Genomic DNA, 144179 nt, shown 5'->3' with positions numbered 1-144179 from the left:
GAAGGAATACTTGAAACTATAAAATTCCTATAAGAAAACCTAGGTGATAACTTCACTGACATCAATCTTTGTGATTAATAAGTATCTTTTCATTTATCTGTTGGTGGATCTAACTCCAAAGGCAAGGGAAACAAAAACAAAAATAAACAAATGGGAGTTCCCGTCGTGGTGCAGTGGTTAACGAATCCGACTAGGAACCATGAGGTTGCGGGTTCGATCCCTGCCCTTGCTCAGTGGGTTAACGATCCGGCGTTGCCGTGAGCTGTGGTGTAGGTTGCAGACACGGCTCGGATCCCATGTTGCTGTGGCTCTGGTGTAGGCCGGTGGCTACAGCTCCGATTCAACCTCTAGCCTGGGATCCTCCATATGCCGCAGGAGCGGCCCAAGAAATAGCAGCAACAACAACAACAACAACAAAAAGACAAAAAAATAAATAAATAAAAAAATAAACAAATGGGACTACATAAAACTAAAAAGTTTCTGCAAAGTGAAGGAATCTTCAAAATGAAAAGGCAACCTACTGAATGGAAAAGACATTTGAAAATCATGTATCCAAAATATATAAATGACACATTCAACTCAATATCAAAAAACCAAACAATCCAATTAAAAAATATGCAGAAGGTCTGAGTAGATATTTTTCCAAAGAGGACCAACAGATACATGAAAAGATGTTCATTAATCACCAGAGAAATGCAAATCAAACCACAATGAGATATCACCTCATTCCTGTTAGAATGGCTATTATTGATAAGACAAGGAATAATAAATGCTGGCAAGGATGTGGAGCAAAGGGGACCCTTACATACTGTTGGAACTGCAAACTGGCACAGCCACTATGGAAAACAGAATGGAGATTCCTCAAAGAATTAAGAATAGAACTACTATATGACCCAGTGATTGCACTTATGGGTATTTATCTAAAGAACATGAAACACAAATTTATCTAAAACATGAGTATTTATCTAAAGAACATGAAAACACAAATTCAAAGATATATCCACCCAATTTTATTATAGCACCACTTACAATAGCCAAGATATGGAAACAATGTAAATGCCCACTGATGAATAAATGGATAAAGATGTGAGATATATGTATGTGTGTGTGTGTGTATACACACACGTACCACAATGGAATACTACTTAGCCATAAAAAAGAATGAAATCCTGCTATTTTTGATAACATGGATGGACTTTGAGTTAAGTGAAATGAATCAGAAGGAAAAAGACAAATACCATATAATTTCACTCATAGGTGGAATCTAAAACAAAACAAAACAAAACCAACCAACAAACAAAATACAACAAAAACAAACTCATAGATACAAAAAACAGATCAGTGGCTACCAGAGGGGAAGGAGGTGGGGGAGGTAGGCAAAATGGGTAAAGAAGGTCAACTGTGTGGTGATGGATGATAACTAAATTTGTGGGGGTAATCGCTCTGTAGTGTATACAGATGTTGAACTGTAACAAATGCCATACACGTGACACTTTTATTATTATTATAAAAGAATTCTCTATCCAGAAACAGTACAACACAAATTCTTTTCCAATGCACATACAACATTTACAAAGAAAGGCCATATTCTGGATCATAAAACAAGTCTCTGTAAATTTAAGGGAATTTAAATCATACAAAGTATGTTCTCTGATCATAACATATTTAAGAATAAAAAACAACACCAGAAATAATTCCAGAAAATCCTCAAACATTTAGAAAATAAATAACACATGAGTCCAAATTTAATCCTAAGAGAGATTAGAAAACAGTTTGAACCAAAACAAAAATGAAAATATATCAAAATATGTGGGATGCAGCCAAAGCAGTACCTAGAGGGACATTTACAACTTTAATGTTTGTATTTGAAAAAGAAAGTTCTCCAATCAATTATCTAAATTTCCACCTTAAGAAACTACTAAAGAATGAGAAAATCCAATACAAAGCTCATATGAAACTTTTACCTCATAACTCTAGTAAAAAATTAGTATTCTTTGTTCATTTTCATCTGATTACCTTAAATTGTTCCTTTCTGTTACTTTTCTTCATAGCTATAGATTTTTGTTATAAATAACAGCCTTGTTGAAGAAAGCGTGTAATTATATAAAAGGGCATATGTGAAGAGTTTCTGACTTTTATGGTACAAATTGTATCAATAAATGACTGTATATGGAGCCCTTACCATCTGCCAACCCTTACACACGTGTTGTTTCATTTAACACCTAGGCGACAGTGGATGCCTAGGGGATTTTGAACGCTTAATTTATGATCACCAGAAGCTGCCATTTAAACATCCACCTCCCGCAGAATTGTTGGATTTGGTGTATTTTCTCTGTTCTGTGTGAATATTTGATTTCGTCACACAAATACCCATCCTGAAAGAGTCCCTCATAACTCTTCGGTTGTACGAGATCAACTTGCTTTAGTGAATTAGGCGATCAAGCAGAATTGGTTTAGGAAATAGCCAGCACATTTAGAGGAGAGGTAACATACAGAGCAAAGATTTTGTCAGTCTGTTCCTCAGACTCAGCCCCTACCTGATATCACAACAGTGAGAAGAGGGAAGATGAAAGTATGCAATACAGAGGCAAGAGATGATGGCCCCTATGGTCAGAAGCCCCCATTTCTTCCTCACTGTCCCAAGGTGTGCACACTCACTTATGATCCCCTGTAGAACTTTCTGTCTGCAAAATGCCAGCTTCTCTGCCTTGGGTTCTGTGTGGGGCACCACAGCCTGGTTTCACTAGTTACCTCCTAGAGACCAGGTAGGATGCTCACCCAAGATTAACATACATCACAGATGAACCTAAAGGAATTATTCACTTACTGATGAACTGATCAGAAGATGTCACTACAGCTGGGGATCTTTCCCTGAATTAAAACTAGGCTTCGAGAATTATTTTTTCAAAGTCCACTTTGAATTATGGGGCTGTAATTTCATCCTGAAGGCTCTTTGTGGGTCATGCTTCACTTCTTGTGGTTTATGACTTCAACACAGGCCCTCGATGGAATTACAGCCCAACAGGCACAGAGACTGCTATTTATCATCTGTTTATTTTACAACCAAGCATCTAGTATATTTTGGTTTTATGCTGCTGGAGAACACAAGCAGGGAGGACAGGGTGGAGGAAGAGGAGGAGGAGGAGGAGGAGGAGATAAAATAGTTGAACCAAAGCTACAGCCACATCCACCCAACTCTAAACTTGAGATAAAAACCGTAAGTCAGACCATGGTCCAGACATGTTATCTCCACGTTCAAAAACACCTGGAAGTCTCCTCTACTTGTTACTGTGAAAACAGCCAAATAGCTGTTTTGTATCTCTCCTTGGTGAAGTGCGACTGCAGCAGAGCTCAGAGGGCGGACCTGGGGGTGGCCAGGGCGCCTCCTCCCTGCTTTCGTGTTCTCTGGGCCAGCAACGCGCTTGCAGGCTGGAGGCTGCAAGCAGCTGGGTCAGAGATCAGGCAGGGTCACCACGTGCTCAGGCCTTGGGTTTGGCTGCTGGTCCCTGCTGTGTGCTGGGCGGGCCGCCCCTCGATGGCTCAGTGCCGTCACCGGCCTCTGCAGCACAGTTGGCCCTGGGCCTTTGCAAACATTCTAATTTGATGCATAATTAATATAACAGTGATTCAAGGCAGAGAGGCTTCTGGGACTAATTAGTGACCTGAATCTCCATGGTAGCCTGCATTCCATCCTTATCAGTGCCGGGAAGAACTGCACTCTTAGAAATAATGTCTCCCACTTACTACTGCGCCACAGCCAAGAGGCAAAGATCATCTTTCCCTGCAGTGCTCGAAAATTCCATCAGTGTGTAATCACCTCCCACGGGGCTTGAACTTCCCCTGGAAGAGTCTCACTGAATTAGTCTCTCATGAACTTTTAGGTTTCCATATGGGCCTGGGGAGCTCTCAGTGCAGGTGAAGAAATAAAGACAGTCAGCGAGGGCTCAGAATGGACAGCATTGTTCTGGGGTTTGGAGCTGGTCTGAAAGAGCACAAAGCCTCAGCTCTCTTCCCAAAGGCCTTGCAGTACGATAATTAAAGCCACAGTGAGGAGAATGAATGGTCTGTGCACTCTCGTGCCTAATAGGGTCCCCCCTTTGTGCACGCATGGCTCCAAACGTCCCAGCCACACACAGAGGACCTGCTCAGAGTCGGAGAGGAGTGGGTTTATCCCAGGAAAAGAGGCGGCATTGCCTCCCGTCCAGCTTCCTAGAGCTGTCACCATCAAAATCCACTGTGATTTCACCTCATTTGCTCCAGCCCCCCATGACACAGACTAGATTCAGCAAACCGTGGACATGGATGGTGGGCCAAAAGTGACCTGACCATTCCTTTGGTTCACATAGGTGTGGTCCACGGCTGCTTTCACGCAACAATGGCAAGACTTTAATAGCTGCAGCAAAGACCGCATGACTCCCAAATCCTAATATATTTACTCTCCGGCCCTCTGCAGAAAAGGTTTGCTGACCTCTGCTCTAGATCATCAAAAACCACCCAGCCAGTGTTCCTGTCATGGCTCGGTGGTAACAAACCAGACTAGTATCCATGAGGACGTGGGTTTGATCCCTGGCTTTGCTCAGTGGGTTAAGGATCTGGCATTGCCTTGAGTTGTGGTGTAGGTCACAGACTTGGCTCGGATCTGGTGTTGCTGTGGCTGTGGTGTAGGCCAGCAGCTGTGGCTTCAATTCAGTGCCAAGCCTGGGAACTTCCATATGTCACAGATGCAGCCCTAAAAAGGAAAGGGAAAAAAAAATATGTGTTTATATATATATATATATATATATATATATATGTGTTTATATATATATATATATATATATATATATATGTGTTTATATATATATATATAAATATATATATATAAATATATATATATATATTTATATTAATATATATATATATTTATATATATAAATATATATATAAATATATGTATATAAATATAAAATATAAAAATATGTATAAAATATAAAAATATAAAAAATATAAAAATATAAAAATATGTATATAAATATATATATATAAATATATGTGTATATATATATATATAAATATGTGTTTATATATATATATAAATATGTGTTTATATATATATATATAAACCACCCAGCAGATGGTGACCTAGGCTTTAGTCAGCTTTTTTTTAGAATTTCTTTTGGGGGAATGGGCTAGGGACCACACCATGAGCTATCCCTTTAACAACAACCACAACAACCACCAAGTATGATTTCCAGCCTCCTCTCGTGATTGTGCAGTGACCCAGTGCCTATTTATTACCTTCCCATGGAGGAGGCTTATCATTTATTCAATAAACACTTAGGTGCTATTTGCTACATGCCAGACACCACTCTGAGCCCTATAACGAAATGAACGAATGTTATCCTTCTCATCATCCTATCAGCTGGGCATCACCCCCATTTCACAGATGAGGAAACAAAGATGCAGAGAGGTTACGTTGCCCAGGCCGTATAATTAATGAGTAAGTGACAGAGCCGGAATTTGAACCCAGGGAGCTTTGTTCTTCAGTTTGTGTGCTTAACTAGGTCAAAAGTTTCTCTACACAGTATGCCAAGGGAATAAAGGCGACCAGACCTGGTTAGCTATCCACAGCTGGGAAGTCCTCTTAGAGGTTTTAATTTAAAATATGTGACTATTAGAGTTCCTGTTGTGGCTCAGTGGAAACAAATCTGACTAGCATTCATGAGGATGCAAGTTCCATCCCTGGCCTCGCTCAGTGGGTCAAGGATCTGGCATTGCTGTGAGCTGTGGTGTAGGTGGAAAATATGACTGGGAGCTCATGTTGCTGTGGCTGTGGTGTAGGCTGGCAGCTGCAGCTCCGATTTGACCCCTATCCTGGGATCCTCCATATGCCATGGGTGCAGCGCTTAAAGAAAAACTAAAAAATAAAAAAAGTAAAATATTTCACTGCATTTATCCTTGGCTTCTGGTGCCCTCCAGCACACGAACACTGCCTGTACCCCTTGGATATGGCACTCCCTCTGTGAGGGGCATAGGCTTAGTTTATTTTTACCTTAGACACACCTGCGCTGTACCTGATTTTGCCACTATAGCACTCATTTATTTGATCAAGTCTAGTGCTTTGAAACTTTTTATTTTTAATCAACAGGCACCATTTAAAAGAAATTTGCATGCAGAATAGAGAACAGAGAGAGGTAAATGGCCAAGGAAGCCTCTAAGTTTGACTGGGGGTGGGGCGGGGCGGGGTGGTTCTTTAAAAACCCTGTAGTCATCCACCCTTCTGGAGCAATCCAGACTGGACTGGCTCCTTTTCCCACGTGACAGTCCTTCAGAGGTGCCAAGGCAGTGATCACACCTCTTATCCAGGAAAAAATGAAGCTAGTTCTTGTGATATCTCTTTGTTAGGATGCGCTTTCACATCTTCTCATGCACCCCAATTAAAACAGGTTCCCAGAACTGGATGCCACGTTTCAGGATTGGGACCGTCCACAGAGAGTTAGTGGGAAACATCCATTTCTCAGATCTGGATTCTCTAGAAAGGGCTGTGGCAGATTCTATTTCCCAAAATGGATACAACAGTATCATCTCGTTTGCTCTTCTAGAACCTTGCCACCCTCCAATAAATGACGGAATCTAATTCTCCTACCCTTGAATCTGGGTGGGCTGGTGCCTCATTTGTAACCAGCAGAATGTCAAGGAAGAGATGCTACATGGCTTCAGAGTCTGAGTCTCCTTGTGAGGTAGAACCCTGCCCTGGGAGCACTGGGCCACCATGCCAGTAGTCTGACCACCCCAGTGTGCCATGCTACAAGGAAGCACAAACTAGCCCCGGCAGAAAAACCACACGAGAAGCCTGACATTACATTCAGAGAGACAGCCCTGACTGGTCCAATCTCTCCTCCTCCACTGCTCCTATCTCAACCACCGTCTAATGACAACCACTCGGGAGACCCCATGCCAGAGTCACCCAGCAAAGATGCCCAAATTCCTGACCCACAGAAACCATGGAAGACACTAAAATTATTATTGTTCACAGACACGAAGTTGGGAGAGAATTTGTTACATAGCAGTAGGCAACCACGGCAGAGTCTTAACCTTGATCCCTAGTCTAAAGCAGACAAGGGCTGAGGCAGCTCCTTAGAGAACTCTGATGCTGTCGATCACAGTTTATTTGGAGAATTAGCATCCCACCTCACCCAGTAAGTACAGAGAGACTTCACAAGAGGTCATAGAAAGATGCTTGAGACCAAAGCTTGAGACTGCAAACAAAACCAATGAGGTGGCATATATTTTACTATTGCTAAAATATTACCCCCCAAATACATTTTTAATAAAGGGACATGTTGCTCTGGATTAAACTGTGTTCCCCACAAACCTATACATGGAAGCCCTAACCCCCAATGTGACTATATCTGGAGAGAGGGTATTTAATAAGATCATAAGTAAGTTCATAATTCAATAGGACAGTGGCCTTGGAAGAACAGCAAGATCTCTCTCTCTCTCTGCCATGTGAGGACGTGGAGAGAGGGCAGCCATCCGCAAGCCAGAAAGAGAGGGCTCAACAAAATTCTACTGTGTGCTGCCACCTGGATCTCAGACTTCTAGCCCCCAGAACTGTGAGAAATAAATATCTGTTATTTAATCCACCCAGTCTAAGATATCTTGTTATAGCAGCGCAGCCTGAGCTACCAATATACATATGTAATACACACACACACACACACACACACACACACACACACACATATTGCTTATACATTAAGTATATACATACACATCTATTAACCAAACAATAAAGATAATTTGCATTTTAAGTGAATGAATTGGCAAGCATGCCCACTTTAGTTGACAAAATCCTGAGAACCTAAAGATGATACCAACATCTGTCATATGGACTAGCTCTACCATTTAGGCTTCTTCCTGCATATTTTCAGTACTGTTTTGAAGAAAACAACTGCTTTAGTATAAAATAAATCATGGTTGAACTAGCTATCATTAAAATCAGTTGTTGAACTAGCTATCATTAAAATCAATTGTTAAAAGGGGGGGGGGGAGTTCCCTTTGTGGCTCAATGGTTAACGAACCCAACTAGGATCCATGAGGATGCAGGTTTGATCCTTGGACTCGCTCAGCAGGTTACGGTTCTGGTGTCGCCTTGAGCTGTGGTGTAGGTCGAAGATTTGGCTTGGATCTTGGGTCGCTGTGGCCGTGGTGTAGGCCGGCAGCTGTAGCTCCAATTCCACCCCTAGCCTGGGAACTTCCATATGCCCCAGGTGTGGCCCTAAAAAAAAAAAGGCTAAAACAATAAAAAAAAAATACAATCAATTATAAATATAATCCTGAAAGTTTAGATGGGAACTTAAAGTTCATTCAGGTAAACCTACTCATCAGAACCTGTTTTATAACATTCTGCAACACTGACATTGACATTGTAATATCCGGGCTGGATCCTCATGGACTATCCAAGTTTTCAGTGTCCAATGTATTACTCTAACTCAATGTTGGTGAAAGTGTGGTGAAATGGGCACAGTGATACATTTTTTACCGGTTCGTAAACTGATACAAACTTTTTGGAAGAGGATTTTATTACATTGCTCAAGGGTATTAAAAAGGATTATGCCCTCAATCTATGTTTAAGTAATAACCCAGCATACAGAAAACTCTTTCAATGCTATGATATTGTGACAATATTTTTATCACATGGAAAAATGAGAAACACCAAAATGTCAATAGCAGAACAATAGTTAAAGGAATTACTATTTATGAACTCTTATCCTACAAAGCATGACTATGTACATATGTAAAAAGGACTAGAAAAACTGTATAAATATATGTTTGTTGAGTGAATTGAATACCAACAACAATTGCCTGAATGTGCTGTTATCTCCGGGTAGCATATTTTTATTTGGCCAAAAAATGACCCAAATTCAGTTTGGAAAATATGGTCACAGGAGAGTCATGTGGTCATGAAATCTGGAAGTGTCTAGCAATAATTCACTGAGCTGTTACACAGTTCTAACAGTTAAATAAATATGCCTTCTTGTAACTTGCATCCATTCTTACCACGTCTGGCAAGTGAGGTGACCGGAACAAACCCTATGTCAGCCACAACATGTGCGTAAGGTATGAGGCTCTTAACAGTTCTCCCATAATAAAAGGCAGCCATCACGTCTTGATCACTGTCACTGTTAATATGTGAAGTTATGTCCGAAAATATTTTCTATTTTGGCACTTTAGGGGAGAGACTTCTATGTGCTCATCTCCAAACCTGCCTTCCTCATCTGGAACATGAATTTGTGGTTTAGAACTTGAGACACTGTCCACATTTCACACTCCTCAAGTCTAAAAAATATCCTTCCTCGCAACTGAAGGCAAATGACTGTTTTCTCCCTTTTCTTGCTGAGTCTTTTCCTGGATTGTATTTTTTGCTGTTGACTGATATTTTCCCTTGAGTTATGACAGGTGAAAGCCAAACACATGCATCACCAAGCGAAGTGTGGTCGGGATCAGCCAGGGGCAGGAGGAAGGAAAGGCTTGTTCCTTCGGATGACAACAATGTCATGGGACTATTAGGAATGATTCACATACATTTAATGTGGGAGCTGGAGCTAGAGCTGGAGCTGGAGGGAATCTGAAGGGATGGGATGAGGCTGCTTGTCTGTCTGGGGGCCTGTGGAGTTGATCTGTGTTTGATTTCTGCAATGCTTTTTTGGCATGATTCAAGGAGGGCGTACACTATGGATACGGAAGCTCTCGGGCTCTTATGAGGCATCTACTTTCAAAGTTATACGTTTGCCAATTTCTGGTTATTCCTTCTGATGAGTATAAAATGGAGCCAATACAAAGACATGGTTAGAATGAAATGATCATTTGACCAAGAATAATGAAGGAATCCTGGTTGAGTGTCAGTTTGAGTCTGGAAGAGCTGGAAGTTTTATCTGGCCAAACTTTGAGGGAATTTCTGGGATAAATGTGCTCTTTTCTACCTCGAGAGGGTATGAATAAAACTTTGTCAAAACTGAGCAAACATACAATTTAAAGCTGAGAATTACTTTTTTGTCCAAAGAGATACTGTCAACAAATATTCAACTCTGGTTAATATATATGCTGAAGTATTTAGGGGGAATTATATCTGAAATTTATGAAAAATAACAGGGGTTAATGATGGACACAGGGCTGGATACACATGGGATAAAACATGGATACTAAACTGTTAGTATTCACACTCTAGGAGATGGTTCTATGCAGTGGTGTCCCTGCGCAGGCTTATAAGAGCAGATTTTGCTCAAATCTTCCCCAAGTTATACTCAGAGCTTGAAACTGACCATGCTGGGAATGTCTACACCATAGGAATCAGCAAACCATACATGTCAGAGCTTCGTGAAGTGTTTACCTGGAGAGCTAGCTTGCTGACACATCACTAGTTATATGGGTTTTTCACTGCTAACGTCTTTCGCCTTTGCTGTATGTTTACAAATCTTCCTAATAAAATATCAGTAAAATAATGTGTCTCAGTGTACTTTCACTGATGAAAAAAATAGATGTAAAAAATAGTTTTTAGATTTTGGCTTCCAAGTAGGATTTAGTACATAGACACAAGGCATTCCTCCCATTGCAGCAGCTAGGGAAAAGAAAGACACATCACACAATCATATTTTTCAAAACAGTGAGGAGACCCACAGGGGCCAAGAAGCCTGGAAGAATGCCAATCCCAGAAGGGAAGAACACACACAAAGCGAGCAGGGGTGGCTGGCAGTTTTCTTCCACAAGGGGGTGGGGGCATTTGCCAAGGCCCAGTGGAAGAATGGGGCTTACTATGCAGAGGAAAAGATGGGGCTTACCTGCAGCCTGGAACAAGAGGATGGGTTCAGAGGAGACCCAGACACAGGGCTGACTTCCCGACAGACTGTTACAGCATTGGGGTGGACAGGAGATGGGGGCTGAGGCAGAAAGGACAAGTGAAATCACCCAAAGCCCCCATGTTCCTGGGAGACGCTCACACTAGTGGGAAAGGCTTACAACCCTACCCAATGGGGCTCCCCATCAGAGCTCCGGCAGATTTTGAATCTGCCTGATGTGGACACTAAAGAACTAACCTCTTAAGGCACAGGTGACAGAGACACAACAAGATCTCCATCCAAAGCCCAGGCAACTTCACCCAGATGGCAACTGGACCAGGAATCAGACCTCCCTCAGTCTCCCATTTTGAAGAGACAAAGTCTCACTAGAAGAAGGGGCTGCAAAAAACACATGCCAGGTCTCACCCTCACACATTGGAAGCCAGAGAGGACTGAGTCTAACGGCAACCAGTCATGACCCAGTCTAGGCTGTCATGGCATCAGGTAATGAGCACCTTATACTGCCTGTCCCACTGGGGAAAGGGTACAGCCTTCCTGGGGGCAAGGAACCTTAACTTCAGTCTCTGTGTTTTTTAATACAAAACATCTGGCAAACAACCATAAGTAATGAGACCTGAGAAGAGGTAGGGAGATGTAACCAATAAGAGAAAAAGAATAGACAATAAAGCGGATCCACGAAATATCCAAAAATTAGACTTAGCAAAGAAGAAACTTGAACATAACTACTAGAAACATTTTAAAGAAAATAGAGAAAATGATGGGCAAAAAAGATGGCTGGAAAGATGAAGACTTTCAACGGAGAACTGGAATCTATTAAAAATAGAAGCAAGTGGACCTTCTAGGATGGCAATATCTGAAAGTAAGAACTCATTGATGTTTTTCACAGCAGAAGTCAAGCTGGTGAACCTGAACATATGTGAACAGAAAAAAAAAAAAAAACATACTGAAGGGCAGACAGAGTGTGAGATATGGAGGATACAGACAAAGGGCCTAATATACGTGCAATTGGCATCCCAGAAGGCAAGGAGGTAGAGCATGAGGACAAGAAATACTTAAAATCAAGGTCCTTACAGGCACCAGCAGAAGATGTACTTCACTTAGATGTTCACGTCCTGGTCTTTACATTTACTGATTATGTACCACATCGAGCAAAGCCCACACCTCCTCTGATCCTCCCTCTTCCCTCATCTATAAAACTGAATCAATAATATTAATTCCTCAGGACTTTCAGATTATCATCTATAAATGATAAAACAATATAAGGTAAGGTGAAAAAATTTTAATTGTCATTGTTCTCTTCATTGTTTCTTTGCCCAGTGAGTCAAGTGGGCCAGTATACAATCTCTAGCTCGAGCATACATCAGCAAAAGATTAGCAATTGGCTGAGTGAAACTGGATTTCATTTAGGTTGTATCTCCTCTTCTTTCTAAAATACTTCTATCCATGTTGCATTTTTCCTACTGTGTAACAAGCAGTATCTATTCCAGAGATGGTGGAAATAAGTTAAAGGCCCTGTGAAGGATTTCCCTTCTGAGACTATTTTCTGGGACTTGAAGTACTTGGGTGGAGGTAGGACATAGGACACAAAATGGGAAATATGCCCCTAATTGAAGTTAGGGAGGATTGAATTCATTTAAATTCTTTAATCATTTAGTCTCCAGTCACACTGGAACAGAGGGAAAGCTCAGAAGTATATCAGGAAGGGTGGACCCATAAGACTCACCAAAATGACATGCAATGGTGAGCACATATAGATATTTATAGGCATTTATACATATGTATTAAAACTCTAATGGAGCACAAGCCTGGAAAACATGATTTCAGATGAAAGATTTGTTACCAGGGAAACCAAAACTTCCAGTTTGCTGATTCTGAGCTACCCAATAAAACTCTAAGCCATGGTCTCTGAATTAGTTTATGTTCTTTTGACATGTTTGTTGTTGTTGTTACAAAGAAATAAAGAAAAGAGTTAAAGATGCAGACTGAGCTGGTAGGAAGAATTGGGAAAAGGATGGTGAAAAAAATGAAAGCAGCAGTATACTAGTCCACCCGGGCTGCCGTAACAAAATCCCACAGAAGGGGAAGCTTAAACAGTGGACAGCTATGCCTCACGTTTCTGGAGGCTGAAGTCCAAGATCACGGTGCTGGCCAGGTTGGCTTCTTCTGAGCTCTCTCTCCTTGGCTTACAGATGGCGATCTTCTCGCTCTGTCCTCTCCTGGCCTTCCCTCTATGTGGGTGCCTCCCCTCGGTGTCTCTTCCTCTTCGAATAAGGACACGAGTCCCATGGGATTAGGGCCCCACCCTTATGAGCTCATTTAACCTTAATTACTTAAAAGCCCTATCTCCAGATATAGTCACATTGGAGGTTAGTGTTTCAACATATGGACTTTTGTGGGTCAGAATTCAGCTCATTTACAAGCAAGAGTTTAAAACGAGAGAGAGATCATATGTTAGTTAATGGTTCAGAACTAAATGTGCTTTGCCACGTCCACACAAGTACCAACCAGCCAACCCAGCAGATCAAAAAGCTATAGGCCTTTGTTTCTTTACTGAGGGTGGGGGTTGGGGTATGACACTCTTGGCTTGTTTTGCTAGCTTAGGTATGTGGGCTTGGAGTCCTAAATCTTTCTTATCAACACCTTTCTGATGATCTGATGATCTGCCCTCTGTTCTGTTCTCCCTAGATAGCCTACCTTTTGAAAAAGTAAGGTTTCCAGCCATTCCAGGTATGTCTCCAAAATTAGGCTACCCAACTTTGGGTGACCCAGTTGCAAGGGAGGAGCCACAGAGCAGCCTTGGGACCTTAAGTTCCTGGAGGGGTGGGATGTTCTGGGTCTCTGGCCTGCTTCTCCAGCCAAGACAAACCTCACTCTTTACTGACCATGTGTATGAAATACCACCCAAGTCAGTTCAGAAAATGCTTATTAAATGGGAGGCCATGGAGGCTGGAACAAAAACATCTCCAACATTGATCTCCAGGAGCTCACAGTTCAGTGGAAAAGACAATTGACAAGGCAGAAGCAGCTCAAGACTGCAAGGGCAAAGCCAGTGAAAACGCAAAGGTGAGAATGATTCATTCTGACTGAGAATCAGGGGACTTTCAACAGAGGCGCCACTTTCAGGCCAGACCTGGAATGATGAACAGGAACTTGACAGTTGGGAAAAGCATGGAGTGTGGGGTGGAGTGTGAAGAAGGTAGATCATGCCACTCAGATGAAAAGGCACGAGCAAAGGCATGGAGCAGGAAAACGAGGGTAATTCTCAGAGATGCTGGCCAACCAGACGCATCTAGAGCGGCAGTTCTCAGACTCCAGTGTGCTTGGGCTCCCCTGGAAGCCTGGTTAAAACAGGACCACTCCCCACCCCCATCCCCATCCCAGCCACATTCAGGAGTTTCTGATTCAGTGGGTTGGGGATGGGGGGGCAAGGATCTGCATGTCTTTCAAGCTCCCAGGTGATGTGATGCTGCTGATCCAGGAGCCATGCTTCAAGAACTACGTAGTGGTCCCTAAGGCTGGAGTGTGGGTTTTTCTCTTTAGACAAGGGAGGGTCATCATGGCACTTAGGCGGCTGTTGGAAAGGACAACTGTCAGGCTGAGGGAAAGTTTGACAGCTGCCTAGGGGTGGGGGCAAGTTCTGAGGCTCTTCCCATCATCCCAGTGGGAAAAAAAAAAATAAGGGCTAGTATTTTCTCATCAGAATGAATAGGAAATTCAAGATGCAAGCGCCATTCCAGAAGCAGAGATAAGTTCTCTTGGTGACAAGGTGACCATGGAAGGACAGGAGAAAGAGAAGGTGAAGACCACTTTACCGTTTCTTTTCAGGAGACTAGACAGAGTTTAAAACATCGGGAGAAAACGCACAGGAAGAGGAGCAGGAGGGGACCGTGACTCTGGTCCTCGGGATGGGTTCCTGCTTCCCAGAGAGCTTGTGGGTAGAAATGAGCACTGGATTCTCAGAAACTTTGGGCTGAGCGCTCCAGAGAGGTGGGCGGAAGATGAAATCGAACACAAAAAGAAAAATTAGCCAAACATAGAGCCTGAGGAGAGCCTGCCAAGAGGTACAAAGAGAGAGACCCCTGCCTGAGGATAGAGGTGGTGAAGTAGCAGCTTGGTAACTGGTGACCTGGAGGCTGTTTATTCTTTCAAAAATGTTTGAGGTTTCCATTGTGACTCAGTGGTAAGGAACCCCACTAGTATCCATGAGGACTCGGGTTGGATCCCTGGCTCCACTCAGTGGGTTAAGGATCCAGCGCTGCCGTGAGCTACGGTGCAGCTCGCAGACGCATCTCAGATCTGGCGTTGCTGTGGCTGTGGTGCAGGCTGGCAACTACAGCTCTGATTCGACCCCTAGACTGGGAGCTTCCATATGCTGCAGGTGTGCCCCCGCCCCACGACCAAAAAGATAATGTTTGCTGAGCATCAAAAACAGCCTTTGCTGACCACTGAGGTCACAGTGGTGAGCAGAACAGAAGCATGTCTGCCACCACAGGCTCATGGGTGGTGTTGGAACCTTAAAACTCCAGTGGAATCTGACATTGCAATTGCAAAGGAAAAGACAGGGCGCCACGGAGGGAATGACAGGGGAGAAGATCTGGCTGGGAAACAGCACCAGAGCTCAGGCTGCAGACATGAGTCTGGAAGAAAGAGCCCAAGATGCCCACTTGGACAAAGTCCTTGGGCTGGTGATACACGTCAGGGCCCGAGGAACAGAAAGGAAACCAGATGACAGGGACAGAGAGTGAGCAGAGGCAGTTTCAGATGAGGATGGCGAGCAGCCTGGGACCCAAACCTGCAGGCTTCTGCTCAAACCGCACTGAAGTCCTCTTGCATAGACACGTCTGCAGAGCCCATCAGCCTTGCTGTTCTACAGGAACACCAGCTTGTTTTGAAACAAAACCGAGGAGTTCCCACTGTGGCGCAGCAGAAACGAATCCGACTAGGAACCATGAGGTTGTGGGTTCCATCCCTGGCCTCGCTCAGTGGGTTAAGGATCTGGCATTGCCGTGACCTGTGGTATAGGTCGCAGATATGGCTCAGATCTGGCATTGCTGTGGCTCTGGCGTAGGCTGGCGGCTACAGCTCCGATTAGACCCCTAGCCTGGGAACCTCCACATGAGGCGGGTGTGGCCCTAAAAAGAGAACAAGACAAAAAAAGAAAGAAAAGAAAAAAAGAAAGAAAGAAAACTGAAAATCTGACATTGGCCATTTGCCCCCTTCACCAAATTTGGCTCTGAAAGGCCTCTGGATTTCTAGAACATTTAAAGCTAGCCTCCAAGGACTAAGGCTTGCCGTGATTGAGGATATATATAAAAATATATTTATGTGCCTCAGGCTCAGAAAGCAATTTCCAAAGAGATTTTCTAAAGCTGTTTTGAGCATTATAGTGCCTCTTGAGATGATGGATTTTTTCCAAACCCATAACAGAACTCTATACATCCTAATGAAAGTTCCCTGCAGTAATATGGCTTTTGTCCCCTCCCTGCATGCCTAGCACTTCTGGGGTCTGAGGGCACATAAAGCAGTGTAAGGCCTGAGCTTTCGCTCTCATTAAGCTCATGGTTGTATCGAATATTCGATCCTGTCAGAGGGAAGAACTTGGCAGTTCCCCCCCACCCTGCCCCCACAATCCTCTTATTAATTTTTTTTTTACAACCTGCTTCACAATCTAACCTGGAGGGGTGAGTATAACACAGGAAGAAGGTGCCTGGGAGCCAAACAGACTAGGTAGGGTTCAAGTTCCACCTCTGCCCCTTGCTAGCTGTGTGACTGTGGGCCAACTGCTTAACCTCTCTGAGCCTTGGTGACAATACCTATTCCAGAAGGCTGCAGTGAAGATCAAGTGCCTGATGTCTATGAGGCACTTAGTACTTTACCTGCAACAGAGAATGCGCTGCCCTCCTGACAGAGTGAACGGAGGCAAAGGCAAAACGCACCAGATGAGACACGGATGCTGGGAACATGGTTAGGCTATGCCTGCTCCTTGCCACCCCTGAGGGTTCCTGCACCCCCATGCTCACTGCTCGAGGCCCTGCCAGATGTGGGACAACTCCTGGTCCCCAGCCATCTGCTGCCTCCACTGCTTTTCTATGCATTTTTACAAGGCAATTATGCAGTCACGGGCTGCCCAAGGTCGGTCAATGCAAATACGGAATTATACTCTCTCTGCTTTCCTGACAAGCCACAGACTGTTACCGCTTCACCTCAACCTGCCTCTTAGCCCTTTTCACAGGATTTAAGGCCAGCTCCTGGGGCTTCAAGAGCCACCTTTGTTTTCCCTCCACCCCACCTTTGCAAGGTCTGAGTGGATCCCATTTCAGGAAACCCCTACGGAGGTAAAGTCCAGGTTCCCATCCATACATGAAAAAGGGTGGAAGCAAGTACCAGGCAGGTTAGGTCCCTGCAATACGTGGGGGTGGGGGTGATGGTGCTGTGCTTGGCTATACAGAGTTTCTATTCACTGGCTCACAAGTTGGCAACCCTGGGCCCTGGAACAACTTGGCAACTGGAACCCCAAATGGATTGTTCACCACACATGTTTGTGTCCCCAGGGCTGTGTTCTAAACATCACCTCCTTCCACACAGTGTACAGGCAGGTGCACTGTCCCACCAACCAGCCTGCCCAGGAAGCAGGGGAGGGATACTGTACTGGGTGACAGCAGGACATGATAGCGCTTCAGAAGAAGAGATGACACAAAGGCCATTTTCCAAGAGGTGACGTCATGATTCTCGTGCAAATATAAAATGAGACGTATCAGCTTACGCAATTTGGTAATCACTGAGGGAAACAGTAAGGCATTCAAACCACTGCAAGTGACAATCTGAACAGTTTGATTTTTTCATAGGCAATTTAATAAAGTTAGAATAAGATCACTAGGTTGAAATCTAAATTGGTTAATGTCTCACATGGTCACAAACCATAACCCTCACAGTTCTTTTTCCCCTCTCAGCGTACAGAAATCCTTTGCATCTCTACCAAAGCAAACTCCATCAGCTACCCCTACCGAGTCAGAGCTGCGAAACAGCAACTCAGTGGAGTGCCAGTCAAGGAAGCGTGCTGAGCACTGCACAGGAAACCCCCAGCATCTCTTTTGCCCATTGCCAAGTTTTGAGTCATTTTTCTCCAGGAGGCTCCCACCTACCCTTGGTTCAGGTCCTCCCTGGCCCCTTCCTTTTTTTTCCTTCTTTTTAAGATCGCATCTGTGGCATATGAAAGCTCCCAGCCGGCTAGGCATCAAAACAGATCTGCAGCCTCACCCTCTCACAGCCACAGCAACAATGGATCCGAGCTGCATCTGTGGCTTATGCACAGCTTGTGGCAACACTGGATCCTTACTTAACCCACTGAGTGAGGCCAGGGATTGAACCCACATCCTTAGAGACACTAAGTCATGTTCTTAACCCCCTGAGCCACAACAGGAACTCCGACTCCTTGGTCTCTTTCTCCAGCCCTGATCTCTGCTCTGTCCACACAGTCTGAGACCCTCCTTAGCCCTTTTCTAAGAAACTTCCATCCAAACTGGATTAATAGATCACTCAGCCACTCCTTCCTGTTTTCATCACAGGATGTCCTTGCCCAGAGTGGTGGTGACTTGGGGACACCAGCTGTGGTGTGAAACCCTCTTAATGGTCAGTGGCCCGAGGGCTCCAACAGCTCCACACCAGGACTTGTTCCTCCTCCAGGGACTGTGTCTGAGCCACATCCACCAAGACCTAGGTCACATTTTGGTCTGTTTCATGAGCAGAGAGGAGAAACAGCTTGAACTGTGGGCCAGAACTAAGTGAAATGGCCACAGAAAACCACAGCGAAACACATCCAAGAGAACACGTAAGATACATGTATTTCATCTTATGCTACGTATTCCGCGTTAATCTCAATTGTAAAAAGGAAACATCCACACTGATCACCACTCCTCTCGCTCCTTCGGCAGGCATTTGCCAGGCATCTGCTTGCGAATCTGTGCTGTACACAGCAAGGCCTACAATAAATATGGTGTCTGCCCTTCCGGCGCTCATGTCTAGAAACTGCTAACCTTCCCTGACATATTTCATGCTTTTCAAAGGGTTTTCACACAAGAAGCCCTTAAGCCTCAAATCTTGCCTGCTGTTCCCCCAAAACACATCCTATCTGATTCTAGCTCTCCCAGGCTCAAGCCCTCATCATCTCCAGCCCTGGTGACTGTAGTGCCCCCCAACAGACCCTCTGCTCTCCTCCTCACCTCCTCACCTCTATTCTCCTCCATGCAGCCAGAGGATCAATTTAAAATGTGAATCAGATTGAGTCTCTACAGCTTAAACTGCGACCTCACCTTCAAAATCCCTTGTGGTCCAGGCACTGCTACCTCTCCACCCTCACCTTCTCTCTGCTCCTGGCAACAACACCAGTTCCCCTCCAGCTCAGGGCCTTTGCACATGCTGTTCTTGGTCCTACTTCTTCTCTCCAGACTCTTCTTCTCATTCAAATCTCAGTTCACTTGCAATTCCTTTCTTCCCTCCCATCTCCCAGTCACTCTCTGTCCTATCACCCTGGGACTCACTGCCACAATTCCCTTGCTCTTTTCCTATTGATTTCCTATCTGTCTATACCTAATTGTAAGCTCCTTGAGCAAGGACCGTGTCTGCCTCATTCACACCCGAATTCCCAGCACCCAAAGCAGCGCTTGGCCCACAGGGTGCACAGAATGCCTGACGTTACCATCCTGCGACTATCTATAGAACGAGAAGATGAGTAAATTATTCTCTATCAAAAATCCAAGCATCAAAATTTTGTCTCAAGGCAGAAACTGGACAGTTGAAAATATAGAAGCAGAATGAAATATGTTTACAAATAGAGTGTAAACTCTGTAAAAGTAGCTCCCATCTTTCCCGTTAATGGCATAGTCCAGAACCTAGAGCAGAGCTTGGCACCTAACTGGCACTTGCTGTTTAGAGAATGAACCATACTGTGTGCATGTTAGAAGCTGGCTGAAGAGCCAGCTCAGGCAGGGTGGGGCAGTTGAGCCGTCCTACCTGAGCGGGCAGGAAAGCCTGGGAAGGGCGGGACTTCTGAGTTCCTGCCTGGCATGCATCTCCCCTCAAAGCATGTTTGGGAAACTAGAGGTCATCTCTCTCCTGGCAAGAGTTGGGTTTGGAAACAATGACTTTGTTCCTAGGTGACCGCCTCCTCCTAAGTCCTCTCTCTGTGGAACCCCTTGAATGGGATTCAGGGATTTATCATCGTGGCGTTTTTGTTTGTTTGTTTGTTTGTTTGTTTTTTCTTTGTCTGTTTCTAACTTACAATTTCTTACTTATTAAAATGGGGGCTCTGGAATAGATGTCTAAATTCCCTTCAGAGCCAACATTGGATGGTTTTAAGTGAAAATGCATTCCACTTGGAACCAGGGACCGTTCAGGTCAAGGCTTTAAAGAGAACAGTTGGTGCCTAACTAGAAGGACTTCTAGAGCTGGTTATAGGAGCTCCCTCACAGCAGGCATCCCAGGTAACGAGGCCCTGGGTCTCTGGCCCTGAGGCTGCTTGAGAGGATTAGGAGACCACATCCTGCCCCCTCTGGGGTTTGGCTCCTAGGGTCCTGGAACTTCTCCACTCCAAGCAGAGTACTATTAAAGAACGTTTTAAATCGAGGAATGAGAAATATTCCCCCACATGAGTTTTTAGAGTTCACATGTGAGACCAGTGGTTCTGAAACCCCAGGTGACTCTCTGGGACGCTTGGTAAAAGCACTGACCCAGCTCCCTTCCAGGCTCTGACTCAGTGGATCTGCATCCACAGAGCGACAAGGTGATGCTGATGCAGATTCGTGGTGGGAAAGGACCCAGCCCCGGATGACCTGCTGTGAAGGATTCTGTCCTCTCTGGGGAGTGGGCTCGGGTAGGCTGGGGCCCCTCCCTGCCACTCCCAGGCACCGCGAAAGAAGCAGGGAGGTGCCAAGCAGCCTCTTCAAGGTCGCCAGGTTCAAATCCCATCAGCCACCTGGAGGCTGGTCTGCCCAATGCCAGACACCTGGACACGTTGAGGGGACTAGACTGCTCGTGCTCAGACGTATGTGGTACATACCCCCAACCTCTGCTCCAGGAGAGCTGTCTTTAGATCACGGAATACAAGTGGATTATCTGTCTAAGGGCTATCCAAATTCTGGAAAATAAAGTGTGACTTACTGGTTGTCTCTTGGTCTTCTGGTAAGTTGGTCAAAGGGACCTGTGCACACAGGTCTTCTCGGCTCTTCTGAAAATGCTCTGTTGCTCTGTTCCCAACTTCCAGAGGTGATGGCAGCAACAGCAAAGCTCTTTTACCAACTCTCTTATCTACCATCACCCATAAACCTACGACACTAACATTCATGCAGATTTGTCCCCAAAGCTGGGGACTTTGATAAATAGGGTCCTTAGAGTCAGCTCTCCACATGGCAGCTGCCCCTCCTTCTAAACGTTCAGATCCCAACAGCCACAGTCATACGGACGTGCCCCTACTCCTAGGCTGGGAACCAGAACTCACGCAGGGTTATTCACTATGCATCAGAGAAGCTGACCCACCCACAGGAACAGCCAAGTGGTCCCTCTCAGCCCCTGGGAAGTCCCCTTCCTCGGGACCTGGGGGCAGGTCGTTATGACCTGCCTGAGGCCTCAGCACTCCCAGAACTTGCACGACCTTGTGGGTCCCAGAGAAGATCTTTTGAGGAAAAGAGTCCGACTCAGGGCTTTTAGCTTCATTCTGTGCTCTTTTACCTCCTCTTCGCTGCATGGTTCCATCTCCAGCCCATTAAACATTAAAGGCTGGGAGATGGAGAGAAAGAGCAGACATGAGGCCTCCTTCCCAGCATGGCCCTTCCCGCACAGGCACAAGGAGTGTTCTGGGCAACGGCCAGGAGCAGTCTAGCACAGTCATTAACTCCAGGAGCAAAGTTCACGGGCACGAGGCCCAGGCAGGTCTGGAGACGCAAAAAAGCAAGAGTCCAACGAAAGTGTAATGATGCTCATGCTGCACCCAGACGTCAGCACCAGGGCAAGAGAAGCACCTCCCCCAACTGCCAAGGTCAGGGGCACTTTAGACTTTGGAGACAGAGAAGGGAGCTGACCAGTGGTCAGAGGTGGGTGAGGGAGGCTTTCTAGAGCCAGCAAGTTCTGGCCTGAGGTATTCCTTCAGCAATTAAAGCCAGCCACTCAGTTGGATGGCAAAGAAGGGGCCCCCAGCGCGCTTTCATTTAAGAGGTAGGAGCATCCTTGGCAAGGTAACCTTTAACTCACTGAGTTCCAGAAGCCCTTGCTACACATCAATGAGCCAAAATGACTAGAATTCTCAAGTCAGAAGGGACCCTGCAGGTGTGGGGACCCCAGGGCCCTTGCCCACAGGGAGGAGATAATGCCAATGAGAGGACGAGCTGATGGTGATCTTGAGGTGTGAATCCCCGCTCAGCCCTGCCGCTGGGCGGCTGTTCCCATGCCAGAAACTGATGCCAGTTTTGTCAGCACTAATGATTTTTCAACATAAGCCCCAAATTCCGATTTTTATGTGAAATTTCCCAATTTTAAGATGTTGGCAACTAAGTCAACGTTATTTAAAATACTGCGCAGGCCAAACAAAACCCATCTGGATCTTGGGGGAGGTGCGGATTCAGCCTGTGGGCCTCCAGCTCATAATTTTTGCTATCTATCAATGATTGCATAACCAATCATGGTAATAGCTCATATAAGTTGGGTGCTTCACACACCTTCTTACATTTAATCCTCACAATTGAGGAAATTAAGTTCATAGAGAAGAAGTGGCTTCTCCAGGTTGCATGGCTATAGAAGCCAGCGAGCCAAGATTCCAATCCAGTCTGTCTGTCGTCAAGTGCTGAACTCTTAGCCATTCAGTGATATTGCAATTCCAGAAACAACTATAGCTGCCTTTAAACTCATTCATTCCCAGGAGCAGCACCCTGAAACTGACAACTGGTGTTTGAATTGCTTAGTGTTCGTGGGAAGACAAGACCAGAAAAGATAGGCTTGCAGAAGAAAAGCTACCACCCTGCCAGTGGACAATGGCAGGAAGGTTGTGTTAAGAATGTTCTTCCGGGAGTTCCCGTCATGGCGCAGTGGTTAACAAATGTGACTAGGAACTCTGAGGTTTCCGGTTCAATCCCTGGCCTCACTCAGTGGGTTAAGGATCCAGCGTTGCCGTGAGCTGTGGTGTAGGTCACAGACTCAGCTTGGATCTGGCATTGCTGTGGCTCTGGTGTAGGCTGGCGGCTACAGCTCCGATTTGACCCCTAGCCTGGGAACCTCCATATGTCACGGGTGCGGCCCTAGAAAAGACAAAAAAAAAAAGAATGTTCTTCCAAGAGTTCCTGTTGCGGCTCAGTGATAAGTAACCCGACTCGTATCCATGTGGACTCGGGTTCAATCCCTGGCCCTGCTCAGTGGGTTAAGGATCCAGCGTTGCCATGAGCTGTGATGTAGGTTACAGATATAGTTGGGATCCTGCTTTGTTGTGGCTGTGACATAGACTGGCAGCTGCAGCTCCAATTTGACCCCTAGCCTGGGAACTTTCATATGCAGCAGATGTGGCCCTAAAAAGACAAAAAAAAAAAAAAAGAAAAAAGTTCTTCCAGGAGTTCCCTCATGCCTCAGTGGGTTCTATCCCCAGCCTGGGAACTTCTACATGCCTCAAATGTAGCTAAAAAAAAAGAATGTTCTTCCATTCTCCACAGTGCAAAAATCCCTTCCTGGCTCCATGGAATGATCATTCTAGCCTTTGCTCCTCCAAGGGCAGCCAATGGGCCAGCAGCATTGCCATCACCTTGGAGCTGGTTAGGAAGGCAGAACCTCAGTGCACCCACATTGACTGAATGGGCCTCTTAACAGGATGACCAGCTGCTTCTGCTGCACCGTGAAGTTTGAGAAGTCTGTGCCTTTCCCCTCCCTGACTTGTTTTCCAGGCTGGTGTGGCCCTAAGGTTCCTACCACACCCCCCATCAGACCACCAGCTCCCTAAAGACAGAGGCTTTCTCTTCCATTCCTATCTTGCCTCTTTCTAGGCATGGCTGTGGTCGTTTGAGTCCCATCAACCCAGCTCCAAAAAAGGGGGAGGAGGGACCCAAGAATACAACAGAAGAAGGGACCCTTCTCTAAAGCCAAAACCACGCTCAGCCTCCCAGATGGGTGGCAGGTCCTTGAGAATTACTCTGGTGCTGTAGGGATCTAAGTGACACAGGTGTGTATATTCTATAGGCAGGCATGTATTTTCTATAGGCAGAAAGAGACAGAGTAGACTCATTAAATGTTGAAACTGTCCACTAGCCCATAAGGGGACGTTGAACTTCCCAGTGGGATAAGGGCCTCTGTGCTCCTTCCCATGAAGCTGTTCTTGGAAGAAACCCTCACGAAATGCTGTGGGCTTGGACAGGGACCTGGAACTAGGCTGCTGCAGCTGGAATAGCATGCAGCCCGGACCTCTAATCTCCTGTGCTTATTGCTCACTGCAGACCCCCTTTGCTCCGAGGCCCTGGAGTCCTTTCCAGAAAATGGGAGCAAACGTCTGTCCTGACTCTTCTGCTCTTGCTGCCAAATTTCTGCCTGTCCCCAGGCGCTGGGATACCCTGGAAGGAGAGATGTCCTGGGGGTGCGGAGGCCAGCAGGCCAGCCAGCAGCTCACGGGCCTGCTCACGCCCACTGGCATGCCTTTCTCTATCAGCTCCAGATGCAAGGCTTCCCCAGAGACCATGCCTTGCAGGAAAATTCTCACTGTCCCCAAGGCAACCCAAATTCTTTAAGTGCGTATGTCACCTCCAGCCCTTCCACAGCCCTCACCTGCCTCAGAGACCATAATCACTCAAGGAAAAATAAAGTAAAAGTTCCCAACACCCTCCTCCTCCTCCCCTCGGGCCGGCCTGGTGCACACGTGCAGCTGGAGAGCCGCTCCAGGCTCAAAAGCACGAGGCTTTCCATTCCAGTTCAACTGTGATGTTGTCATGGAAACACCCAGTGAGGTGTTTCTCTGGCCAGCCAGCCCAGGCTGGGGACCTGAGGCCCATGTCGCAGATGTCTCCTCGCTGGCATCCAGAGCCCTCTGCCACCCTCACCAGCCAGGGCCCCCAGGCACTGGCAGGGCTGTTCACACTCGCGTCTGCGTGGGCTTCAGTGCACACGTTTGTTTTGTTTTCTCTTCAGTCCAGTCCCTCCTGACACACAAAAAGCACATTCTTGGGAAAAAAAAAAAAAAAAAGAAAGAAAAGAAAAAGAAAAATGTATTTTTTTTCCCTGCATTCCAGCTGCCTGAGCTAAGCAGAGGAATGAATGGTTTGGGAAAAATCTCACACAGGAATAAATTTACAAGGGACAGCTGAGCGGATAAATTCAGTCCCCAAAGAGGGGCATTACGAGGCCTTTTGGCAGGAGACTTGCCCCTTGTGCAAAGCTGTCTAAAAAGAAAAACAGAGCAAGAGAGGGGAGCTTTCAAACCCACCCCAAAATAAACCTTTCAGAAATCCTTTTAACTCCCTCTAGCTGTTAGCACTGGAAGAAAGCAGGGAGGCCTGTCCACCAAGCCCTAGCAATTCTTTCTGAGTGGACCTCTCAGGGGTCCCGGGCTTGTCTGGGATGCTCTTCTTGCTCCTTCATGCTTAGGTGGTGCTTCAAGGTTAACCAAATTTTCTGGCTTGACCCATTGTCCACACACTTGACAATAACGATGGCTCCTTAGGGGCCCCCTCAGCCGAAGAGTGGCCCGAACACAAGAAGGGCTGATGTACTGGATGGCTGGGAGGGGGACCTAGACCCTGGGGTGAGGGAGGCCCTGCAGGAAGGAGACTGGGGTGGGGGAGGGTGCTACCCAGGCTGGAAGATGCTGCATCTGACCATGCAATGTTTGTTCCTTTGAGACCCCGCAGTTTTTCCTACGAAGACTGAGAGTAAGATTATGCCAGAATCATTTTTGGATATTTTCCCCCCAAAGGGTGTCAAACAGTGACCTCCCCTCTGCTTCCTTACCATTTCCTTGACTCACCAGTTGGTGGCTGGTTCCAAGAATTAGGAAAGTCCCTTCAATTGCCCTCAGGTCTGAAAGCCCAGAGAACCCAAATCCTCTCCCCCCACTTTTTTTTTTTTTTTTTGGAAACCAAATCCTAGAACTCTTACAGCTGGCAATGACCTTCTTGTTCCTCCTTGCTGCTTTTCCCAGGCTCTTTTGCCCCTAGGAGAGCCTGAGATTCTAACCCCAGCCAGCCGGGCTCCTCTGGGAAAGGCGAGCTTTGACCGTCACCAAACATGTCCACATTGCATGCCTGGAACTAGTGCTGAACCCAAGTTAACTGCTCCTTCTCCACGCATATTCCTACTTCCGAAGTCATTGTCGGTCACCGAGCGTTAAGCACTTATGGTCCTGTCCTGCTCTGTACACTTGGAGATGAAAAAATACATATATACCCCCATGGTTGTTCTCTGCCCCCTGTGAGCTCAAAATTCTGTTGATGAGGCACTAATTATCAGTAACTGAGTACTTGCTGTGCTCCAGGCCCTCAGCTTTTCATTAAGTATTTCACTGCGATAAGTACTTTCTTTGCATTGAATATAATAGTTAAATACTCAGTGGACTCTGACTGAAGGCAAATCCTGGGTCCACCGCTTATCAACTCTGCACCCTCGGGCATTAATCCCAGAGCCTCATTTTCCTCATTTGTAAAAGAAATAATAACATCTACTTCATAAGAATGTTGTGAGGGTTTCATAAAACAGTGTTTGAAAGCTCTTAACTCAAGTGACAAGCATAGTGCTCAAAAGGCCCTCGATCAGAGCGTGATCACATGGCAGCAGCGAGGCCGGGGTTGGTGAACAGCAGAGAGGCAGGGGGTGTGGTGCCTGGGGAGGGCACGGAAGCTCTGGGCCTCCCCCCACACCTCATCCTGTGTGTCTCTGCCATCTGGCTGTTCCGAGCAGCAGAAACACCTTTTCTACTCTTGACGTTGGAAATCAACTATGCTTCACACGGGAACTCTGCACGGTTCTCCACCAAAGCAGCCACATTCCCTGTTCACTGTTGAATCTTTACACATTAAAGACGAAGCAGAATAAATGCTCCTGCAAGAGAGAAAAGGCACCAGAAAGCCATGGATTGTCCTGCATCTTTTCCAAGGAAGACCACTGACCAGTACATTGCTCTTGTCCGTGTTTCTGAATCCTGTATAAATTGGAGCTGCGTAAGACCTAGGATCCACATTACGTCTGATTGAATTAAACATTTTGTGTCGTCTTAATAAGGAAAAGAATAAGAATATCTTCTTTTTACTATATAAGTATCTGTGAAAAACACACTTATATACATACATGCTCATATGTGCAAAAATAAACAGGAAGAAGAGTCTAGACACAAGTGAAAATGGTTCCCTGAAGAAAATTGGTTGCAGAGCTATGGATGAGAATGAAATTTTTTGAGTGTATGTTTTTCAATACTTTGTATTTCAAATAAGTGAATGTTTTAGATATAAAAACAATGTAGTTAAGGCAAATAGGAAAAGAAAACAAGTCAAAAAATTGAACATAAAAAACACAAAATAACCCAACCGCACAGCACATCAAAATGATAAAAGAAATATTAAATGCTCCTTGATAGTGTTTTATGCTACTAGTAATACTTATAATGCAATTTGAAACTCTTATAAAAATTATAGGGAAAAGTATATGGATTGATGTTTAAGAAATATGAATCTCTGAGGGAGGTATGAGGGGGAAGAAAGAATTGGGGGGTTGGGATTGGCATATATATAGTGACACATACACACTACTGTATATAAAAAGATAAGAAACAAGGACTTAACTGTATAGCACAGGGTAACCTACCAATACCTATATGGTATAAAAACCTATATGGGAAAAGAATCTGAAAAGGAATGGATATCTGATTAATATAACTGATAACTGATTGACTTTGCTGTACACCTGAAACTAACACAACTTTGAAAGCCAACTATACTCCAATAAAGTTTATTGTGTGTGTGTGTGTGTGTGTGTGTGTATGTGTGCGAATGTAATTGCGTACTATCTTTTTAAAAATTTTTTCTTTTTTATGGCCACTCCTGTGGCATTTGAAGTTCCCAGGCCAGGGGTCAAATCGGAACTGCAGCTGCCAGTCTACAACACAGCCACAGCAACACAGGATCTAAGCCGCATCTGCGACGGATGCCACAGCTCGTGGCAAAACTGGATCCTTAACCCACTGAGCAAGGTCAGGGATCAAACCCACATTCTCACAGAGACATGTCAGGTTCTTAACCCACTGAGCCATGACTTTTTTTTTTTCTTTTGTCTTTTTAGGGCCCCACCCACAGCATATGGAGATTCCCAGGCTAGGGGTAGAATGGGAGCTGTAGCTACTGGCCTATACCACAGCCTATACCAATACCAGATCTGAGCCAAATCTGCAACCTACACCACAGCTTATGGCAATGCCAGTCCATAACCCACTGAGCAAGGCCAGGGATCAAACCTGTGTCCTCATGGATGCCAGTCAGATGCATTTCCGCTGAGCCACAAGGGGAACTCCTAAAGTTTATTTTTTTAAAAAAAGAAATATGATTCTCAGCATAAGAGATACAATTGGAGAATAACAAACACTGAGGAAACTGTAACACTGAATATGAACCAGGAAAAAAATGGCATATTGTTCATAATAATCAGGTGTCCCACAAGCTCCCCCTGACGTGCCTGCCTGCCAGTCGTGCTGAGCTTGGGCTGTCCTGTCTGAAGACAGCATCCATCTCCAGCCTTCCTAGCCAGGACCCCTCAAGCCACAGCCATCCTCACTGCAGCTGGAAAGGAGCCTGGGAGACAGCAAAAGGATGAGTAGTCCTGGGCTGCTTAGAACCTAAAGTATCTTCCTGCAGGGACCCTTCAGCTGTGGTTCTAAAATGTTTCCTGCCACACAGCACTTGTATGGCCCCAGTCTGTCTTCTGTCTTCAACTTCACTCTTTTAAGAGGTAAGAAATCATCATGGAGGAGTTTCCGTTGTGGTGAACTGGAAACGAATCTGACTAGTATCCATGAGAACGCGGGTTCAATCCCCGGGTGGGTCGGGGATCTGGCATTGCCATGAGGTATAGGTCGCAGACGAGGCTCAGATCCTGCGTTGCTGTGGCTGTGGTGTAAGCAGGAAACTGTAGTAGCTCCGATTCAAGCCCTAGCCTGGGAACTTTGATATGCTGCAAGTGTGACCCTAAAAAAGCAAGGAAAAAAAAAAAGAAATTATTGTGGAATCAGGAAAATCACATGAGCCCCAGGTTTGCCTCTTTTCAAAGTTGCTTCCTCCGAGCCAGCATCCTTGGATAAGTCATCTCTACCTTCTGAGCTTCAGTTTACTCGTCTGTAAAACTGGAGTACCATTATGTCCATCATGCTGGAAGCTAAAATTCAGAGATAATGTATACAAAGTACTTAGCGTACATATGCAGTAAATGGTTGGTATTGTCCTTGTTACATATACTGACATACAAAAATGTCCTATGATTTTTGAAATACTGCCTAAGTGTCAAGCATCATTTAATTGCCCTTCAATTTTAATCAGAGATCATGCCTGACACTCCTGTTCCCGTGCAAAGGAAACACGCACAGCCCAGCCCTGCCTCAGTCCAGTAGCAGGCATGGCACCTGGGCTGCATGCACAGCCTGCAGAAAAAAGCCATCCAGCAGATATCCAAGTCCACCACACGCCTTGCATTTGAGGGGCACAGGGTGGGATATGCCCATCATGGGGATGGAGAGTGGAGGACTAGGCTTTGGCTTGTTCTTTTCCTGCAGTGAAGAGCAATTAATAAAAATCCTTTAGGAGAAGCACAAACATGGACCGATTGGCAGTCGGTGGAGGAGAAAATGGAAAGAGAGGCTGAAACCACTCTTGCTATTCCATGACCACAACCCGAGCCACAAAGATGTTTTTAATAAGCAGTTATTAGTACATAACTGCTTTACTAAGCCTAAATTAAATGCATGTTTGAGGGGAATTAAGCACTATTGAAGAGGGAATTCACTGATACTTTCTTCTCGTAAGCTATTACTTTTGAAATGCCAGGGCTCCATGATGCTCAGGAGATTTTGGCTTTCACAGGAACTCAAAATCCAAGCAAGAGATTAATCCATCTAAAGAGAAAATTATGGCCTTTCTGAAGGGTGTGGATAATGGTCACAAGAATGATGACAGCCAGCTAGAAATCTCATTTCCAGTTGGGCCAAAGGAAAAGGACACCCTTGGGGAGTCTCTGCATCCAAAACAAACACTGTCATCGTGAACATCTATTGTAAGCTTCCAATTTGCCAGGAAGGACACCTGGCAATTTACAAACATCACTGCTGTTAATGCTGGTGACAATTCTCTGAGGTAGTTATCATTAGTGTGACTTATAGAAGACTGATGTTCAGAGAGATTCAGAAACATGCCCAGCATCGCACACGTTCTTAATTCTAGCATCTGGTAGAATTAAGGTTCCAGTCCAGTCTGGCTGCCTGGCTCCAGACGCCTGAAACTGACAGTGGCTATTATGACAGTGCTCTGTAGAGTCCATTCTTGTTCTCAGAGTGTGTCCTCTGATCCCTGTAATCATCTTCTGTCCCCCAAAGTTAGGTGGACATGTGACTACTCAGAATAAAGACACATCTCCCAGGCTCTCTGCAGCTGCATGTGGCTATCGGCCACAGGATATAAGTGGAAGCAATGCATTCAATTTCTGGGAAGTGTCAATTTCTGGAAAGGAGAAGGCATGTGCCCTTCCTCCCTTTGCCCTCTCTCTTTCCCAGCTGCCAGAATGCAGATGTGCGTACAGACTGGACCACAAGACGGAAAGTGCACGCTACCGGTGGCAGAGCAGTAGAAATGGACCAGAAAAAGTCTGGTCCTGATCATTGTGGAGCCTCAAGAACATCCCAACCTGCCTCCTAGCATTGATATGTGGACCAAATAAACCTCCATATTGAGTAAACCACTGCTGATTTGGGGTTTTCTTCACTCATCTGGAGAGAATCCTACCTATGGCACAGAGAAACCTCCATTCTTCAGTCCCCATCTCTTCCTACATAAACCCTGTCCTTCTCTGCATCCCTTTCTTTCCCTCCCACCCATTTCATCCAAAACGGACTTAACTTACACGTGTATCAGATTAACAGCAGATCACCAAAGGGGCAAAGGACAGCCTGGGACTTCTGGAGAAGGCAAGCATGAGCTCAAGCCAATGACCATGCTCTTAGAGCAATGTTCTCAGGCCTGGCCAGCAGCGAGGGAATGGTTCAAACCCAGCTATTCCAACTCAGTTGGCCTCTCTGCCCATTTATGAAGTACAGCAAGAGTCTGGCCAACAAAATCTTCTTTCCAAGAAAAAAAATTCAAGTCATCCTGCTTCTCTAGTTCCTCTCCTGCCATCATTCCCAGAAAGATGTACATGCTCTGATGGTTATGAAACATGTCTCTGGTCCCACCCACACATCCCAGGTTCCAGGCAAGACCAAGATAGACTGGCCTGGACTTTCCCCTTCTGTGTGTGTCATCCTTGCTTATCTTCCAGGACAAGCCAACTGAGCATGGCTGCAAAGAGAAATGACCCTTACCCCTCCCATGGAAGGGTTTCAAAGAGTCCCAGAGTGGATACATGCTAAGAGTTCCCTGAATCATTGATTCTTAAAGCTGGAGCAACTACAGAGGTCATCTTGTCCAAAAAAAAGATGATGATCTTATAACTGGGGGAGACAAGCTAGCCAAGGTCAGTCAAATCATTTGTTATTAGAGAATTGGGACCACTGATAACAAGAGCAGCATTTAACCAGTTCTATGTGCCAAAGCCTGAGCTAATGAGCACTTGGCATGGATTATATCACTTAATTCTCATAGCAACCCAATGACCCAGGTACCTAACCTGAGGCTTGGGGAACTTAAATAACTTGCCTGATTTGATTTTACAAGATAATAAGCTGTTGGGTTGGGATTCAAACCCAAATTTATTTGTAGCTTGAACCTAAACTCAGTTCTTTTTACAGCATCACACTACCAATCCATTACTTGTCAAAGTGAGACCATGTCACAATTGCTTTCTTCACAATGGAACCAAACTGGACACCCTGCAATCTCACGGAGTTGTCACCAAGTATATTCCACACAGTGTTGTCCTCAGGGACACCCAAAGGCCTCTTCAGAAATCTAAACTCCATATCTTCCATATTCACATTGAGGTATATGGAACGGTTGGCCAGCGGGGACCTACTGTACAGCACAGAGAACCCTACCCAGTATTTTGTGATAATCTATGTGGGAAAAGAACCAGAAAGAATGGATATGTGTGTATGTATGACTGGGTCACATTGTTTCACAGCAGAAATTATCACAACCTTGTAAATTAACTATACTTCAATAAAACTTAAAAAAATAAAATAAAATCACATCGAAAGGAAGACAGGCTTCACATCTATCCACAGGCAGCAACCTGAGCCACTGCTTGTAAGGTTCAGATAAAAGCCCAATGTCAAGGTTTTCCTATCTCTTCACTCTCACACTGGTTTATTCTGTCTTTCAAGAAGTATTTATTGAGTCAAATAAAACTGTGCTCAGCCTTAGGCATAAACAGTTGAACAAAAGAGACTTGGTGCCTGGACTTAAGGGGCATTTCGGTGGGAGAGAAAGACGATGAAGAAATAATTTCACAGGTATTTACAGGCAATTGTGATAAGAGCAACAAAGGGAAAGTCCCTGTCACCACATGAGGGTATAAGAGGGGCACAGCTGGCCAGGGAATGAATGTGAAAAGGCTCTGAGATGGAGAGAAACCTGGTAAATTTAAGAACCTGAAAGAAAGCCAGGGTGCTGAAGACCTGACTAAGTCTGGGATCATTCAAGACCTTAGAGGCCATGTTAAGAATGTTGGAATATTCTAGAAATAATGATGAGCCACTGAAGAGTGTTCCACAGGCGAATGATGGAGTCTGGTTTGCATTTATCAAGAATCACCTTAGTGGCTGAGCGCAGAGGACATGGGAGTGGAGGCGGAGAGGACTCTTGGAGCTGTCACAGTTGCCCAGCAAGGACAGTGAGTGTGGACACAGGAGGGGCAGAGGAGAGGGGAAGGGGATGGAACTGGGGTATTAGGTAGAGTGGCCTGAAGCCGCACGTGTGCGTGTAGAGCTCAGGAGGGTGATCTCACCTGCATATATAAGTTCGGGAATTGTCTTCCTGCCGATGGCACTGAATCAGCAGGAGTGGGCAGGATGCCCAGAGGGAAATAAAGTCAGAAGAAAAGGGGGTCTAGGATCAAACTCTGAGAAATGGTAAAGTTAAAGGTTGGGCAGAAGGAGAAGATCCAGCAGAGGAGACAGAGAGGAAATGGCCAGAGGAGCAGAAAGCCAACCAGAGCACATGGTGTCACAGAAGGCGGTGGAGTAACCAAGGTGGGAGCGGTTAGTGGTGTGAGAGCCTGAGGTGGACAAGGAAGGTGACAATGAGCCATGCGGAGCCTCCAGGTTGGTGGATGGACGTGCTGCCGGGCACATAGACTCCTCCCCCCACCCTTGCCCTGTGCATCTCTTCTATTTCCCAAGTTGTATCTTTTATAACAAACTGGAAAACCCAGTAGGAGATGCTTCTACTCCATGTGGAAGCTCAATGTCATCTAGATGCAGGTTTATTACAGACATTTTAAGTATATAACATAGCCAGCCTCCTTATCCACAGGGGACCAAGGAGGAGAATCAGATGTGGAAGAAGACATTTTTCCTGCCAAAGTAGTTAAGCTCATTATCCAGTTAAGACCTGTGCCAGCCAAACAGCTAAAGGTAACAGTTTTGAATCAGATGAGGACAATGATAATGACCCTTTGCAAACACTAGTTTTTTGAGAAGAAACAGATGATAAAATAGTTAATGGCACTTCGACATTTTCAAGGTTCAGGCAAAATCAGAACATTGAAAGATAAGAGTTTACAGTTAAAAGTTTTTTTGCTTTTTAGGGCCGCACCCACGGTGGCATGTGTAAGTTCCCAGGCTAGGGGTTGAATCAGAGCTACAGCTGCCAGCCCACACCACAGCCACAGCAACATGGGATCCAAGCCACATCTGCGACCTACACCACAGCTCAAGGCAACGCTGGATCCCTGATCTGCTGAGTGAGGCCAGGAATTGAATCCGCATCCTCGTGGATACTAGTCAGACTCGTTTCCACTTTGCCACAACAGGAACTCTCAAGATTTTTTTTTTTTTTTTTTTTTTTAAGTATTGCTGTCAACTAAAGAATTCGAAAGAGGCTTGCTTAGAGAAATTTTGTAGAAGAATTTATATTTTTGAGTTTTATTTCCTGAACATGATCCCCTTACTTGAGAAATTTTCCAGCAAAAAAAAACATATCTAATAGCATTGGTTCTCTAATAGTATTTTTTACTTTGGTTAACATTACCTGGGAATACAAAAATGCAGAATGCTATCTTCCTGACATATGAGTGTACATGTCACTGAATGATAACTTTGCACAAATATCATTCCTAAGTAAAGATTAAAATAAGTCCATGTGGTTGCCAAGGGGGAGGGGGAGGGAGTGGATGGACTGAGAATCTGGGGTTAATAGATGCAGACTGTAGCCTTGGGAATAGATGGGCAATGAGATCCTGCTGTATAGCACTGGGAACTATGTCTAACCACTTCAGATGAATTGATACATGTATGTGTAACCAGGTCACCACTCTGTACAGTAGAAAATTGATGGAACACTGTAAACCAGTTATAACAAAAATAAATAAACATAGAACAAAGAATAAATAGAACTGTGTTGAAATAGATCTGCTATAAAATAAAATAAAATAAAATAAAATAAAATAAAATAAAAAATAAAATCCATACATGCTACAGTTCTGCTTCAGGATCAAAGAAAATACCAGTATTTTGATGTGGGTACATTTGGCCAGAGATTGATCTAAAAGTCAATCTCTTCATAGTTTTAATAATTTCTAGAGATTCTGGATTTCCTAAAGGTAAAATAATCTATGCAAAACTACACCTACAATCACATTTGTTACTAAGGTTGTGATAGTATCAGCCACCGGGACTTTGAATAGTTAGACAGATGTTAGATTTTGAATAGATACAAGTTTGCATTAAAATATAGAACAGGAGTTCCCTTGTGGCACAGTAGGTTAAGGATCTGGCACTGTCACTGCAGCAGCCTGGGTTGCTACTGTGGCAAGGGTTTGATTCCTAGCCTGGAAAATTACACATGCCACAGGCTCAGCCAAAAAATAAAATATAAAACGGTCAAAAAATTTGATGGTACCCATTAGATTAGGTAAGAATGCGGAGATGGGAGTTCCCGTCATGGTGCAGTGGAAACGAATCTGACTAGGAACCATGAGGTTTCGGGTTCGATCCCTGGCCTCGCTCAGTGGGTTAAGGATCTGGCGTTGCCGTGAGCTGTGGTATAGGTCACAGACTCAGCTCGGATCCTGTGTTGCTGTGGCTCTGGCACAGGCCGGCAGCAACGGCTCCAATTAGACCCCTAGCCTGGGAACCTCCATATGCCGCGGGTACAACCCTATAAAGACAGAAAATACAAAAAAAAAAAAAAATGGGGAGATGGTCATTTCTACAGACCCCTTTTCATTTCAGATTCATCCTGGATCAGCTCTGGCTCACAATCCACTCAGGGTCACCCTAATTCCTCCCTCAGTTCTACAAGAGGAAAATATTCCAAGATCAGAACCCAAAACCCTGGCTCTGGCCCAGTCCCAAGACTCAGATGATGCTTGAGGAAGTAAAAGCACGGAAGCCTAAATATATATGAATTGGGTTAATATTTTTTAAAACCTTGCATATTCAGTTAGCTTGCAAATGTTCTGTGTAGGCCTGAGGCATGATCATTTCTATAAGGTAGGATCTGGTCACAGGATCAGAACAACAGACTTTATTTGATGCCAAGAGAGCTGAGTCAGGAGCTGTGACCAGCCAGAGCAGGGATAGGGACGGAAAGGACCAACTGGAAGACAGGACCTGATTATGTGAGAGTCAAATGGTCAAGTCCAGAGACTGAGGGACGAGATAGATGATGATGTTCAAGCTGAAAGGCAGCCAGGTGAGCTGGCTGTGGAATCAGGTCTGAAAACTCCACAAGCACCAGGTGGTTAGAGTGAGAGAGACGTGACCAGGGCTCCGGGCCTGGGGCTTCAACCATACGCATCCTAAGAGCATCACTAGTCTCAGTGTGCAGAGGACAAATTACCTGGTGCCACACAGCTAGTGAGAGGCAGATCCAGGACCCAGGTCCCAGCCCCTGTCAACCCAACCAGGGTCACTAGCTACTCTGCAGTATGGAAGCCCAACCAACCTCACTCTCCTCCTGGTGGGAAGCCATCACCTCCAAGTGGAGGCTTCTCCTCTAGGCCTTGTATTCCAGGCTTTTAATCACGCCTCCTTCCCCAGATGGGGCCGTGGGAGGCAAAATCACGGCATCACTCACTCTGCCCTCCTCCCACCTCTGACCCAGCAATCTGGCAGAAAATTCGTCTGCACAGCTGCCCTGCTGAAAACTCTCTCTCTCGTTACTTAAAATCATCCCTCTGCAGGAATGGAGCCCCCAAAGCACGTCCACAAGCAAACCAGGACTCCCCATTGCTGTGGACATAGCTCAGCTCCTAGGCACCCACCGCCTCCCCCTTGTCGCGGCGGATGGCAGCACTTTGTGCTCTGGGCGCTGAACTTTCCCATCTAGTGCTGTTTGTGTGGTGGAGGAGGACCAGGAAGTGGGGTGGACATCTGTCACAGAGGGTTGCATAACATTTCTGACCTGAGCAACTTTTGTCTTCATTCACTGATCCAGACATGCAGGATGGCTGATGGCCTCTGACGTGCAACCAGCTCCCCTGACTCAGCGTAGACGGAGGGAACAGGAAGTCTGAACAAACTATGTGTGTGTGTGAATCTCTGTGTGCAAGCTTTATATATTTTCCAACCCTGACTGCTTAGCCCTCCTATCTGACCCTTTCAGGGACGTGTTGGAGCTTGAGAGGGTGGTTAAGCAGGATGCAAATAAGATCATGCCCCTGAGAGTCCGTGCATGAAGCGTGATGTTTGGGGACCAGATCCGTTTGTTTGTGTCTTTATTTCAGCTGAAGCTCTTCCGTTCCCACATGCCCCAGGGATGAGGTTCTGGAGCCCCTGTGGGGCCTGCAGGAGCTATTTGCCTAGTTGCTAGGCGATGTCAATCCTGCTTCACGCCTGGTGAGCTCATGCCTGTGGGTGATCCGGGATTAGCTTTACAGCAACCAGAAAGAGGGGGAAAGAGGTATGTGTGCAACAGCACATGCGAGCAGTGACAGAGTGATGAAGGATGATTCTGACAGGACACCCAGAGCCGTGAGGAGCAGGAAAACAATAGGTACCATTTAAGCCTCTACCCTCTGCCAGGTGTTGGGCCAGGCTCTCTGGCACATGTGAGCTCACTGAAAGGGGGCGACAGATCGAGAGCAGGTGGCCATGTGAGAAGAGATGCCTGTCATCTTTTCACTCTTACGTTTACCCTCCATAGTGCCTGGCACGTGGTACATATGGAGCAATTATTATTCCAGCCCCAGCTACCTAACCCAGCTCTCTCATCTGCTATACAAGACCACGATTTGGAGATGTTTCCCCAGATAAACACTATCCTTCATACGCATCTGACCACATTTTGAAAGGTCCAAACAGAAGAGGGTGGGGATGTTCTGATCCTCCCCTCCTCACTGCAGAGGACCCAGACGACCACTGGCCACCAGGAGGAGAAGGGGGGGACCGTGCCCAGCAACAAGGATTTGCCAGGGCCCCTCGTCCCCCCGTCTAATAGTCCCCTAGCCCAAGTCCTGATACCTTGGCCCTGGTGGCTTCAGTAGGATCCCAGCCCATCTCCCTGCCTCCCTTTTCCTGCTGTTTCGCTCCAGACCATTCTGATAACAGAGCAGCAATGCTTCCTCTTCCTGGCATGTGGCTGCTTCCCAGGAGCCTGCCCGGTCCCCACCCCTCCTGTGCCCCATGATCTTTCCAGCCTCCCCAGCTCAGAGCTGACAGCCTGCCTGCAGCTCCTGCCAGACCAAACCTCTTTGCACCCTCCATGCATTTCCTAACCAAATCCTACTGGGTTTTCCAGTTTGTCTGAGATATCCTTGACATACACTACTATACACACTTAGGTTGTACAGCTTAATGATTTGACTTATATATATCCTGCAATGATCACCACAGTAAGTTTTTTTTTTTCTTTGTCTTTTTAGGGCTGCACCTGCAGCATATGAAGGTTCCCAGGCTAGGAGTCAAATCAGAGCTGCAGCTGCCGGCCTACACCACAGCCACAGCCACAGCCACAGCACCGCAGGATCCAAGCCAAGCCTGCAACCTACACCACAGCCCATGGCAACGCTGGATCCTTAACCCACTGAGCGAGGCCCGGGATCGAACCTGCGTCCTCAAGGATGCTAGTCAGATTCGTTTCCACCGAGCCATGTCAGGTACTCCGATCACCACAGTAAGTTTCCTTAACTCTATCATTTCATACAGATACAAACTTTTTTTTTTTTTCCTATGATGGGGACTTTTATGATTTGCTCTCTTAACAGCTTTCCTATAGATTATATGGTATTAACTGTAGTCATTGTGTTGAACATGGCATCCTACTACTTATTCATCTTATAACTGGACGTTTCTGCCTTTCAACCATCTTCATCCAATTCTCCCAGCCCCACCACATCGCTGTTAACCACAAATGTGACCTCTTCTTCTATGAGTTTCTTGTTTTTCTTGTTTTAGAGTCTACATATAAGTGAGGTCACACCGTATTTGTCTTTCTCTGTCTGGCTTATTTCACTTAGCATAGTAGCTTTAACTTTCATTCATGTCATATCACGTTTGTTTGATTTATTTATTAATCTGTCAATGGACATTTGGGTTGGTTCCATCTTTAGCTACTGTGAATAATGTGCTGTGAACATTGGTGTACGTGGGTCTATTTGAATTCCTGCTTTCAATTTTTTTTGGAGTGGATGCCCAGGAGTGGAATTGCTGGATCATGTGGTAATTCAATGCTTAATTTTTTGAGGAATGCCATGCTGTGTTCCACAGTGGCTGAACCCTGTTATATTCTCACCAGCAATGCACAAGGCTTCCAGTTCCTCTGCTACCTTTGCTGCACTTGTTATTTTCTGTTTTTGTTTTATATTCTAAGGAATGAGAAGTTGGATATTATTGTGGTTTTAATTTGCACTTCCCTAACGACTGCTGATTTAAGCACATTTTCGTGTGTTTATTGGTCATCTGTATATCCTCTTTGGAGAACTGTCTATTCAAGTCCTTTGAACATTTTTTTTTTTATTGAAGAAGAGTTGATTTATAATGTTGTGTTAGGGGTTCCTGTAATTGTTCAGTGGAAATGAATCTGACTAGTATCCATGAGGATGCAGGTTCAATCCCTGGCCTTGCTCAGTCTGTCAAGGATCCAGCGTTGCCCTGAGCTGTAGTGTAGTTCACAGATGCAGCTCGGATCTGGTGTTGCTGTGGCTGTGGTGCAAGGCAGGTGGCTACGGCTCCGATTTGACCCCTACCCTAGGAACCTCCATATGCTTCGTGTTCGGCCCTAAAAAAGAAAAGACAAAAAAAATTAATAATACTGTTGTGTTAGTTTCAGGTGTACAGAAAATGACTCAGCAAAGTGGTTCTTTTTCAGATTTTTTTTCATTTTAGGTTATTTTAAGATATTGAATATAGTTCCCTGTGCTATACAATAGGTCTTTTTAAAAATTGGGTTGTTTTTGTTGTTATTGAGTTGTAGGACTTCTTTATGTATTCTAGATATTAATCCTATTTCAGATATATGATTTGCAAATATTTTCTCCCATCCTGTGGCTTGCCTTTTCACTCTATTGATGATGTCCTTTGATGTGCACAGTTGTAAATTTTGATGAAGTCCAATTTAACTACTTTTTGTCCTTGTGTTGCCTATGCTTTTGGTGTCATATCCAAAAAAATCATTGCCAAATTCAATGTCATGAGCTTTCCCCCTGTGTTTTCTTCTAAGAGTTTTATAGTGTTAGCCCTTACATTTAGATTTTTTTATCCACTTTGAGTTAATTTATGTGGATGGTATAAGCGTCTAATTTTATTTTTTGCAGTGGATGTCCAGTTTTCCATGAACCATGGTAAAAAAAAAAACAAAAAAAACCACAAAAAAACCTGTGTTTTCCTCTACAAATGGTCTTGGAACTTCTGTTCAAAATCGTCTGGCTTGGAGTTCCCGTCGTGGCGCAGTGGTTAATGAATCTGACTAGGAACCATGAGGTTGCAGGTTTGGTCCCTGCCCTTGCTCAGTGGGTTAACGATCCGGCGTTGCCGTGAGCTGTGGTGTAGGTTGCAGATGCCGCTCGGATCCTGCGTTGCTGTGGCTCTGGCGTAGGCTAGTGGCTACAGCTCCGATTAGACCCCTAGCCTGGGAATCTCCATATGCCGCTGGAGCGGCCCAAGAAATAGCAAAAAAAGACAAAAAAATAAAAAAATTAAAAAAGTAAAATCGTCTGACTATACATGCAGGGGTTTATATCTGGGCTCTCTATTCTATTGGTCTAAATGTCTATTTTTATGCGCATACCATGTTGTGTCGATTACTGTAGTTTGTAGTAAATTTTGAAATCAGTAAGGGTGATATCTTCAATTTTGTTCTTCTTCAAGATTTTATTGACTATTTGCAGTCCCTTGAGATTCCATTTGAATTTGATAAATCTTTCCATTTCTGCAAAAATTATCTTTGGTATCTTGATAGGAACGGCACTGATCCAAAGATTGCATTGGGTAGTACTTGGGAAGTTTCAAAAAATCTTTTCCTGAATTTCTTTTTGTGTTTTTTTTTTTTCTTTTCTTTTGTCTTTTGGCCATTTCTTGGGCCACTCCCACGGCATATGGAAGTTCCCAGGGTAGGGGTCGAATCGGAGCTGTAGCTGCTGGCCTACGCCAGAGCCACAGCAACACGGGATCCAAGCCACACCTGCAACCTACATCACAGTTCACAGCAATGCCAGATCCTTAACCCACTGAGCAAGGCCAGGTATCCAACCCGCAACCTCATGGTTCCTAATCGGATTCATTAACCACTGAGCCACGACGGGAACTCCCCTGAATTTATTTATTTACTGTTTTCCTGTACAAATATCTTCTTTAGCTAACTAAATAATAGATTTTTGATCACAGGAACTATGTGTTCTGTCTTTTTTTGTATCTTATGGTGTCCAGAACAATACTGAAGATACTAAGCCACAGGTAAAAAAAGATGAAGGTTTATTTCTCTAACTTAAAACCCTTTTAATGGATAAAACTACAGGCAATCAACTATTACCCCAACATTTCTTCCAGCTTTGGATTTTTCTACCGAATGACTTAGAGCTGAAAAAGAAAACAAGAGAGGCCACCAATGCCTGCCATATCTGCAAAGCACACACACCCTTCCTGGATCACCAATTAAAGCTGATACCATGACTTCTGGCCACACCAGAGAAGCCAACACCTCTTCCCATTTCCTTCCCTGATAACTGCTGTCAGTGTTGCCATTGGGATGTGACTGTTCATAAGAAACCCAAGTAAAGGGTGATTTCTAGACTGAGGGGGCTGCAACTGGCATGTTGTAGGAGTGACTCTAAGTATTGTTTCTATCCACTGTCTATTCAGAACTTGTGATATGTCAAGTGCCAAACAATTAAGGTGTTTTACATGCATTATCTCAATGTTGGGGGATAATGAGGGCCAAAGGTCACTCTGGAAAGGAAATAGGTTTGGTATCCAATTCTCAGATGAGTGGGAAACCATAGGGAAAGAAACCCAGGTGCAGATAACCCAGTGGAGTTTGACATACAGTGAGCACCATGCTAGTTACATGTAAACTCTAAGTACTTACACATTGGAAAGGTCTGGTCAGCTTGCATTTGCTCTGAGTCTGGGTTCTCTCTGTAATGGGGACTTCATAACGGCTCCTAAGGAACAACAATGAAGTGCTCCTAAACAGAATTCTGCATAACCCAAAGTACACAGACAAGCCACAAACTTGCCCACCGGAAGTGCCAGGCTTGGTTCTTAGAGTCAGGGCAAGACCTTCCCACTCTATAGCTCACATCCTAAGCTAAGCCCTCCAGGACTGGTGGAAATTCCTGGCCACCAGTGGAGAGCGCTGACAAGTTAATTACAGAGCCTACACAGTCCATGGTGACTACGGGGTTGCCCATAAGAATTGCGTGGTGCCAGATGTGGCTGTTGCCCTGAGTGATGTGTCAGATGTGTCGGATGCTAGGACTGTGCTGATTTGCTGCCACAGCAACCGACAACTGAGATTAAACAGGAGTTTCCCCTGAAATCAGTTGGCATCCTATAGGCCAAACGACTGACACTTTTCCATGAGGTTTTGGCTCTGGTATGACCTAGGTGTTGAGATTCTAATGGAGCAAGGATGAATGGCCTGGGCAGTGAACTGGGACAGCCTATGAAACATGAGCTTCTTGAAACTGCCCTTTGTGTTTTCTGTCATCCCTCCATTCAGGGAGACAACCGGAGCTCCCCTTCCTCACCAGCATTTCCTGATTAACACAATCTACCCGATCTCCATTGTGCAGCCCCTCTTCTGCCCTGAGAACACTACATATTCTAGCCATCTGGTCCAATCCCCATATATCCCCATATAAACCAGGTCACTTGGCCCATAGACAAGCTCTCATGTGATTACAGACCATACCCACAAATCCAGCCAGCCAAGAGACCAAGTATATACAAAAATTCACTCAACTCACTTCACTACTGCACAGTAATTCATAGCAAATGCACTAGTAATATGGGTCTCTAGTGTCATTTTCAACCACTGGAGCAAATATTTACATAATCCAGGTCTTACTGGGACTGCTTATTTGTTTCTGGGGTATGTGTCATAATCTTTCAATGGCTTCTTCATGCTAAGGGTATGAAGTGCAAACTCTTTGCTTCAGCAGTCAAGGACCTCCAAAGTACTCCCTGGCCCATGCTCTCCAATCCAGCCTGGTTGTTTTACTCAAGCATATCGCCACATTTCTGTCTTTAAAGCCTTGCTCACCACATTTTCCCCCAGGGTAATTACCACCCCCTCGCCTTGCCTCACTTCCACCAAGCTCCTGCCAACTGTCAAGTCCTGGATGAAGCCCCATACAATCTAAGAAGCTTTCACTGGTCACTCTGGATACCAGTGATCTCTCTCCATCTCCTCTACCTTCTCCAGAATTTTTTCTTTACCCAACTATTATGAGTTGGATTGTGTACCCACCACCACGACCACCAAATTCACATGTTGAAGTCCTACATACTTCAGAATGTGACCTCATTTGGAAACAGGGTTGTTTCAGATGGATTAGTTAAGATGAGGACATACTAGAGTAGGGTGGACATAGGATCAGTGTCCTTGTGAAAAGGTAACACAGTCATGCACCTTGTGAACGTGAAGGTAGAAATTTGGGTGATGTGTCTACAAGCCAAGAAACACCACCAATTGTTAGAAAACCACAAGAGGCTGGGAGAGAAGAAGCCAACATTGTCAACACCTTGACCTTGGACTTCTGGCCTCCAGAATTATGAGAGGATAAAATTCTGTTGTTTAAGCCACCCAGTCTGTGTACCTCATTAGAGCAGGCCTAGCAAACTCACACAGCCACTTATTTCATTACATTTAGATCCAACAAATTATAAGGTCTTACTGTGAGCCTAACACCAGCATGGGTGCTTTGCACGCCCTCCTCATTTAATATTTTATATGTATGAAGTAATGGCAGTATTCCCAGTTTAAAAATGAGGAAAATGTGGCTCAGGTAGTTAGGTAAAACCACAGAACTAGTAAAAGATTTGAAACTAAGCATACCCATTTGAAGATTACTATGTCATGTTGCTTCTCCCATATGCTGTCCTATAGGACTAGCTTTTTAAATGTGTGCATCTTCTCTCTCCAGTGAGGCTCAAGTTTCTTGGAGCTAGAGATACTATCTGAAAAATCTATGAGCCTACAAAGTGGCTGGAATCATAGCCTTTCTCTAGCAAATACTTGGTAACTATTTCTGTGATTACATTAATGTGTATCACATTGGTTTCTTCAGCATAAATATCCATTTTTTATATCTATCCTATCTTCACACATTCCAAATAGAGCATCAGTATAAATGACCAGACAGCTGAGCCAAATCACTGGAGCCCATCTCCCTAGAGGTTTCCTTATGTTCCCTTACCAGCTTGATGTTCCAGCATACACTGCCTATATTTGTGTGGCTTTTCCTGGTATTTATCCTCTGGACTCTGAGAAGTCTAGAAAATCCATGGACACTACTTACCAAAGTTTGCAAGACTAGCAGCACCCAGGGGATCGAAACTTTCTGCTCTTGGAAATGCTTTAGAGTGATGTGGAGGTCCTGAGACATCACAACTCCTTCCCTCCCTAGCCACATCTTCCTGGTAAAAACACTATCCTTCAGAACCATCTGCCCTTGTCAGCACTCTTAGTGTTGGGCAGTTTCTGGAGCTGATAACAATACTGGTGCCCTGCATCCATGGGGTGGCCTTGGTCTTTCCTCAGAAATGAGATGCTAAAGTCAGAAAGGGACTTTCTACTAGCAATGGTCCCTTCACCTCAGTTCTGAAAGGAAAAAAAAAAGCAAGCCAGGAACAGATTTTGTCCTGGAAAGAGATCTCTGTAAGGGAAGAAAGACAAGATTCCTGGGCCATTAGCTACCACTGAGTAGAGTCCAATTTGGCCAAAGAGGCAGGTCAAGTCTCCTTCTTCTTCTACACACCCACCTCCAAGGCCAAAAGTACAAGAGTTCCTTCAGGTCAACTCCCTCATCCAAGCTTATTTTTCCAGTCTAACATGGTAGAAAGCACTTGGTATTTAGAACTGGGAGGTACACATTTGGCTACTTCTCATAATTCAAGCTGAGTAACTTTCAGTAAGCACCATAAGCCAGTGGTACACGGAGGGGTCTCTGGAGCCTGCTAGCCTGACTTCACCACTCACTTACCAGCCCAGTGACCTTGGTCAATTTATCTAGAGTCTCTCTATGCCTGCTTCTCAAGTTGTTGTGTAGATCAAATCTACATGAATAAGTCAAAGTTTCTGTCTCTGTGTCCACATAATTGCCTGTTATTGCATTACACAGATCTGAATAATCCCATTGTCACCAAAGGAAGAAGTAATATTTGGTAATAGGCTGTCTGGTAGACAAGACCTTAATTTGGAAAGAAGAGAGGAAGCTCTTGAGGGAACTTCAAAGGAATAGGCAATTCTCTTCCAGAGTGGTTGAAAGAGAAACACCAAAAGAAAGGAAAACAACAAAAAAGAGTATCCAGAAGCTGTGAGATAATAGCAAATGGTCTAATACATGTGTAATTGGAGTTCCATAAGTAAAAGGGAGAGAACATGGCAGAAGAATTACTTGAAGAACTGATGGCTGAGAATTTCCCAAAATTAATGAAAGATAACAAACCGCAGATCCAAGAAGCTCAAAGAATCACAAACAGGATTAAAAGACATGCATATACACACTCACAGATATATCATGGTTAAATCATGGTTAACCTGATTTAAACCAGAGATAAAGAGGAAATCTTGAAGGTAGACAGAGAAAAAATAAACATTATGTATAAAGGAATAAAGATAAGAATTAGGACAGACTCATAGTCAGAAGCTACACAGACTACAAGGCAATAGAGGCGCTCTTTGAAGCACTTAAAAACATCAGTCCAGATTTCTGCACTCAGTGAAAATACTTTTCAAAAACGAATTTTTAAAAATATGTTTTCAGAGAGTTCCCATCGTGGCTCAGCAAGAAACAAATCCTACTAGGAACCATGAGGTTGCAGGTTTGATCCCTGGCCTTGCTCAGCAGGTTAAGGATCTGGCGTTGTTGTGAGCTGTGGTGTAGGTCGTAGACGCAGCTTGGATCTGGCATTGCAGTGGCTCTGGTGTAGGCTGGTGGCTGTAGCTCCGATTCGACCCTTAGCCTGGGAACCTCCATGTGCCTCAAGTGCATCCCTAGAAAGCAATATATATATACTTTTTCAGACACACACACACACAAAAAGCTGAGAAAGTTAATTGCCACCTGTTCTACACTAACAGAAACATGTAGGATTTGCTTCAGGTAGAAAGAATATGATTCCTTGGAGTTCCCGTTGTGGCTCAGCAGTTAATGAATCTGACTAGCAACTATGAGGATGCAGGTTCAATCCCTGACCTTGCTCAGTGGGTTAAGGATTCAGCATTGCCATGAGCTGTGGTGTAGGTCACAGATGAGGCTCCGATCCTGCATTGCTATGGCTGTGGTGTAGGCCAGTGGCTACAGCTCCAATTCAACTCCTAGCCTGGGAACTTCCATATGCCAAGTGCGTGGCCCTAAAAAGCAAAAAAAAAAAAAAAAAAAAAAAAAAAGTCACATAAAACAAAGTGAAGAAAGAAAGAATGTGATACCAAATGGAAACTTAGATCTACACAAACAAATGAAGAGTGATGAAAACAGTGGAAAATGAGGAGAAATATAAGAATTCTTCCTTATCTTAAATCTTTTTAAGACACTAAGAAGTTAGACTCTCTGCATTTAAAACTTACCTCTAACATTGCCAGCTGTATTTGTGTGCAATTTATATAAACTTTGTGGACTTCAGTTTTCTTGTCTGTAAAATCAGGATAATAATACCTACTTTACTGTGTTGTTGAGAGAATTAACTAAAACAATACGTGTAATATACTTTATATACAGTAACTTTCTATTCTCTTTATTCTAATCCCATAACATTAATCATGCAAAGGTTATATTCTGGTCCAAAAGCAAACAGAATGAATTAACCTTAGCATCCGTCAAAATCTCCAGAGTATTCCTTATTGGTTTCAAATAAAACCCCCACTGCACTTCTTTACCCACTATAAAAAAAAAATAGCTCTTCCCCACTTTTCCTCATCTGAAGATAAGAGCACTTGTACAATTAAATCTCCTGCCATGTCATGAGCCTCTTTCTCTGGGGAATGAGTGATTTTAGAAACACTGAATTGTTATTATCCAATTTATTTGTTAAATCACCTCCCATATATCAGGCCCTGGACAAGGAACAACAGATATAGCAAGAAACAAGATACTCCAGGCTCTGGCCCTCCTGGAACTTAAGATCTAACAGAGAAAGCGGGCAGTAAACATGCAAGGGCACAAATAAATACATCACTACATGGGGGTGGGGAAGCATTATTCACTGAAATTCTTCTCAGTGAAAGAACTTATTCCATTTTTAGGGATGGACATTTTTAGGGATGTTACTTATTTGAGTAACAGCCAAGATTCTTCCTGGAAGTCAACTGGCACCAAAGCCTCAGGGAAAGGGGAGAGTATCTCAGAGACAGTAGGGAAAATATTTTCCCCACATGAAAAGAGATTCTTTGAGAATACATAGAGACTTTTTTTTTTACTGCCACATCTGTGGCATATGGCAATTCCTGGGCTGGGGTAGAATCAGAGCTGTAGCTGCAGGCCTGTGCCATGACCATGGCAACACTGGATCCGAGCTACATTTGTGACCTATGCTGCAGCTTGTGGCAAATCTTCATTTTTAACCCACTAAGAGAGGCCAGGGATTGAACCCACATCAACGTGGACACTATATCAGGTTCTTAACCCACTGGGCCACATCAGGAACTCTGAGAATTTTTTTTTTTTTTTTTTTTTTTTGCTTTTTAGGGCCATACCCACATGACATGGAAGTTCCCAGGCTAGCAGCCAAATCAGAGCTACGGCTGTCGGTCTATACCACAGCCACAGCAATGAGAGATCCAAGCCACATCTGCGACCTACACCACAGCTTACACCAACACTGGATCCTTAACCTGCTGAGCGAGGCAGGGATCAAACCCACATCATCATGGACCCTAGTCAGGTTCGTTAACTGCTGGGTCATGAAGGGAACTCCTGGGAACTTTTTTTTCTTTTTTTAATTTGAGGACTGGATTGGAATGTAGACCATTTTTTATGGGCGTTTGCCTTCATGCATGTTTCCTTCCCAGCAGCTGATATTTTTTTAGGTGAGCGCTCAATCTCAGAGACTTAAAAAAACACAGGCATAGCAATAAAGAACTAAGAGGATTCTTCCTCTGGGGGAAACTGAGTCCCGCAGAGGAGAAAAAATCTGTCCAAGTTTGCATGACTTTCCAGTAGGAGAACTGAAAACTTAAGTTGGAATTGGAAGAACTCAAGTCTCCCAACCACCATCCAGTGTCTTGCTTCAAGAGACCACACCACCTCCCTTGGGAACTGAGAATTCTTTGCCTTGGAATTAGTTCAGATAGCAAAATCCATTGGCAAGTTTCCTGTACTCACAGCTTTAGAATATGCAAATTTTCTATTTTTGGCCTCTTCAGCAAATGCACGCTTTTCAGTACCATCATATTCAAAATGCATTCCCTGCTATTGTAAATAACTTTTAAAGGAGGGATTAAAGATTAGGAAAGGAAAAGGCAGGTAAAATAACTTCCATTCTGATATGGCAACTTGATCACATCACTCATCTAAATTCTTCTTCTAAAATGCTTTTAAAATGAAGGTAAAACTATTACATCATAAGGAGACAAAGAGAATGAGAGAGAAGACAACATCAACAAAAAGTTGGGAGATAGGAGGTGGATGGACAAATGAAAGCTGACCAACCAGAGGGACAACAATTAAAAATGAGTGGTTGCAGAGGGAGAGACAACAAGAAGCCAGGTCAGATCACAGAACCTCGAAAAGACTCAGAAGTTGGTGGACATGGTGATCTGAAAAAAGCAAACCTGGGAGTTCTGTAGTGGCTCAGTGGTTGGCGAATCTGACTAGGAACCTGGAGGTTGTGGGTTCGATCCCTGCCCTTGCTCAGTGGGTTAAAGGATCTGGCGTTGCCCTGAGCTGTGGTGTAGGTTGCAGAAGCGGCTCGGATCCTGTGTTGCTGTAGCTCTGGTGTACGCCGGCAGCTACGGCTCCGATTTGACCCCTAGCCTGGGAACCTCCATATGCCGCAGGAGCGGCCCAAGAAATGGCAAAAAGACAAAAAATAAAAATAAAAAAGCAAACCTATATTAGAAGGAGGTAGATCCCTTCCCCAGCCCTTTTCCAACCCTATCGATGACTGTCTCTCCCCAATACCAGCAGGAAAGATTGCAACAGGAAGGTTCTGGACTTGGGGATGCCACATGCGGCAGAGGGCAGGGCAAGTGGGCTACATGGAAACAGAGGGATGATAGGAAGGTCTACAAACTGAACAAGAAAGCCCCCTGCTCTCATGCCCCTTGAAACACCCAGAATCCTGCAAGCCAGGCCTATGCCTTTCTATCAGGAGACTGGAGGAATCCTCTGAGTAAAAGAGCTACAGCATTGACAACTGTGGGTCCCTCCTCCTTCCCCAGCAGGGGGGAAAAAAATTATGCTGTGAAACTCCCTGGTCATCCAGTTGAGGTTCTACTCTAAAACTTCCAGAGAACTTTTTACAGCCTCACTCTTAAATAAGCATAGACAGTTGAGGCCTCCAAATATTTTATGAAAGCCTCTAACATGCGAACAGGGGTTAAACAGGAAAGTTGTGTTCACAGATTGAGAGAGAGAGATGGTTGACAGACAATGGAGGGAAAGGGCAATACTTTTTTTTTTTTTCACAAAACAAGCTATTAACATCCCGAAACAGATGAGAAGATAACATGCTCAAGAACAGAATGCTATTGGAAGAAAGTCACATTCAGAGTAGAAAAAGCTCTTGGGGATTCAGTGTTAGTGCAAATTAAAAATACACAAAAGCAATTGGAAGGATATGAGGTTAAAGTTCAGGAAATTTCCCAGGAACAAAAGGTAAAGAATGGAAGCTAGATGAGGAAAACTGCGAAATTAGAGGACAAATCCAGACAGTCCTACATCCAATTTTCAGCTGAAAGGAACACTTAAAAATCTAAGGGAGGTAGTAATTAAAGAAATAATACCACGAATGTTCCCCAAACTAAAGTGAGTTTCTAGACTAAAGGAGCCTACCAAGTACGACTCCCCAAAATCCACACAAGACATATCATTGTGAAATTCCCAAATGGGAAGGATAATGAGAAGATCCTAGAAGCTTCCAGAGAGAGAGAGAGAAAGAAATTAACCCATATGAGAGAAAGAGAGAGAAAGAGAGAAAGTTAACATATGAGGAATCAAAAATCAGAATTGCATTGGACTTCTTAATCCATTCATCTATCGATGGACATTTAGGTTGTTTCCATGTCTTGGCTATTGTGAATAGTATTGCGATGAACACAGGGGTGCGTGTATCTTCTTCAATGGAGGGTGTGTGTGTATGTGTGTGTGTGTGTGTGTAAACACACACACATATATACAGTGAAATACTACTCAGCCATTAAAAAGAACACAGTAGTGCCATGTCCAGCAACATGGATGGACGCAGAAACTCTCACACTAAATGAAGTGAGTCAGAAAGAGAAAGACAAATACCATATGATATCACTTATATCTGGAATCTAATATATGAACCTATCTACAGGAAAGAAACAAACTCATGGACATGGAGAACAGAGTTGTGGTTGCCAAGGGGGGAGGAGAGAGGGATGGACTGGAAGTTTGGGGTTGGTAGATGCAAACTATTGCATTTGAGTGGATAAACAAGGAGATCCTGCTGTACAGCACAGGGAACTACATCTAGTCACTTGTGACGGAACATGATGGAGGAGAATGTGAGAAAAAGAATGTGTGTATATATATATATGTATGACTGGGTCACTTTGCTATACAGCAGAAATTGACAGAACATTATAGATCACTACTAATTTAAAAAAAATTTTAAAAAGAATTACATCGGACTTTCCAAGAGCAACAATAGATGCTAAAATGTCCTGGAACAGTATATACAGAAATCTTTCCCAACCCAAAATTCTACAGCCAGTCAAACCCAGTCAAGTATGAGAGTCAAATAAAGATGTTTTCAAAAAAGTACCCATGGACCCTGCATCCCTTTACCTCAAGAAGCTGCTGCTTCACCAAAAAAAAAAGAGTGAGGGAAGGAGAAGATAAAGCAAGAAAGAAGACGCAGTGTTCAGAAAATAGGGGGTCAGGACACTGGGAATGGGGGAGGCAGGAGCCTGGAACAGATGGCAGCAGGCCTGGGGAGCAACCAGTGTGGGTCCCAGCAGCAGAGGAGGAGAGGCAGGCATGGGAGGGGCCTGAGAGGCAGAGAGGGACCCACGACCCTCCTGGTGTTACTGACGCTGCTTGAGAGGGCTTTTGCAATTCTCTAAGAGTTTGTGGCAAAATCTGGATAGATTCATAGAAAACTTAATGGAGAAAAATGACCCCAGAAAAAAAATCTATAAAATAATGGAATGTAATTATTACAGTTTGGGGCTCAATTATTAATAATACTTACAAAACGATAATCCTATAAAAATGTAGTATTGATTTAACCAAAATTGTGAAATAATTATGGAACATGGAGAGGAAAAATATGTGTAGAGCAAGGGCAAATGGTAAGAAAACTAAAATTCTCATTTCCTATGGTAGGAGGCCAACACATGATGTCTTAAATGAAAAAACAACAGCGACAATAAATAATAAGCAAATTACTTGGAAACATGAAGGTAAATACCTGTTGGAAAAGCCAAGAGTTGCAAAAAAGGTAGGACTCGAATCTCTTTTTGCAATCAGCCCTGTCACACTATTTGACTCTTTATGTCCAAATATTACTTTGGATACATTTTTTTTTTAATAGTGCAGGAGTTCCTATTGTGGTGCAGTGCATTAAGGATCCAGTACTGCCATAGCTGTGGCAGTAGGTCAGCTGTGGTGGCTTGGATTCAATCCCTGGCAGGAGAACTTCCATATGCTGTGGGTGTGGGCCCTCCCCTCCACCCACCCACCCCCAAAATAGTGCAAGAACACAAGGGAAACAATGGTGTGATGAGAGTAGATTTCATACAATGAAGCCTTGGGGATAGGAGGTGGAAGGGACCTTAGAATTCATTAGTCAGTGGAGCTTGTGGTGAAAATGCAACAGAGGTAGACTTCAGCATCAAGCAAATAATGGGCAGAGTGAAGACCGAAAAAGTCAAGGACACTTGCCTAGAAATGATGTGCAGCTCAGTACATGTGACTCAAAGCTCTTTCCTCCCTGCTGTCCTGGGACCTGCCTGGAGAAAGTAGGTGCCGTCAGGAGAATGTCCATCATATTGAAGGTCTACCCTTATTTTAGCAAATGGGAAATACTAAAATATTTAGTATTTAGCCTTTGTGTAAAGAGCTTTCATAGGTTGACTCTGTCTAAAGTCTCCACCTGAATCTTCTCTTGAGATTTAAAGCACCTCCCCTGCAAATTCACTCACCAAAGGGCTTTTCCGAAATGTGTCGTTCACACCTCCGTGCCTTGCTCTTGTTCCTACTGCCTGAAACTCCCTTCTTCTCTGCCTCCCCCTCCATCTGGCTGACTGGGCCTCGCTGTTACGACTTCTCAGACATCATTTTCCTCCAAGAAGCCATCCCAGCCCTCTTCCTGGCTTTCTAGTCCCCATCCAAGGTGGATAAGATAGCTTTCCTCTGCATTCCCAGCATGTGTTGTGGACAGTCCTACCTTTACAAGTAGCCGGTGAAGTAGAACATACCCTCTGGCCATCTCCTTCCTCTACCATCTCCCTGACAGAACTGTGCATCTCTGAGCTTAGGAGCCTTATTTGATTATGTTTGGATCCCTACGAGCACCAGCACCAAATGGACCAGCCCAGAATCATGGGCTCAATCACAGAAGGTGGTTGGTTAACATCTAAAGAATGAAATTTGACCCCTGAATACAGAGTGAATCAGAAAAGAGGCTTCTGGAGTTCTCGTTGTGGCACAGTGGACACAAATATGGCAAGAAACCATGAGATTTGGGGTTCCGATCCCTGGCCTTGCTCAGTGAGTTAAGGATCCAGTATTGTCATGAGCTGTGGTTTAGGTCAAAGACATGGCTCGGATCTGGCATTGCTGTGGCTGTGGCATAGGCCGGCGGCTACAGCTCCAGCTGGATCCCTAGCCTGGGAACCTCCATAGGCCGCAGGTATGGCCCTAAAAAGACCAAAAAAGAGAAAAAAAGGAAAGAGGCTTCCTGTGGAGGCAAAGGGCTTGGCAAGCAGAGGCCTGGCTGGGTTTGAGGCCTCATTTACCCACCACTTGGTGCCCCAGTGAAGGTCTGAGCCACATAGTTTTACACACTGGCAGTGCCGGCCAGCTGTATGGCCTTAGGTACCTACTCTCCAGCTCCTCAGCAGTGAAGGGAGCACAGTAAACCCCACCTGGAAAGGCCGTCTGGAAGATGATAGGGAATATTGCCTGAAGAACGCTCAGCTGATATCTAATCACTTGTGAAGGAACATGATGGAGGATAATGTGAGAAAAAGAATATATATATATATATATATATATATATATATATATATGACTGGGTCACTTTGCTGTACAACAGAAATCAGCAGAACATTGTGTATCAATTATAATGAAATGAAAATAATTTTAAAAAAAGAACGCTCAGCTGGGTGTCTGGCACAGAGCAAGAGCCCCAGAACTGGTAGAAGTGACTGTGATTATTCTTTATAACAAGATATCAGGGAGGAGCTGGAGGCTTTTGAGCCACATAATGACATTTTTGCGATTGACAAAGGTTGCTGGGCAGCCAGCAGGGTGGCTGAATTGAACAAGAACAAAAGTGGAGGCAGAGGAAGGAACTGGGAGGCCATCACCCATGACTCAAAGACAGTTAGAGGGACTGAGTCAAAGTAGAGCAGAAACGAAGGCTGGCCCAACAGAGACATGCTGTCTGTCCATCCTTCGGCCTTCTGTCTGCTGCTCTGCAAACCTGCCTCCCTGCAGAGCCTTCCCCAGAAACTGTCAGGAACCTGTGCAGAAAGGCCTGCTCAAGGACTGGAGCCAAAGCAATTAAGCATGTAACAATGCATTAAAGTAGAAGGGCTGGTCAGAGGAGAGGAAAAACACCATAACCTTCCCCAGGGGACCCGGAAGGGCCTAACGTGCATCCATAATCCCCCGGAAACTTCTGCGATCCAAATGTCCCAAAGAGAAGGTTTAAATGAGAATGAAACCCCATACACTGCACACGTGCTCATAGGCATGCCTATATGTTTTTGAGGCGGGTGCCAGACTAAGAGAGCCCAGGCCAGCTGAGGAATGTTTTCCAGACCCACAGAACCAGAGCTCTTGTCCCTGGAGCGCAGGCGGGGGAGCGGGGGGAAATGGGGAGCAGCAGAGGAGGGGCCTCAGGGCCTGATGGCCTCTCTCTAGACACTGAGCTCAGGGGCTCACTCCAGATTGGAAACACATGCGCTAGGAGGCGAGGCAGGAACCAGAAATCAACAACACATAAAAATATTTCCTTCCATAGACACTTTGCCCTCCACCATCTCGCTCCTCCTCCCCAGACTTGATTTCACTTCTTTATTGGCAATGGGGGTTGCTGGGGAGGTGCAGGCTCTTGTGCCCCATAAATAATAATACGAGGGGAGGCTTTACATATGGTTTGTGTCTCTATTTCTGAGTCATTCAGAATGCACCTGAAGTGGTAACAGCCAAGGGAGAGATTTCCAATGGCACATAAAGCCTGCTTTGAGAAATGTGTAAAGAGGGCTTCTCCTTTTGACTTCAGTGTTTGGCTTTGGTTTTTTCTATTGGTGCCATAGGGCAGTGGCACCATCTGAACACCTGTAGTTAGAACGTGGAGGGAAAGTCACCTCCAAGATCATGTCCCAGAGCAAGAGTGTATTTTGAGCAATGACTTTCTACCCAAAAGGCCCACACATGGTGCCAGGGGTTGGAGGAGCATCCTCGCTCCCCACGATGTTGCACTATGAGGTTTTGCATCTGTGTGCACAAATGGATTTTTCTAGGGAAAAAGCCCACAGACTGTTGTCAAATCCTCAACAGCATCCATTACCAAAAATGTGTAGTTACTGACTTAGCTGTTAACCAGCCTGGTGACCTCCATCCTCATCTAAAGCTTGAATCCTCTGCTTATACCTTCATTCATGTAATAATCCAATTTATGCTCGAACACCTCCAGTGTGGAAAACCTGACCAAATAGCCTAATAATTGAGAACAGAGGCTTTGGAGCTGGGGCTCCAAAGCAGGTGTTCAGAGCCTGTGCTGCCCCTTTCTAACTGTGTGAGTCTGGGCCAGTAGTTCAGCCCAGCTCATCTTCACTTTCATCCTCTATATATGGATATGGATCATAACATGTCTTAGGTATTTTTGAGATTAAGTGAAAAAATTTTGTAGCACAACACATGGGAATATAGTAAATGGTCAAGAAATGTGATTGATGTTGCTATTATCCTCATCTCTACCATCATTGCTATTAATACAGAGACAACTCATTATCACTCTTAAAGAAATGGTCATCCTTTCTGGTTTTCTTCTTTAAGCAACATTCTTCTTGCTTATGTTGAACCCAAATCTGCTTCCCTGCGGCTTCTGGCCACTGGCATTCCTTGACCCTTGGTCAGGACAGCAAGAGATAGAACCCCAAGGCAGGCTATAAAAAGGCATTAGAGTAGCAATCACTCAATAAGAAAGGGAAATTAAAAGTGAGAGGGCTGTAGACTCAAGATAACAAAGTGGTGTTTTTTTTTTTAATTTGTTTCATGAAGAGATTTTGACAGTAAAGATTCTTTACAGCTTGAAGTGGATAATGTTCAAACTTAAACCTCACTTAGTAAATCTAGTGTCTGGTTACACTTACCTTTTACCCAAAAGATTTTGCCTGCTCTTTCTATGACTGCTGAATGACCACCAGCACTGTCATTAACAGTATTTCTTACAGATTCTTCTACCCCTTATCTCCCACTGTTATGATAAATGAAGCCACTCAAGGGAAGTCAGCATGTTACGTGCAACAGGTGATGGCCCCCCAGAGCTGAGCTTAGTCTTGATCCTGATGCACAGATATTCCTGATTTGCTTTGAGAGCAAGGACAACGGCTGTGTCGTTTTCCCTTGAGTTTTCAGCACTTACCATAGTGTCTGGCTCCCATTAGGAATTTAAAGGATATTTGTTAAATGACTGAATGAATAAACAAACTTATGAGCAATAGTAGCTTGCATGAAGTAAATAGTGTTCCTTCATTAATCCATTGTCATACCCAGTTTGAGTTAGAAAAATGTGTGTTTTTATAGCTTTTATATTTAAAGTGCAATTGAGGACAGTTATTTTCTCCCTCCTGAAATCACTTCTTTTAGTGCATAAACATCCATTGATCTTTAAATTATTCTGTACATTGTATATTTTTATATTCTTTCCACCAACCTCATTCTTCCCTTGCAGATACTGAAGAGTGATTACTCATAGGCCTTAGAGATGTCAGGGTCCTGAAACCTTGCCCAACTATCCAGCATTTGCCCACTGCCCTTCTCTTGGCTCCCCAAGGAGGTCCCAAGTTGGAGGCTTCATACAACTTCTTGGGAGCTGGAAGTTCAAAGAACAGATATGTTAGATCCCTGAGCTCAATTCTTCCTTGTATTTAAAGGGTCTTTAAGGTTAGATACAAGGGGCTGTGCAGTAGCAAAAGTGAATCTTTTTTTAAGATTTTTTTCTATTATAGTTGATTTACAATGTTCTGTCAATTTCTGCTGTATAGCAAAGTGACCCAATCATACATCTCCCACACACACATTCTTTTTCTCACATTATCTTCCATCAAGTTCCATCACAAGTGACTAGATACAATTCCCTGTGTCTCATTACTTATCCAGTCCAAATGCAACAGTTTGCATCTACTAATCCCAAACTCCCTTATACACATACATGATCAAGTCATGTGATTCAGAAGGGAAATTTTCCTTCGCTAATCACAGTGCTTATCTGAATAGTAGATAAAGTCAATTGCCTGGTCTGCTGCCACCTCATTCAGGCTGGGTGATTGGCAAAGCCCTAGAAACCAATCACTTCAAAACATCTCCTATGAATATTGACTATGTGTTGGGTAACATATTGGGCCAAAAGAGCCTCTGCCCACTAGCTTAACCTGCACCTTCATGCCATAAGGTCCTGCTGCAGGAGACTGAAGCAAAGGCAGATCCCCTCTGGCGGTGGGGAAAGCTCACCCCAGACCCTTTCCCCGGATCTCCGGACCTGACGACTCACATCCCTCACCCTGATGACTTTTCCTTCCTCCAGTTTATCTCCAAAATGCATGATTCGGCTATTCATAGAAGACATGTGTTCATGGATAGAACTGGCTTCCATTTATATGCAAAATCCAAAACTATACAACTTTATGCAGATCATTAAAGAAGCATCAGATTGTCAAAAAAGAAAAGAAAAAAAAAGAAAAGAAAGCCTCTGCCCTCAATGGGCTAATGAGAAAACAATACTGAGACAATCTGAAAAACATATAGTGACATAAATAGACAATGGGCCAAAAAAAAAATTGCACAAACAATAATCTATGGAAAAGTTTAGCCTTTGTGGCAAGCAAAGACACTAAACTGAAAACTTCAAGGAGATGCCATTTTTTTATATAATTAAAATCTGTCATGGCTGAAAAGAAAGACAAGTCCCAGAGCTGGTGAATGTGCAGAGCTAGCATTACCATGCACCGCTGGTGGAAGGAAAGTAGATCAGCAGAGTCTTTCCAGAGTACTCTTTGGCAGTCAATTGCAAAAACTTTAAGAAGTACACCTTTTGACAGAGCACTCCCACTTGTAGAATAACATCCTTAGGAAATTATCAGAGACATACACAGAGATATATGTGCAAAATAGTCCTTGCAGCATAATTCATAATAAAAAGTAGGAAACGTAAATATCTAATGTTAGGAAATGTATTCAACTGCAATATATCTATATGACGGAATACTATGCCTAAAATACTTCAGTGTCATAAATGAGTTTTAACTCAGTTTATTAATTTGTGCAAAAATGAAAGAGAAAGAAGCATTCACGGCAGACCACGCGACAACATACAACCCTTCTGAGCTGGTTAACTCTTGGTCTCTCTTGGATCTTAACTCATCATCTTGATCTCCTGAGCATTCTGTCTCTTCTCTAAACTCTGATGGGGAGAGCTGGATAATTCAGCCCCTTGACAAATCTAACATGTCCCTGTGAATCCCCTGAATAGAAAGGTTAATTCAGTGATAACAAGGACAGAGACCTCTTAACCATTCATGCATGAACCCGACCATCATGCCTCAACTCAAGTTCATAATGACTTGCCCAACCGAAACACAGATTTTTGCCTTCTTTTAATTCCTAGTATGTATATATTCTATACAAAGCAGTACATGTCTTAAAATTTATTCTGCTTTCAACAGACATTTATCAAATACATTCAACTTTGGGGGAAGGGTTGGTATAAGAAATAGAGAAATGAAATGCATTTCTGCATTCTAAAATAAAACTTCTATGACATTTTATGCCACCGAAATCATTTATACAATTTGATCCTTGCAACAAAAGTACTGATTTTAGAAAAAGTGTACCTCTTATTCTTTAATTTGTCAGTTCTTCATTTAAAATAGTAAGCTCAACTGCAATGCTTTAGTCTAAACCCTAGTGTTCCCCAGCTCTGGGACCACTCTCTTTCCATACCACACATTACCTACCCCTGTTATTATTTACGAATAATATCTAAACCAATGTATTTTTGTTTCCATTAAATTATGGTGCTCTTAAGCTACTCACATGCAGAACCAGTCATGTCACAGAATCAATCATATCCACTAGAACAAAGAAGTTGTTACTCAGTAATGAGTATTGGAGATGGCTTTCTTGGGTTCTAAGCTAGACAATAGTCTTTGATGAAAGAGAAAAGAAACTCTTTGATTCTGAAAGCTCTCTTTAAGCATCAGGAGCTCAATGTGGTCAGCTCAAATTATAGAGTCTCAGCATGGAGAGCCAGAGGCATCTAGACAGTCTATCCCATGGGTTAATTCCCTTGGGAATCCAGTGCCTACTCAGGTCTGGGCTAGGTTGGGGCAGTCAAGTGGGCACCACAGGGCCCCACATCTCACTGTGATTCTAGGATGTGAATGCCTCACTGAGGGCCCCAAGACAACATGGGATGCTCACAACAGAGCTGAAATGCAGCACCATGTGCCTGTTGAGAAGAGGATGGATGGGTTGACATACCCTCCATCCTTTCCTTAACCCCGGGATTCTCCACACCTGTGCCTGCTGGTACAGGAGGTACTCAGCATTTCTAGTGCTCTCCCAGTGGGGAATGTGTAGTTTAGCTGTCCTCAAAGGCTTCTTTTATCAATGCCTTCCCTGGCTCAAATTTCCTGAGTTACTTCTCATTGGTCCTGGTTTTCTCACACTTACCATCCATTTGACCACGTCCTCTGAATGTTAGTGTCGCTCTTCATGTAGAATTAATCTGCTTTTTAGGTGGACCTAAACCAGGTGACCAGCACCATGGACAATGGTGCACCATCTCCCCTGCTCTGGTTACCAACCCTACTTTTAATGCAGCCTAATACTCCACGCTGTTTGATTCATTATTTCACAGGGTGGTCTCATCTGAAGAGCAGTCAACAAAATTGCAAGCCTTTTTCAAACCAGAACTGTACCACCTGGTATTTTATGTAATTTATTTTTAGCCTCAAGTCAGGACTTGACATTTTACTCAGTTGAATTTCATCTTATTGATTTTGGCCCATAACATCAGTCTTTTGAGATTATTCTGAAACGCCGCCCAGTTCTGGTCATCTCTTATTCAACATTTTTATCAGCCAATTATATGAAGACATAAAAGATATACATATCAAGCTTGTGGGTAACACAGGAAGTCCTGTATCCCGGGAGGCCTCCCTTTGGAATGGCTCTAAAGCATTAATCAGCACATAAAAGAACAAGAGATCGGCTCCCTTACTAAAACACAACAAAAAACTTGCCAAGATTTTTAGAGAAAAGCTCCAGAAATGTGTCTGGCTGAGGACACACACTTCCCTAACTCTTTAGTTCGGAGCTCAAGGGGTCAGGCAGACAGGCCTATGTTGGGGTCCCAATTGTGGAAGAGTTACTCCATTTAAGGCTCAATTTTCTTATTTGAAATGAAAGTCATAACAGCAAGCACCTAATTTAGCTATGACTACCTAGTAAACTTTGCCTATCCAAAACATTGTCACATCCCCACACTCAAAGCACACTGTGACTCACTCCATCTGAAGAGACCCCCTCCCACACACAGAGAGGCACCATCACCTGTTATAGGTCTAAGTTCGATCGTGCTTCCACCATACAGGTATCAAAATGCACCCTTGGAGTTCCCATTGTGGCTCAGTGGGTTACAAAGCCACTAGTATCCATGGGGATGTGGGGTCCTATCTGTGGCCTTGCTTAGTGGGCTAAAGATCTGGCATTGCCGTGAGGTGTGGTGTGGGTCACAGATGCAGCTCCGATCCCGCATTGCTATGGCTGTGGTGAGGCCACAGCCGTACCTCTGATTTGATCCCTAACTTGGGAACTTCCATATGCTGCAGGTGCAGCCAGAAAAAAAAAAAAAAATGCAAGAATTAGCCTACACATGGCCACAGGAAGGTCCTTTCTCATGTACTCCTTGGCTAATATTCCACCATACAATGGTGTTCAACCATTATAAATTCAGTTGCTGATAGTTTTAAATGTTCAGTAAATATTTATTTCCTTTTTCTTTTTAAGGACATTTCTCTTACCAGGAGCAAGAGCAAGCAGAGCTAGTGGTGGTGAGAAGGTTCAAATTGTAGCTCTGTCAATTACTAGCTATCTCACCTTGTAGGGGTTACTTATTCTGTCTCTAAATTTCTTCGTTTGTAAAGTGTGGTTAAAAATAATATCTACCTCATAGGCTTGTCATGAGGCTTACAAGTGAATATGTGTGTGTGTATATATATAACTACATATATATGTCTCTCTCTCTCTATATATATATAGACATATGTCTTTAGGCTGACGTATTTCTTGATACATCTCTAGTCTATTCTCTTAACTTAAAATGTGAAACTTTCTCCCTTCTATTTTGTGTTGCCACTTTCTAGCCAACCCCAGGAGTTAGCACCAAGAAGTCTCCCTCACCTAAGTTTTCTTACTTAATTTCCTCTTGGCTAATTACTTCCTCATGCTCTTTACATACCATTTAAAGTTTAGTGTCACTGCCGTATTTCCCCTATGTGCCTACACCATGGATTATAAAATAAATCATCAATTTAAGTAATTTTCCAGAGAGGAGAATTTAAAAATCACTACCACAATACATATATGCACTTTGTCCACATCCAATTTCCGAACCCTAAATATACACATATGTTTTTAAATGACTACAGTTAGTAATAGTGTACTGTATATTTGAAAGTTGCGAAGAGAGTAACTCAAAAGTTCTCATCAATGGAAAAAAAATGTAACTGTGTGGTGATAGCTGTTAACTAGACGTATCACTACTTTACTGGGATCATTTCACAACATATACATATTTTGAATCCATATGTTATACATCTGAAACTAATGTAATGTTATATATCAACTCTATCTCAGTTTTTAAAAGTGAATAATAGTATGCCAGACTCATATATGACAAGTGAGGGGTAGATAGGATAAAAGAACACTCTCACATATGTGCCACAAAGTTCAGCTGGCCATCCTGCAGAGACCTGGGGTATTATAACCAAACTAGGGCCCGGTAAGGCTCATGGGCATACAAGCCTTTCTGTGTCCTTCATTTCTTGTTCTTAGGAAACAAGCCTCAGCCTCCTTGAGCTTCTCTGGAGTTCCAAGGGCAGTTGCTAATCAGGGAAGGGAGGGGATGCAAAGACCAGGGAGGAGCAATTCAGAGACAACAGTGCAGCCTTGGGGCAGGGTTGGTTCCTCCCCAAGGAATATACATAACAGTATCTTTGAGCCTTTCTGCAGAACCATAACCTCCATCAAATGCAAGAACTACTCCATGAAACATTCTTTATTCCAGGAAAGAGGAGAACCACCAGAACCTGCCCCCGGGCCGCTAAACACCAGCTTTAAAAGACAATGCAGGCTTGTTTCTACCCTGATCCTTATCTGAGGCCCTATTTTTCCACTCCCCAAACTAACAAATCACCTCCTAATCCCTTGCAAGGTGGGGTGGGTACAGTCTTTAAGGCATTGGCCTGCTGTGGCCCCCTTCGCCTGGCAAAGCTATAAAAAAGCTGTCTCTTTCTCCTTCACCCAAAACTCTGTCTCTGCATTTCTGTTCAGAATGGCGGACAGGGGCCAAGTTTTGGCAAAAACATCATTAGTTATAGAGGAGAAGCAGGCAAAGGAATACAGATGATTTAGTAGGAGCCATTGTTTCTGGGAAGATGCAAGTTATAATGTCTCTCTACTCAGGATATTACACTGGCCCTGTCTTTTAAGTGGTAGCCAATCTTTTCCTGAGATTTTTTTTCTGAGGCAAAATAAACACAACATAAAATTTACCATCTTAAACATTTTAAAACATACAATTCAGGGTATTAAGTACTTTCAGGATACTGTGCAACCATCACCATTGTTCATTTCCAGAACTTTTTTCATCATCCCAAATAGAAACTATTACTCCTCTACCTTCTGTCTCCATGAATTTGCCCATTCTCAACACTCACGTACGTGAAATCATGCAACAATTGTCCTTTTTTGTCTAGCTTATTTCACTTAGCATATTTCCAAGGTTCAGTCATGCTTGAGTATGCACCAAAATTTCATTCCTTTTTAAGGCGAAATAATATTACATTCTGTGCATGCATAACACATTTATTGGTTAATAAGCATTTGTGATTGCCACCTTTTTACTAAAGTTTTACTGAAAGTTGGTGTACAAGTCTCTCTTTGGGTCCCTGCATTCAATAATTTGGAGTACCTAGAAGAGGAATTGCTCAATCGTATGGTGACACTATGTTTAACTTCTTGACAAACTACAAAATAGTTTTCTACAGCAGTTGCAACATTTTACCTTCTCACCAACAATGCACAAGGGTTCAAATTTTACCACAGCCTTAATAACACCTGCTATTTTCCTTTTTTTTAATCTTTTTGCCATAGTCATTCTAAGGAATATGAAGTAGAGTCAAATTGTGGTTTTGGTTTGAGTCTAATTGTGGTTTTGGTTTGCATTTTCATAATGGCTAGGGTGATACTAGCCATTACATTGAGCATATTTTCATGTGTCTATTGACCTCTTATATACCTTTTTTTGAGAAATATCTATCCAAAAATATCTGCCCATTTTTGAGGGGGTTTTGCTGTCATTACTGAGGTGTAGGAGCTCTTTACATATTCTAGATATTAATCTCCTATTAAATACACAATTTCCAAATATCTTCTTCCATTCCATGGATTGCTTTTTCACTCTTGAGTATCATTTGCTGCCCAAAAGTTAATCTTTATGAAGTCTAATTTATCTATTTTTCCTTTGTTGTCTGTCCTTTTGTTGTCATATCCAAAAAATCATTGTCAAATTCAATGTCGTGAAGTTTTCCCCCTATATCTTATAGCTTTATAGTTTCAGTTCTTATATTTAGATCTTAATTGCATTTTGAGTTAATCTTTGTATGTGGTGTCAGGTATGGGACCAAATTTATTCTTTTACCTAAAGATACCCAATTCTCCCAGAACCAGTTGTTGAAGACTGTCCTTTCCCCATTAAATGTTCCTCCAATTTTTTTCTTCTTTTTCAAGAATGTTTTGGCTACTCAGGGTCTCTTGAGAGTCTATATGAATTTTAGGATAGGTTGTTCTATTCCTGCAAAACAGGTTGTTGGGATTTTGACAGGTATTGCAATAAATTTGTAGGCCACTTTGGGTAGTATTATCATCTGAACAATATTATATTTTCTAATCCATGAATACAGGCTATTTCTCTACCTATTTATGTCTTCTTTCATTGTTTTCAGCAATGTTTTGCGTTTTCCAAGTTTACTGGATTAAATTTACTCCTAAATATTTTATGTACTTTAGATGCTACTGTAAATGGAATTGTTTCCTAATTTATAAAAAGGCTGATTATTTTGTATGTCGATTTTTGTGTCCCACTCTTTGTTGAATGTGTTTATTAGCCCTAGCAGTCTAGCAGTTTTTTCTGTGTGGGATCTTAGGTTTTCTATATATAAAAATCATATCACCTGCAAATACTTTTATGTCTTCCTTTCAAATTTGGATGCCTTTTGTTTCTTCTTCTTGCTTAGTTGGTCTAACTATAACTTCAAATACAATGTTGCAAAGAAGTGATGAAAGCAGGCATTCATATCTTGTTCCTGATCTTAAAAAAAAAAACTATCAGTCTTTCACCACTGAGTATGTTAGCTGTTGGTTTTTCATAGATGGCCTTTTTCACCTTGAGGAAGTTTCCTTCTATTCTTAGTCTTTTCAGTTTTAATCATGAAAGAATATTGAATATTATAAAATGGTTTTCTTCATCAATTGAGTTGATTATGTGTTTTATTTCTTTATTCTATTAATTTGACATTATATTGATTAATTATCTTATGTTGAAACAGCCTTGCATCCCAGGAGTAAAATGCCCTTGGTCATGTTGTATAATCCTTTTAATATACTGCTGAATCTGGTTTGCTTGTATTTTATTGAGGATTTTTCCAGCAATATTCAGGGAAATTGGTCTGTAGTTTTCACTGTATTTTTTTTTTTTGGGTGGGGGAGGTCTGGCCTTGAGTTAAAAAGGATTCCCTCCTCTTCGGTTTTCTGGAGGAGTTTGAGAAGAATTGGTGGTCATTCTTTTTTAAAGGTTTGGTAGAATTTATCAGTGAAGCCATTCTTTGGGCTTTTCTTTATTCAGGTGGTTTTGTTTACTAACTCAATCTCCTTAGTCACAGTAGTCTCCTTACTAGCAGTCATTCATTACTGATTCAATATCCTTAGTAGTCATATTTTGTATTTCTTCACAAATCAGTATTGATGAATTGTTTGTTTCTTGGAATTTGTCCATTTCATCTAGATTATCCAATTTGTTGGTATACAAAAGTACATAGTATTCTCTTAAAATCTTTTTTATTTATGTATTTACTTGTAGTAATAGCCCCACTTTCATTTCTGATTTTAGCACTATGATTCTTCTCTCTTTTGCTCTTAGTCTAGCTAAAGGTTTGTAATTTTTGTTGATCTTTTCAAAGAAGAAACTCTTGATTTCCTTAAATTTCTCTATTGTTTTTCTAGGCTCTGTTTTATTTATCTCCATTCCAATTTTACCATTTGCTTCTTTCTGATCACTTTAGGTTTAGACTGCTCTTTTTCTAGTTTAAGTCATAAAGTCATGTTGACTTGAGATCTTACCTCTTTTTTTTATTTTTTTTATTTTTTGTCTTTTTGCTGTTGTTGTTGTTGTTGCTATTTCTTGGGCCGCTCCTGCGGCATATGGAGGTTCCCAGGCTAGGGGTTGAATCGGAGCTGTAGCCACCGGCCTACGCCAGAGCCACAGCAACGCGGGATCCGAGCCGCGTCTGCAACCTACACCACAGCTACGGCAACACCGGATCGTTAACCCACTGAGCAAGGGCAGGGATCGAACCCGCAACCTCATGGTTCCTAGTCGGATTCGTTAACCACTGCGCCACGACGGGAACTCCTTACCTCTTTTTTTTAATGGATGGATTTATAACTAAAATTTCCCTCTTAGCACTCCCTTTCAAGTATTCCAGAAGTTTTGGTACACTGTGTTTTCATTTCATTTGTTGCAAGGTATTTTCTAATTTCCCTATGACATCTTCTCTGACCTATTGATTGTTTATGGGTGTGTTGTTTAATTTCTACGTGTTTGTGAATTTTACAATTTTTCTTGTTATTCATCCTTAGCTTCAGTCCACTGTGGTCAGAAAATATACTTTATATGATTTAAATTTTTTCATTTTATTAAGATTTGTTTTGTGATCTAACATATGATCCATCATGGCGAATGTTCCATGTATACCTGAGAAAATGTACATTCTGCTATTATTAGATGATGTTTTCTACATATGTCTGGTAGGTCTAATTAGCGAATAGTATTGTTCACATCCTGTTTCCTTATTGATCTTCTGTCTGGTTGTTCCAGACATTATTGAAAGTGAGGTATTGAAGTCTCTATTATTGTAGAGCTGTCTATTTCTCTTTTCAATTCTGTCAATGTTTGCTTTATATATTTTGGGAATCTGATGTTTGGTGTATGTATAATTGTTAGATTTTTCTTGATAAATGGATACTTTTATTAATATATAATGTCTTTCTTTGTATCTTGTAACAGTTTTTGATTTAAAGTCTATTTTTGCTGATATTAGCATAGGCACTCCAGCTTCTTTACCTAGAATATCTCTTTTTTTTTTTGGCCATTCTTTCACTTTCCATCTATTTGTGTCTTTAGATCTAAGATGCTTATAGATCATATTTTTTAATCCATTCTGCCAATCTGTGCCTTTTTGATTGAAGAGCTTAATCCATTTACAGTTAAGGTAATTAACTGATTCAAAAGAACTTCTGACATTTTGCCATTTGTTTTCCATTCTTCATTTGCTTCATTATTGCTTTCTGTTGTGTGTAGTTGATTTTCTGTAGTGACACATTTTGATTCCTTTCTCATTTCTTTTGTGTGTAGTCTATAGATATTTTCTTTTCAGTTACTATGGGGATTGCATATAATATCCTAAAGTTGCAACAATCTATTTTGAATTGATACCAACTTAACTTCAATTACATGCTAAAACTCTAATCTTACACAGCTCTTTCTGTTAGTTATACCACAAATTCCATCATTATACATTGACTAATAACATAAATTATAATTCTTTTTTACATATTTACTTTACAAATGTTGTCAAAGATAAAGATGGAGTTACAAGCCAAGATTGCAATAATATTAGTTTCTATGTTTGTCCAGGTATTTAACTTTATAGGAGATTTTTATTTTTTTATATAGCTTCAAATTGCTATCTAGTGTCCTTTCGCTTCAACCTGAAGCACTCGCCTTAGCAGATCTAGTTACAATAAATTTCCTTAGCTCCTCTAGGAACATGTTAATTTCTATGTCATTTTTGGAGGATATTTTTGCCAAGTACAGTTATTAATCATAGCATGGTTCATCACTTTAAATATATCATTTCACTGCATTCTGCCTCCACAGTTTCTGATGAGAAATTGGGTAATAAACTTATAAGTATCCCTTGTACATGATGAGTTATCTTACTGCTTTCAAGTTTCTCTCTTTGTTCTAAAATTTCAATAATTTGAATATAATGTGTCTCAATGCGGGTTGCTGAAGTCAGCTTACTTGGAGTTAGTGGAGCTTCTTAACTTTGTATATTTATGTTTTTCATCAAATTTAAGCTGTTTTCAACTGTTCTTTCTTCAAATAATCTTTCTCCTCCATTCTCTTCTTCTCGAACTCCCATTATGTTATGCTGGTTCTGTTTGATGGTGTCCACAATCCTTTATGCTCTGTTCATCTTTCTCTGTTCCTTTTTCTTTCTATCCCTCAGATTTTATCAATTTAATCATCCTATTTTCTGCATTGGTTCTTCTGCATGCTCAAACCTGCTGATGGAACCTCCTCATGAATTCTTCTCCTTTTCCCCCCCTTTATTTTTAGTTTATTGAAATATAGTTGACTTGTATTAGTTTGGGGTGTAAAACATGTTTTTATAGGTTACACACCATGTAAAGTTATGATAAAATATTGACTACATTCCCTGTGCCAAACATTACATCCCTAGGACATTTATTTTACAATTGACAGTTTATATGTCTTAATCCTCTTCACCTATTCTGCCACTCCCCACACCTCTCTCCCATGTGGTAACCTCTAGTTTGTGCTATGTGAGTTTGTTTCCGTTTTGTTACATTTTTCATTTGCTTTGCCTTTTAGATTTCACACATAGGTGAAATCATATAGTATTTGTCTTTGACTTATTTCATTTAGCATAATACCCTCTAGGACAATCCATGTTTTCACAAGTAACAAGATGTCATTCTTTTTTTTTTTTTTTTTGTCTTTTTGCCATTTCTTAGGCCACTCCTATGGCATGTGGAGATTCCCAGGCTAGGGGTCGAATCAGAGCTGTAGCCACCAGCCTACACCAGAGCCTCAGCAACACAGGATCCAAGCCGCATCTGCAACCTACACCACAGCTCACGGCAACGCCAGATCCTTAGCCAACTGAGCAAGGCCAGGGATCGAACCCGCAACCACATGGTTCCTAGTCAGATTCGTTAACCACTGAGCCACGACGGGAACTCCAAGATGTCATTCTTTTTTATGGTTGACCACACCTTCTTTACCCATTCACCTGTCATTGGGCACACTGGTTGCTTCAATATCATGGTTATTATAAATAATGCTGCTATGAATGTAGTAGTATATATATCTTTTTAAATTAGTTTTTGTTTTCTTTATATAAATAACCAGGCATGGAACTGTTAGATCATGTAGCAGTTCTGTTTTTAATTTTTTGAGGAACCCTAACCCTAACCCTATGTACTGTTTTACATATGGCTGCATCAATTTACACTCCCATCAATAATGTAGTACGGTTCCCTTTTCTCCATATCCTCAACAACACTTTTTTTTTTTTTTGTCTTTTTGACAACAGCAATTCTGACAGGTGGGAGGTGATACCTCACCGTAATATTAGTTTGCGTTTCCCTGGGAGGAAGCAAGTCTGTGTGTGAGACTTAGAGTGGAGTATTGATTCCTATGGCCCTGTCATGAGCCCTTCTTGTTTTCAAAACCAGCCCAGAGGGCTTATCTTCCCAGGGTCACACTCTGGGACTAGGGTGCCCAATGTGTGGTTTGAACTCCTCACTCCTTAGGGAAAATCCTGGAGCTTGTGATATCTGCCTCCTCTGGTCACCCACCAGGGGTGTGGGTCTCAACTAGATAATTTCTTTTCCCCCTCCCACCAGTCGCAGTGTGTTTTTTTTTTTTTTCTTTTTTTTCTTTCTTTATTTCTTCATATCCTTAGTTATAGAAAAGCTGTTCTGATGGTCTTTCAGGGTGTTCTCAGAGGGAGTTTTTCCACATGTGGTTGTAGTTGCGGTGTATTTGCAGGATGGAGTGAGCTCAGGATCTTCCTACCCCACCATCTTCCATATGCTTGTTCTTTATCCCCTTAGAAAAGTTTTCATTTTAGCTAGGGTACTTTTCAGCCCCAAAATTTCTGTTTGGTTCATTTACATAATTTCTACCTCTTTTTTTGCTTTTTGTTTTTGTCTTTTTAGGGCTGCATCCATGGCATATGGAGGTTCCCAGGCTAGGGGTCTAATCAGAACTGTAGCTGCTGGCCTATACCACAGGCACAGCAAGATGGGACCCAAGCTGCATCTGCGACCTACACCACAGCTCATAGCAACGCCAGATCCTTAACCCACTAAATGAGCCAGGGATGGGACCCACATCCTCGTGGATACAAGTTGGGTCCGTTAACCACTGAGCCACAACGAGAACTCCCTCTTCCCTTGTATTCTTATTTGGCTTTCATGTTGTCTTCCTGATTTCCTTTAGTTTTTGTTCATTTTTTAGCTCTTTAGCTCTTTGAGCATATTTGACAGTAAATCTTTTTACCATGAGTGTATATTTCTCTTCAGTTGAACTTTAAGCTCCTTGAAAACAGTGACTATGTCAATTTTCCATATGTAATGGAATCCTGTGTTCTAAGATCATATAATGCAAAAAAAGATGTGCCCTGTTGTCAATAAACCTGAGTTCAAATCTTACCTCCTGCTCTATGATTCTGTACAATTCCCTTAACCTCAATCTCTCTGTTTCCCAGCTTCCACAAAAAGTTGGTCAGGAAAATAACTGAAAGAGTAGATGTGGAAATGCCTGCTACATAATGGGCATTCCAGAAATGACTTTTATTGCAAGCAATCTGTGGTGGCAAACAAATTCTCATCTAAATGTTACATACCTGTTCATCTTTCTAGTTACTGTTTCCTGTTTTCCAGACTCTAAGATCACCAAACCCAGGTAACCAAAACTCTCATATCTGTCTTTGAGTCCCGCCCACTATTGTCTTGGCACTACCACTTACCTCTTCAAGTTTCCCCTGCTCTGAGCCTACTTCTGCATTCTATCCTGTCAACTTGGAAAGTTAGATTAGGGAAAACTCAGCTCCATAGACAATAGATACTTTACTTTAGGACACTCAGATTTTCTTCACCTCCTAAAAGTCCAGCTCCCAAGCACAGCAGATTCAGCTTAGAGGAAGAATGTAAAATCACCACATGCATACTTTTTTGAAAAACTTGTGACTCTTGATTGATAACTCTTTATGCATGTGTATTTGTGTATATGTACATGTGTATATTTTTAACCGGACTTCATAATTGATTTGGTTAACTATAGTGATAGGAAAGGAAATGGTTAGCTCTCCTTTCCCTGTGTATACTGAAAGGGAAAGATAATAATACTAATTTTCTTACTAAAATAGCTATTGGGAAACATGGCTTGGATATGCAGCAACAATGGGCTCCCCAACACTGAACTCTGAAATTCACAGATTTAACCACTCTGCCATGGCAGTACTAGACCAGGTATGCCTCACCTGCAGAAGCAGGGCCCACCCTCTCAAGTCTCTGTTGGAGAAAGACAGGGCAATAGGAGTGCTTTTGTAGATGCAAGAAGCACAGGGAGAAGAGGGGCTGAGGTATACATGTCCAGCCCCTGACCCCCAGTTTTCCAATCAGAACAATCACTTCTCATTCAAGTGCACCTTGATTTACAAATCTTCTGGGATATTTGAATGAGTTCTTTTGAACAGAGACAGCCTGGACAAGGAGGGAGCCTTCCCAGCTGGAAGGATCAGAAGATGCCAGTCTACAGAGATGGAAGGCTATGTCCCAACTTTCCAAGGGAAGATGCCCTTCCTGCCCCAAAGCAGCAGGAAGGAAAACCACAGCCTGGCATGGTTCCCTGCTCCTCCCCTTTCACGGCCTCCCTGGTAACAGTTTCTGACAATAGAACGTGGACGGAATGCACCCTTGTGTGAAATTACTGCTCCCGCCTGGGATAAGATAAAAGTCATTTCTCTGGTAATAAATGGATCATAGGTGGCAACACAGGATAGCTCAGGAGATAACTTGCAGGGGTTGGACCTCAGCGGCATATCCTTGGATCAGGGAGGTTCCTTGGAACTTGGAACCACTTGATGCCTTGGTTCCTTCTTCTATAATAAAGTGAATGATAAGCACCCACTTTATAGGGTTCTTTTGAGGCTTAAATAAGTTAATATGTCTAAGATCCTTAGAATAATTTTTAGCTATTATTGTTACCTAATTCTCAGTTCTATTTGCTAAAGAGACGACAAAGAGACACAATCTGTCCAGAAACTGGCTTGTCATCCAGAAACACACTCTTAAACTTATATGGCTCATTTTACAACCCTAACCTTCTCTGGTCTGGAGAGCCTGGGAGTTGAACTGGTAAAACAGACACCAATATTCAGGGGACATTCACAAGGACATCACTGAGATTTGACCAGGGAAGGAGAGACATGATTTCAGGAGCCCTCTGCTGAGTGTTCATGGGTCATTCTCATTCCTGCTTTCTCTCCTTTCTAAACAGCTATCTCTCTACCCACCAAAGTCAAAGCTCATGCTGCCCCATATGTGAGGGTCAGTGGATAGAGTAGAGAATTTACAAGCTTCTAATGCCAAGTACTCTTCTCCTCCCCACCCCCCACCCCAAGTCCCACTGCTTTAGAATAGACTGTGGCCTGAGATGGGGTGAGACAGAGGCAGGGAGAGTACTCTGTGCTCTAAGGGCTGGTGCTGGAGTGCTGACTGGAACAGCATTATCGGCAGCTTGCCAGGGGCCTGGGAGGACAGCAGGGCTGAGCAAGAGAGAGCAAACCAGGGCCACGTAAGGGATGGAGCTGAATGGCTGGCCAAGTCAGAACCAAAGCAGGGCCAGAGGAGCACAAAGGAGCTGAGTGGGCCACAGGGGAAATGTCAGCTGCGGGGCACAGGGGGCTGGCAGAGTGTCACTGGCTTCTATACAAAAGGCTTTTAGAAGAGCTGAGGAACTAAGGGTAGCATTTGCATTAATCAGGAGGCCATCAGAAGTGAAGACCATACTTGAGAACTTGAAGGTAAGTTAGAGCAGTACTCTAGTCCCTGAAAAGACTGCCAGGGGCTGCCTGGGGAAGCCTAAACACTGGTACTGGATAGAAAACAGAGACAGGACCCTGCCACCCCGGAAGTCTGCCTTCTTTGGAGAGACTATGAATGTATATACACATATATATATTTGGAACATATAGTATATATATTTGGAATATATAGTATGTATGTGTTCACAATATAGCACATATATTTCAAATATATATGGAATATAGAGTAATAATTATAGTTACCATTTATTACATGTCTACTTTGCAAAGAACTATATTAAGACACTCACATTTACGATCTCATTCAATGCCGGCAATGACCTTCCCAGAGAGGCCTTGCACTGCCCTTCACATGCCCTAGGATATAAGCTCCATGTCTTGGGCCAGGGGATTTGGCCTGTCTCACTCCCTATATAGCCCAAACCCAAAGCAGCATGTGCCAATCCAGAAAAGGTGCTTAATCAATATTTGCTGAATACGTATCTCCATTTTCAGATGAGGACACTGCAGATTAGGAAAGTTAAGTGACTTTTCCAAAGTGACACAGGTTACAGGGAAAAAGTCAGAACCAGAGCCCAGCTCTGGTTGACTTGGTGATCTGTTTGCTTTTCCATCTTTCTCTTCTGCACAGAAGAAAGAACACTGCTTAGACGTCAGGACACCAGCTTCCAGATTTCCAGGTCTAGGTCTACCTCTACACGTGTAACCTTGGGCAAGTGACCTCACCTCTCTGGGCTCCGGTGCTGTCCACTGCAAATTAAAGGGCCAGAGCAGCTTCCAGCACTCTGGCCCTTTAATTTACATCCACGATTGCTTCCAGCGCTCGGGTCTGTGGCCTCCATGCATCAGGGGAGCCCTGGGAACATGGTCTGGGTCTCGGTAGATGCTGCTCTGGAAACAGATCTGGGAAGGCCAGCTGATGGGTGGCCTGAAGAAAAGTCTTGGGAAATATGGGGCAAGAGGCTGCCAAGGGAAATGAGATTCCACTAGTGTCCAGCCCTCTTTCAGGAAGGTGTGTGCCGTCCTCACCCTTGTGGGGAGCAGCCTCTGTTCCTCAAACCCAGGGCAGTGGGTGTCCTGTAGCTCTAGGGATAGCTCGCTGTTTTCAATATCTCATTCTAGTTGGCAAGGGGATTAGAGCCCGTTGGACTTTGGGGATTACAAGACTCTGAATTCTGAATATTCATTTCAGCCACATTCACAAAATCCCCTTAATTAGGGTTTCATTTTAAACACTCTTGGTCAGTAAGCTTCTTCCATTTAAACACAGTGGCCCAGAAGAGTGAACTTTGAAACAAACACGCAGTCGCTTTGAATTATGTTTAAGTTAAAGATGCCTAGCATCAGATTTTACAAAGCTTTACTGCCTTGGCTTTCATACCATTATTAAGAATAATTTGTGTATGTTTGTACAGGCTTGCTCCCAACAGATCATATCGTTTTCTTCCCAGGAACTCCAAAGCAGCTCACATGCAGTGTTTGACATCTTTTTCTTCTGTGGTCGCCTTTGTCCAGTGAGGTGAAGAAGTCTGGGTTACATTAGAGTGGAGACCTGCACCCTCTTGAGAGACAGGGGCTCCTTCCAGAACCCAGTAAAAGCTGCAGATCAGCTCAACTTCCACCCTTCCATTCCTAAGTCACATGTGCACATGCCCACAAATGTCACATGCAAGTTCAAGTGGCTCTAGGACCCGCTGAGGCCCAACTGTAGAGGTCTCTTGGGCTAAGTAGAAACTTGGGTCATTGCAATACATGGCACTCAGAACAATGGGCATCCCTGGGCCCAAAAGGAGAAAATAACTTTGACCTTTACCACACGCCTCACATAAATGTTAACTCAATGGATCAGAGGCTTCAAAGTAAGTGCTAAAACTAGATATATACTAGAAGAAAATACAGGAGAAAGTCTTTGTGGCCATGGGTTAGGCAGACTTCTTAGCTATGAGACAAAAAGAAGGAAGCATGAAAGAGAGAAGTGACCACCTGGACTTCATGAAAACTAAAAGCTTTCATTCTTTGGAAGATACTGTTAAGAAAATAAAAAGACGAAGGAAACCCTCCTACACTGTTGGTGGGAATGTAAATTGATACGACGCTATGGAAAACAGTATGGATGGCCCTCAAAAAACTAAAAATAGAACTACTATATTATCCAGCAATCCTACTCCTGGCCATACATCTGGACAAAACCGTAATTCAAAAAGGTACATGCACCCCTGTGTTCATTGCAGCACTATTTACAATAGCCAAGACATGGAAGCGACCAAATGTCCATTGACAGAGGAATGGACAAAGAAGATGTGGTACATATATAAAATGGACTATTACTCAGCCATAAAAAAGAATTAAATAAGGCATGTGAACTTATTTGCAGAAAGAAACAGACTCACAGACTTTGAAAATAAACTTATGGTTACCAAAGGGGTCAGGTGTGCGTGTGTGTTGGGGGGTGGTCAGGGAGGGATGGACTGGAGGTTTGGAATTGGCACATGCGCACCATGGTATATGGACTGATTGGCCAAAGGGGACTGCTGCATAGCACAAGGAACTCTACCCAATATTCTGTGATGGTCTGTATGGGAAAAAATCTGAAAAGGAATGGGTGTGTGTACATGTATAACTGACTCACTCTGTTGTACAATAGAAATTATCACAACATTGTAAATCAACTACACTTCAACAAATTTTTTTTTAAATGGGGGACAAATAAGAAAAGAAAATGATAAGCTGCAAATTGAGGGAAAAAAAATATTTGCAGAACACTTAACTCTGTCCTCCTCTTAAGATAGTCTCCTGGAAGTCCTGCCCAAGAATGTTTGCTTGCCTTTCATTTTAACTTTCAGCTGGGTAGTGGCCTGGGAAAGGTGGCCTTTCAGCTGGAATACAAGGCTACTGGAATAACACCGAGTTCTGTGACCCAGACAGAAGAGGGACTGCAACTAGACAGGCGACCAAGAACACGCCACATCTGCATGCAAACTTTGAAAAAAACAGAATCTCAGCAGATAGTAGCAAAGCGCTCCCCACAAGCCTGATCCTGTCCCTGGGGCTCCGCAAACAGAACACTGCCTTGAGCTAGGAGCTCCGTCTACCACGGGATAGGCCTCACACACAGAAAGCCAAGAATGAAGATAAGATGTGTGTGCAGAAGGTAGGGGCGAGGGCTGCACATAAGTAGGAGAGAGATCCCCCAGGGTGGAGCTATCCGCAGGCTGGTGGAGGCAGGGGTCCTGAACTTGGCCTTTACCGAGAGTAATTTCAGGAAGCAGGAGGCAGGATGCAAAACAGGGGAGCAGGCAGTAGGATGCTGCCTTCAAGGACTCAAAAGGTCATCTGCCTGGCCGCAGCAGGAGGGGTGTGCTGAGAAGCAGGAGTGAGAGTCGGTCTGAGCAACGTCAAGGCAAATCCCGGAAGCTAGACAGAGAATAGGGGCTTGATGACAAAGTGGCTGGACCATCCTTCTAGAACCAAGGGGTGACTTGGATGAAAGTTGATCTATCAGATCTACTGCTCCTCCTCCAAAGAGGCCTCTGGTCATCGACTTTCTCCATACCCCCCATTAGGGAAGCACTCATTTATTTCAGAGGAAGGGAACCCCTCCTGCTACCACAGGCCTTGGCAAGTGGCCACCATCAACCAGCCTTTCACTGCAAAACCAGAGGGCAGCTTCCTTCCCCAGCACTGCATCTAAAATGTATTAGCAAGTGATCGGGTATATCCTTCCAGACACACCTCTCGAGGTGGGGCTGATGTAAGAGCCCTGCCCTTCATTCCCCTTTCCCCAACTGCACTTCTGCCTCCAGTGCCTCCCCCTAATCCCCCCCAATCTTCATACCCCTCCCCATTTCTCTGCTGCTATGCTCTTTTCTTTGCCACTGCTTAGTATTCAGTTAAGCCTGCTTTCACCTGGAGAAAAAGACATGTTGGACATAAGCCAGAACCCAGTGTGACATGGCCAGAACCAGGTCCCTCAGGAATGGTGCTGGGAAGATGAGTCCATATCAGTAAACAGGCCAGGGGCTGGGGAGGAGGTGGGCAGAGGCATCAAAGGAGAAGAGGGAATGACCCAGATGTAAGGAGGTGACGGCCTCGACGGGGTGGGAATCGGGACGGGAGGGTCAATGTCAGACACTCAAGGAGTATGAGGGGTATGAGGGTATGAGGCTCTGTTCATCCCGAAGTGTCATCTCCCTGAGCTTGAAGATACTTCTGTGAGCAAAGCAAAAGACAAGGGAAAGGCTGTGATGCGCTTGTGTGAAAATCAGGAGGTAAACCGTGGTGGCTTTGAAAGCCTTTTTTTGTGTGTGACTTTTAGGCCCATACCTGTGGCATATGGAAGTTCCCAGACCAGAGGTCGAATCAGAGCTACAGCTGCCGGCCTACACCACAGCCACAGCAACTCAAGATCCAAGCCATGTCTGCGACCTACATCACATCTCACGGCAATGCCAGATCCTTAACCCACTGAGCGAGGCCGGGGATCGAACCTGCATCCTCATGGATATTAGTCAGATTTGTTTCAGCTGAACCACCATGGGAACGCCTTTGAAAGCTTTTAAAGGTTTCTTTCCCTCCGAACAGAGCATCAGAGGAGAGATTTGCCTCATGCGCTTTTCACGTGTATCTATCTGTCCTGGAGTCGCCATGGTGACACTGTGTATATTTGCAGGGCTGGAAGCATCAGAGATGGAAAATGAAGCCAGGGTGGACCAGAGCAGGGAGCCCTGTAGGAATTTCCCTTTGATCCTCCACAGGCAATCAGCTGACAGAAAGCTAATCTGAGCTTTGTCCCTCGAACTTGCTATTTGAAACAGCTCAAGGGGAAAAAAATTACAAACCACAGTGGTTATTCCTGGGAGTGTTCAGGTAAGCCCACCTTCCCCAAGCAGAGGCTGGTAGGCAGGGATTTCCTAGTCCTGAAGGCCCGGGAATAGCAGGAACAAGAACACTTCGGGGCAGAGGGGAGGGTCTCAGGAACAGTGCACAGGACCGCTGGTCACTGATGGGGCTGACAGCACGCAAGTCAGGGAGGCAGTCTGTACTGCCTGGACCTGTGAGCTGTGAGAGACCCTTTGCTAGATAAGACCTGCTACCTTGGAGCTGATTCTCCCACAGACGAGAACCTTGATGTTCAGAGCCTTCCTCAAGCAAGACAGGGAGCCTCTGAACCATTTCTTTGTCTTCTTTTTTTTTTTTTCAGGGGTGCACCCATAGCATATGGAGGTTCCCAGGCTGGGGGTCTAATCGGAGCTGCAGCTGCCAGCCTATGCCACAGCCACAGAAATGCGGGATCTGAGCTGCATATGTGACCTACACTGCAGCTCATGGCAACACTGGATCTTTAACCCACTGAGCGAGGCCAGGGATCGAACCTGTGACCTCATGGATCTTACCGCTGAGCCACAAGAAATCCCTGTTTCTTTGTCTTCTTAATCACCTCCCAACATTCCCTTAAATCTCAGGAGGTATAAACTAGATAACATGGAGGGATTCTGACCAGCATTTAGTCCAATGATGGCCTAATGTCCCTACCACCCTAACTTATTTTTAGGTAAATCACATATCTTACGTATGATGGCCAGCATTTAGTCCAGTGTCTGACTCAAAATATTAAGTGCTCAAAAATATTTGTCAAAGAGTTCTTGATGTGGCACATGGGACCGGCAGAGTCACTGCAGTGCCAGGACACAGGTTCAATCCCCAGCCTGGCACAGTGAGTTGAAGAACCTGTTGTTGCCACAACTGTGGCACAGGTCTCAACTGCAGCTCAGATCTTATCCCGAGAACTCCATATGCCACAGGGCAGCCAAAAATGAAAAAAAAACTGTAAAAAAAAAAAATGTCCAATAAATGAGTAAAATTATCGTAGATAGGTGAGATAGTGTCCAGGAAATGTGAAAATGATCCCCACCCAGAGGCTGGGTGAGCTGGTCCTCATGGGGTGCAGAGAGATGGTTGAATAGCGTGGGTGCTAAGCTAACTATGCTTCTAACCCAGCCCTCCTTCCTTATGTATATTCATGCCTGCACTAACTTCAGGAGCATGGTGATCAAAACATACTTGGAAATGTATTTGTAGATCTCAGTTGACGCTGGAATGTATTTTTCTCACTACGAAGCCCTAAGATTCAGGCAGATGGCACAGTGGGATGAAGGACTGACAGGCTTGCAGCAGGCTAAAAAATAATGTAAAATATACAAAACACCATCGCTTTTTCTTGCAGGCAATAAAAACAACTTCCCAGGTTGACAGCCAAGCTCTGAATAAAAAAAAAATTCAATGAAATGTAATTGTAGGATAGAGATAGCCTGAAATAGCACCTGACTATTCTCCTAAATTTATATGCTGCTTTATTGCTGTTCAACTTTGTATCAGGCCAATTAATAAGGTCATTCAGTCACTCAACAAACATTTATAATCTAGAGCAGTGATTCTCGACCGGGGCAATTCTGTCCCCCAGGACACATTTGTAATGTCCGCCAGGGATGCTGCTAAACTTCTTACAAGGCACAGAATAGACCCCAATAAAAAAGAATAACCCTGGCCCAGAATGTTGAGAACTCTAAGAGAGGAAGACAGAAACCTATGGTAGCGGAGAGTGAGGTTTCTATCCAAGACCTGGAGAGTCAGAGACAGCTTGTGCGATGAAGTGATAAGTACACAGAGACATGAAGAAGAAATAGGAGGGAACTAAATGGAAACCAAGATCTCAAGCAGAAGAAACTACCCAGGCAAAAGCCTGGAGATGAGCAATTTAAAAAACTGCGAATAGAGTAGACATTGTCTCAAGCAACGTTCACTTATATTAACTTATTTGTAAAACAAACTAACTGGCCCCCATGATACCCTGAGCCTGCAAGGATGTGAGCCTGTGTACTTCTGCTCCCCCCGAGGAGTTAAATGCTCAAGGGGATGTTGAATTTGTCCCCAGAGCTATCTATGATGGTTTTAGTGTTATTCTAATTATACAATATAGTTAGATAGCATGTAAAGTCATGAAATAGGACCACAAAAAAAGAAAGTTGCTGTTTTTATTCTAAGTATTCTAGCGCTTTGAAAAGATTTCATGGAGGTGAATCCTGAAAAGAAAAATACTATTGAATGAGATATGGATAAAAAAACTTTTAAGAGTTTGGGGGAGGAAAAAATTCTTTAAAATGTAGACTTCTTCACTTGTATCGCTTCACAAATGTCAGGTCTCTGATCCTCTTTTTGAAAGACTGTAACTGGAAATCATAAATAATCCATTATTGGTGTGGTTTATGCAAGAAATATGACTCTCAACACCCATCAACTTACACTCCCAGAAAAGGTCTTGGCCCTATTTCAAAACCTTGCTGAATAAATGTACAGCCGTGTCTTTTGAAATAAAATATGCATCCCATGTACATATCATTTTTTCCATTCTTAATATCTTGTATTAACTTATTGGGAAAGTCAGCTTCCACCATATCTGGGTACCACTGAGCCCAGAGCAAGCAGAAGACTGGACAATAGATGGGGAACGAGGAGAGAGCTGGGGCCTGATAAGTCTCTTGGGCCGCAACGTGTTTAGACCTCGGCAAGAAAGAGAAGCCATGAGAACTGTTTAACCAGGGAGTAACCTAACCACATACTATGCTTTAGAAACATATCACCTGGCTCCAATGCAGGGCATGGATTGCAGGGAAGCAAGACAACAGGCCAGCAGTCCAGTTAGGGAGGCCCTGCAGGGATTAGGTTTCCTGTGATCACTGAATAAAGGAGAAGCATTGGGGATGCAGAGACAGGAATGGCATTAGTATCCTAACTGATGGACTGGGTACAGCATATGAGGGAGTCTGATTTAACCATACTCAGGTCTGGAGCTTGGACACACCTGATTGTTGTGTCATTGATCTTGATGTTCCAGAGACAGAAAACAAAATAGAAGCATTCAGCCAGGGTGGGAAGACAATGAGCTCAATTTTGGACATGTCGAACCTCGGAATCCTACAGGGACATTGGAGTAAAAACGTTGAGTATGCAGTTGGACTCATGGGTGTGGCGCTCCGAAGAAAGCCTTGGGCTGAATACTTAGATTTGTGAGTAATCAACTTATAGAAAAAATTTTTGAAGTCACAAGAGTAAATGTGTAAATCGCCTGGCTAGGAAAAGGAAAGTTGGCCTAAGAGAAGATACGTAAAATATTCTTATGAATCAATAAGAAAATAAGAGCCAGTAAAATAATCTGCAAAATTCATCATAAGAAAAGATGCTTCTCAGAAGAAGAAAAGCATAAAACAAATAAATACACGAAATTCAACTGCCTTACCAGTCAAGGAAATGCAGTTAATGCCCCATGATATCACCTTTCTGCCACTACACTGATAGAAATTAACACCTGACAATATCATATATTTGTAAGAATAAGGACTTGAGGAAGGTCATACTCTACCAGCAGGACTGTACCCTGGTACAACAGCTTTGGAAACACTTTGGCATTATCCTATAAAGACTGCCCAATAATTCTACTTATATATGACCTTAGGCACACTCTGGAATATGGGTACCAGGAGACATCTCCCAAAAAAAGTTTCAGCATCAATATTCTTCTTTCTTTTTTGCCTTTTTTAGGGCCACACCGGTGACATATGGAGGTTTCCAGGCTAGGGGTCCAATCAGAGCTGTAGCCACCGGCCTATACCACAACCACAGCAAGGCAGGATTCCAAGCCATGTCTGTGACCTTCGCCACAGCTCATATAAACACCAGATGCTTAACCCACTGAGTGAGGCCAGGGATGGAACCCCCATCCTCATGGATACTAGTCAGGTTCACAACCTGCTGAGCCACAACAGGAACTCCCCAGCACCAATATTCTTAACAGCACAGTATGAGAAGCTAGTGAAAGGGTCCACAGCAGAGAGTAGATAAAAGGTGGTATGTTCACAAAAAGCATGGTTACAAAGCAATAAAAGAGACTGCACATACAGGAATCAACTGTAAGGAATCTAGCAAATAATGCTCAATGGAAAAGAAAAAAATCCCAGAAGACTTCGATCTGTATGTTATTTCAATAAAACTTAGAGCCAAACTGAACAAAATATCATGTATGGATTTATGCATTTAGGATAAAACAAAATGAAAAATCTGAAGACTGGTAAAGAAAATTTAGGATAGTGATTCTCTCTGGCAGGAGAGAAGCAGCAGGACAAAGGGATGGGGAGGGAGCACCAGGGAAGCTGCGAGTCAGGGAACGCATGGTCCTGTGGCTGTGGCCGAGGGCAGGTTCAAGGGTATTTACTGTACCACTGCCATGGATAATTTGCATACAGGTTGTGAGTATCCTTTTGTACGAACCAACTAGCATATTAAAACTAATAAAGAAAAGTGAAAAAGTTGCTCTTAGGTATACAGTTTCTGTTTTGTTCTGGAGAGTTCCCATCATGGCTCAACAGAAACAAATGTGACTAGCATCCATGAGGATGCAGGTTCAATCCCTGGCCTCTCTCGGTGGGTTGAGGATCCGGCCTTGCCATGATGTGGGAAGGATCCTGTGTGGTTCAGATCCTGTATTGCTGTGGCTGTGGTATAGGCCAGCAGCTGTAGCTCCCATTGGACCCCTAGCCTGGGAACCTCCATATGCCAAAGGTGGAGCCCTAAAAAGACAAAAAAAAAAAAATTATGTTCTGTTCTGAATTTAAACATTGCATGGTTTATCCCCTGGTTATAAGTGCTTTTATTGAATTGTATCTTAGGACTAACTTCATCATAAGTACAAATTTATGGTCCAACCCTAGGATACATACATGACCAGGGGGTGTGCATTTGGGGGTGATAAAATTATTCATGGCTTCATTTGATTAATATTTTCCCATCACCCTGACTTACTCTATTATTTATTTTCATTCCTTTATATTCCATGCATTTGTGCAAGCCACCTCATGTGCTTTGTGGAATGAGGCAGGGTGAAAAATAATCAAACCTAAAATACCCTATCCCACAGGGAAGAAAAACAATTCAAATCCTGTCATACTTTTTCCCATGTATGGCAGAGAATGCAGACAAGTGGGCGGTCCCTTTCCTCTGAATGACAAGCTGTTGAAAAAAAGCTACCAGAGCTCCTGGCAGCCAGAAAGGAGGTACCAGAAAAGCCACTCACAGGCTGTGTCAGAGAACAGACTGGTGGCCTGCTAGGCCCCAGAGCCCTGGCTTTGGTCATGGGTAAAATCAGATACAGTTCTGAGAAGGCTTCAAGAAGCCCAAACCCCTGAACCACACTGCTCCATCACCCCTCTGCTATCTATCTGCATGGCCCCCAGGCCTCCCAATCAGGGAGAAAAGGAACCCCATATGGTAGCACCCTTAGCCACTAACTGGAGCCTGTGGAAGCCAAGGGTTCCAGGCTGAGTATCTGTGCCTGTTCCACAGCAGGACAGACCATCACCCAAAAATGCCACATCCATGAGATCCAACCCAACTGCCAGGGAATTGCTGGGTCCTGATTGTGTTGTAAGAATTTTCTGCATCCCAGGTTTGCCATCATTGGTCTCTGACTCTACATTGGCGTAATAAAGTTAAGACCTGATCTAGCAGTCTTGGCTCCTCATCCACTCCAAGAGGGCTCCAGAAAATAAATTAGGCATTGGAACCCCAGTGACAGTCTGTTCTGAGCTGTAACAGAAGAAGAGCTGGGAGCAGCTCCCACTATCTATGCTCCCCATTGGTCCAGAGTCTGCGGTGACCTCACATCTCCTTGGTCACCCTCGTCCACTCCTTCTCATAAGACATCTGCCACCATACTGCCTATAAAAACGTTTTCATATGAAGAAGAAGAAGGGAAGGCAGGAGGACGGACTGGACCTCCTCACACGAAGGGGTGAAGCTGTGAAACCTATTGGTTCTGCGGAACCTGCACTGATGCCAATGTATCAAAATCACACTGAGGTGGCGGCTTCAGCAGCCCTTCCTCCTCCCTGTAGAAGCCCCAGTGCTCTTTGCAATGAAGAAAGTGGGAGAGAAGTTTGCCTCCTTCAGGCTCCTTCACATCTCAACACAGTCCTCATTCTCTGCCACCTCTTCCTCCTACCATCCCTCAGCTCTTGAACCAGTTCTGTGCAGGAGGACTCTTTATGAAATCCATGCTCGGAGGCATCTACAACTTTGTCTCTAGACAGATGGCAAGCGGAGAATGGCTTTCTAAAGTGACCAACTCATGTTGCACTTTTGGTCTGTGTAACACCTTTGACTATTTTCCGGCACTTCCTGAATGGCAGCTTGAAGAGCCCCTATTCTGAAGCCTCCACACATACCCCCACCCCCATCTGATGCCAGAGGAAAAAATTCTGTTTTGAGACGTACTTACCATCAGAAGCAGCGGCATGCCCTCTGGGCCAAATCTGCCTGCTTAGAAGCCATGAGGTAGAGTTCCTGGGCCCCAGCACGTCTGTCCGGTAGCCTAGACGTTACAGGATGGGTATTAAAGTCTGTAGTGAAAGAAATGTTGGGTCCCTGCAATGTCCAATCGAACCATAGCACCTGGTCTACCCGGAGGGTAGAAGCCAGAGAAATGGTCCTGAGATGGCTTCCTGCTCGAGAAATGTTTCAGAGACGATCGGGGTCTTGGGTCTGGGTGCACCTGGAAGCACGCACAGCCCACGTTTCCACCCAGGAGAAGGGGTCCAAGATGAGGAGGAGATGTGTTCAACCAGGGCCACCTTCAAAGGCTCTCCCCCACCTGTGCTCCTGGCTCTCATCCCTATAAAGAGTTGTGACCCCTGCTCTCATTAGCCAAGGGATTTCCTTCAGGCACTTCCTCCTACCTTTGTTCTGACTGATGGAGAACAATTGCGATTTTGAAGTCCAATGGAAGAAAGGCGATAGCATCTGTGAAAAATGTTACTAAAAAAATGCAGCTTCCTCCCACTGGCGCACACCCAGTTTCTTCCTCGCTGCCTGGAGCCTTCTCATGGGCAGCCCGCCCGGCTTTCTCACTTGGCTTCTCCCCAGGACACCCCCTTTCAGATCACATGGAGGGGTTCCCAGGCCTGCCCCTGGCTGCTGGCACACTGCAGTCCAGACCCCTGATCCTGGAGCTGTTTAATAAAGTGAAGATACACTATACAAAGGTATGCATTTTTACCATTACTATGCTGAGGCGAGAACCCCTCTTACAGGTGACTTCCAGTCTCAGTTTTCTATCACATTTGCAGAACACAAGCTTTTCTCTAGGTCAGTGTCACCACAGTGTATTCCTAAAAAGGGCGGGATTCCATGGCTTGACTATGCATATTCCTTTGTACGGTATATGTGCCTACCAAAGAGTCACACGACCGCTCATATTCTAAATTCTCATAAAGCCAGTTTCACTGGGTTTCACCTAGTTCCCATAACATCTATAAGCACCACTGAGAAAAAGACTTCTGGAGAATCCATTTTGGACAATGCCATCCAAAGCTCAGCAATTTTGAACTGAGATTGCGAGACAGGACAATTCAAGCCCTATTTATTTTAGAAAATGATTACGAGGCATCGACATGATGATATGCACACATTCTCAAGATCTTTAAAAGCAGGTTTTACTCTTTAAGCTTTCAGTATACACTGCAAGAATACTGAACCCAGTTGAACCCCACCTGGCAGGCAGCATTCTTTATTCTATACCCTACAGAACATTCTTTCAAACTAGTCTGGAGGATTTCATGAGGTCCTTCCTCAACTTGGGTAAAGAGCAACCAAAATTTCTTATTGAAAAACTGTTACTCCTCTCTTTTTCCTTTGTGTAGGTATATTTTTTTTCACAACCACACACTAACGCAAATTAAAGCCACAATGACATACCACGAGATGCCTATTAGAATGGGCAAAACAAAAAATAGTGACAATATCAAATCCTTGTGAAGAGGAAGAGAAACAGAATTACCTAGATGTGGATTGCTAGTGGAAATACAAAAATTCCACAGCACTCAGGAAAACAGTTGGCAGTTCCTTATAAAACAAAACATGCGAGGAGTTCCCGTTGTGGCGCAGTGGTTAACGAATCCAGCTAGGAACCATGAGGTTGCAGGTTCGGTCCCTGGCGTTGTTCTGTGGGTTAGGGACCCGGCATTGCCGTGAGCTGTGGTGTAGGTTGCAGACGCAGTTCGGATCCTGCGTTGCTGTGGCTGTGGCGTAGGCCAGTGGCTACGGCTCTGATTGGACCCCTAGCCTGGGAACCTCCATGTACCAAGGGAGCAGCCCTAGAAAAGACAAAAAAAAAGACAAAACAAAGAAACAGAAAAAAAAAGCAAAACATGCGATACCGTACAATCCAACAATTGTACCTTAGGGCATTTATCCCAGAAAAATGAAAACTTATGTAAACACAAAAACCTGTACATGAATGATAATGGCTGCTTTACTTGTAATAGCCCATGACTGGAAACAGCCCCAAAGTCCTTCAGTGGGTGAATGGTTAAACCAACTATAGCACATGCATGCTCAGAAATACTACGCAGCAATAAAAAGGAATGGACTATTTTCATGTGCTAAAACATGGATGTATATCAAGAGAATTATGATGTGTTAAAAAAAAAGCTAATCGCCCCACATTACGCATGGTATGATTCCATGTATATAACTTTCTTGACAAAATCACAGAGATGGAGGAGAGATTAGTGATTAGCATAGGATGGAGACACAGGGGTGAGGTGGTGGGAGGAAAGTGGTGTTTCTCTGTAAAGGGATAAATGAAGAGTCTTCGTGATGAGGAGCTGTTATGGATCTGGGCTGTGACGGTGCACAGAAGAACCAACATGTGTGATAAAGTGCATAGAACTAAGCACACACACATGAGCACACGTAAAACTGAGGAAATCTGAATAAGATTGGTAGATTTTTATCAATGTCAATATCATGATCATGACATTATACTTTAGCCTTGCAACACAGTACCATTGGGGAAACTGGATAAAGAGAACCAGGGGATCTCTCTGTATTACTTCTTAAAATCACATGGGTTGGAGTTCCCATTATGGCTCAGGGGGTTAAGCATCTGACATAGCGTCCATGAGGATGTGGGTTTGGTCCCTGGCCTCACTCAGTGAGTTAAGGATCCAGCATTGCCATAAGCTGCAGTGTAGGTCACAGATGCAGCTCAGATCCACCGTTGCCATGGCTGTGGCACAGGCTGAAGCTGCAGCTCTGATTTGACCCCGAGCCTGGGAACTTCCGTATACCACACATGCAGCTGTTAAAAGGAAAAAAAAATAAACTGCACGGGAACCTACAATTATCTCTACTTGAGGGCAGAGACTATATAAAATTTTAAATGTACAAATAAATTTTTCACACCTCCTTAACAAAGGCCTGCCCTCAAGGGAAACTGTTGTACCAGAGCCTACCTGTCCTGGGGGGGCAGGAGAATACCCAACACCAGCTCCTCTAGCTGTCAGTGTGGGTGATGGGAAACTGAACTCTAGCCTCCTCCAGCCTTCCTGTCTCACCTAAGAGAGGGCAGGAGGAACTGAGAAGCAGTTGTTAAGGCCACTGCCCAGAGAGACAGGCTCACGGTCACATGATTATGACTGAGACATGGTCATGGATTATAGAATGTGTTCCCTCCTCCCTCCCCCACCCTATCATTAGGGCTCCCATAAAATAATAGGACTACAGCTAAAACAACTGTGGACTGCATTAAAAGTTAAAACGTAGTTCTACAAAAGACTCTGTGAAGAAAATGAAAAGATAGGACAGACTAGGAGAAAAGGTTTGCAAAACACATGATTGCTAATTGACTAGTACTGGAAACATACAAAGGACCCTTAAAGGCAACTCTCAAAACTGAACAATAAGAAAATAAATCAAATTTACAATGAGCAAAAATCTGAGCAGACACCTCACCAAAGAAGTATATGAAAAGATACTCCACCTCCTATGTCATTAGAGACCTGCACATTCAAACAGCAATAAAATACCACCACAACTTATTAAAATGCGAAAGTCCTGAGCTCTGACACCACCAAATGCTGGCAAGAGATTTGGAGCCATAGGAACCTTCATTTACTGCTGGTGGGAATGCACAATGGCAGAGTCACTTTGGAAGACAGTTTGGCAAATTCTTACCAAGCTAAACACACTCTAACCATGCAATCCAGCAGCCACACTCCGTGGTATTTGCCCAAAGGAGCTGGAAACAGACTGACCCAAAAATCTGCACAAACCTGTATAGCAGCTTTATTCATAATTTCCGAAAACTTGAAGCAACCAAGGTGTCCATTAGTGAATGAATGGATTGATAAACCATGGTACATCACACGATGTAATATTTATTATGCAGTACTAAAAAGAAATGAGCTATCGAGCCAGGAAAACGTGTGGAGAAACTTCAGTGCAAATTTCTAAATGAAAGAAGCCAATCTGAAAAGGCCACATACTGTCTGACTCAAACTATATGACATTCTAGAAAAGGTAAAACTATGAAGACAGTAAAAAGTTCAGCTTGAAACTTTCTACACAAAAAGCCTTCTGGGATTTTTGCCTGGGATTGTACTGAGACCATCAATCAATTTGGGGAGAACTGGCATTTTAACAATGCCTGGTCTTCCAATCCATAAACAAAGTATAGCTTTCATTTAATTCCTTTTTAATTTTGTTTCTGCATTGCTTTGCAATTTCAGTGTACACGTCTTCCCATCCTCTGTTAGACTTATCCCTATGGATTTCCATTTTATGCTAGAACCTATAATATAATGTTAAATACAAGTGCTTAGAATGGACATCCTTGTCTTGTTCCTGATCTTGAGGGAAAACATTTAGTTTCTCACCATTAAGGATAAGGCTAATTGTCAGGATTTTTTGTAGATTGCCTTTAGAGGATTAAGAAATTTCTTATCTATTCCTACTTTGCTGAGAGTTTTTTATCATGAACATATATTAAATTTTTTCAAAGGTTTTTCTGCATCTATGGAAAAACTCACATATTTATCCTTTTTTAAATGGTTAAAAAGATGGATTTTTTTAAATGTTAAATTAACTTCATTACTAGGACAAAATTGACTTGGTCATTAAGCTATTATTCTTTTTACTTCATTGTTAGATTAAATTTGCTAAAATTTTGTTAAGCATTTTTGCCTCTATGTTCATGATGTATGTTGGACCACAATTTTTTTCTTGTAATGTTTTTACATAGTTTTGATATCAGACTAATATTGACCTCATAATAATAGTTATGAAGTATCCCCTCCTCTTCAGTTTCCTAAATGAGTTTCTCCATAATTGGTATTTTTCTTTAAATGTTTGATAGAAATCACTCGGGAAGTCCTGTGGGGCTGTAGTGTTCTTTGTGGAAGGTCTTTAACTACAAGTTTGATTTTTAAAATAGATAGATAGGGCTATCAAGATACTTCTCTTTTATTTTATTTATTTATTTATTTATTTATTTTGATTTTTAGGGCTTCACACAAAGCCTATGGAAGTTCCAGGCTAGGGGTCAAACTGGAGCTACCACTACCAGCCTACACCACAGTTCACGGCAACACTGGATCCTTAACCCACTAAGCGAGGCCGGGGATCGAACCTGCCTCTTCATGGATCCTCATAGGATTTGTTTCTGCTGTGCCACAACAGGTACTCCCCAAGCTACTTTTCTTGAATGAGTTTTGCTAATTTATATTTTTCAAGGAATTTTTCCATTTCATCAGAGTTGTCTAATTTGTTGATATAAAGTTTTTCATACTATTGGCTTATTTTTCCACCATCTGTAGGACCTGTCTAGTATGCTATCGGCTCTCTCATTCCTGATACTGGTAACTTGATTATTCTTCCCTTTTTAAATTTACTAATAAGTCTGGCTAGAGTGTCATCAATTTTATTGATCATTTCAAAGAATTTTGGGAGAGATTTTTCTTCTCTTAGTTTTCTGGGTTTTATTTCATTCATTTCCACCCTGATCTTTATTATTCCCTATCTTTTGGGTCTAATTAGCTCTTCTTTTTCTAGTTTCGCCAGGTGGAAGTTGACATCACCGATTCAAAACCTTTCTTCTTTTCCAACATTGGTGTTTATTGTGATAAACACCCCTCAAAGTATTTCTGAGTATGCAGAATACAGTCACACTTACTGTTCCGATGTCTTTCCCTATTAAATCATCTGTGTCACTTTGGGTTGATTGATTTTTTTTTTCTCTCCTCATCATGGGTTTCATTTTCCAGTTACTTTGCACATTTAGTAATTTTTTTAATGGATGCCAGACATCGTAACTTTTACTTTGTCATGTGCTGGATATTTTTATATCCTTATAAATATCCCCAAGTTGGATTCTAGAATATAGCTAAGTTACTTGAAAACATTTGACCCTTTTGGAACTTGATTCAAATTTTGTTGGGTGGAAACCAGAGCTGCAGTTAGTATAGAAGTAATCTTCCCCACTATTGAGGCAAGACTCTTCTTAAAATTCTCCCTGATTCCCCTTGCATTGGGAGATTTTCAACTGCGGATTTAGGAAACAGGAAATACCCTAACCCTAGCTGATGCTCTGTTACAGGGTTTCTTTAATCCTTTCAAGGTGATTCTTTCCCCAGCTCTTCATAGTCTTTTCATGTGCTTGGCCTGATCAGTACGCACCTGAACACTTGAAGGGGACTCTCTTGGTGCAGGTCTCTCCTCTCTGGTGACCTTCCCTTCATTCTAGCTGTCTTGGCTTTCCTTGGCTTGGCTCCCAACTCCATCTTCTTTACTTAAGGAAAAAACTATGCCCTGCCTGGGTTCCTTTCATCCATATTGTGACCTGAACACATTTTCCAGATAATAAGCTAAGGCAATGGTAGAGGTCCCCTCCTATGCTTCCTCCTTTTTTTTTTTTTTTTTTTTTTTTTTTGTCTTTTCCGGGGCCGTACCCGTGGCATATGGAGGTTCCCAGGCTAGGGGTCTAATCGGAGCTGTAGCCGCCGGCCTATGCCACAGCCACAGCAACAACAGATTCAAGCCACATCTGTGACCTACACCACGGCTCACGGCAACACCAGATCCCCAACCCACTGAGCAAGGTCAGGGATTGAACCTGAAACTTCGTGGTTCCTAGTGGGATTTGTTTCCACTGTGCCACAACAGGAACTCCTGCTTCCTCCTTCTTAATGACCGCTGTCCTGTGCGGCTTGATGTTCAAAGCCTATGCCTATCTTACAGAAATATCTTTAGTTAACATTACAGGGAACTGGCAGTCAGCAAATTTTGCTGATCAGTATTGGATCCACTTGCATCCTCATTCATGGGCTGGAGCCTGAGAAACGAAGAGTCAATGATGACCTGTGTTCACCTAGTTAAAGCTATCTGAGATTGAAGATACAAGGAAGAAACTATACCTCTGGAGGAGAAATAGGGATAAGTCCCAAACCCCTAGTTTCCTTGTGGGTTATGAAAGATTCCCCTTTCAAGAAAAAAAGGAGGGGTTCTACCAATATCTGGACCAACTTTCTTTCATACTTTCCCCCAAAATAAACCACAGGTTCAAAGAAGGCAAAACTGCCTGTCTTACTCACGATGAAATCCCAACTTCTATATCAGTGTCTGGCATATTAGAGGAATTTTGGAAATGTTGGGTGGATGGACACATCTAAGCAGGAACCAAAAAACCCTCATATCCTCTAACAAATTTAGACAATGAACACAGCAAGGACAGAACATGAAACCCAGGCCCAGCCTTACACTTATAATCCACCTACCCCCACCTTGTTAGCTGGGCTCTAGGAGGCAGAACTTGGAGATGAAGGGGTGACTACTCAGGGCCCCTCCCACCATACTGCTGCGTTTCTCTGCCAAACCCTAAGGTCTCAGGGCTCCTCTTAGCTCAGGAACATCTGTGAGTTTCCTTAAACCCATTTCCAGATTTGGTAAATATAAAAGGCAGAACAAAGTTGAGCAGCTCAAGGAAGTGAGTGAGAGGATAACAGGTCCTTGTGCCCTGGAAACCCGGCATCACTGGACAGTGCTAAATTCGGTACAAAGAAGCCATCTGGCCACTTTAGTCTTAATCCCATCAAGTTTGTTGAAAAGTATTTGCTGGTAGATTGAAAGTGAAGGGAGAATTTAAAAATAGTGTAATTAGATGTGATGCCAGAAAGTCTTGTCACAAGCCATCCAAGAGCAAGGGAGGAAAATGAAGAAGAAATTACAACTACAATTGAATAAATACACCACAATAAATGATAATAAACCCAAGCAGGCCCTGGCCTCAGTGCCTACATTCTTCTAGGCAGTTCACCATGCTCTGTGTGCTGGGCTTCTTGGCAGGCTGAGCTGAGCTGGGCTAGATTCAGCAGTGCTCAGGAATGCGAGTAGGAGGAGGTTGCCAGGCACCACAGCCCTGGCAGGTTGTCAGAGGGGCTAGAAGGGACTGATAGATACCAGGTAGTGCTTTGTCTCTGGGCATCCTCCACTGCCCCAGGTGGACCCAGCCCCCAGCCTGCAGGGGAAACTCACAACCTCCCCCCAGCAGGAAAAAAAGACAGGCTGCAGAAAGCATTTCTAGGGCTAAGCTTGCCTGCCTGAATCATTCTGCATTTAATGACCACTATTCAGCAAGTGCTTTGCATTCTCTAGTACCTGAGAACCTATGCGACAAAAGTTTATGTGGACTTTGGCTTCTTATATTCAATGGGGCAGTGCCAGGAAGCACTGGAGATCCTTAACTTCAAGTGCTAGAGTGCTTGTAAAATCGCACACTAGCTGGGCTTACAAATCTCCAAAGACAGGAATAAGAAGATTCACCTCCACTGCTCCACCGAGGAGCACATTCAGGCCCCAAACTATCAATTAGACAGGAAGGTACCACCTTCTCGCCACTTCAGTGGTTCTGCATCCAGCTAGACAGACGCAAGTGGAAAATTATCTGCAGCACTGAGTCTATAAGGGCAATAATGCTTGATGCAGCAGAGCACCAGTCTTAGGATCCAAAGGCATGAGCTTGTGCCTGGATCCATCACTTACTGACTCTGCAATCATGAACAAGTCGCTAAAGTCAATGAGATCAATCTGTTCATAGACAAGAGAGGATACCATGTCCTATCCCAGTAAATCATAAAATGGCATACAGATGTTAGTGGTTCTTACTGCTAATGACTCTTGGAAACTTGCTGAAAGTTTCAAAGAAGGATACCTAGCAACTAGTATCCTCTTGGCTAAGAGTCAGGAGAATGGGTTCTGTTTCCTAATTCTGGGTGATCTTGCTTCACTTTTCAGAGCCCCTGTTGCTTCACCTGTAAAATAAGGGGGCAAGACTAGATGCTACTAAAGGTCTCTTCCAACGCCAGCATCCCAGTTATATAAGTAAACTCATCTTGGGAAGGTTGATTTATAACCTCTAGGACTGTGTGCCTGCAGCTCAGAATGCCTATGCTCTAGATTGGGGGTTGGCAAACTACGACTTGCTAGACCAAATCTAGCTGACACCAGCTTTTTAAAAATAAAGCTTTATTGGCACACAGCCATGCTTGTTCATTTACTGTTGCCTTGGAGTTGCCTTTGTGTTACAGCAGCAGAGTTGAGAGGCTCCAACAGAAACCACATGAAAGCAAAGCCTGAAACATTTACTACCTCACCCTTTACAGAAAGGTTGCCATCTCCTACTCTAGATGGTTGCTGGATGGTTTCAACCAAAATATCAAACCAAATCTTGCTGACATTCTTTTTTTTTTTTTTTTTTAAGACATAGCATGACGGAGTTCCCCTTATGGCTCAGTTGGTTAAGATCCTGACTACTATTCATGAGGATGTGGGTTCAATCCCTGGCCTCGCTCAGTGGGTTAAGGATCTGGCATTGCCGAAAGCTGTGGCATAGGTTGCAGATGTGGCTCAGATCCCACATTGCTGTGGCTGTGACAAAGGCCAGCCGCTGCAGCCCTGACTTAATCCCTAGCCTGGGAACTTCCATATGCTGCAGGTGCAGCCCTAAAAAGAAAAAAAAGGGCATACTATGAAAAACTGATTGACAATCCAAGATACATTTATGCTTTTATTTTAAATTCTAATGCATCCATGAGCGCCTAAACATAAAGCATAATACAATAATGATGATAAGTGTGCTCAATCTGGGGAGAGAAAGGACATTTACGGCTTGTATAAATGGAATTGTTTTTCACTGGATGGAAAGTTTAAATAGACAGGGTTTTTAGGTCATAATAAATGAGGCTTATGTTATGTTCCAAAGAGAAAGACAATTTCTCTTGCAATTTCTCATGTAAACTAGATGAGAGGAAGGCAGAATTAGTATTTGGAAGGAAATTAATCTCCATACTCATATACAAAATCAACTATACCCTGGAGTGGAAACTCCTCAACATTTTCTCATCAACCCCACCCTCACTCACAGAGGCATCGGATCACGCCATTTCTCCCATTTCCATTCTCCCTGCAACACACACACACACACACACACACACACACACACGCACACACACACACACAACAAAAGCGGGAGACACTGAACTCCAAACAGAAAGAAAGAAAGAAGGGAGGAAAAACAGTACATTCTTGAAACCTGTGCGGCTTTAGAATTTGCAAAGCAGAAGAATGAACTGGAGAATCGGTACTTCGTTATCCTGCAGAGAAGGGGTGCCAGCGAAGGGCTCCACTCCCACCCCCACATCCACCCACCTGATGAAACAAGAAGACAGTGGGAAGTAATAGGAAGAGGGAGAAAGACAGGCCCCACCGTCCGGGGGCCTCTCTGAGGGTTTAGCATGAGCCACCTCCCCTCGGTGCGGTGCCAAATCACACCTGACCTAGCTCAGCATGGGATTATCTGTGGCCTGAAAGTGGTGTGGGTGTGAGGGGTATGGCTGTGCATTTGCTGCTTCTCCACCTTCCATATCAGTTACCTGCTGCAGTACAAGCCATTCGAATTCTTTATTAGCTCAGAAATCTACACATAATCAAGTCGGCTTGAGCTGAGCAGTCTCTTGGGGAGTCATACAACCACAGGCAGTTGGAGGGGCAACTGGGAGCTGGTGTGTCTCAGATGGCATCTCTCCGGGTGGCTCAAGCTAACGATCGATCGGCTAAGCTCCCTTCTCTGCACGCTGCAGAGGAGGGAGGTTCCAGCAGGCGGGGAAGGCGAGTCCCAGTGCACAAGCACTTTTCCAGCCTCACCTCACATCACACTTGCTAACCTCGCATCAGCCAGAGCAGGCTGGCCGGCCGCCCAGATTCCAGGAGGAAAAAGCAAGCTTCCTCCTTGACGGAGTTCCCGTTGTGGCTCAGTGGTAACAAACCCAACTAGTATCCATGAGGATACGAGTTCAATCCCTAGCCTCGCTCTGTGGGTTAAGGATCCAGCTTTGCCAGGAGTTGTGGTGTAGGTCGCAGATGCTGCTCAGATTGGGTGTTGCTCTGCTGTGGCTGTGGCTGTGGCTAGGCTGGCAGCCGCAGCTCTGATTGGACCCCTAGCCTGGGAACTTCCATATGCCGTGGGTGCAGCCATAAAAAGACCAAAAAAAAAAAAAAAAAAAAAAAAAGCTTTGGCCTTGAGCAAGCTCACAGCGCAGGCTCACACACAGGGATAGGCATGGCATGTTTGTGGCCATTTTTTATAGCCCATCCAACCATCCTAGTCTTGCGTTCCCAGGGGATGAACCTGAGGCTGGAGTATATGGTATAGCTGTGATTTGTTAAGCTGTGAGGCATCAGAGAAGGAAAGTGGTATTTGGAGTGAGTCAGAAAGACTTAAGATAGGAGCTTAACTCTGCTGCTTATTTACTGTATGACATCAGACACGCTGCTTAATCTCTAGGAGCACTTTTCTCAGCTACAAAGTGGAAACAGTGTTATCTGCTGCACAGAGCAAGATGCCCATGCAGCACCTGCCACAGCGGCCTTTGAGAGACTTGGTGTCCATCTGCAATTACCCTGCCTGCTTGAGTGGATGCTTCATAGCCAGCAGCTGCCGACAGGTGAGACTGGGTGAGGCTTTGGCTCTTCTGAGCACCGAAGTTGGCGTTGGTAAATAACAACACAATAATCCCGCCCACATGGCCTCTCACATCAAAAACCATATGACAGGAGTTCCTGTTGTGGCTCAGAGGGTTAGGAACCTGACTAGTACCCATGAGGATGCAGGTTCAATCCTGGCCTCATTCAGTGGGTTAAGTATCTGGTGTTGCCACAAGCTGCAGCGTAGGTCACAGATGCAGCTCAGATCCAGCATTGCTGTGGCTATGGCAGAGGTTGGAAGCTGCAGCTCTGATTAGACCCCTACCCCAGGAACTTCCATATGCTGCAGATGTGGCCCTAAGAAGAAAAAGAGGAGATGGAAACATATGCCATATGGAACTGCTTCGTCTGTGAGGACCTGAAGGCTTGGGGGCCCTCCAGACCTCAATCTCTCCGAGAGGCTGGGACAGCCCCCAAAAGGAGGGGTACAGGGTGAGTAGGCAAGGGGGCATCAAGCGCTTCACACTTGGACTTTTTCCATTATCCAGTATTGAAGATTGGGTGGCTAAGGAACCACGTCCAAAAGGAAAGGAATGTGGCCGAGGGAGGGCCTTGAGACTGTACAGATTCTCCTGGGGTACCTCAGGAGCCAGTCGAACGAAGGAAGGGACTGTGCCACGAAATCTTTAGTGCAAGGGCACTTGGAGGGCTTGTGACAGTCAAAAGGGGATCTGCCAGAAAAGTGGAAGTCATCAAACAGCAGCATTTGCGAAGGTAGGGTTCAGGCCCTGGCCTCATGGATACCGGCTACAGTTTTCCCAAGCACCATGCCCACAGAACTGGACCTGGGCAGGGTCTGCTGTGGCTTGTGGCAACCAGCGCTGAGACTCTCAAGACAGTTCCAGGGCCAGGGTGTAAATGCACTTGCTGGCAGAAGGCACACTCATAATTAAAGTGCTTCGGGGACATTAGGAGAGTATGTTTACATAAGTCTCTGACTCTTTCTTGGAAGCAAACCCAGGGTCTTGAAACGACATCCTCTCCATAGGGATTGTATGCTTCTTGTATCAATAACCAAGATCTAGGGGGTTCGAGGCACAACAGTTTCTCAGCGAATCTACCTGAGGTGCCCTCGGTAACATTCTCAGAGGTGTTGGGTACCTGAACAGAGAAAAGCCAACTGCCCAAATTGTTAAATTTGGGTAGGTTAACCAATTTATTCTAGGTTTCCCAGTTTTTCGACATTCCACATCCCAGGAAACCCCTCAGTCCCAGGAAAACCAAGATGTTTTGTCACCCTCTGGGACCCCCTTAAAGTCAGAAACACAGTCACCCATCCAAGGTCTGGTTTACTTCTGTACACTCCAAGAGCTGTTACAAGGATCTTCCTGCAGGAATAAACTAACCAACAAGGAGTTCCCATTATGGTTCCATGGGTTAAGAACCCGACTTCATGTCCATGAGGATGCAGGTTTGATCCCCAGCCTCACTCGGTGGGTTAAGGATTTGGCATTACCATAAGTTGCAGCATAGGTTGCACACGTGGCTTGGATCCAGCATTGCTGTGGCTACCGCGTAGGCCTGCAGCTGCAGCTCCAATTTGACCCCTAGCCCAGGAATTTCCATATGCTGCAGGTGTGGCCCTGAAAAGGAAAAAAAAAAAATTAATTAATTAACCAATGGAACAAAGAGTACCTTCTGCTCTGTCTAGATCAGGCCTTGCCTGTTGTATTAGTTGGGATTCTCCAGAGAAACAGAACTAATAGGATGTGTGTATAAACATACAGTGGACCCTTGAACAATGCAGGGGTTGAGCGCACCAGTACCCCATGCAGTGTGAAAATCTGCCCATATCCTTACAGTCAACCCTCCATATTTATGGTTCCACCTCCACAGAATCAACCAACTATAGATCATGTAGTACTGTAGTATGTATTTATTGAAAAAAAAAATCTGTGTACAAGTGAACCTACATGGTTCAAATCCATAGGTCAACTGTATAGAGAGAGAGAAAAAAAAAAGAGAAAGATTTATTTTAAGGAATTGGCTCAAATGATTGTGGAGACTGGCAACTAAAGTCCAAAATCTGCAGAGTAGGTAGGCAGTCTGGAAACCCAGGGAAGAGTTATGTTACAGTCTTGAGTCTAAAGGCCACTTCAAGTTTCCTCTTCCTTAGGGGGACTCAGTCTGTTTCCTCTTAAGCTTTCAACTCATTACATGAGGCCCATGTCCCCCTATGGAGGATAATGTGCTTTACTCAGCATCTACTTTTATCTCATCTTTTTTTTTTTTTTTTTTTTGTCTTTTTAGGGCCACACCCATAGCCTATGGAAGTTCCCAGGCTAGGGGTCTAATTGGAGCTTCAGCTGCCAGTCTATGCCACAGCCACAGCAACATGAGATCTGAGCTGCATCTGCAACCTACACCACAGCTCACGGCAATGATGGATACCCCACCCACTAAATGAGGCCAAAGATTGAACCTGCATCCTCATGGATCCTAGCTGGTTTCGTTTCCATTGTACCACAATGGGAACTCCCTTAATCTCATCTTTAAAAAAAAAAAAAAAAAAAAAAAAACCCTTCCCAGCAACATCTGGACTGGTGCTTGGCCAAATACCTGGGTACTGTGGCCTAGCCAAGGTAAGACATTAAATTCTCCACCACACCTGGTCAGGTTCCAGTCAAGCCAAGATACAGCCCCCTCCCTGGAAGCAACTTGGACTCTGGTGGAATATCCTAGGGAGGATGCCCTCCAAGAACTGGGGGTCCTCCCTCAAGGAGGATCTCAGTTCCAGGTCCACACCACCTACTCTGGCTGAGAAGCTGGAGGGTTCTGACAGGGCTTCCTCAGGACGGGGAGGATACCAAGGCTAGGACTAGAGTCGGCCAGGGCCCTTCTCAGTTTGCTTAACGGTGTTTTGAAGCCACAGTAACACTGGAATGAGAGCGGATATCTCATCTCCTCCCCAAAGTGTGGGAGGAATTGGAAAGCAGCATCTCTGGCCTCTCTGAAAGTTCTGGGTGTGCTAGAGTTCCCTGGCTCTGGCTGCAGCAGTGACAAGGAAAGAGGAAAGCAATGCCCGTCAAACAGCTCTGCAGAGCATAGAACACGGCTGGACCGTCTTCCCTGTAGTGAAGACATAAAAGAATGGCCTTTAGCCACAATTAGAATAGACAATTACAGAGCCCTTGTTTGTGGACAATACAGGATTTTAAAATATTACAGCTGTAATCTTCTACTGACCATAGAATCGCAGCGTTGGGAGGGTCTTAAAATTCATCTGGTCATTGTATCCAGCTGTAACATTTATTAAAAATGAACTGCAATGAGCCAGAGGCAGCATCATTATTGACTGGCTCTGATTCTCCCATTGTGTATTCAGAGCAGCCCAAGTTAAAAGAATCTGAATTCTTCCAAGGCATTCTAATAGCTCCCGCCTATCGTGGTGTTTATAATTCTTCAGCCTTCGGTCATGGTCTTCTTTACCCTCCCATGAGCTCCCTGGGTTCCTGTTTGATAGCACAGGCCCAGAGCACGGGGGAGAAAGGGAAAGGCAGGGAAGATGAGCGGCCACGATGGGGAAGGCAGCGCCTAAAGTCCAGCAGAGGCAAGACTCGACAGGGAAGCTAAGGGCAAAAATAAAGTCAGAAGGACTGAACTTCGGTGGCCCAGACAGCAAGAGAAGACAATTGCCAGGACCAATAACAAAGAGAAAAGACTGAAAAAGAAGGCAGAGGGAAGACAGGGCATAGGAGTAAAGAGGAAGGGGCAGAGACCAGTTACGGGGCAGGGAGATGGGGTGGGGCGGGGCGGGGGGAGGGGTGCGGAGGGCGGCTGAACATAATGGAGCTTAGGCTGGGAAAGGTTACACAGAGGAGCCAAGTCTGTTTGGTGGTGGCAATGGACCTGCTGGATGGAAAACAAAGAGGCTGGCAACTTGACCACGGGCAAAAGCAGAGGTATTTCCATTCTCCGGCTCATGCCCCTGATGGGCTGTCCCTGTTCTAGAAGCTGCCTTGGTCAAACCCAGAGCAGTGGGATAAGCTGATTCCTCCTCCTCTCAGACACTGCAGTGAAAATGTGCCAGTTTTGGAGTTCCTGTCGTGGCGCAGTGGAAACAAATCCGACTAGGAACCATGAGGTTTCAGGTTCGATCCCTGGCCTCGCTCAGTGAGTTAAGGATCTGGCATTGCCATGAGCTGTGGTGTAGGTCGAAGACGCGGCTCAGATCTAGTGCTGCTGTGGCTGTGGTGTAAGCGGCAGCAACAGCTCTGATTTGACCCCTAGCCTGGGAACCTCCATATGCCTCGGGAGCAGCCCTAAAAAGACAAAAGACAAAAAAAAAAAAAGAAGAAGAAGAAGAAGAAGAAGAACACTGCCAGTTTTAGTCAGCTTAGCCTTTTCTCCTAACACATGTCCTCTGTCTACATCACCCAGGAGACATGACGTCTCCCCATGTTAAATCTCCCATACTTAGGGTACTCCCTCAGATAAATGAAAACATACATACACATCTTCCCAAAACATGTTCTGACATTTATTCATATCAGCAAACAAGCCACAGAAAACCTCCAAACCTCTGAAAAACACGCTAACCCAGCATTTCCCCCAGCAAACACAAAACTCACTTGCTCTCTCTCTCTCTCTCTCTCTCTCTCTCTCTCTCACACACACACACACACACACACACACACACACTACAAAACTAAGCAGCTGGTCAACCTGCGAGGAGACATGATGTTTTAGAGATGCTCCTGACAGCCCATGGGGGAGTCTGTGGCATGGCCTGTGATGGCGTTGACCAGGTTGTATACTGAATGTACAGTAAGTATGTCAAAAGGAAAAATCATTTCTAAGAACAATGATGGAAGTAGCCCAAATGTGTGCTTGGAGAAAACCAAGTGAATTTGGGTTTTGGTCCAAGTAAAATATCAAAAGGATGAATCAGAAAAATATATATGTGGGGCTTTGAAAAGTTATTTTTCTTTGTACAGTTAAAATGGCAGAGTTTCAATTTGAGTTTCAAGTGCTCAAGAGATGTGTCAAATGATCCAGTTTGTAGCTTGTGACCAGCCTGGAGGGGAAATGATAAAACATTGTTTTGATTATGGACCCAAGATTGTTTCAATAAACACAGCCTGGAGATCACGTTAATATCCCTTTTTTTTTTTTTTCCTTCAGTGTCTTTCTCTTTTTACTGAGCTTTTAAAAAGAGTTTTTATTTTGGTTTTGATAGGGGCCTTGGAGGCGCCTGCCTTCAGCCTCAGAACCTTCCACGTCCCCACTGTTTTCTGATGTACTTCAGTCCCTTTTTTGCACAACTCCTTTGAGATGGACTGGGGTCTAAAGCTTTTATAATACTAGGCAGTAAATCTCACTCTCAGGGTCAGTCCAAGGCCATCAGACATGAGAAGACAACCCAAAAAACTGACTCGATGTGCTTGTGACTTGGGGGGATGTTGGTGAAGGAAATGGGATTAGGAGGAAGCGGTTCTGATTTCAAGTCCTGGCTCTGCTATTTCTGAGCTTTGCCTCCTTCCAATTTTTCAAACAGCAAATACGGTTGACTGTCTAAGATGCACAGCACACACAAAGGAGTGGAGGCAGAGCAAAGAAGTCTGTAGTTGGGGGAGTGACAGGGTCAACAATGAGAGATGGCGCAATGTCATGATACAACCTGGAAAGACATGCAAGGTACAAAGTCTGCACAGAGGAGACAGGGAATTCTTCTCTTGGGAAGAAGAGGGTCAGCTTTCACTAGAAGATGACATGTGAATTAAGTTCAAAAGATGGATAGGAGTTCAACCAGGTAAGAAAGAATGGGTGAAGGATACACTTGGTCAAAGGAAGAGCAGGTGTAAAACCTCAGAGATGGGACGAGTGCAGGTGTCTGGGAAGCTCCAGGCAGTCTGTTCTAATTGAAGCACCAAGTGCACAGGATGAGTAGGAGGGCGGGGCTGCCAGAGGAGCTGAGGATGAAGGGCAGGCAGAAGCCGGTGCATGAGCTTAGACTTTATGGTGTAATAACAGCAGCTCATTTTCACAGCACACTTCATAGCATCCAATATAGGGTGTTCAAACATTCTCTAAACATCATCACATTCTTACTACTATCCTAGAAAGAAGATATAATTATTCCCCTCCACTTACTGGTTGAGAAAACCAGTCCTTAAAGAACATATAAAACTTGTACACGGAGTTCCCATCGTGGCTCAGTGGTTAACGAATCCGACTAGGAACCATGAGGCTTCGGGTTCAATCCCTGGCCTCACTCAGTGGGTTAAGGATCTGGCGTTGTCATGAGCTGTGGTGTGGGTCACAGATGGAGCTCGGATCTGGCGTTGCTGTGGCTCTGGTGTAGGCTTGCAGCTACAGCTCCGATTCGACCCCTGGCCTGGAAACCTCCATATGCCATAGGAGCAGCCCTAGAAAAGGCAAAAAACAAAACAAAACAAAAACAAAAAAAAAAAAACTTGTATAAGACAGAGACAGTGAAAGAGGAAGTCGGGACTCAAACCCTACCCTCTCTGGCTATAGAGTCCCTGTACCCCCTCACACACATGAGTTTCTTGAATTTAGCAAATACAGATCATGATGATCTTTGCCAGGTCAATTCTGATAGATTTTAGAGGGGAAGAAACTACAATTGAACGGGTTGAGAAGCAGATGAATTTCAAGGAAGAAGATTAAGAAGTTCAAGTCTTATGTTCCCAATTTCTGGTTTTCTTCAACATAAAGTAGAGGATGAAATGGACAGGAAGGTGAAGGAACTCCAAGCAAGGAGGCTCAGATTCTGGAGTGAACTAACTGCACCCCAGGGAAGACAATTTGCCCAACTGAAGAAAGCAGAAAGTGCTGCACACAGGGTAAAAAAAAAAAGGGGGGAGTAGCACAAACTGCTCCCTTGTTCAGAAATGGGGAAATACATCCAATGGGGCCCTGGGGAGAGGCACCAGAGAAGAGGTGACACGAGTGGGACACTGGAGAATGAGTAGACATAAGGTGGAGGGAAGAGCTAAGTCCAGAATGGCCAGTAGCTGAGCAAAAGCACAGAAGCTGCAAAATCCAACATATGTTTGAAGAAAATGAAGCTGGACACAGAGCTGAAGTCTGAAATCCAAATAAGGAAAGACTCTCATACTAAGTGAAATTAAGTCAGAAAGAGAAAGACCAATACCATATGATAGCATTTATATCTAGAATCAGATAGTTGTATATGGCACAAATGAAACTTCCCACAGAAAAGAAACTCATGGACTTGGAGAACAGACTTGTGGTTGTCAAGGGGGAAGGGGAGGGAATCTGGGAATCTGGGGTTAATAGATGCAAACTATTGCCTTTGTAGTGGATAAGCAATGAGATCCTGCTGTATAGCACTGGGAACTATATCTAGTCATTTATGATGGAGCATGATGGAGGATAATGTGAGAAAAAGAACATATATGTGTGTGTGCGTGTGTGTGTGAGAGAGAGAGACTGGGTCACTTTGCTACAAGGTAGAAAAAAATTTTAAATAAAAATTGAAAGGAAGGAAGGAAGGAAGGGAGAAAAAAAAGGAAGAAAGAGAGAAAGAAAGAAGGACTGGGACTAGGTTTTGGAAGGCAGAGTTAAGGCATCCAACCTTCATTGTGAACACAGAGGACCACCAGAGATGTCTGCACAGGCAGCAATGTGATCACAGAACTGTCCCAAGGCCACTCATCAGGCCGTCTAGGTCAGGGTGGAGCAGAGCACCATTTGTGCAAATAGCCCAGGTGTCAGAAGACGAGGTTTGGGCTGGGGTGGCGGTAGCAGGAAAGGAAGGGAAACTTCAAGAAGTATTATGAAAGAAGAATCAGCAGGACTCTGACTGATGAGATGAAGACATCAGTTATGATCCAAAGGGTTTGAAGGCTTCAACAATGGCTGTACCATGAACAGGATGGCAGCATCAGGACAGGGTTGTGTGTAGTTTTCATTTCATTACTTTTGATACTTGTATTTGGTGAAGAAAAACCTGAAAACTCAGTTAAGGGGAAAAAAACTCTGGAAAAAAGTCCACAATCTCATTGTTAACTTTCCCTTTTGATATATACCCTCCAGGTTTTTTCTTTCCTCCTACATCTGTATTTCTAATATTTTTATTATATAATTAGGATCATCCTGTTTCATGCCTTCTCTTCACCTTAACAATATATAGTGAACATCTTTCCACATCAATTAATTGTAAATCACACAATAGCCAAGATATGGAAGCAACCTACATGTCCATCAACAGATGAATGGATTAAGAAGATGTGGTACCTCTATACCATAGAATAATACTTAGCCATTAAAAAGAAAGAATAATGCCATTTGCAGCAACATGGATGCCACTAGAGTTTCTCATACTAAGTGAAGTAAGTCAGAAAGAGAAAGACAAATACCATATGATATCACTTGTATGTAGAATCTAAAATATAGCACAAATGAACCTATCTACAAGACAGAAACATAGTCACAGACTTAGAGACTAGACTTGTGGTTGCCAAGGTCAGGGGAGGGAATAGGATGGACTGGGAGTTTGGGGTTAGTAGATGCAAACTATTATATTTATAATGGATATGCAATGAAGTCCTACTGTATAGCAGAGGGAACTATATCCAGTCTCTTGGGATAGACCATGATGGAAGATAATATGAGAAAGGGAATGTATACATATGTATGACTGGGTCACTTTGCTGTATAGCAGAAATTGGCACAATATTGTAAATCAACTATACTTTAATTTAAAAGATTGTAATTCAGCATTGTTATACTGATTATATAGCACCTCAGCTTATGGCTCTATCACAATTTATCTTCTCCCTTGATACAAAACATTCTGCATGATTCCAATTTTAGCTATAATTGATATTTTTCAAGCTGAATATCTCTGTACATCTTTAATTATTTCTTTAGTATATATTCCTAAAAGTATAATTTGAGGTCAAAGAATGTGTAAGATTTGCTAAAGCCTTTGAACCATATTGCCAAACTTCCAGAAATAAGCTATTTATAACCCCATCAGCAGTATAGAAGAGTAAAGAGGGGTTTTTATTAGAGAGAAAATAGGAACAGTTTTAGATATGCAGATTTTAAAATGTCTATAGGAGGTTATCAGTGCAATGGCAAATAAATAGCTGAGAAAGAAGGAGCTAGACTGTAAAGAAAGATCAGGTCTCTCTTCCCATTCCTCCTCATCTTTTCACCACCATTTCTCTCCCCTCCCCTTCCCTCTCTCCCTTTCTTTTCTAAAAATTTAGCCCCAAAACTATCAGAGAAGATGAGCAACATAGGCATTCAGGCAATTGGGGTGGGAGGGGGAAGGGGGGAGAGGGAACAGCAACCTGATCCAGGTGTCAGCAGAGGGTGACCTGGGCCCTCCAAGGGTCTCAGAGCCCATGTTGGGCAAAAAAGCCATCTGTGCAAAAAGGCAGCCAGCACAGGTGGTCAGAGCCTCAGAGAGGTGAGGCTGGCCACCATGCAGGCAGAGTTTTGTGGCAGAAGTGAGGGGAAATGGTTAACATATAGAATGACTGATCAAACAAGTAAATAGGCTGAGAATTACAGAAGCCAGGCTTTCTACTGGGCTACTGTATTAGTCTGAATTCACCAGAGAAACAGAACCTGAAACATATAAATAAAGAAGTAGACATAGATGGAGAGAGAGAGAGAGATTTATCCGCAGGAATTGACTCACACGGTTATGGAAGCTGACAAGTGCCAAGATCCGCAGTCAGCAAGCCGGAGTCCCAGGAGAGACGATGGCGTGGTTCTGCTCCAAAAACCTGAGAACAAGGAAAGGTGATGGGATACGTTTCAGTCCAAGTCTGAGTCCAAAGGCAGAAGACCAACATCCTAGCTCGCAGATGGTCAGGCAGAGAGTGAATTCCCTTTTACTCAGCCCTTATGTTCTATTCAGGACTTGAGTGGAGTGGATCGGGCCCACCCACACTGGGGAGGGCAATCTACTTTCCTCAGCCTACCAATTCAAATCTTTATCTCATCCAGAAACACCCTCCCAGACACACCCAGAAAGACGTTTAACCAAATATCTGGGGACCTCGTGGCCCAATCAGGTTGACACATGGAATTAACCATCACAGTTACCAAAATGGGAAGGGAGAAAACTAGAATGAACGCTCTGGGCTGGAATTAGAAATATAAATGTGAACTCACGGTGATTAATACACAGAGAAACACAGATGTCAATAGGTGTGTGTGTTCCCTAGCTCTTCCCTCTGAGAGGGGGCTGGGAGCAGTAACACCCCAATAGCAGTAAGGTCACCTAGCACCCAGAATTTGCTTTCCAGATGCCATTTTTTGTTGCAAGAGTCCAGGGTTCCTTAGAAGAATCGCTGACTCTAAGACAGAACGGAAAAAGTAAAAAATGAGCCCGAAACAACTTCTTGTGCCAGAAAAGGAGGCAGTTTTCAAAGAATGAAACATGTCAAAAGAACACAAAAGCCAGCTCGACAATTTAGCACCAAAATAAATAATGATACTAAATAGCAACAGACTAAATATCCATTAAAAAAAAATAGAAAAAAAATAGGAATCCATGAGTTCGCACTGAGGTGATGAATAAATTGAAAGTTTTGTGATTAGCAGGATATTCACAGAGTTTCAAAGCAACTGCCCATAAAATATTCATTAATTATAAAGAGGAGAAAAGTAACTTTACAGTGGGGAGGTCTGAGAGATGCCATCTTAATTTAGAGCTCAAAATGAACCTCCTCAGCAATGGGACACATTTATATGCTATATCCTTTAGCAGTACAATGAGAGAAATCTAGCATCACTTCGGAAATATCCCTTAGCAAAGATATAAAACGTAAACTTAATCCTGAGGACACACCAGTAAACCAAAACTGAGGGACATTCTACAAAGTAATTGGACTCGTTACCTTCAAAAGTGTCAAGAGCATGAAGTCAAGGAAAGAGTGAGGAAATACTCCAGTCTGAAGGAGATTAGGAGACAGTTCTAGACCAGATCCTGTGACTCTACAAGACTTCACTGGGACAATAAGAACTCAAATGGGGCCTGAGAGTTAAGTGGGAGTGATGGATCACTTGATTTCTTGGTTTTGATGGCTGTGTTTTGCTTATGCATAAGAGTGCTTGACGGCAGAAAATATATGTTAAAGTATTCAGAGTTGATGGCTCTCATTACCAACTTATTCTTAAATAGTCAGGGAGGAAAAGGTTCTTTTTGTGTTCTTGCAACTCTTCTGCAAGTTTGAGAAAGAGAGGTGGAGGGAGAGAGAGAAAAGAAAGAGAGAGACAGATAGGTAGGCAGACCCAGTCAAGGATCTCCTATAGGAAATTGATTAGCCCTGAAGGGCATGGGATAAGCCATGCTGCTGAGTCCAGAAACTGACTGGGTCATCCCGCCCATCTTTAGCCCAGTCCTAACTAAATCTGGCATGTGACTACTAAGAGTCTAATTCTATAATAGTTTTACAGAAATTTTTAAAAAATTGCCTGAAAAAAAAATGTGAAAGAGTGGTTAGGGGTTTGGTCACTGGATAGAGTCAAGAGGCCAGGTAAAAGATGTGACTTGAAAAGCAGAGACTGCCCAGAACCCACAAAGGAGGTAAGGGTCATAGGAGAGTAATAAGTCAAGAGAGTGATCTTGAGGCAGGAAAGCCCAGCTGACCTCTAAGAACTCAGGGCCAGGGTTCCAGTGGGGTGATCAACCTGAATGCTGGCCTCAGTTGTTCCACCAAACAGGGAGTGGCCCGAGAAAGGAAGGCATTGGGTTTCCCACAATTTACACCACGTTTACACGAGCAGTGTGTTTATCACAGCCTCTGAGGGTAACGACCAGGAACGAGGTCACCGGGGAAGAAGAGTATCCACGCAGAGAAATCCTGGGACCCAGGAGAAAATCTTGCCCACGTACCCGGGTAACACAGCCAAGAATGTGTACAGCAGCATTGCCTTTATTCATATAACGGGGAACAACCAAATGCACATGGGTAGACGGCAAAAATTTGAGGTAGAGTCACATATGCCAGCACAAGTGAATTCGCTATGGCTAAAGGCATCCAGTTCCTATGACTCTGAAAGGCAGAAGGCACCAAAAAAATCACCCCACATGACGCTATTCATATTAAGTTCAAATGCACACAAAATTATAGATTCGTTTTACTCAATAGGCTTGCAGACTGTAATAAAAATCACAAGAACAGAAATTCCTTCAGAAGTCCCCTGAAGGAGGAGATAACCAATAGGGAGGACCCAAGGATGCGTCATTATTTTGACAGCATTCTATTTCTCAAGACGGGTGATGGGTCCAGGAGTATTTATTATCTTTTATATCTTATGTGCCTTATATTTTATTTTATATCCATGGAAATATTTTATGAAAAATAAGCAGAAGTGGGAATTCTCATCATGGCGCAGCAGGTTACAAACCCAACTAGTATCCATGAGGATACGAGTTCAATCCCTGGCCTTGCTCAGTGGGTTAAGAAGGAACTGGCATTTCCATGAGCTGTTGTGTAGGTCAGATGCAGCTTGGACCTCAAGTTGCTGTGGCTGTGGTGTAGGCCGGCAGCTGCAGCTCTGATTTGGCCCCTAGCCTGGGAACTTCCACAGACCACAGATGCAGCCCTTAAAAAAAGGGCAAAAAGTAAAAATAAAAATTAAAAAAAGAAGCATTTAAAGGGGGAAGTTCCCAAGGGATGTCATTGGTGTGTGTGTGTGTGTGTGTGTGTGTGTGTGTGTGTGTGTGTGTGTGTGTTGGGGTGGGGGGTGGTCTGGGATCTTGTGAGAGTTCTGAAGACCAGGTTGCTTACTGCCCAGGCCCCTTGGTTGACCAGAGACCTTAAAGATTCTGGTATCCAATGTTCCCAACAATCTGAATGGCCCTGCAAAACTGCAGGAAGATTAAAAAACAATCTTTCTAACTGGCAGAATTTCAGTTGAAATTCAGAGTTCTTGCCACAAACAGAAAGACAAAAAAGCAGACATCATGAACTTGGAAAGAAAACAGTCTCTGGAGAAAAGAATCAGTCTCTGTGGGCAGCAATCTCAAGGTGACCCCAGGAGGGAAGGAACCAGGCAGCCCCACCTCTTAGGATGTGAGACTGGGAGAGGCTGCAAAGGAAGCTTCATCTGGACCATGAGGGCTCCAGCCAAAGTGAGCAAGATGGGCTTTTGGACAGTTTGGGAACATGGATTTGCTCATTCTAGAATCATGGAACGTTTGTCCTTGAAGTGATGGGACATCAGCTGATGCTGCCTGGGTGGTATAAAGACCTGATATATAAAGACTGGTATAAGTGGTATAAAGATTCCAGGGGTGATACGGAGATGTGCTTAAATCTTGCATACATTTTCCAACTGAATTCACTCAAGAATGAAACTCCTCTTCCCCCCACCTCCCTCTCCACCTCCAATGTTGAACTCAACTCAAAAGATGAGGCAGCCAGGTGCAAAGGAAGACAAGGCTTGGGTTCCAGAGATCTTGAGGAAATGGACCAAGAACCAGAATCAAATCAAGGCAGGTGGTGGAGGGGCAGTTGACCACAAGCTCCAGAGAAGTCACACACACCCCCACACACACTGAGCTGCCAGAGACATCAAAGCCCCGTGTTTTCCTCTGCCCCCACCTCTTCTTTATATGGCCAAGAACATCCACTCCAGCTGTGAGGGGCCATTCAAGAGCATCACACAACTGGGGACCCCAGGACGGGGCTGAAGTTCACGAAAGACACTAGACTATAAATAAATGATGAAACATGAGCGAAAGGTCAGACTCCATTGAAACACTCCTCATAAATCCTCTTGATCCTCATTGCTCCATCTAGAAGTAGATTAAGTATAAAATACTGATCTTGAATGGCATCCAGACAAAATTTATACAGCTTGAGGGCTTTCTGGAAGGTTGTGTTCTTTGCATGAAAGGAAGTGGGTTAGGAAATGGCAGTGCTGGTGGAGGATCCTGGGAGGAAGGGGGATGAAACAATCTCATAAACCAAGTGGGCTCTTCCAAATTGACCTGCAAAAGGGTCCTTTTTATGGTGCAGATGGTGTGGCTGTTACAGGGTATTGTAATATTTCAGGTCTGCTGTAATGGGTAGAGCTTGTTCTAAGAAGGTATATTTTGTGCAGTGAGAGGCAGAACACTTAGGGTTGCAATATATAACGTGATTTAAAGTTTTGGAGGCAGGGAGAATTACGTGTGACCTTGGCCAATTCACGAAAAAGTCAGTCTCAGTTTCTCTCATCTGTGCAGTGGGGGTGATCATGTCAAAGGGTGATGTGAAGATTAAATTGGAAAACACATGGAAATGTCCTAGCCTGATGCCTGCGGTATATCAACTGCTCCATAGGAGTTCCCGTCGTGGCACAGTGGTTAACGAATCCGACTAGGAACCATGAGGTTGCGGGTTCGGTCCCTGCCCTTGCTCAGTGGGTTAACGATCCGGCGTTGCCGTGAGCTGTGGTGTAGGTTGCAGACGAGGCTCGGATCCCGCGTTGCTGTGGCTCTGGCGTAGGCCGGCGGCTGCAGCTCCGATTAGACCCCTAGCCTGGGAACCTCCATATGCCGCGGGAGCAGCCCAAAGAAATAGCAAAAAGACAAAAAAAAAAAAAAAAAAAAAAAAAACTGCTCCATAAATGTTATTTATTCATCCTCACCATGATCAGAATCACCATCACTGTTCCCCTGAGTGAACAACACAGTCCGTGATGTTCTAGAGGTGGTTAAAGAAGGTTACCTGGACTATGAAAGGACTCGCACATTTGATGGAACCCAGTACATTTATTGAGAGCTAATAGGGTTATTTAGAAATCGATATTAAGAAGGAGATTACTGGGGCCTGAATAATAAGTTACAAATGAAAGTGGCTATCTGTCCTTGGACAGCAGGACAAAATGGATGGACAGACCAGGCCTTGAGTGCAATGTCACTAAGAGGTCCGTTACTCACTCTTCCATTTCGTGACTATTTATGAGCACCCACTCTGTGCCAAGCTCTGTCCTTGGTAATGGGCATATAGCAGTGAGCAAGCAGGCAAAGCCCTGGCCCTTTGAGCTTACAGGAAAGAGGCAGGAGCTAAGGGAGGCAGGCAGAGGCCCAAAAGCATACCTGTTACCAGGGGAGAGCGTGGTTGTGCCAGGACATCAAGCATCTCTTAAAGATCTCTACTGTTTCTAGGGAATCCTTTGGGTGGGAAATCTAGGAGTGGCATGAGGGAAAAGTAAAGACTTGAGCCAGTCAGACCAGGGTTTGAGGCTTGGTTTAGCCTTACTCTGTGCCTAAGATCTCTGAACAGAAGTAGCCTTGACTTTAAAAAAGCATGGTATTGGGAGTTCCCGCTGTGGCACAGTGGGTTAATGATCTGGTTTGTCTCTGTGCCGTTGTCAGCTCGATCCCTGGCCCCAGCGCAGTGGGTTAAGGATCCGGCATTGCTGCAGCTGTGGCATAGGCTGCAGATGTGACTCCGATTCGATCCCTGGCCCGGGAACTTCCATGTGCTGCAGGTGTGGCTGAAAAAGAAATATAAAATAAAATTGTAAAATTTAAAATTAAAAAAGCATGGTAGTAATTTCCTGCCAGGATTAAAAATGACACATCAAGCACTTATTTTCTGACTAATACATAATATGTGTTTAACAAAGCAGAGCTCATTTTCTACTAATGCTATTCATAAATTCATATTTTGGGTCATTATTTCCTCATTGATTTCTGTTAGTTTTCAGCAATGTTCCTTTGGAAATAACAGACTATCTCAAGTGAGGAACAGGAAGACACAGATGTTTGCCCAAGCTCTGCAGGTGCAGGCAGCCACGCAGGATAAGTGTCTAAGAGTTGGTGCATGCTAAGAGCAAGGTCCTAGCAGAACCCCTGCAGGAAAATTTCAACCGGGGAGGAGGCTGCGTTTTGGTGGAGAAAGGCCTCCTCTCAGGTCCCAGGGGCAATGCTGGGCAAGACGAGTGGCCAGACCGGAGCCACAACAATCAAAGGGCACGCTGGCGTGGTATGTGCAGAGGGCCTGCAGACACGCTGCCCTCTTGGTCCTCCAGTACAGCTTGGGGTAGCTGTTCTCAGCCCTGTTATGCTGCTCGGGCCTAAGAACTGGGGGCAAGTCATTGCCTTTGTCGTTGGTGTTAATGTTGTTTAGTACTTTGCTGTCTATGTTGTCAGCTGGTTCTTTTTAATTGTGGTAAAATACACACAACATAAAATTTACCATCTTAGTCGTTTTCAAGTGAACATTTCAACAGTACTGATTACATCACATTGTGGTGCAATTATTGCCTCATCTTTTAAATTTCTTTTTAGTCTTACCCAAGGCATGTTGAAATTCCCAGGCCAGGGGTTGAACCTGTGCCCTAGCTGTAACCAGAGCCTCAGCAGTGACGATACTGGATCCTTAACTCTGAGCCACAAGGGAACTCCCAATTATTGCCTCTTTTGAGCCTCAGAGCCCATGATGAGCGGAAGTTGGACCCCAATGTCAACACTCTCACCAGCCCTGTATCCTAATTCCTAGCTCCCAGAACTCCCCTGCATTGTGTCCTGCAACCTCATGTGCGATTCTCGACGTAACCACAAGTAGGCTTGGGAAGGAAGGCCAAGCTCAGGGCTTCCGTGATCCTCACCTTTCATTTGGTCACAGTCTGTACAAAACTTAACATCTTTCACCTGCTGCTGACACACATTTCCCAGGACATGACTCAAACTGAGCCTCACTTGGCTGACATCTGCCTTTCCAACGCTGCCTGACTCGGCAGGGAAGCCAGTATCTGGCAGCAAGAGAACTGTGGGGTTGCTGTTCCTGGCTGGGGAAAGCAGAGTTTGCTGCCTAACATAGCAAGGGCCCAGGTGGGCCCCCCCACCCCCGATCTCTTCCCAGGGCCTTTGCTAATGCTCTGTGGGATTTTCAGGAAGTCACTGTGTGCTTAGCTATCTGTCAGGAATAAGAATAACAAAATCGGTTTCTGTATAGCTCCCCAATGGTGATTCACGCAATCCTGCATACTTTCAAGTCCTCTAGATTCAAAATGTTTGAGAATGGTTAATGAAATTTTAGGAAACCGATCTGGTTTTTAACTTATGATGATCAATCGTGCAGATTTAGTGCCCAGTAGGTGCCAGCCACTGTTCTAGGAATGTAAGTCCACTGAATGACAGGAAAGACAGTCCCCCCAACCCCCTACTCTGCCCCCTCATATGGGTCAATGGAGAAGTGTTCCATCCCACCCATAAGGCAGTTCCTAGAGTAGGAAGCAACATTTTCAACATGGCAGCTCTAGAAAAACAAAGCATCTTAGGATCTCTGGTTGGGATGGAGGGGATGGAGAGGGAGATTGAAATGGGATTACCAGCAGGAGAGGGAAGAAGACAGACTCATGGGAGGAAACCACAAAGCACGCAGATGGAATGTAGTTCCCAAGAGTTTGAGGGAGTTTTGATGGTCTGGAGGAGAACTTTATGGGGAAACTTTCTCCCATAAAATGAGAAGACAAACCTCATGGAGGAATTTACTGCCCATAAACCAAGGCCTGGGAACCTGGCCATGGAGAGTGGGATCAATCTAGCTTCCCTCAAGCCTGCTATCCCATGTCAATGGGCACTCAGTGGCTAGTTTTGCCTCTGAATCACAGACACAATAAGTGGCCTCCCTGAAACATCCTTCAGCTCCATCTCTAAAAGGATTGCTTTCTTCCCTTATCTTCTCTGTTTATTTTCTCTATGCCCCAAAACCAAATGAGAACCAAGCAGCAGACGGCCCCAGAAAACCAAGACTCTGAAGACCGCCCTGTGGCTTGTCATCAGCTAAGAGGGACACAGAGGCTGAGGTCTAGGTCCTGTGCCTGGGCTCTGCATGACCCATGGCAATGACCAGGCCAACTCTAACTAAGTCATCTTACTCACCAAAAGGAAACCTCTTGCAAAACCACAATATGGTTCAAGTCATGGCAATGACTAGGCCAACTCTAAGTCATCTTACTCACCAAAAGGAAACCTCTTGCAAAACCACAATATGATAAACCACTAACCCTACTCTTAGCCTACATCATACTCTATAGTTCAGATCATGACTACATGACTTAGAATCCCAAGGAGGGGAGGCAGTGTTGTACCATAGTTAAAAGACCGCTGGGTCTGGCCATTACACTGTCTGGTTAAGGATCCGGTGTTGCCATGAGCTGTGGTGTAGGTCACAGACGCGGCTTAATTGGCATGGCTGTGGCTGTGTCTATGGCTGGCTATTGTAACTCCAATTCAATCCCTAGCCTGGATACTTCCATATGGAGGTGTGGCGCTAAAAATAAAAAATAAATAAAAAATAAATTAAAAAAAAAGAACTAGAAATGAAACCCTGGATTTTTGCAGAGAACGACATGGGAGCCAGAGCAGTAAGGCCACATGTCCAAAGACCCACACTTGGCTACAGAGCAGGACGAGGAAAAACTGGTCTGGTCCTTCTTACGCTTTTCTAATGAATGTATTAAAGGTATTCTTTAGATGCGTAAGGAAGTATTTGTTAAGAAAATACATGCCTCTCTCATACACATGTGATTTTTACAGTTTATACTTTAATCACACAGATTCACAAAGCCATCCACATACTACGTGTACTGCTGAGTATGTGCAGCCCTCAGCTAACTGTGAATTTTCCCATAAACCCCTCTCAGGAATGCCTGGCTGACTCTCTCAACTGCGCAGCTTAGAGTCAGGACTGAACCTGCAGGCTTTTCCCACCAAAGTCAGGTCAAGCCCTCCAGGAACTGCAGGATCTGCTATTCGGGGATGTCCCTTCCCTCTACCCCCTGCCTGAGCCCCAGGCCACATCGCCTGGAAATGAGGAAAGGGATTTTAAGCCTGGTGCAGAGCTGTGCAGAGGGCTGAGGGGCCAGGGCTTAATTTTTCTGACCAATAGGAGGATCTCAAAAGGTAAATCTGGCTTTCTCACCTACAAGTTGCAACTTCTCTCAAGCCCCAACTCTCCCCAAAATTACCAAGGAGGCTCAGACAAACTCCTGATGTTTCAATCATTCATTTATTAAATAAGTCTTCATTGAGATCCAGTAGGTACCAGGCACTAGGGGATACCCTGGGCAGGGGGGCAAAACCAAGCCAGGTCAGAGAAGTAAGGCTACAGGAGCAGATAGAGATAGCCCTTGCCTCAGGTGAAATTATGAAAAGAGGAAACGCCTTACTCTTCTCTAGCGCTAGCCACCTCCCCCCACACCCCACTTCATATTGTAAAGAGTTTTCCCTCAAGCTTTTCTTTGCCTTTTGTCTCTTTCCTTATGCAAACCTGATTCCTGAGGAAATAACCTGATTTTTCATTCATTTACTCTACAAATACCCATGTTGAGCACTTAATGTGTACCAGGTATTGCAAGAGGTAAAAAAAAAAATCAGGAGTTCCCGTCGTGGCTCGGTGGTTAACAAACTGGAGTAGCAACCATGAGGATGCAGGTTCCAACCCTGGCCTCGCTCAGTGGGTTAAGGATCCAGCTTTGCTGTGAGCTGTGGTGTAGGATCCTGCATTGCTGTATCTATGGTGTAGGCTGGCGGTTACAGCTCCAATTCAACCCCTAGCCTGGGAACCTCCATATGCTGTGGGTACAGCCCTAAAAAGACAAAAGATTAAAAAAAAAAATCAGTCCTTTACAGCTTCTCTTAGTAGTGTTCACATTTATAGTCTTTTATTTTCTTATACTTTCTTGACTGAGATATAATTCATAAACTATGAAGTTCATCCTTTTAGAGTCTACAATTCAGTGGTTGTATATTGACAAAATTGTACAACCACAACCACTACCCAATTTCAGCATATTTTCATTATGCCAGAAAAAAAAAAAAAAAAAGACCCAGACCTATTATGCTTAGCAGTCATTCCTCAATCTCTCCTTCCCTGGACCCCCCACAACAACTGACTGACTCTCTGTCTCTATGATTTGCCTATTCCAGACATTCATATAATGCAGTAATACAACATGAGATCGTCTGTGTCTGGCTTCTTTCATTGGGCATGTTTTCAGAGTTATTATGTTGTAGCATGGATCAGTAGTTTACTCCTTTTCATGGCTGAATAATATTTCATTATATGGATATACCACATTCTATTTATCCGTTCATCAATTTTTGAACATTTGAGTTGTTACCCTTTTGGACTGTTATGAATGATGCTGATATGAACAGTCCTTTTGGGATGGATATGTGTTTTCAATTCTTTTGGAGTGGAATTGCTGGATTACATGATAGCTCTATGTTTAGCTTTTTGAGGAACTGACAAACTGCTTCCCCAAGTGGCTGCACCAATTTACAATCCCACCAGGAAGATATGAGGGTTCCAAGGTCTCCACATCCTCCTCAACACTTGTGAATGTCCATTATTTGTATTACAGCCTCCCTGGTGGGTATGAAGTGATACCTCATGATGTTGATTTCCATTTCCTCAAAAACTAAAGATAATAACACATTTCTTGTGTTTATTGGCCAGTCATACATTTTCTTTAGACAAAGGTTTATTCAAATACTTTGCTCATTTTTTAATTAGGCTAATTGTCTTTTTTATTGTTGAGTAGTAATTTTGGAGTTGGATACTAGATCCTTATCAAATATATGATTTACAAATATATTCTAGCATTCTGTGGGTTGTCTTTTCATTTTCTTGATTGTGACTTTTGAAGCACAAAAGTTCTTAATTCTGATGAGGTCCAATTTATTTTTTTCCTTTGGTCGCTAGTATGTTGAGTGTCACATATAAGTAACCATTTCTAATCCAAAATGGCTATGTTTTTTCTAAGAGTTTTATGGTTTTAGCTTTTACCTTTAGGTCTTGATTCAGTTTTAGTTACTTTTCATATAAGATGTGAGGTAGGGGTCCAAATTCATTTTTTTTGCATTTGAATATCCAGTAGCCTATTGTTTGTTGAAAAGCCTATTCATTCCCCATTCAATTGTCTTGGCGCTCTTGTTGAAAATCAATTGATCGTAAATGTAATGGTTTATTTCTAGACTCTCAATAATATTCCTTTGACTTTATGTCTTGCCTTACACCAGTGCCATACAATCTTTATCACTGAAACTTTGTCTTAAGTTTTGAAATGGAGAATTATGAATATTCTCTGTTCTTCTTTTGTGAGATTGTCTGGACTATTCTAGGTTTCTTGCATTTATATATGAATTTTAGGATCAACTTGTCAATTTATGCAAAAAAAAAAGGCAGTGATTACATTAAATCTGCAAAGCAATTTGGGGACTACTGCCAACCTAACAATATTAAGTTTTCCATGCAAAATGTCTTTCCATTTACTTATGTACTATTTAATTTCTTTCAATAATGTTTTCAGGATACAAATCTTACATTTCTCTTGTTATGTTTATCCCTAAGATTTTTTTTTGTTTGTTTTGTTTTTGCTTTTTAGGGCCACACTTGTGGCATGTGGAAGTTCCCAGGCTAGGGGTCAAACTGGAGCTACAGCTGCCAGCCTAAACCACAGCCACAGCAATAATCAAACCTGCATCCTCATGGATACCAGTCAGATTCATTTCCACTGCACAACAATGGGAACTCCAGTAATTTTTTTTTTTTGATGCTTCTATAAACAGAATTGTTTTCTTAACTTTATTTTTGGATCATTCATTGCTAATATACAAAATATAACAGATTTCTGTATTTTGATCTTGTATTCTGCAACCTTGCAGAATTCATTTATGAGCTCTAACAGTTTTATGTGCATATTTTAGGATTATCCATATTCAAGATCATATCATCTGCACACAGAGATAGTTTTATTTTTTCTTTCTAATATGGAGATCTTTTAAAGGCTTATCCTTTACTGTGTTACAAAACATTTTATCCTCTAGAAACTCATTTCAGGCATCAAGAATGTATGCCTGGTGAGGGCAAGAATTTGTTTTGTTCCCTGCCATGGAACTGGCAGCCAAAAATCTGCATCATCACTCCTAGACTTAATCTGACTAGAAACCATTTTACCAAAAATAACCTCACACATTCAAATAAAAATATCAATTCTTGTATCAAACCAAAAGGGCTTAATCAAACTATATTTCCTCTCATTTCTTATCACCATCGTAACAAGCATAATACTATTTAATTACCATGAGTAATCTCCATCTAGATTCATTCCTAGTACTTAAGAAGATTTCAGTAAATATTTACTGAATAAATGAAATAAAAAGTAATCAGACAGTTTAATTCAGGGCTTTCCCCCTGCACCCTGAAAATCACATTATCAGGGTGTGGCTTATTCTTGCTCTCATATATATTCACTTATAATGCCTACCCAGTGCCTGGCAATTAATTAGTACCTAATAAATATGTGTTTAATGAGTGAATGAATAAATAAACACTGTAAGGCCTGACATATGGGAGGGCATGATTAAGACCACGTGGTCCCATCTGGTATAGGAAACACCATCTGCTGAACATCTTGACAGGTCATCAATTCCATCTCAGCGTGTGCTAAATAATGTCTCCTAAGATCATAGTGACAGCAAAGCTCTGTCACTGGAATTCCAATAGTTCTAGAGTGGTTGCTAAACCTCCCACAAAATGATGCTATTATGTATTTCCCCTTATTTATACCATTTCAACAGCAATTCAAAGAGTTGGCTGGGGTAGGGCATGGGATGGCAAGCCACCTAGGCTGGCCGAGGAGCCCGACCTGCTAGCCCTGCCACCTTGCTTCTTCCACCTCGGCTCTCGCCCAGGAAATACTTAATGTATATGTGGAAATGCAGTAAAAAAAAAAAAATACTTGGCATGGATTCCATGTAAAAATTCAGAGAGGCCAAGGCAGGTTTGGGGCACAGAGGGTAGGAGGTGGGGGGGGGGGGCTTGCCTACTCCTCTTATGCTCCCACCCACCCTTCTTTTTTAAAGGGACTTTTGTTGTTCAACCCCACAGTCCCAGGCTCTCTGTGCTGTTAAAGACTGAAATCTATACTCACCAAATATGTATTTAATTCTATTTTACTCAGGCAATTATTACATAAATAATTGCATTGTTATTGGAGACATATTTTAAGATTTTAATGACCGCGAAGGAGATTTATAGCTATTACAGACTTGCTAATCCTCAATAAATATGTTTTTAATCAGGTTAGCATTTTATATACAATAACTGTCCCATTAATTCTGGGGTGGATTTTGCAGCCTTGATGGAAAGCACTGCAGTTGATTTGTTTTCCCTGGGGCTCTTTAAGTTACACTGAAATTTGGAGATTAAAACAGGGGAATTTTCCACCCTTCAAAAAAACAAGACTCCGGCATAAGATTGAGTACAGCAGTGACAAGAAGGAGCAGGCAGCTTAGAGTAGTCAGGAAAAGTCTGGACTAAGAATCAGGAGATCAAGATCTAAGTGTCCTTCTACTCCTAATTAGCCCTGAGGTTCTGGCCAAGTCACTTAACCTTTCTTAGCCACAGTTTCCTCATTTGTCAAGTGGGGATAATCATACAGAGCCTGGCCACACATTTTTTTTTTTTTTTTATGGCGGGGAATCTGATAGGTAAGTGTATGAGAAAATGCCATAAAAATTATTCAGTGCTGCAGTGTGGGGTCTGGGGAATCCAGCTCAGCTCTGCTCTTCTCAGTAGAACCACCTTGGACACATCATCCAACCCTCTGACCCTCAGCTTCTTCATCTGTACAGTGTGAAGAAGGAGAAGAAGAGTGATGCCTGTGTCTCGAGGATTTGTCACATTTAATATGATGATGTCTATGAGCCTTCACACAAGACCTCGCACATAATAAGCATCAAAAACTACCCTTTTCCCACCGTCCTTCCACCAGGAATGTACATACTTTCCTACGATGAAATCCAAGACATCTGGGAAACTTCAGCATCACAGAGTCATTCCGTTTTTCTGCCAGAGAGAAACAGGCCTGCTCCAGTGGAGACACCACCACCACCTGCATTTTCCTGATTCCCAAGCCCACTCCCCTGCTGTGGCCTCCTCCTCCACTCCTCGATTGGGAGCCCTTTAAAAACATCCTTGCTGTACAACCAAAATGGACAGAACAATATAAATCGATTATAATAGAAAAAATTAAAACCTAAAAAAAAAAAAAAAAATCCCAGTTCATATGTAACTCTATAGGCTGGCTGGGAGTGATATCATTGGCCAGAGGAATTCTGAGGGTGCTGCATTAGAGAGCTGGTTACAGTTCTTCCAAAGGGAGGACAGGAGCGAGCTGGAGCTTTGGGTCGGCAGAACACGCCTCAGTCGTTGGTGCCTTTCTAAGGAAGAAAGGGGCAACCCCGGGGGGTGATTTCACTCCTTAGAAAGTAGCTATTTACTGTCGGCTCTGAATGCAACATGACCCATCTGGGTCCAGAGGGGCCCACAGATGGCCAGCGCCTGTAGTCACGTCTCTCTCTACCTCCACAGAGTCTTCAGACCGCACAGCAAACCTCAAGACAAACCACCTCTCAAGCTCCTCAGACTGAACAAGAAGGCATGAGAAGTGTGTGCACAGAAACTCTGACCCAGCCAAAGGCCAGAGTGATGGGGATTCAACAGCTGAGTGCAGGCAGGCACTCCAGTCTTCATTAGGCTTTTAGACCTTTTGGCTAAATAGGGCTCCTGCCCACAGCCATCCCACCCCTCCTGGACCCCCTTCACACACACACACACACACACACACACACACACACACACACACACACACACACACATACGCACATACACTGCCCTAGGGAGAAGCATGGGAGAGATTAGCTACATAAACCAGGCAAGCTTGTAAAACAGCTGAAGAATTAAATACTCAAGAATGTTTGGGCCAAGCTGTTGACCCATTTCCCGCCCTGCAAAGCCCAGGAAAGAAGAGGGAGGTAGAAAGAAAAATAAAGAACCAGGGGAAACAAAACCAAATTATTAAGTTCTTCTCATTAAATAAATAAACTCCATCTGACAGGCCCTCCTCTGGAGGCCTGAGGTGCCATCAGTCCTGAGAAATGACTTGGAAAAAAAAAGCAAAGAAACACAACAAAGACTCTGTGGTCCTGACGGGAATAAGAAGGGCCATTTAGTCAATTTCCTTCACCCCAATCAGACTCAACAAAAAACTGGAATCTGGAACAAGAAAGGGAGGGTGCATAACTGGTTGGATTAGAGCATGGAAGTGGGAACCGGTCAGTGTCACTCTGGGTTACAGCCCTGGCACATCTGCAGGTGATAGGATCACAGCCAGATCTAAATGGCAAGACCCAAGTCTCCAGCTCCTGCTGCCCCCTCCTCCTGGAAGACCCGTGACCAACTCACCACCTCTTCCCCTCCACTCCCTTCTCCTATCCACTGGTCCTTCTCCATCCCTTCATCTGAGCACATCCCTCCATCACGAATGATCAGCCCATCAGTTAAAAACTTCTGCCATCCTCCTCTCTTCCTTCCTTCTGCTCCACAGGATCCTTTGGTTACCAACCCCTGTCCTTTTTCTACATGTATCTTCCAGCTCTTGTCCACCTTCTGCAAATCTGTCACCACCTTCTGCAAATCTGTCACCACCAGACAAGTCAGGACCACCTCAGGATTTACTCCAAGTATCAATCCTCTTATTAGTTCTCTACTATCAGCCCCTCATACTCCCTGTCATCTGTCACAATACCACAGGTGTTATTGTACTAAAGGAAAAAATCAAATCGGGTCATTTCCTGGTGAAAGACCTCTGCCAGCTCCTTGTTACCTTAGCATCACTGGACATCATTGGCCCACACCTTCCCCTGCGGCCATGTCTCCCATTCCTCAAGCCACAGAGCACCCTCATATTACCAGGCCTCCCCTCCCCTGCCATGATCAAGGCTGGTTTTGTTCTGCTCTTGCCTGGGATGTCCCAGCTTCATCTCTGAGGGGGGGACCCCTTCCTCATCTCTCAAGGCCCAGTTCCAAAGACATGGCTTCTGTGATGTCACCCCTGGCTCACCAAGACAAAGCTAGCCCCTCCCTGCCTGCTTAGCGCACTTCACTATTGTAGCACATGTTATGGGCTGCAATGAACTCTTCCTACGTCCCCGAGACTGTGAGTTCCTCGAATCTATTCCTCATGTCTCACTCACCTTCGCTTCAGCATGTGGACTTTATAGGCACTTCTTCAAAATGTTTTACCAAGTAAATGATGACTAGGCAAGTTGGCAGGGTAGACTCAGATAAACCACCACCCTCTGTGAGTCTTGGGCGTACTGTGTCTGCCATGAGGCGGTCTGGGCTCTAAAACCTGCGTCTAGCCCTGACATTATATGACTTTATGAGTTTTCTGCTGATAGATACTGGTGACTGGACTTTTCGGTGTGCGAGCTGAAACGGAGAGTTGTAAATGCGTAGAGCAGTCAAGGGCCTTCTGTAAACACAGAGCTGCAGGGGCCACTCAAGAGCAGACAGGTTTACGCAGAGGTAAGCCAGATGTTTTCATGACAAGCACAGCAACGTACGGTATCCAAACACAATATTACAACCTGCAATCTGATACGCCTGCAGAAACCCGGCCCCGGTCCTTTAGAGGAAAAATGATGGAAGGGGCCAAGAAGAAACAGAAACTGCCTAAAAGCAGGTGGGAAGCTGGGCAACAGAGCTCAAGTGGGTGAGTAGCCACAGCCTTTCTCCAACACCAAAGCTATCTTTCCCCACCTGATCTTCCAGAATGTCCCAGCACAAACAGAAACCTTCCCCCTCTAGCCAAAGGTCCCCAGAAACCCAAGGACAACAGGAACATGAACAAAGGACCCATGCTCCTGCTGGTTCTGCTGCTCTGGGCTGGAGAGAAGCCTCTGCGGGCCCCTCCACCCTGTACCCAAATGTTCACATTCTTATTTTAAAAAGAATATTTAACTGAATCACTTTTCTGTGCATCATAAATTAACAGGCCATTGTACATTAACTAGACTTCAATTAAGAAATAAATAGAGGGAGTTCCCGTGGTGGCGCAGTGGTTAACGAATCCGACTAGGAACCATGAGGTTGCGGGTTCGGTCCCTGCCCTTGCTCAGTGGGTTAACGATCCGGCGTTGCCGTGAGCTGTGGTGTAGGTTGCAGACGTGGCTCGGATCCCGCGTTGCTGTGGCTCTGGCGTAGGCCGGTGGCTACAGCTCCGATTCAACCCCTAGCCTGGGAACCTCCATATGCCTATGCCGCGGGAGCTGCCCAAGAAATAGCAACAACAACAACAACAACAAAAAGACAAAAGACAAAAATAAATAAATAAATAAATAGAAAGCAGGAGTTCCCATTGTGGCTCAGCATTAACGATCCCGACTAGCATCCCTGAGGACGCAGTTTCGATCCCTGGCTTCGCTCAGTGCGTTAAGGATCCGGCGTTGCGGTGAGCTGTGGGGTAGGCTGCAGACTCGGCTCATCCCGAGTTGCTGTGGCTGTGGTGTAGGCCAGCAGCTACAGCTCCAATTCAACCCCTAGCCTGGGAACTTCCACAGGCCACAGGTGCAGCCATAAAAAAAAAAAAAAAAAAAGAAGAAAGCAAATACTCACATGCTTCAAGCCCAGCCTGTAGTCCACTCCCTAACCACTCCAACCCAAGTGACTTCTTCCTTCTCTTCTGAAGATCTGTATCAGGCTTGACCAGCCTGGGTACTGCTATCCAGCATGACCCAGTGCCTGACAAACAGCAGACACTCAGTAAAGGCTCTTCTGGATTAATGACCAAGTGTATGAAGAGCTACATGGAATCCCTGCCCTAGGAGAGGCCCCAGCATAGGGAAGGAAGAGATGAAGGAGTAAGGGCTGTCACAAGGACACAGGGGGGTGGAGAGGGAGGCCGGGGGTGGGGGTGGGGAGGGTAGAGGCCCTCTCTCCAATACTCTGCAAGAAGTTTCTTCGTCTTTTCTCTAAGACACCCACCAGCATCTTGCACATACAAAGCCCATATTTACCAACTGATTGTCTATATAAAGCCAGAATTGCCTAAACAAGGAAAAACTATGGAAAAAGTAAATGGAGCAAAAAAGCATCCTGGAAGAGGCTTCACCTCAATAATGACCACCCTGGAGCTCAGGTAAGACCAAAAGTGTTCAGCTACAAGGAAAAGAAAGAAAAGAGACAAATAAAAGAGTAATCAGAAAAGGAAAGCTGGGGGAGGATGAATAATCATTTCAAAGAAACACTGGAGTGAGGTTAATAATGGAAACAATTAGCGTGGCCGGTGTCAAGTCACGTGGCAGCAGACACAGGGCATTTCGCTGCAGACACAGGCCATCCTTCCGTGCAGAGACTGTGATGGGAACCAAAGCAAGTTCTGTGAGAAAACATCTGACCATCATTAGAAGAGAGAGAAGCCTTCGGAGGAAACGAACCTCCCTCCTTGAAGGATATGAATGCTGGGCTTTACACATGCAGGTGGAGAAGCCCAGAGATGCTTAGGAATGAATAGGAGACGCTGACATAAGTCACTTCATTCCTCTTGCTTGGCCCAGAAATGTCATAAAAGAAGGAGGAAGGAACAAGGGAAAGAGGGACGAGAGGAAGGAGGGCAGCAAGGGAGGGAAGGGCCCCCTCCAAGTCTGGCTGCCAGGTTCAGGGTCACAGCTGTGCATCTCCACATGTCCTTTCTAAAGCTCTGCTCCTACTAGACACTCGGCAAAGAGACTGCCAACCTGCACAGCGGAACTTAAGAAAAACAGAAGTAGGTGGAGTGTAAAACCTAAACGAAGACTCCCAGCATCTTAAGAACCATTCATTGAGTTAATGGCCTTTCTTTAATTTTCTTCACACTGTGGAAAGCAACATGCCTTGTCTTACTGAGATTACCATGTCATATTTCTTGACAGATCTGGCACTGGAGAAGGACCATATCACCAGCACGGATTAATGCTCTCTTCCTGTGAAACGCAGGAGATGTTTTTTTTTAAGGTGGAAACAATACAACTCCATCTTCACTACTTGTCTGGAACATGAGCAGCGGTGTCCTTATAAGGATGGGGAGGGAGGCGAATAAGATGGGCCAAGGTTTTCTTTCTGCCAAAACTTTTAAACCCAGGAAGATTGATTAAAGTGAACATCAAAGGCACACCAGAGAAGGGGGAGGAAGTCAGAGAAACTTCAGACAGAGTTATGTATGGAAGAAGGGAGTATCTGCAATCACTTTGCCTTAATAATGATGCGATCACTGGGACCGGCTTAGCGTGGATGCTTACTGTATATCTATCAGAAGGATGGAGGGAGGGATGGAGGGATAGAGGCGGGGAGGGATGAATGGATGGGTGGGTAGATGGATAAGTGAGTGAGTGGATGGGTGTACCGAGGAAGGAACATGTCGATGGATAAAAGAGCTATGGGAATTATACCTCTATGCCTTAAATGGGTCACCTTCCTAAATCACTGCCCAGCCATCTGGTCATCAGGATAAATCCTAAGAGAATTATCTCAAATAACTGTTTACTCTGTGATTCAAGGAAGAGCGGTACTTCAATTACCTTTAGATGTTTATTTTTTAATGAGTATGAATATATACAGCTAGAGCCATAAAATGTTCATTACTTTTTTGTTGTTGTTGTTTTTGTCTTTTTAGGGCCATACCCGCAGCATATGGAGGTTTCCAGGCTAGGGGTCAAATTGGAGCTGTAGCTGCTGGCCTACACCCTCCTGAGCCACATCTGTGACCTACACCACAGCTCATGGCAACGCCAGATCCTTAACCCACTGAGCGAGGCCAGGGATAGAACCTGTGTCCTCATGGATGCTAGTCAGATTCGTTTACGCCGAGCCGCAACAGGAACTCGGAAATGTTTACTACTTTTGACTCAGTAACTTCACTGGTAAAAGTTTAGCCTAAATTTTTTTTCTCAAAAGAAGATGTTCTTTGCATAAAGATGTTTTGAAACATAATCTATCAATTTTAACAACTGTAGCAACCTACAAATATTATAGTGAATTATTGCAATTGGATAGACTATTAACCATAAAATAACAACAAAAACTAGGAAACATGGAGGAATGTTTATAGTAAGGGGAAATTCAACATTATCTGTATATGTTTAAAGAGCGTGTATACATTTTGTAATCACAAAACATAAATAATAATTACAGCTTTACATGTAACTGTGATTACAACTATGCAGAGGTATATTTGCATGTCAAGAGGCTGGAAAGAATCACCCCCAAAATGACAACAGCAACTATGTTAAAATGGTAGAATTCTGGGTGAATTATATTTTTTAACTTAAACAACTATGAAAATAGGTTTGAGGTATTTAATTTCCTTTCGTGTAAATATAATAGTATTTGCGAAGGAAAGAAAAAATAAGGAAAACATTTCTAAATGATCGTCAGTGTTGTCCCAACCAGACCCTCACTGGCTTAGCACTTGACATTGAGTTGGTAAGTTCTGGGGAAGGGTTCCCCTGGGGGAAAAGAGAGGAGGGAACATCTCGGAGTAGAGGACAATCTCACTGGAGGGGAAACAGGGAAATAGAGACTATAAACATGTACAAAAACATCTCTGAGAACAAAGGACTCTTGTCCTCCTCCTCCCCTATGTCTCCATTCTCTCCTCACCTGCCTTCTCTGCAATCTTGTTACCCAGACAAAGAGCTGGCAGCCCTTCCCAATCTTCTCAACACTTTGCTCACATATCACCATTACTCCATCGCCACAGCCTCCAACACTTGAGCCTAAAAATATGGAGCATATGAGTTTTCTTTTGCTATATAGCTAATCACCACAAACCTGGTGCTTCAAAGCAATACCCCTTTATTATCTCACAGCCTCCAGGCATCAGGACTTTGGGCTCAGCTCTGGGCCTCAGGAGGCTGTGATCCAGGCAGCATCCGGGCTGCATCCTCATCTGAAGGCTCAACTCAGGAGGAGTCTAATTCTGAGCTCACTGGGGTTGTTGGCAGAGGTGGCTTTCTTGCATGACTGAGGACCCCCACTTCTCACTGGCTGTCATCCTGACACTGCCTTCAGGTCCTGGAGGCCACAGCAGACTCCTGCCACATGGCACTCTCCATGGGCAGTTACATAGTTGTTCCTTTGAGACCAGCAGCAGAGTCACCCACTCTGGTTCATCTCCCACCCTGAGTCCCTCATCACCACAATGTCACATGGAGCTTTATGACCTCTAGATGCTCATACCTTGGTCTTGGCTTCATGTAAGGAAGCCACACCCTCCTGTTCAGGAGGTCCAGAGGACTTCACCTTCACCCCTCCCTCTTATCAAGCCCCTTTCACCTCTGGGCCTTCTCCTCTGCCCCCTGCTCCCCTTTCCTTGACTCCCCTGCCCCTCTTTCACTTGATTAACTCTTCCTTGGTCTCAGTTTCCTTGGCAATTCCTCAGAGAGGCCTTCCCTGATCCTCAGACTAAGATGTCACCATGTAATTCAAGGACCTTTTAGAAATCACAGGTTTAATGCCTATTTTTTTTTTATTTCCCCAATACATTATTTTTTTTTCTACTGTACAGCGTGGTGACCCAGTTACACATACATGTATGCATTCTTTTTTCTCACATTATCATGCTCCATCTTAAGTGACTAGACATAGTTCCCAGTGCTACACAGCAGGATCTCATTGCTAATCCATCCCAAAGTCAATGGTTTGCATCTATTAACCCCAAGCTCCCAATCCAACCCACTCCCTCCCCCTCTCCCTTGGCAACCACAAGTCTATTCTCCAAGTCCATGATTTTCTTTTCTGTGGAAATGTTCATTTGTGCCATGTATTAGATTCCAGATATAAGGGATAGCATATGGTATTTGTCTTTCTCTTTCTGACTTCCTTCACTCAGTATAAGAGTCTCTAGTTCCATCCATGTTGCTGCAATTAATGCCTATTTCTTCTACTGAGTTGCAAGCTCGACAGAAGAAAGAAGAAAATGTCTCTATCTTGTTTGTTCTTTGCTCCATCCCTGGTACTTACTTCAGTGCCTGGAGCTCAACAGGCACTCAGTGGATTTACGATGAGTGTGTTCATAATGCATATTTCACAGACAACATCTCTGAACCTTCCACTTGAGCCTTTATGCAGTGACTTCTGAGGCTGCCACCCTCCTGAATCTTCTCTCTCCAGGAATATCAGCAGTGACTTCCTTAATGACAAAGTCCAGGAGCCTCTCCTCTCCTCTCGCCCCTCTACCTCTCTGTGGCTCCAACCCCCATGGACTACCCCCACCTTCAAAGGCTCTCCTCCCCTGGGGTTTGGAGCCTGAAACTCTCCTGATTCCCTCCCCTCTGTCTAATCACTCCATATGTGTTGCCTTCTAGGATTGTTTTCCCCTTTGTTTCTGCTTCGCCTCTGTGCAGAGGAATCCAAAGCTGCTACCCTGACCCTGTGCTCTTTCTACCCGACCCCCATTGGTGACTGGCAGTTGGATCTTTTCACTTCAGTGATTCACCAACACCTCAAATGCAGCCTCAGAAAGTCCCCTTCCCTTTGCTCTTTGGTTCTTCATCTCTGTTGTCTGTTCATGTGGCCAAAGTCACCTGGGTTCAGAACGTTCAGCAAATCCTGGCCTCCTCAAGCCATCTCCTGGGCCCACTCCTTCCTCTCCATCCCCACTGCACTCACTCCTTCTCCTGTGCATCCCAACAGCCTCCTGAGTGACCCCACTCCAGACCCTAAGCACCATTTAGCAGATATCTCTCTAGAACACAGTGCTAGGCATGTCCCCCCAGCACACGAGAGTCCACAGTGACCCCAAATTAAAAAAATCTTAAAAAAATCCAAACTCTATACATGACCTTACATGGTGCCCGCAATCTGGATCCCGGGGGACATTGTCACCCTGCCTTCACCCTCACCTGTGCTCACCTAACTCGGCTCCCCCCGGGAAGTCACTGCTTCTGCAACTGCTCACACCTCTGGGCTTTTGCTCAAGGGGTGATCCCTGCTTGTATAAGAATCACTAAACCAACAAATAAAAGCAGCTGCCTGCCCTGCAAAGGCCAATTCAAAACTGACTTCCTCCATGAAGACTCGATCCAGAACCTGCTATTCCCTCCACATTCCAGCCACAGCCCTGTGCCATTGCTGAACCAAGCCTCTTTGGGCACATCTGAAACCCAGCCCACACTGCCAGATTGAGCGGAATCTCACTCTCTGCTACGTCTCCCAGGCTGAGCAGAACCCTGATTCAGAACCAATGTGCTGCAAAAGGTTCTCATTTTGAAGGACCAAGCCCAGCCCCGCATGAGGCTCCCTTTGTCCAAGTCTTGAGAGCTGCTCTTGTTAATTTGGAATGATTCAGGCTTGCCTCTACCACAATTCTTTACCTCCAAAACTACAAACAGAAAATCCACGGGGAGGAGAGGCTGTGGTTAATAGAAAAGCAAGCTCTCAGCCCAAACCTCCAGCTGCCTTGTTAAAATTAACAAGCAGCAGAGTGAAACATGTGGCTTAGGAGTTAAGTTTCTTACTGTTATTACACACACACACACACACACACACACACACACACACACACACACACACCACGCACACACGGTATACCTTTCCCAGGAACAGGCTGGATGGGCAGCTGGATGAACAAATGGAAGATGAGAGGCAGAGAGAGCACTGGAGGCTGAGGCACAGAACCAGTGGGTGTTCTTTAAAACCCTCAAGAGCAGAGTGGGGTGTTACGGTGGGCTCGACTGTACCGGAGAGGATCAGAACCCCCAAAGTAAAATGGAGCCTCGCAGCCAGGGCCATTCAGAGACATCACAGCTTTACAAAAATCGCACTCTGTCTGACTCCTTTCTCTCTGCCCTCTGTGTTCAAATCCCAACCAAGTATTCAGCACAGCAGTTAAAAATGGGGGTGCGATGCATTGTGGGTCTGCCACTTGCAGGGGCGGGTGGGGGGGGCGCCTGTCCCTATGTCTCTGGGCCTCTTTGCTACAATGGGAAGAGAGTCTTAGTACTACTTGATTCTCGGGGTTCTTTTTTTTCCTTTTTTTTTTTTTTTAAGTTTTATTGAAGTAGCGTTGATCTACAATGTTGTGATAATTTCTGCTGCCAGGGCTCTTAGCCTTAAGTGAGATAATATATGCAAAGCAAAGAGTTCAGAGCATACCCAAAGCCTCCATCAATATTAGGATTTTTTCTTTCTTTTTAGCGTCAGACACTGCTGAGTGAAGCTTAAATTATCATATGAGGCTTACCTATCAAGATGTGGTCCAAGCACTTAAACAGGGGGAAGGTAGCGGGCTGTGGCCCAAGGCAGGAGCGGCATGGAGGGCCGGCCTGGGGAGGCGGAGGGCGGGGTGGGGGGACTGCTGCAGCAGAGGCTGCCCCCACCTTTTTCTCCTCCACCTACTTTGCTTCCTGGGAAAGTCCAGTTGCCTCGGTCCCGAGGCAACCCCATCTGTCAAAGCAAGGTTGGCCCCGGGATAAGTTCTTGCCAAAAGGCTGCTATGATAGCACGCAAACTGAAAACAGAACACTCCTCAGCAGCCTGGCCTGTGACCACTTTTCAAACTGTATCCAGCAAGCAAAATTCCGTTTCCCCACTGGTGGTTGCACAGGCACCGGACACACCCCCAGGATTTTCTCTGACCCTCCTCCTCACCATCCTCTCTCCTGCTTCTCCCAGACATCCTTGGCCTTCAGCCAAAATCAGTGGTGCACTGTGCCCCCATAATAACCAGCTCTCTGGAGAGGAGGAGGGAGCCTGGGTGGGTAGCCTGTGCCGCTTTCCATGGTGTAAATGTTCTTTCCACAGAATTGGGAAGAGATACACCTGGTCGGGTCTTGTGACCCCATGGGCCTTGGGCTCCGGGACACAGAATCTTTGCCGCAGCCGCCCTCCACCCCCCCCCCGCCCACGCCCCTGCAGTCCTGGCTCCAGAGGCGACACTGTAGCGGCCCTTCCTCACCCTACCTCCCTCATTTCTTTCAGGTCATTGAAAGTGAATCATCCTTTGGAAAGCAAGTCCTAGCATCAAGGAATCTAGGTCATTCTCAACACTGGGAGCATCCATGCAGGACACGGCTCTGTTAGCACCATTCTCAGGGACTTTAATGTGAACGGTGCCCCTGGACTGGTGCGGAATGAGGGGTCACTGCCCTGGTAGGGCCTTCCTGGGTCAAGGGTAATATAGAAACTGCAAGGCTTACCAGATCCCCAATCCCTGGAGGATTCTCAGCCTCAGCAACCTCTCCAGCTACTAGAGAGTCCAAGCAAAATGGTGCTGGGGGCCTCAGCAGGTCACAGTATCCTCTCCTCTCCCAAGAAGCACTCAGACATTCACCCTAGTAGCTGCCGCCCCCCCCCCCCACTGTTCATTTATTAATTTGCTCAACAAACGCTCAGAGAGCAGCTCCTAGGTTCCAGGCATGGGGCTAGACACTGGAAATACAGTGAATAGAACAAGAAGTTCACAGTTGCAGAGGGTGACAGAGACAAGCGAGCCAGCCCCTGCCTGTCACATTGAGAGGTTTGTACACACCAAGCAGCCCTGCCACAGGTAAATTTACATCTGCTACTGGCGACCATGCACTGAGCGCTGCCTCTGGGCCAGGACTCTGCTAAGCATCTCCTCAACGTCATTTAATCATTGCAGCAAACTTATAAGGCAGATATGATTCTCCCCATTCACACAGGAGGATTTAGAGGCCTGGAGACATTAAAAAACTTGCCTTGCTTGTCACACAGTGAGGAAGCACAGAGGTGGACCTGGCTGCATTACTCCTGCTCTTAATCTCTGAGCTGCACCGGATCCCCAAGTCTCCTGCAGTCAGAAGTAGTGGCTGATCTCCAGTTGGTTGAGGGTCAAATCTTCCTGTGTATCCTCTGGGGACTGCTGAGCTGCGGACGAGCCAGAGGGATCCAGAGGAAGAGATGATGCAACCACCCAAGGATCATGTGGTCCCATATGCAGGGTCAAGCAGCCACCAGGCCACTTGCTAGTCATCCCCCTTCCTGGACCCACCTCAGATGCCTCCTGGGAAATTCTGACTTCAACATCTTAAATAGTAGTTGGGAACTATTTCTGGAAGCACACGTGACAACCAGCAGACGTTTTGTTTTCTTATTCTGAATAGGTCCTTGCTTCTAAAATGGAAAACCTGGAGAAATCAGTGGACTAGAGACAAAGTTTTAAGTTGAAGGGAGAATGGTAGAACGGAAGGGGAAACTTCAGTCCTGGAAAGTTTTTCTTGATTGCCAAGGCAGACCCTCTCAGAGGCAGCAAAAGATGGAATTTGGGGACATGATGCCCTCAGGAAAATCTCAGGGGACTCCAGCTAGCCTAGCTCTACTGATGCCCTCATCCTTGCCAGCTCTGGAGCCAGCTAAGTTTTCTCATTCTCAATTTGGCCTCTGGAAGCCTTGCAAATATCCAGCCCACTGGGTTCTCTTCCTGGATATGTAGAGATTCTTAGAAAAAGCTGCCAAGCTCATTCCCCTTGGGTAACAAAAGAAGATTCAAGAACTAGGGATCTCTCAGCTTCCTCTTGGGTCAGAAAATGCGCCCTGTTCTCCAGCAGGCTTTGGAAATAAGAGTTCTGATTTCTCTGTGTGTTGGTCTCCCCAGCCAATCTAAAGAAATCCAGGCAAAGGATCCAGGGCCTGAAGGAAACCCACACTCAAAAAAATTAAAAAAAAAAATTATGAAGTAGAGAGTTTGTGGGTCGCAGCAATTGGAAAACTCAGGACACAGGTAGTTTCAATGTCTACGTGACCGCACAAAGAAACAAAGGGCTGGAGACCTCCTCCTCCATTCCTTCTCCCACCCTCTCAATCTCAGATCTCCCAGAAATCCTGTCCCACTTCAAATAGCTCACAGGCCTAAGTGTTTCTTTTCGAAGCTCAGAGAGATGGGGAATAAATGCGAGTGACTCTAAGAAGCCGTGGGCGGAACAAGACAAAAATTCAAGGTGGACTTGCGCAATGGGCAGATTCTGCAAATTCATCTCACTGGCGTTGCTTCCGATTAAAGAGGCCCACACCACAACATCCGACTGTTCCTGGGGGCCTTGGGCCATGGTTTCTTGGATGGGGCTATCAAGCCCTGAGCCAGCCAGATTGTGGAAGAGAGCTCCTCCTGGCAGAGGGAGGGCCTAGCTCTGCAGCCAAAAGCCATGTGGGGACATGGCAAATCCAAAGCTCTCGGCCCCTGCCTGGAAGCCACAGCTCACATCTGCCACTCAAGGAAGATGGCCCTTGGACTTCCGGCCAGCTCTGCTCCTGATGATTGTGATCCTCAGAGAAGGTCCCTAGTTTGCAGAGAAAGGACTTCCTCTGGGGTTCAGAGTCGCTTCAAAGGATATTCTCCTGGGTCACATAATACAACAAAGCTTTTTCAGGGAAAGGGAGAAAGCTGAGGCCGGGCAGTACCACCAAAGAATGCCACCAGGCCTCTGCTTCCCCCAGCACCTGCCTTGCAGCAGGTGAGGTGAAAACCTGGGCTGGTCCAGCCCCCGGGACAAAGGATGCCCATCAGGCTCGGGCCTGGGCTTTGCTGGAATGTCCCAGGCTGGGACACCCGCCCAGCTGGACTGCTGGCCTTCTGTCTTATTTTCCCCAAAGAGCCCCAGACAAGGAAGACACAGCTAGAAATCATTTCTTCTCAGAGCCTGGGAGGCTCACAAAGGTTGTGGACTTAGGGAGGAAGGGGGATATTTGCACCTCCCCCCTACACCCCAACTGGTTTCCGAATCTAGTTGCAAAAGTTCTGAGGACTCGTCAACTGTTCTGAGATGCCTCGTTCCCTGGTCCTGAGCCTGAGCCCAGTTTCATCAGCCCAACGTCTGTCCACAGCTCCAGTCCAGAACCTTCTCCTTTTCTTGTCCTTCTTCCTGCAAGAGGCTCGCTGGAAGCCTGCAGATGATTTTCTCACGGGCAGAGCATCTTTATTCTTTTAGAGCCCAGGGTCCCAGCTTCCAGATCTGCCCTTCCCATGTTTCTGTATGCTATTCTCATTTATTTTTAATTTCAATTCCCCGCTTTCCCACCCCCCCACACTTTAAACTACAATCTAAAACCCATTGTGAGGTCATGCCCCCGGAGGCAGAACTGGGAATCCAGCTGCTGACAGAAGGGTGCCTAAGGACCTGGAGTTCCATGGAAAGTGGCGTTTTGAATTTAAGTTGGTTCCCCTCCAGGATTTAGCATACAGCATTCTAGAGCAGGCTCCCCAGGATTTTTGAACTAGAACATGGCAGGTGAGACTGACAAGGCAACATGGGGGAATCCAGAACTATCACTGGAAACCCCAGGAGCAGTGGCAGAAAGTCTCTCCAACAACCAGAATGAGCAGGGCTCACTGGGCCCTTAACTGCGTATATGACTGACTCCACTAGGAGCCTCATCTATGAGAAATCGGTCTCAATTATCTTTCACACCTCTTCCAGCACTGAAATTCAATGTTTCTGCTCCTCATTTGGAGCCCTGGAGCCTTTTAATATCTTTTTTCCACTCCCCACCCCACCCCCCACTGGCCCACGCTCTCCTGCTTAAGACAAGAGCTGCCCCATCTTCCTGGCACTCTATGTAAACGTGCTCTGTGCTCTGTGCAAACGTATGTAGTACACGCTTCAGGGTGACTGACCTGCTAGCCCCGGACACAACCATGAAGAAACAGGAAATCTCTCTCTCAGGGAGCTCAATCCAATGAAAGATACAGGACCATTTGTGAGCAACCGACAGCTATTCTCGGTGCTATAAGGGAGGGCTAAAAAGGTCCAGAGGAAACAGGAAACGCCTCAGAGAGACTCAAAGGAATCAGAGGTGAAATAGGGTACAGTCAAGGTCTCAGCTGATAGGTGTGGTTCGGACGTGAGCAAAGCACGGTGGAGCAGAAGGGACAGTGAGAGCAAAGGTGTCACAAGTCCCAGGGATGTTCACGGAACGGTGATGCTGGATGAGGGCTGGGGACAGGATGAGGAGAATGAGGTTGGAAAGGCAAGCACGGTGGCGGCTGAGGGCCTTGAATACCAAGCTGGGAAGAAGAAAGCCTTTTCAAATGATAGCGATGGAGACTTTCTTGTTGCCTCCCTACGTGAAGGAACCTGCCCACCGCTCTTCCTATCTGCCTCCCAAGCGTAATCAGACCCCGAGCCATCACGTCCCAGGATGAACTGCACCCAGCTTTCCCGCCTTGCACTCGAGGTGGCCTCAACACCAAAGAGCGGCCGGGTCCAATCAGAATGTCACCCAACACATGCTTGTTTTTTCACATGAAACTCTAGGCCATGGAAAGGTGACACTCCAGCCCTGAATTCTTGGAGAAGGACAGGAGCCAATACCTCCCCCCAACAAGGGCAGTCACTGACTGAGAACAAAAACCTAACAGAACCACAGGGATCTGGGAGCAAGTGAGGGCTCTGGGCTAGACTCAGGGCATCCTGGACATGGGGTCCTGACTAGTTGGTCAGGCACACCACGTGTCAGAGACACAGCGCTAAGGCCATCTGAGGCTTCCTTGGCCCCTGCCCCACCCCAAGTGATGGGTTTCCTACGAAGCCAGCTCCAGCCCAGCCCGGGAGGAAGAACGGCAATGGGGCGGCTGGTCAGTTTCTTCTGCAGAGGCCTCTCCCACATGCACTGAGCAGTTATCTCTAAGAATGATTAGGAAATAAAACAGCTCCCTTTCCCATTAGCAGCAAACTGGCCCATTTGGGCCATGAGACACCCCAGAGCCAGGAACTCCAGGGCTCAGCTGACAGCTCAATTAGAGCAGATGGTCTCCCTGCCCTGCACCTTCTCTTTCTGTCTTTTATTGTTCTTGGCAGCAGAGCGGGGGCCAGGGAGGGGGGTGCTTGAGGTCGAACTTGTTGAAAGTGCAAGGGGGAGAAAATTGTTCTCATCTGAATAAATAGAGTCAGCTGTTGCCAGAAGGTGAAATCTACCCATGGTGAGTCCCGCTCACAAGCCAAGGCAGTACTGGGCTGAAATGGGCACTTGAACTTGGGCCAGAGCTATCTGGGTGATGCTGGGCACAGCTACCAAGGAGATGGACTGCCCCTAAGGGTGGTAAGATGGCAGGGGTAGGGAAGGTACAGGGAGGGAGAGCTTGGCCCACCCTTGGGTTGTGGGTGTTCAGCACACACCAGCCCTCCTCCCAGGTCAGCGAGGGAGGGGAGGGGGATGGTGGGCACCTGCCACCACAGAACCCAGCTCACAGGTGGTGTCTGACCCCTGAGCCCCGGGGCTTGTGGGTGGGATCCCTGGCTGCCTCATCTCTATCATTTCTGGGAAGACGCTGATGCAGCAAGCGGGTGCCCTGGGTACCCCCATGTGACCTGACGGCCTTCGAATACACCCCAGTGGCCGTGAGGTCACCCAACCCTACCAAGCAGCCTGCCTGCCCCAGAAACTCAGAAAACATTTCCATTCAGAGAGTTACAGCAAATGGGCTCCAGAGAAGGAAGCAAAAGGACAAAGGTGAGGGGAGGAATGAGGAAGGATGGGGAGTGAGTGAAAAAAGAAAAGAATGCACGCGGCACCCTTGGAAGAGCATTAGAAATGGACCAGAGGCTAAGTTCCTGTCCCCGTGCCTCCTTTTTTTTTTTTTTTCTGTCTTTTTAGAGCCACACCCATAGCATATGGAAGATCCCAGGCTAGGGGTCGAACTAGAGCTGTAGCTGCTGGCCTGCACCACAGCCACAGCCATGCGGGATCCAAGCCACATCTGCCACCTACACTACAACTCACGGCAACACCAGATCCTTAAGCCACTGGGCAAGGCTGGGGATTGAACACATGTCTTCATGGATCCTAGTTGGGTTTGTTACCACTAAGCCACGATGGGAACTCTACCTGCACCTTTTAACCAGCCCGGTCAATGACTTCTGGCAAGACCCTCACTCTCAGGTCCAAGAGGGAGGCTGGACCATGTTCCCTTCAGACTCTCAACTACTATGTAGTGAAAACAAAACCCAGGAACGGTGCCCCTTTCTCAGGACCTCCAACTCTCCCCAGGTCAGGAAAGAGAGCACCATCCTGACCCTAGTCTCTGGCATCTGCTCCCCGCACAACATCCTGGACTGCTCTGCTCCAGGGACTGAGAGAAAAGACTCCTCCTCTAAGAGATGGATATGCTGCCACACATGGCCAGCGGGATAAGCCAAATCACACGGAAAACGCTTTTGCTGCTCTAGTGGGAAAATGTGCAAAGAAATAAAGAGTCAGATGGCAGCGTTTCTGCTTCGAAGAGACAGGGAACAGCAAAGAGGGCAGACCAGTGACCAACAGCAGTAGAAGCATCCTTTGCCCTGAAGCATCTTCAGGGAGGAAAGGGGTCACCTGATAGAGCACCATTCATCCCATTTTTCCCAGCAGGGCCAGCTCTGTGCCATAATCACAACTCCTCACGTTTATGAGCCGTTTGATGCTTTCCAAGGCACAGCCCACACTGACTCTGCTCAATCCTCATTGCCTGCAAGGGAGGGAGATGACATCGGCATCTCCACGCAGAGGAGAAAACCAGGGCTTACAGGTGAAGGGATGTCTGGGCTTCCTCCACACTTGGGGTCACCACCACGAAGGTCATCTTTGGGAGAGGGTAGAGGACAGGCAAAAGCAGAGGAGGCAGTAGTTACAGCGCCAAGAATCAGGAAAGAAGCCTTGAGTGCCAGTTCATGTCTACGTTTCCTTCTTTCTTTTTTTGCTTTTTAGGGCTGCACCTGTGGCATATGGAAGTTCCCAGGCTAGGGGTCAAATCGGAGCTGCAGCTGGTGGTCTAGGCCACAGCAACACAAGATCTGAGCTGAGTTTGCAACCTATACAACAGCTCATGGCAACACTGATCCCCGACCCACTGAGTGAGACCAGGGATCGAACCCGCATCCTCGAGGATACTTACGGGAGTCATTTTCACTGTGCCACAATGGGAACTCCATGTCTCCATTTCTTAATATCTCCTGACATTTCAACGCACACAAGAAATGTCCGTGATCCCTTGCCAGGAGGTAACAAAAGCTGTAAGAAAACAGAAAATGTCACGGAATGATGAGAAGGGATCATCTAAACTAGCTGTCACTTTACTTTACAGCCCAGGGAAGTAAAGTGACTTGTCTAAGGTCACACAGCTAGCTAGTAACAAAGCCCAGGTTAGAATATGCTATGCCTGACTCCTGCCACACTGGGCAAGTTAGAATGGCCAGCCAATGGGAATGACCTGAGAAGGACCTGGGAAGTTCCAAAGGCAAGCAGTTCCCCTGGTCCCTTCTCCCCTCCTGTCTGGAGGTCACACCCCCAGGCCCATGTGCTCCACATCAAAGCTGGAGGCAGAGCCAGCAAGCCTTCCTCTCATATGGAATGATTCTGACATTCACTTCTGAGGCTCTAATTCCAGCTAGAAATGTGCTGCCAATCCAAACAGAACAGGCTAATCAGAAAGCTTGTGGTTTCCCCCCCTTGTTTACAGAGCTACACTCTGGAGGCCTGAGCCCATCTGACATAACCATGGAGCTGGAGCTGGGTGACAGCCTCCCTCAGAGCTGTGAGGGAGTCCCCTATGAACTGTAAAGAGCCCCCTGTCCCTCTGGGGCATTCTGAGTTCCCCCCTTCACTCAGCGATCACTTGGGTCCACTGTTTGTCAGGCTTGGTGCAAGGACCCAGAGCCACAAATGTGGGTGATACAGAAAACCACCTTCTATGAGTCTTTTTTCTGTCTGAGAGGCAAATAACATCTACATCTTCTGGGCAAATTCTCTGAGTTGAAGAAAATCAGCCTCAGGATTACAAAACCCCAAGCAATGGCATTCCAGCCTGGCTGGTCAGAGTGCCCTGGCATCTCCAACTCAGAGACCTGAGGCTGTAAACATGTAAGGACAGGGATTTAGTCCACTTATCTGGGGGATAATTTATGGAGAAGCTAGGTCCCAAACAGATCTTGAGAGAGAAAGAGGATTTGGGAAAGACAGAGGGAGGGGGAAGGAAGCTAGCACGTGGATGCTCACTGAGTCTCCGCTAGAGTCAGTGGGCTGTTACCTCAAACAACATCTGTCATCTCAATAATCGGGTGAAGGGACCATCATGGCTCCATTTCATATGTGAGGAAACTGAGGCTCAGAAGGATTACATCTAGCCGTGATCACATTCAGTTCCAGGTTCGTACCACTCCAAAGCTCATGCTCTCTTCACTGCGCTATGCCCAGGGAAGAGCTAAGAGGAGGCTCTGGTGCTGATTACTGAAAAACTACAAAAAAAAAGCAAAAGACAGCCTAGTTACAGAACCTGCCAAAAGGTTTGCAGTTTAAAAAAGTCATTCGTTCATAGCACTTTTTAGTAATTATAAAGCCATGCTTGACTTATCAACATTATCACCATCACCATCACCCTCACCACCCTCCAAATCATCATCCTCTCCACCACCACCATCCTCTCCACCACCACCATCCTCACCATCACCATTCTGATGAGACTGTGTAATGAATAACCACATACTAGATACTAAGTTCATAGTTCCATTTAATTCTCCCAGTAATGAGTTTAATTGCACAATTATTGCCACCACATTACAGATGAGAAAACTGACGCATGGGGGAAAAGTCATTGAAATCACACAACTATTAAGTAGCAGAGATGCCAGCCCAGGCAATCTGACTCCAGCTCCCATGGCCTCAACCACACTGGTTATTCTTTGAGATGCTACCTGCAAAGTTGAGGGTGCCCTAGCAGATGTCACAGAGACAGGATGCAAGGCAAAATGTACAAGCAGGAACACCATTGATTTGACAGGCCCACATAATGTCTTAAAGCGGTCCTTGTGGAAAAGAGGCCACTCTACAGGGACAGCAGTCTGAGATGATTTATGGAGAAAATGGCCTTTCAGAAGCTGCAGGAGTACAGAAGGACAATGCCCCATAGGTGGGGGGAATCCAGGCACACAGGTCCGAGGGGTAGCCAAGGGACAAGATGCAAAACCTCAAGTCCACAGCTCCTTTAGATGCAGCCCTGGCCCAAGTGGGATCCACCCCACACCTCCCAAACACCCCAAAGACAGCTGAGTCCCTACAGAGTTTCTCTGTCCCTACCACGTGACAGATGCCAGACGCCATATCCTTTGCAGAAGGAAATGTATCTTGGAACACGATCTCGTTACAGTACACGCTGCTGCTTTTACAGGTTGTGAGAGGAGCCCCACAGACCTTGTTTCCCCCCCGCCGCCCCCCGACCCCATCCATTCCCAGTCCTCTGCTCCTCCATAAATCACCAGCCCAACAGAGCCAAGTCCTACTTCCCACTTCTTAAGTCTGAGGGCATTTCTTCCTGCTGATAAACTGGATTTAGACAGCTCTGCAAACCCCTGACTGTGGCCAAGATTATGAAGGTGAAATACTCACAGAGCCCTGTCCTGTCAAGGAGAAGAATGTACAGTATGGATGCAAACTGGCCCATTTCCCACCCGTTTCTGTCCAAGGGAGAATTACTTTTGTCAGGGACTGGAGCTGTGCTCAGGGCTTGGCTAGAGATATAAATCAGGATTATTACATCGGTGCTTCCCACCAACTCCCGGCAAAGGAAGGCGGCCCTGCAGGCCTCCATCACAGCATAGGGCTTCACCAAAACAAGTAAGACCCTGGGACCAACCCCAACCTCAGGCCTGGCCAGCACACTACCAGAGGAAGACTGAAAAATGGCCATGCTCTTCACCAATTCTGCAAAGACTCTGCGGCTGCATGGCAACCCTCATGCCCAGGGGTCATGGTCCAGAGCCTAGGCCACCTGCAGCTCCTGCCATTCCTTCCTTCCTTCCTTTTCTTTCCTTCTTCCTTTCTTCTTTCCTTCCTTCCTCCCTTTCTTTCTTTGCTTCTTTCTTTTTCTTTTGCAGGATCCTGGCCAAATCTTGCTATGGAGTCTGTGTCAGACTCAGGAAATGGTGCTCATCCATGGAATGTGCAAGATTGAAAAACAAAACTGTGATTCATGGAGGCAGAAGTGGGAACAAGGCTGTTAACACCTTCCTTTCCTCGGAAGCCATCCAGATACCCGGCAGAGCTGGGGCCCAAGCACAGAGGTCTGCCTGATGCCACTTTGAGGCCCATGGGGTTAGAAAGAAGCAAAGGGAGCGCAGGGCTCTGACTCCCAAGCCCACACACCCCAGAGGCTATGCTTGGAGAAGGTTCCCCACTCAAACACTGCTCTGCTGCCCCACAGTTTTCTCTTGAGCAGGGCAGGTGCCCACGACCGATGGATGGCAGGCCAGGAGGAGCTGCCTGCCTCCCAAGTCATGCATACCTACCTTGGCATCCCTTCCATATCCATCCTCATGGCAGGGCCAGCATCACAGAAGATGAGAGAAGTACCTGCTCGCAGAGTAAGATGCAGGCAATTCCACCTGACCCCGAGCCACTGTCAGGCCAAGCGAGAGGAAGGGGGGCACTGTAGGGTTGTGCATGGGCTTTGTAGCCCAGCCAGCATGGAGTCCAATCCCCCCTCTGCCCATTACTAGCTGTGGGGCCTCTTGTCAGTTACCTGCCCTCCTTGGGGTTCAGTCCCCTCAGCTGGATAACAGGGACAGGCTGCTCCCAGGAAGATAAGCAGGTGCCCCTGGAGGGGAACACCAGCCCCTACCCCCATCCTCACCCAGGACCCTGCTTGGCTGGCGGATTTGCTGACCATCCCGGTCTTTGGTTTTGCTTCCTCCTTGTAAGGCTTGGATGGCGTCACTCCCTAAAACCCTGCTCCCAAAGATAATGCAGACTCGGCCTGGCAACGTCAGCTCAGCACCAGACCCCAGGCTCCTGCCCCATCTCCTCCTCTTCCTCCACGCTGCCCTCTGCGTGGCAGCTCTCCTGCCACCCCTGCACATGAGCCAGGCCTTCCCGCCAGGCGCCCTGCCCCTGCTGGTTCTGAGAAGATGGGATGGGTAAAGATACACTTCTCTGCCCTACAGAGATTGTTTTAAACAGGAAAAATACAGGAGTTCCTGCCATGGTGCAGCAGAAACAAATCTGACTTGGAACCATGAGGTTTCTGGTTTGGTCCCTGGACTCGCTCAGTGCGTTAAGGACCCGGCCTTGCCGTGCGCTGTGGTATAGGCTGCAGACGTGGCTGGGATCCTGCATTGCTATGGCTGTGGTGTAGGCCAGGAGCTGTAACTCTGATTTGACCCCTAGCCTGGGAACCTCCATATGCTGTGAGTATAGCCCTAAATAGCAAATGAAATGAAATGAAATGAAGTGAAGTGAAGTGAAGTGAAGTGAAGTGAAGTAAAATAAAATAAAATAATAAACAGGAAAAATAACATACTACTACTATAGGCAAGCGATATAAAATCCAGAGTATAAGAATTTATTACACAAAGTATAGCTCTGATTGGATCCCTAGCCTGGGAACCTCCAAATAACACGGGTGCTGCCCTTAAAAGCAAAAAAAAAAAAAAAACCTGAAGAACTCAGCTGAGGAGATGCTGTGTTGATGAGGGAAAGAAAGAAACTACACTGGGAGGACGGCAAGGACACCAAGGGATGACTCCCAGGCTTGAGTTTGAAGGCACTAGATCAAAGCAGCCGGGTTGTATCTATAAACATTCTGAATTGCTATGCTGTACACCTAAAACTAATATAATATAGTAAATCAACTATACCTTAATTTTTTTAAGGGAAACAAAAAGAATATTGGACTCTTGGATGTTCATATCAGTGCATAGGAACAGACAAAAACAAAAACAAAGCGGTCAGGAGGTAAGACTTAGGTGAGCAAAGATTAATGGATTTAACATCCTACAAAGGACCCCCAGGGAATGGGGCAAACAGCTGCAGAGATGGCTCCTAAGACCAGGGAAAGGCAATGGCCACTCAGAGAACAGGAACTGCTCCAGTTGCTCTGGAGTTTGGCACAGGAAGGCACAGAGGGGCAGAGGAATGGGCGTGCTCGGATGGGTAATAAAGTGTGTGGGGCCGGAAGGTCACTGAGGCATTATGTTCCATTCAATGGAACCCAAAGACCACTCATCCCCAGGCCGCCAATCACCAAGAAGATTAGAGGGGGCCAGGATTGCCAAATTTAGCAAATAAAATATATAATTTCCCGTTAAATTTGCTATTGGGAAAGGCAATCACAAAACTGGGCTTCTTAATAGCCGCAGGAATGACAGAGCGCCAAAGAAATAGAGGCCACCAGGATGCTGATTAATATCTATAATTCCCAAAAGTCACCCTTGGAGGCAGACAGTCACCTCAAATAAAATCACTTGCCCCAGAGTTGCCTGGAACCACTGCCTGGAGAGATGACTGATTTCCAGGAGGAAGGACCCAGCAGACTCGTGAAAGGGAAATAACCAGAATTCTCCAGGACAGATGAACAGAGAGAGGGTCCTAGGTGACACTGAAATCCGGAGACCCAAAGCATCATAATGGCAACCCTGTCAGCATAAACCCTCTGGAGCCAGGTAATAAAGACAACCCTGGCTGCAATACAGCTCCCAGTGGGCGCCTTGTGTCCACAGACTTGACATACGCAGTCCCCGGGGATTGGGGTGGGCATGTTTGGCAGTTGGAGTTAAACCCCACATTGGATCTCTGGCTTATGGGATAAGAATTATCATAATAGGAAAAGCCAATTGGGAACCTTTTAAATTGCTACCTCCCCGACCCCGGTATCATGTCCCAGGGGGACATGGCAGGATGAGTGCCACCATTAATGACCCACAAGATTCTGGGCCTTTGGTCCCTATTACATTTCATTTGATTCACTTGTCTGGCCCCTGCAGAAACCAACAAACCATGGAGAGTAACTAGAAACCACCATTTCCTAAAAGTACAGGAACCGCCATTGCAATAGCTGTGCCCACAGTGACTTTATTGCTAGAGGAGATTAATAAGGCCACAGGGTACATGACAAGTGATTTTTCAAATGCATTCTTTTCCATTTCAATTTTTTTTTAAAGAATCAGAAACAGTTTGTACTCATGTGTGGCAGAAAACTGTTCCTTTACAGACTCTCCTCAGGGCCGTGTTAACTCTCCCATCCTCTGTCGCAGTATAATCCAGAAATCTGACTGCCTAGACAGCCCACAGGCCATCACACTGATCCATGACATTGGCGACCTCAAGCCGACTGGGAGGAAGAGGCAAGAAGCACGGGGAAGACACATGCGCTCAAAGGTGGTTATAAAACCCATGAAGATTTGGGGATCAGCCACTTCAACTAAGTGTCTAGGGGTCCAGCAGTCAGGGGTACCCAGGATATCCTTCTAAGCTGCATCCTGCATCTTCACCACAGAGAAGGATGTTCAGTGCCTGCAGGTTTCCTTGGGTTCTCAATGCAACACACTCCACACCTTAAAATAGTGCCCTTCTCCTTACACTGAATGACACAGGAGGCTGTCAACCTTGAGAGGGTCCAGAGCAGGAAAGCTCTCTGCAGCAGGTCCAGGCCATGGTGCTAACAGCCTCGACTGGGCAGACCCAGTGGTGTTGGTAATGGCAGTGCTGGGAGAAGATGCAGCATAATGACATTAGGGAAAGCTTGGCAGGAAAAGCACAATGCAGGCCTTCAGGATTCTGAAGCAAGGCCATGCTGTCTACAGCAGGATTTTATAAATCATACAAGCACGGTCACTGGCATATTACTGGACCCTGGTAGAGACAGGATTCTTGACCCCAGGACACCAAGTGACCACACACTCAGCACTGCCCATTAAAAGCTATGCTCCATCAGAACTACCAAGTCAGTGCTGATGCTCCCAGTAACAGTCCACCTAAACTAGAAAGGGCATCTCTGGGACAGAGACTGGATGGGGCCAGAGGGCAAGAATAAGCTACATGAGCAGGTGACCAAGATTCCACACCACCACCACAGCTGCCCAAGGCTCCACCTCCACCTGCAATTCCCATGGTGCCATGGTATGGCTTCCCATAAAACCAGCTAAAAGGAAGAAAAACCCTGGTCCCCACAAGAGGCTGAAAACAGGCCCACAGGGCTGTGCACATTCTAATCCCTCGAACCTACAGCTGCTCCCTTTTTGTTTTTCAGCTTTACTGGGGTATAACTGACAAATAAAATTATATTTGAAGTATACAATGTGATGATTGGATATGCATATACATTGTGAAATGATTACCAAAATCAGATTCACTAACATATCCATCACCTCACAGCATTACCCTTTTTTCTTTGTTAATGAGAACACTTAAGATTTATTCTCTTGGGAGTTCCCACTGTGGCGCAGCAGAAATGAATCCAACTAGTAACCGTGAGGTTGAGGGTTCAATCCCTGGCCTCACTCAGTGGGTCAAGGATCTGGCATTGGCGTGAGCTGTGGTCTAGTTCATAGACGCAGCTCGGATCCTGCATTGTTGTGGTTGTGCATAGGCCAGCAGCTGTAGCTCTGATTCAGCCCTGAGCCTGGGAACCTCTATATGCTGTGGGCATGGCCCTAAAAAGCAAAAAACAGACAAAAAAAAAATTTTTAAGATTTATTCTCTTAGCAAATTTCAAGTATACAGAACAGTATTATGAGCTATAGTCACAGTACATCAAATCCCCAGCTTGTATTTATCTCATAACTGGAAGT

General features: G+C 44.6%; 1 long non-coding RNA gene across 2 annotated transcripts; it reads right to left on the bottom strand.

Annotated features, from left to right (window-relative positions):
* On the bottom strand, positions 40914-104728 carry LOC110255461. Of its 2 annotated transcripts, XR_002335746.1 has the most exons (5): positions 104490-104728; positions 83250-83342; positions 56155-56313; positions 46427-46491; positions 40914-41795 (listed from the first exon to the last, which is right to left on the bottom strand). It is a non-coding gene; the product is annotated as an uncharacterized LOC110255461 (long non-coding RNA). The 2 variants fall into 2 exon arrangements; XR_002335745.1 differs by lacking the exons at positions 40914-41795; positions 46427-46491 and adding an exon at positions 51925-51997.

This window comes from Sus scrofa, chromosome 9 (assembly GCF_000003025.6).
Source record: "Sus scrofa isolate TJ Tabasco breed Duroc chromosome 9, Sscrofa11.1, whole genome shotgun sequence".
NCBI classification, from domain to species: Eukaryota; Metazoa; Chordata; class Mammalia; order Artiodactyla; family Suidae; genus Sus; species Sus scrofa.
The sequence above is the reverse complement of the archived record's forward strand: the minus strand, read 5'-3'. Positions and strand labels throughout refer to the sequence as shown.